Below are 135,684 nucleotides of genomic sequence, written 5' to 3' on the forward strand. Positions count from 1 at the left end.
TGTAAGTACCCAATTTTTTAAATAATAATTTTAAAATGAAAAATGTTTCACAATTTTGTTAATGCATCAAAAGCTTTTCGTATAGTCACAAGCTTAGTATCAGAAATGAGCTAACCTAACCTTGTGATAGTGTTTTGACTTATTTATTTTTTGAAATGTTAAATTTTCATATTTCATGTTATATCTACAAATGATTGTTTTTGTTAAATTTGTACATGATATACAATGATATAATATAATATAATAATATAATATAATTGTCTTAATGACAACATTTAACATTGTATTTTCTGAGGATAAAAGTTAAGTGTTTTTTTTAAATTTATCCCTAAAAATGATAAAATATCAAAAACATATTTTATAAGGCACAAATAACATTTATTATATTGAAATAAGCCTATTCTCTAATAAGAATCTTTATATTGATATAATATTTGCGCAGTAGGTATACATAGCAAAATGATGCGACATGTGACTGTTGTCACTTGTCATTACAATAATAGAATAGTATAATACCGTATTACTGTTGTTAAAAAGGTTACGTCTTTTAATTTTTCACGCAAATATTATTATTACTTATTTTTTATTTATAAAAATACTCACGGCGACATAGGCCATTGGAAAACAATATAAGCAGACTTAATTCTAATGGTTGAGAAAAATATATAATGCAAATATTATTTATAACATGTACTATGTACCTATATCCTATGTATAATATTATATACCTATGTATAGATCATGCATAAGCCTGTAAGGACGTCTAATATACATATAGACGTATACACAATACGACTATCACGTATAGAGAAAAATTATGTTTTCTTAACTTCCTGCCCTTGATAAATCCTAGCGAAACGAATATTATTTTATCTTGTTAAAAAGCCTAACGCATTAACACATCATAATATATTAGTTATAGACATCGCGACAAAACGATATTGAAATTGCCCATTCTGTTTCCCGTGATAATCCTAAACGGCTCTATATATAAAAACAATTTTTTCTCTTTTTTAGTTCACACGTTATATTAATTAAATTCTTTGCTGGGAACGGATGGAATCGCGCATAAAATATACCTTTCCCATATGCAACCAGCAATATTAATAATATTATACCTGCACTATTATAGCTGTCTCGAGGAAAACGTACCTGCGTTATCCTGTGATCGGTTCTCGCAAGAACGATTTAACCTCGAGCATACCTAACACAATAATAATGCTCTGTACTGTATAGTATATGTCTATCTGCATAGGTAATGATAATTTACTAAATCTTATAAATTGTATACCCGTGTTGTATACATGGTATTCTACAGTGTTCAACCGACGACGTTTCGAGTGAGCATTTCATTCGCAACGGTGAAGCGAATATTTTAGTATTAGATATGTAATATATTAGTCACATATTTTATATACTCGATGCAAATATGCAATACTCCAGCACACGTCAACAGTGTGCGAGATAAAAGAAGAAAATATGAAAAATAACTGATATATTAATATTATTATCATTATTATTATATGCCAACACTTGACTTGCCTATAAACTGGTATAAATACCATTTTTTATTCCATTCGGTAATTATGTATTATATATTGTCCTCGAGCGGCATAAACCAGTTCACATACTATTTTAATTCTACCAGTGAATATATGAAGCTCAATTATTGTTATAACTGCAGTACACCCGCAACTTACTCTTTTCGAAATCCAATGCTGAAAAAATGAAAGATACAGGCTCAAATTTAACATTTCAGCCATTATTATTTGATCACATTTGATTTTTTTTCGATTGAAAGGACAAATATATCTTCTTTTCTTCTGTACAGCTTATACATTTTTTAAATAATAATTTTAAAAAGAAATGACAAACTAACCATCTATATATTATTTTGAGTTTAGTAGACTGAAATAGTTCAAATTAAATTCCGTGATATATTCACACCTACAATCACTATGATTCACTCCCCAATTTTTTCCTAAATGTATAAAAAGTAAAAACAAGTTTAACTATTAAAATTATTATTATATGTTGGGATATTTTTAAAAACTATGTTTATGCTACTAAAAAAAACGCTTTTCACTTAAATCTCACCTTTGTAATACTTATTTGTTAACTATTAACGTCACTTGAACGTCATATACCTGCATAATATTATAATATGGGATAAAATAAAATCGTGAAACGTTTCTTTTTCACTCTCGGCGATCACATAGGAAAGACGCAGACATCTTTTGCATATAATATATGTATTATAATATAGATATATTAAATATTATGTATATGGTATATCATCATATTTATAGCTCAGTGAGAGTGTAAATTATCATGTGCTTGTGATTTACATATTTCAGGTTCGATTAGGTTATGTTAGTACTGGCATATTAATTTCACACGGAAAACGAAATCATCGCAGAGGAAATATTATAGATGATTAATTACAATTCTATAACCACCTGCTGTATATTAACGAAGATGCAATTTATCACCTTATCGTTTTACCATCGTCGGATTGGTGATTGGTGAGTTGTGCCTTATCGATCGAACCGGTCAAATATATAAAGGCGAGCTATTAACGTGTTGACAATTACACGCATACACGTGTTTGTAATACAAGACGAAAATCGTAAACATTATTTTTTTTTTGGCAGTTAACTACAGTCTACAGACTTTCTATTCAGTATTCCCTGCATCACCCGTGTCGTCAAATCAAATTTAAGAGAAGAAATTTATTTTTAGAATAGTATAGTCAGTAATCAGTATAAGTATATACTATACAAATGTAATACTGGTATAGGTACTGGTATAAAGGTAAATAATTTAAAAATTAGACTTTACAATAAATTCAGAAATACACTAACACAACATGCGACACAAAAATGCGATATTATATTTGTGTTTGTGTGGCTTCCCGTGACCCCACCGCCTATTTATTTATTTCACCTGAATAATATAAGTTTTTTATGAATGTACAAAATAATATAGTAAAAGTTATACACGATTTCAACATTTTAAAAGCTATTCGATTTGATCAAATTTAATTTTTGAACCTACATTATTTGACAAAGAATATTAAAAATTAATTCTTTATCACCAGGATAAGGATATATAATGATGAATATCGAAAAACTTTGTGATTAAAACAATGTTTTGGACTTAAAAATTATGATCGTCATTTATAGTTTTTCTCCTTTTTTTATTAGAATAACTTTTTCTTAAAACTTCATAACAATATCGTGCTTACAAATAATTAATCAATTAATTTTTTAAAATTAATTCAATTTATTGTCCCTATATCTATGGCATAAAAATTGACTACCTCAGGAAGTTCTCGATTTCTTGGATGTGACCACTATTCACAATTGAGTAGAATTTAATAATTGAAAACTGGATATTTAGTTTTTATAAAGGGTGATTTAATAAGCACCCTCCCCCATTTTATCTTTTTAATTTTTGGAATTTTAAATTTACTTAAAGATCATTTTTTTAAATTCTTTAGATTTTTGTACCGCTCAAATAGTAGTTATAATATATTATTTTTTGAAAATTTAGATGTAGGTACCTTAAAAAAAGTTTTATTAAAATATAGAATAGATATAATATTGGACCTAGTTAGACATCCAGTATTTATTAGGCTTGGACTATTTTTACAAGGTTACGGCAATTTATAGTAGAAAAAGGAGTTCTCATTTGAAAAACTGAAGTTTGTGATGTTTGAATATCCACAGGACGATCCTTCAGTAGTACAAAAAGTCTCGAGAATATCGTCTTCAGGTATGTTTAAAAATTTCAAAAAACACACTTGGAATAACTGTATTATTGAAGAGGAAAAGAGGGTGAGCTTGCTTGGTGGATCATTCTATATATATATTGGAATAATTTATAGTATTGATTGTGTAGATGACTTACTTATGAAAGATGTAGCATTCAATGCTATCTATAGCCTATAGGAATGGTTATTTCAGTTCATACAATTTATTACCCATATTATTTTTTCCTGAAATATAGATATTTAACGATGTTACATTTGATAGGATTTTATGTTAGTTATTATAACATTAAAATGTAAGATTTAAAAATATCATATAAATAATTGATACCAATAATGCATCAGTTATTACTTATTTCTTCAATAAAACAATCAAGTGTATAAAATAAAATTGTTCCCTGCATGCACATAATATGCAAAATATGTGGAACTCTAAACTAATCGATTTTGAATAAAAAAAAAAAATTATATGCATTTTATTTTAATATAATAACCCATAAAACTGGTTTGAAAACTCTCTAAGTTGGTATTTAGCACTTGTAAATGCGGAAACTGAACTATAATGATTTGCATAAATTCCATAGTCAATCTAAAAAGTGAACACTTGTATCAACGCTATATATATGTTTGTATATTCATATTCTATTGTTTAAATGATCAGGAGGAAATTTTCAATGCAACGGTAATTTATTATTAATTAATAACAATTAAATTAATATTTATTAATCAATTAATACACATCAGTTAATTTTTATGATTATTTTATTCAATAGATTATACTGTGAATACAATACAATTATCGTTGTGCACATAAAGTACATATTATGCGTATACCTACCAACTGCGTGGAAAAGTCACTATATTATATTATTAACTTCAGCCCACTTTATTATATTAACCTAAGCCCACTTCGTTATAATTTATTATATAGGTACTATATCAAAAAACATATCATTATGAATTCTCGATTTCAGATTTTAATATAACTAAATGTGTTTTTAATATTAATAATGATTAATGGACGTTTAATTTAACACGTACCTAGCTCATCTGAATTATTTATTTCTGGTATAGCTATATAATTATAATAATATACACATATAATATAATATATGTGATGTAAATTTTGAAAGTTATAAAGACGGACGCTTAGAAGATGGGAATTTGTCATACAAGTAAAACTACGTAAAAACTTCACACAACATAATATTTTTTATACTTCAATTTTTTTTATAAATGTGAAAAATTTTGATATGACATATTCTATTAAATAATAGTATCGTGATGATCGGTCACTGCGGATGTATACTATACATGAATAATCGTCCCTAGCTATTAAAAAAATACAAATTATACTTAATTCCACATTTCTGCGCTGCTGCTACCGTGGCGTACAGAAAATTATCAAGCCCGCAGTGTCGTATACTGTGCGCAAGAGAATATTAATGACAATTAAGACACGATAGCTGGTGGATGCGGACATGAGATGCTCGGTGCAGATCTGTGTGTCGTTTTATGTAATATTTTGTCGGCGTCCCGTAGAGTGCGACCGTGTGACTAACCGCCCGAGTATGTGTCCTCGCGAGACTGTTTTTTACCGCTCGCCGTTTTGTAGCCCAAAAATCCTACGCTGTCATCATTCCGATCTGACGCAACGAAAACGTTTACTCTGCAGCCTCGGTGCACCTATATATAGGTATTGTACAGCCGTATAAAACCACCCTAACGGCTACAACGTTCACCGCGGTCGTGGTTTATTACCTTCTCATTTTATATGAACGCGGATAGATGACGTCTTATGGTCACCAAGGTACTGACTTCAGCCTCCAGCGGGACATAGCAAGAGGACATAGCAGTCGAATAAGTATAGATCATAATATTGTTAAACTTAGACGTTTTAATGGCAGTCGATTTGTTGCACCTGTTGCGTTTGCGTTTTAGTATCAGGTCGGCACCTATGTCGTTATCAATATCGATATTGCTATAATATATTATAATAATCTGCATTAAGTGCAGGTATAGATAGTAAACTTATTTCATTATTTCAAGGCAATTGATAGGTAATTGGATGGGTGCCGTGTTCGAGGAAAAAAGCGATAACTATGGTGATCGAAAGTCTACCGAAAAAGCATATACCAAAGTACGAATGTCTATTTGGACAAAACGTTCTAGGCCGTGAATTTAAAAACATTTAAATTTAAAAAAAAATTTTCACGTTGATCGTTTGAATGTTTTACTTAATATAAACTTTAAAAAAATTACGACACAATATAATTATTATATAATACTTTACTAATCTATCAATAATATCAACAATTCAGATTCCGATACAGATTACTATAATACAATAATTATTATTTTAACATATTTCTATATTAATCTTAGAAAAAGGAACGTTCAAAATGAGACAAATGAGAGTTACGTTATTTGAACTTCAAATAACGTAACTCTCATTTGTCTCATACGCATAACGATTATTTTCATACATATATATTAGTTTATAATTTGTGATTTATGATTTATTTATCTAGTATAGCAAAGCAAAACTCAGCAGTACGATTTGAATGCTTATTATGAAATTTCTTGCGATTTATTTGATTTTTTAACGACTATAAAATACCAAATCTATGTAAATACAATTAAAATAACGTATATGTGGTATTTATTTTGTTAATACAGATTTGTGTATAGTAATGAGTACAACTGTACACACAAATAAATTCGACCTTCAATCGTAAATATTTATCATAATAACGCACTATCAATGCCATGATAATGCTGAATATACACATTATAATACATACGTTCAAAGAAATTACTATATACACGTATCAATTTGTTTATCGCTAAATAATTATCGAAAATTATTGCTCACGGTTAGAATGCGTATGATTTATCGATTTAATTTTTTTTTCGCCTAACAATTTGTTTCACCTCACACTTTCGGTTTTAACGAATAATATGCATTGTATAATAGTTGTTTTGTCTTACATGTTATTCTATTGTCATTCCGCCTTACCGATGTCAATTAATAATTTATTATTATTATATTTCACTCGGCCATTGCTAGAACTTTGTGCCCAGCGGGCGTAGGTATATAGATATACCATATATTATACACATTGAGTGTGGATGGCATTTAAATTTGGCAACTACTCGACCTAAATTTAGAGCACTGCAGGTACAGATATGCGGTCGAGATAAATTGCTCGTCCTACGGAAGAATCGCACAACACTTCATAATATGCAGCAGGGAATAAATGTGTATATGACTTTTGTTTTTGTTTTTTTTTTCGCTTACGCCTAAACATAAGAGCTGTGTGGGACATAAATTATTGCACGGTTGACAGGTAGACGGTCGTTTCGAGGCAAACGTGTTTAAATTCAGGTAGCATATTAATGTGAAGTCATTGAGAAAAAAGTTTAGGAAAAAGTGAAACACGTTGCCAGACCTATATAATATGTTGATATTTATACGATATTGTATTTTGGTGGAAACAAACCATTCACGATATAAAAATATACAACTGTAGTATTTTCGTTATTTGTTTGATATGACAAATTAGTTTAATCATACCTAATTTCTTACATTCTAATACTCAAATAATAAAGTATGTTAATAATTCTACAACCGATTTATAAATGAATCCAAGAGATGCTATATAGCTTTAAAGTAGGTAAACAACGATGATAATGCAATATTTTAAATAATTATATGCTTAAATGTTTTAATACTTTCCTAAAACCCTAATAGTAGTTTTCTAAATTCAAATTTAAACTTGACCCCAATAACATTTTTTACTTTAAAAAGAAAAAAACAATATTTACTAGTCTAGCGGTCAACAAACCTTCTTATAACTATAATTACATTTATCAAGCTAAATGTCCAATATTTTCGTTTTACATTATAGAACAGGTAATGATTTTTTTTTAAGTAGTCCGTATAATTTACAAAGTGAAAATATCGACAATCCTAATAAGTAATATTATTATTAGTGATAATTGATAAACTTAAGGCATAAAACAATTTTGATGAGTAGATATCTATAATATATAATATTAGTGCCTACATGAGCTAATTACATCTATAAACGTACTTACTATACAAACGAATTTTGGTTTCAGTTGTAATATCATAACAAAAAAAAAAAAACATACAATCAATACATCATGATAATAATAATGAATAATGATCATTCTGTCATGAGTACCTATAATATTATATATTTACCCTATACACCACAAAATGCAGGAGGATGAACGAATAACATTTCCTGGCCATTATCTCGTCACAGCATTATAATATTCGTATATAGTCCATACGAATTTAGGACTATTATTTTATTTTCCTAATATATGTAAATGTGTAATAGATATTAGTATAATAATATTATATTATCCATTAATATTAAGTACTTGGTATATTAATTATTTACAGTCGAATAGCGGTAACCAGAATAAACACGACCGCTGATGTGTCCGTTCTCTTTCGTGACCACAAGCGACAAACATAATATCGAATATAGAGAATATATAAATATATATAATATTATTAATAATAATATAATAACCCATTTCTCTAATGTCTCTTGGACTCGCCTCAGAACCGGTCGATCGCGCATTTCTGCAGATTGGAGTGCATTTCGAAATTTCGATTTTCTAACTGTTCAGGACCTATAATACGACTATAATAATTATACTTTAACATAATATCCATATCGGTATGATAATATATTTTACTACTTACTCAATATTAAAGTGACGAAGGATACTACTTTTAGTTTTGAACAAAAGTTATACCTAAGTATCCATCGGAAATGAATGAACAATAATGATTTTTGTTTGCAGTCTACAGTCTACAGGGACACATTAGGTCCGATGTAAATAACACGCGAAATACACATTTTCTGTGTCCCAGACCCCAGTTCTAAACAAGGTATCATTTAAATAGAAAAACATGCTGTTAGTATCACTTGTGTGCCAGTATGAACACAATTCGAAAATCCTACTCAAAACACAAAACTATTAATACAGATAGATTAGTTCATTCAATCATTTATTATAGCTATTCAAACGAATGCATTTATTTTTCATATTATACAGTTACCACTAATTAGTAATTATCTACTAATCAAACCGATGATGGTTTTTCTTGAAAATCATTTGTGTCATACCTAATTATTATTTGTTATATTATTTCGTTCGAAGAAAAGTCAATACTCAATATTGATACAACGAGCTATTGAGTTAAGCTAATTTAAATAATTTGTCCATTCAATTTAATTACATCAATTATCTGATTTAAATTTGAAGTATTATACAACTTTATTCATAGAGTATGAATTGCTTATGCGTGTTGAATTTAAAGTACTAGAGCACATAGTCTAACAAGTATTAAAACTTTGATTGATTATGCCTAAATAGTTTAATTCCATTTACCACTATGTACAATAAATTAATGTTTGTAAATTTGTAGACTTACGGTTCCAAAACTTCTTTGGTTCATATGAGAATAAATATACACACCTCCTTCAAAAAAAGAAAATTTTCATTTCGAGTCCCATCAAACATATTATAGGCAGGTACAATACAATAAAAGAAGAATTAAAATTTAACTTTATTTAATTTTTATATTTTTTTGATAAACGAAATATTAAGTAAATTATAACGTTATACTTGTCAATTGATTTTTTGGTTTTGTGGTAAAAAAAATGACATGCAGTTTCTGGCCTTGCAAATTCATGCTAATTACGTACTAAATATTCAATCTGGTGCATCGTACTTATAAGTAGCAAATTTTTTTATTCTTTTATTCTAGCCAATGCACATAATCATCTATCATAAATATATTTTTGATAATACCGTTAAAGTACCTATTTTTTAATATCTATAAATTATACCTATAAGTACTTATTTTTTAATACCTGTAAATTCTTTCTTCGGAATCTAAAATGAATAATTGAAATGATAGCTTAGAAAAATAACTATATTTTCGACTAGAGAGCAACTTAGCCAAATCTACTTAGTAGTTACTCTAAGTATCTACTACTTCTCCCCCCCCCAAAAAAAAAATTGCTTTTCAAAATATGTGCTCATTATACTATACCTATCGACGTCGTTTGTTTGTTGTCGGATGAACGATGGTTATTCTGGCCGATCCTCGATTTAATATCATAAACAGTCAAACAGACTTCCATCGATTTTCGTTTTCTATATACATATTCTAATTAAGATTCTTTGACGAGTCGTTTTCACGCCCAAAGTGCCCGTAATATCAGTAAAACCCACACGTGGATTATAGTATTATTCATTGAAAAAGGAAAACGCGTGCCGTCGCTTTCGGTGTGTTTTCAATACACCGCTACGAAATAGGTAAACGCCCGTTCAAATGTATTATATTATTACTATATTAATAACATTGCCTAGGCGTGGTCGGTCGGCTACTATATGTAATACGTCTATGCTGTACTATATTATATACGGCTAGGTTCATATATACTCGCGAGTACACCCTAGGCAAAACAAACATTTTTACTCTGATAATCCGTGTGCTGCTCATATTATGACGCGTATACGTTCGCAGTCGACCATAATATTAAATCGCTGTGGTAGTGTTTGTCCAAAATGATGTATTGTCCCCATTAAACAATAATATATTATAATAACGATGTTTATGGTAGGACGCCGTATTTTTTTTCTTTTTACCTTTGTTTGTGTAGGCCAGGCGGCCATTACATATACGAATACACTAGACTTTTTAAATGATTCGTATAAGCTGGCGATCCTCGAGTTATAGCTGGAAGAAAATATGATATTATCGATCATCCGAGCCCAGTTGATATTTGATCACCTAACCTATGAATGAATATGATTTGTAGTTATCCTGTCGGTAATCTTTCAACAGTGTTAATTTTTCTGTACTGTAGCCTGCAGGTGCGTTTATTATGTCGTTGCATACGTGATTTTGTATTATGGTCATGTTTATGGGTAAATAATACGGAATTTCAAAAAACAAAAAAGATTTCCTTTTTTTTTCAACAGCTAGTTAAATAGAACATATGAATTATTTTATGGATATACACAGCTATATAGGTATACTGTTTGTGTACAAAACAATTAATTCTTAATAAATGTTTAATTAAAAGTTGTTTTTTAATATTGCTCTATAATGTCTTTATCATGTGAAACTTGCTGTCAATAGACGGATTCGATAAACGATCTTGAAGCCGACAAGTGGATATAACATAATATTATTAAAATATTGTAGACATTTATAGTAATTTAAACTAACAAACGTTGAAATGATTGTAATGTGATTTGATTATAATATTTCAAGAAGGTACTGGTAAAAAATATTACATAAAAAAAATAACAACATTGTAATATTTTTTATCTAGTGTTAGGCGCTGCTGGTACCATAGAGTGGCCAACCGCAGGTTAGTGGTCGGGGATGACGAAATAATACATCGAACGTGCAGCCGTTCGTTAGCAACTTTTTACTAACGTCTGATGTTGACTAACGGTGCGAGATGGCCACGCAGACCACCGACGTCCAACATTACTATCTGGCTTCGGCCACCTCGTCTTTCGAGCAAAATACTTATTCGAATTCGAGGACAAAAGCAATCAAGACCGAAGATCAATCGCTCGGTAGTTTCCTGTCCATGTCAGATAACGCGCGATTAACGCTGCTGGCCACCGTGTCTGTGGCCGCAAATCGAGAAGCTGGACAACGGCATCTACTGTCCGTATATAAAAACGGGTTTATGATCACACAGATCACGGGGCAGCCTGTGTAGCACTACCAAAACGTTGCCCCGGCCGATCCGACTGCGGCCCAATATTTACGGGTAGCTCGCAGGTGGCCCGGATACGGTTTTCCGACGTCAAGCTCTCTGCTGCTGATAGTGTACGACGTCGGTGACCTAGACCGCGTGGTACTGCTACGACTAACGTTACTCCTCGACGATCCGATCGTAACGTTCAAAACGTCTTAAAGCTTTGGGTAACTCGGTTACTGCTACTGCACGATGTAACAGGGATGATATGCAGACGACCAGCAGAGTGGAGGCCTGTCGTTCGTCAACACATTTATGCGAGTTTACTAATCACAAACTGTTCCGTCAAAACTCGGACAGCGAGCGTGGATCAGGAGATATTACACGTTGCTGGACGCTGCAGGTGATTGGTGAGTCGTGCACGACGCTGATGTCCCAGACAGTTGCGTGGCCGGCAGATGGGTTATGGGCACGACCGAGTGTAGTGTGCTAGAACGCATTAGAGCATCCGGGCACGGGGCCAAAATTATTTCGCTTGTTGGAACGCCGCCGTGTACATTCAACGTGTCCAACGTGTCCAACGTGTCCGCGTTCCGCAATAGTGCAATACAGGGTCTCGTCTAACGCCTTTGCGAGATGCGACGAGTACCGGAGTACGACTAGAACAGGGTGCTCCTATTGCACTTCACGTTCTGCGTCATTCACCTCATCCAGTCGGCACGTGCAAGTCAGGACATCGCGATAGACCACCTGTTGCGGGTGCGTGTCGACGATGGGCTCTGGGCGGTGGATGATCGACACGATCGTCGATCGGTCAGTGGACACTCCAACAGCGTCCGCCATCGCATGATCGCCGACAACATGATTAAACACGATTGGTCGTCGTCCGCGTCTGCTCGTGATTTCCTATTATCTTTTTCCGATCTCGGAATGACTGCTATACGTTATTATTATAGTTGTTATTATTATTATTATTATTATTATTAGATATTGGTAAATTGTTTTATTTTTATTTATGACTTTCATTTAATATTTAATCATCTATTATTATTCTTTACGTAGGTTTATGTAAAATGTGTTAATAACGAATTTCCAATGTTATTTTAATATTAATATAATACTATATGATATCATTACCTCAGCCACATTTAATCAAGTATTCAAATTTAAGCTATTTAAAGTAAGCAAATTTAGTATGAAGGAATATTTAATTAATGAATTAGTTATGATTTCACAATATGTATGATTATTGATCTATTATATTTGAAATTAATAGTAATTAATTACGTTTGTAAGTTATTTTGAATAGTCATAAATCATCAAAAATAAATAAATTGTTGTGTAGTAAATATATTACCTACTATACTAGTTCATATACGATAAAGGTATATAAAAATAAGCTTTTTTTCTAAATCAACTAGCCCAATTACCAAAATGACGTTTATATTTAAAAAATCAATTTTTCATCAGTGACAACTTAAACCGAGGTACAACAAAAAATATTGAAGTTGACTGTGTATTAATATTTTTTGATTATCCTTATTCTCTATAAAAAAATTAAAAATACATTGGATATCAAAGGATTTGTTTGTCTTCAGTCATTACTCCACCTTACTCTTTTTACTCTCCCATACAATTGGCAAGGATGACCATTAACATAAATTTCGACAGTTCTTTTTTTTGCACATTGTAGTAGGTTATGTAATGATCAGATACCCATTTATATACTCAGGCGTCGTGGGATTAAAGATCAATTAGATTGTGATCTTTTTCGATTTATCATATTGAATAAATTTAATAATACGACACGTCCTAAACAAACGATCTATGTTGTCATATTATTAAATATTAGTAGACTGACCTTACGTATCTATGTTCTATATCAGTTAGAAACATCATTGTATAATATAATATTTGTGTATATATGAATATAAAATGGTTTGGTTAAAAACTCTTCATAAAAAAGTACTAATCACAGATTAAACGGTATGTGCGCTAATGATTAAAAATACCAAGTATTTAAACATTTGATTATACTGTCAATGTTTATCTTATATTTCTAAGGTTTGTGTTCTCGGAAATAAGTCGCATAAATATTGTGCTCTTTAGTATTATAATACATAGTTATACATTTATATGTATGAAAGTCTACATTATTAAGGTCTAAGTTGAAAGTTCTACAATATTGACCTTGGTAAGCGGTCAAACCCTAATAATAACAATATAATTCTATTACAATATTGAGATTCTTAAAGCCTGAAGGTGGTGAATTTCGATTTACGTAGCTGAGTCAATACAATTGAATAATATAGTTTTGTACAGTATCGTGATAATTATTGTCATATTTAATACACATTTTATAACGAAAAAACCAAATTTTATTTTATTTACTGATAAATATATCATACCTACTACCCCTACATATTTCAGTATTTACTTCAACTTGCAGTGGTGTTATTTAAAATTTTGGGATGAAAACGCATGTCAGTCTATTCCTACAAATCGCGTATGTGCAGCTTACTAGAGAACATTGTATACGATGAAAATGTATGTTACTGGCATTCAGAGTTTTTATTACAGTCACCACATACTCGTATAATAATATTATATAATACATCAAACGCTATTATTTTAATAGCTTTGTTGCAGATCAAGGGGAGCGTAATAACGAATTAATTCTAAATAGAGTATAATATAATTGAAGTCGAACATTGCACGTGTTAAGTTTCGTTGTCAATAACACGAGCGAACAATACCGTACTATATATTATTTATACCATACGACCGCAGTGTTGCGTACGTGTTGAGATTATAGCAGGTACATATATAAGCATACATTGTATTATTTATAGCTGCAGTGATTACTGTTGTAGGTATTTAATTTAGCGGCGATGGCCTGCGTGCCCAACGAAACGTATTTTAAATCGGGATTTACGAAAAGACTTACTCATAAAAGTATAACCATCGATTCAATATTATTATATAAGTGCAAGTCCGTTTTGTTCGAAACGAATGCGTCGCGTCGCGTTTACCATTTACCACCCTTATCATATATCATCCGCTTGCGAATAACCCTCCGACGTATCGAATTATTACGCGATAATCCCGTCAAAAAAAAAAAGACAATCCTTTTTGAACCCCCACACAACGTTATAACTCGGCCGCCGCGTATTATATTACCGTATGCGTTGTATATGGGGTGAGAAAGTTCACCCTCGTTCGACCGCGTCTAAGGGTGCACTTGCAGCGGGGAGCTTACTGATGCACTTGTTGCCAGATGCCCATGGAAAATCGTTTGATGAGCCCTAGGTACAGTCAACCGTGGTCAAAATTTGTGTTATTACTTATTACATTTATGTACAATAATAGACAAACAAAAATAAGATCAGATGTTGTATTATATTATAATATCAGAGGTATGCACGTAATGAAAACTTTATTTTTATCAGTTTAAAATTGACCCGGTCAAAAGAGTATCGATTTAATTAAGGCGTGTAGTCCCATGGGTATTAATATAGTTTTCAAGATTCTGGTTTTTTGCCTTCATCATAACTCACATGATAATTAATATATTTATCGAAATTCAGAATAAGTGATACACGACCATAATATTATTATTATTAAAGAATAATATTTAATAACGGTATGAGACATTAATAGTGTTTATTTCATAACGAAACAAAAAAAAACTGAATCATACAATTACAGATGGACAGTCAGAATAATTCAAGAATAACTACTACTTTGAAGTTTGAATAATGGATAGTTATAAAAATATAAACAATAAGCTTAATACAAACTGATACGAGAAAAAAATTTCATTCATAAATCTGCTTAATTTATGATATTATTAGTAATATTTTAAATTTGATGAATAAAAAGTAAAAACTCAATATTTTTAATACCAGGATTCAGAATTCAAAAATCTCAGTCCTGCCTTATCAGTATAATTTATAGTCTTGATAGTAATTACAAATGATTAATTTTAATATTATACTACGCATTACAACATCAAACAGTAATTTATACAAGTAATATATTAATTAACATATTATATTCAATTTTTTTTTTTTTTTTTTGATAGGTCTAACAGTTAACAAATACTGCACTAATATGGTAACGAAAAACTAAAATTAAACGTGTTAATCAAAGTGAAATGAATGATATTTATATGGCAAATGACATTATACGGAAAGTAATTAAGTATTGAAGAGTATGCTGAACGATCACATAAATCAAAATTATTAGTCCAATAATGAAGTTCTAATTATCTTAATTGTCATATTAATAATAATAATAATTGTATAAGCCTACGTTATTAAAAATTAACCATGCTCTGTACTAAAAGTTGTATAATGTAATACATTTATAATATTATAAGGAAAAAGTGATATATGATTCAAATTCGCATATAAAACTGGTGGTCAGACGATAAAAATGGGACAAAATATATTAGTATCTAATAACGAAACTAAACAAAAATGGTATGGGAGGTCGAATTATGATTCAATAGAAATTTGTTTAGAAAACATAATATTCTTCGTCAATATTTCGTCTGATGTACTGCAGCGTACTGCGTAATATGTGACGAATGAATAAATTCCACAATTTAATATTCGTTGTTTACGGTGTTGATAAAAAAATAAAAACCATTTTTGTTACCGTATACATTTATACCTATGCTCGTGATATATATGGATGATAATAATATACGGATTGTAATAAATTATGAACAAAAATCTGTAATTAACAGTAATTTAATAATATATATAAATATTAAAATTACTTAAAATTCTACGATTTGGAATAATTGACGTAGTGAATGTGAAATGAAAAAAATATTTGTATAGTAATAAATATATATTTTTATAGTTTTATTCATATTATGAAATTAAAAACTACCAAAATAATATTAATTAGGTACTGACATACAAAATGCTTCTTCAATTATATTAAATTTAAGAGAAATTCAGTATTCATACCTCCGGATGTAAATGTATGAACTAAATAACTAGAAAATGTCATAAAATATTAAATAATCGAAGATATTGTAAACGTTTTTTCTTACCATTTTTCAATTTTACCAACCATAATAAACCAATTTAATTTTTTTTTTTTTGAAATAATATCTTAAACCTTTAACAAACGTTATTTATTGTACCGAGTGTTATATTGCAAATGTGAGAGTGCTGACGTGTTTTATTAACTTTAAAATAATAAATAAATAAATGATGTTAAATTACATACCTATAGGCTATTGTGAGTAATTTGTATGATTACTCACTTCATAGTATTATTATTCTGTTAAAATAAAGGTTAATAATGAAAAAAAAAATATAAACTATGTTTTTAGTTAAATTGAGTAATACAAATTGTAACAAATTGGTTATAGTGTAGGTGTTTATAATATCCGTGAAATAATGTTTTGATGTTCCAACGCCACGAGAAGAAGCTCCTTCAAGCCTACAACCATAATCGATTCTTCGTATATTATGATTTAAGAATATAATTAATCACGTTTTCGGTATAATAATATTAAAATAAAATATACCATCTGTAAAAATAATGCAATTGTGAAATGTGACAATGTTAAAATATTAAATGTAATAATTATACAGAATGTTATGTGTTGTAATATATTTTACATACGTAGGAAATATGCTATTTATTATCTGTACTCCTTTGGTGTGATTTAGATACATGGAATTCAAATTAATAGGTTATTATATTTTGTTATTATCATACATAACCACTGAAGGACTTTCTGGTCAAACAAACCCTCTGGTCTTAACGACCTGAAATATTATGTTTGATATTTATGTAAAAAATGTCCATAAAAAAAAATAATGATAAACGTTATACACAACACGAAAGAATGTTTAATCATAATCGATTCTTTGTACAAGTACATACAGAAGCTACACGGTGGAGCTTACAATAATAATTTTTTTTTAATAAATACATGAAAAATGTATAACTGGTCGTACTTGAAAACTTTAATCGGTTTAATTAATTAATTATATATAAGTTTATGGACTAATTTTTAAATATTTATGGAATTCTTGCAATGTCATAATTATAACTCGCGCACATTGTATGGAATTTTCATGAACCATGCGCTGACCCTATATATTATATGATGACGTTTTATATGAATAAATATCCATTATACTTAGCGGCCAACCGTTGAAAGTTTAGTCTAGACCGAATTATGGGTAGACAATATAAAATCAAGTTAAAGTAGATTGATGTTATCAATTCATTAAGTTCTTCAATTGAATTCAAGGTTTGCTGCCCCTTAATGCAACTATTTTTTAATAACGAGATTCGCATAATTGTAATTATTGACATTAAACAGAGTGGTTCAATTCGTTTGTCGTAAATAGCTGACAAATTAACACATGGTCTTGTGCCGAATTGAAACTGTCCTAATGGCAAAATGTATACATAAATCGTGTTTCTAATGAGACATTGCGAAACAGTTTACAAGGTTTCCTTATTAAAACCAAATTATCCTGCATTATTTATTATAGAAGACTGCAGTAGGTTCATGCTTAAGATGCTCTAAATACTGAAACAGTATGAATTTAAACGAAATGTCTGCCACTCTATTCATGTAATACGTATATAATATTATTAAAATCCTCGTGATATATTTTGGAAACAATTATGTTTCTATTTCCAAGGTTCGTATTAACGCAAACAATTAAACGTCAAAATGAGGCGTATAATTATTATAATTGTGTAATTGTATATTTTTTAAACTCAACAATATATATAATAATATAATAGGATAAAACAAGTTTTTTATAAAGATTTTTGATCAGATTTTTGTTCGTTTCGTTAATTTTACTCGTTTCACTCTCCAATCTCCATTTCATGTAATAAAAATAATAAGACATATTGTTTTCCAATACTTTGTGGATAGAAGTGTAACATGATACAATGATACATGTATCAACCGACAACAACGAGTGAGCGTGACAATTATATATTATCCTAAGAAAATCAAACGCATATTATAGTGATCAACTGCCCTGACTCCTGAGCATACTTTATCACAAAAACTCTCAACAAACGCTCTTCGTAAAAAAACTAACAATCACCCAAAGAAGAATACTTTGATTTAATATAAAATGCATTTTTCATAAAATAAATTAAGTAAAAATTGTAATACTATAAAAATTACCATGTCCGTGAGGCCTTTACAAATAATAATATTAAAGAAATAAGTTTTATTTTTCGCTGTGATAAGCACATTAAATGTAATATATGTCTTTTATATGTCTCCGATCAATTGGTAATTTTTTAGATTTTCCCTGTTTGGCATACATAGGTACTATATAGTATTATAGTTTATTATTTTAGTATAAATGGAGTATTTTATCAAAAATAAATAAAACATGCCTGCTTGTATGTATTTATTTTTAAATGTTATGAATAAATCGGTTCTTAAATTATATCAATAGCTACAAGTTGTATTCGCTTAGTCATTACAGTATAAATTGAAAGTACAATGGCGTATGTAAGTATATTAATATTTAGAAAAATTGGTTTTTGATTAGTTTAAACAGTTTTTTTTCATTAATATATAACAATATTAATCAATTTTATATACGATATAATTTTTAAAAAAACTATACTCCTTAAGATAGTAATAGTTAATAAGTTATTTTATACGTCATCATTGTGGTCTTATCTGATTATTGTAATATAATAATTACAGCTATATATTATATTTGTACCCACTTAAAATCAATGATATTAAGATTTATGATTAAAAATAGATCATCTTCGCGAATATTTGCATGGATAAAATACTACACAATCGTTAATCAGATTAACATATCGATACAAAATTCAATAAATATAGATATAAAGATTATTTCAATATTCAAATATTAAACATATTTAATTCGTAATAATATATTATTAAGTATAATATGTCAACTTTAATTACAGGTACTTTTCAAGGATTTATTTAATATTGTATTTTAATAATATATTAAATTAATAGGTAGTATATTCTTCACTTGTTTTAAACTATAATTTGTATTTGTTGACCTCTGTAGAACAGTGGATGTCAGTTGAAAATAAAACATATGATTTGACTTGAACAATAATACAATAATTTCTGTATTATATATAAATTATTTAAATTTATTACGTTTAATATATGTATGCTATGATTTTAAATGTAGATAAAGTATAATTTATACTTAAAATAATTATTTACGACTCGAACTTGGAACATATTACATTAAAACTAATTCATTTTGTCTCAGTTAATAGTGCTTTAACACACGTGTTTTTAATGATGCTCACTTCTCAGTCTGCAGTTGTACCTACATATTTTTTCAATATTTGTATACTTATTCTACAGAGGGGTTCCCCAATCATTAACCTTTGAAAATGTTAATGGATCTAAATCAAAATTCGAAGGAGTAGTTTCTGAAATGTATAACTCTGTGTACTAAACTTCAGAAAATATAAGTTTGAATATACGATAGATATTCCTTATAAATGGTATAAAAAACCTAAATAATAAAATACGATTCTTGAGAATTGACTTAATTGACTTAAATTTTGTTAAAAATCTGGGGGTGGTCTTCAGATATTTTCGGGGACTAAGCCTCTCCAAATTTAAGCCTATACTTAATAATTTCAAAATCTAATTTGAATAAATAAATACAGGAAACACTGGGGATGAATATGTCTGGTGAATCATTCTGTACTTACGTTAATGGTACCTATGCTCTATTGGCTAATCACTACTTAAATAGATATATCTAAACAACATTAATTGTCAAAAATTCATAAGAAAACAATTAGTTAGCTAGTGTTTTGTCATCTTTAAATCCCTACATTAATAATGCTTAAATGGGCTAGTTTTTACTTGATAATACATTAAAAAAAATCTTCAACATTTTTTTGTCTTACTTTAATATGTTGCAAACATATTATAATAAAAGCTTGATACATAAATTTTTCTACTATCAATAATTGCAATGACAAAAAAATGCACTTATTAATTATCTTCAGATTAATACTGAAATAATATAATTGCATATAAATATACTCAGATAAGACTGTATAGAAAAACAAATAATAGTAAAATAATGACCTTACGGAAAACAACTTTTGTGTTGCACGTTATATAAGACGAATAACCTACGATCGCAATATGTAATATTATAATATGCGCAGTAAGCATTTAGCCTTAGTTTGCAGTAATATCATTAAAACCAAAGACGGACCGCACGCAGACGCATATTATTAAAATGTGAGAAAAAAATATTGGTAAACAACGTCCGAAAAAATTGTCGTCCCCGGCTGAGGCATCACGGACGACAGTCAAATAGAATTTTGTTTTTCGGCATTGAGAACCTACACGGATCGGACTTTTGACGAGGCGCGGGTCAGTCGTCGTCATAATCGCCGATTGTTTTTTTCCGCGTACGAAATGCCATTTATACATATTATAAGACCGTAGGACGAGTTCCGGACGAGGTCGAGTGCGGACGCCGTTTTTCGCGTGGATTGCAATGTGTCGTCGACGCTCATTCAGACGTATTACAGACTACCAAAAACGACTAAACCGGGAATTACAAAAAAATCACGGGGCGTATAATAATAATAATAATAATAATATTCTACCGACGTTTTCCTCGACCGCACTACTGTTATAATAATATAAGTATAGGTATAATAATAATAATATGCGTGCGGGTACGTCAACGGTGTCATCGCACTCGGCTCACACGCGGTCGTCTGCTGCAGCGTTATCCTCCTCTTCCGGTCGGAAGCGATCGACGACAATATTATTTTGGACGCGGAAATTCGACCTTCCACGCAGACGGGCGACCGAGAGCTGCACGACCCGTCGTATAATGCAGGACTGCGGGAGGCGGTGGGTTGGAAAAAAAACAAGCGGCACGATCGACTGTTTTGGACAATCGGAAGCGCGACGTCCATTCAATGCTAATTATGACATGCTGCAGAAAATATATTATTTTAAGTATTCTCATATAAATATAAATTATGATACTATGAAATAAATATTCGGGTGACACACGAGCCACGAAGAGTATTAGAACCCGAGTGCGTTGTTCTAGCGACGTGCAGTGTACGGTAATGTGATAATATTATTCCGTCAAAAAACCATAATAATATTGTCGTGGAGTCACGATGCTAGTGCTGTGTGTCACTGTCTTCACGCCAATTCTAATATTCGGCAGACCGGAGGCGGTTGAATCGCGTGGCTCGAGTGATGATTGTTTCAAAAAGTAATGATATAACTGTATAGTGTATACGAAGTGTTCGAATTTTGCAGAGGGGTAAAGAGACTGGAATCACGAATGAATAATAAAAATATCGGAACCTACGGTTCTTAGAAAATGCAATAATGTCTATTTTGATAATTCAAAATTGAAAATTTCTATTTCGTTATACTATAACGGTTTTAGTTTTAATGTATAATTTATGCGTATTCTGATACAAATAATGTCAAAACCAAACCAGCAAGTACGTTACTACACAGAACAATACTATGACTTCAGTTGTTCCTCTCAAATATTGTCAGTTTCAGTTTGTAAAACATTTAAACGATGTTTTGGTTTTCAGAATCATTTATTTTCGATATTTTTAGAGTCCCTAATTAAAAACATTATAATATTACCTACTTATTAACAAACCTACTCATTTGTATTTCCTACTCATTACTTATGCAACATAAAACTATACGTAAATATACTATTTTTGAAATCTTGGTATATTTAAATTCATCCATTGCAGTACCTTAACACATAGTACCTATAAGTACCTAAGTATACTCACTATAGCCTATATAGGTAGAATAAAATTGCTTCGGAAATATTTTAACATCTAATGAAATGTATTAATTTTAAAAATAAAACACTCACTTACCCATGATCCTAAACAAACATATTTATTTACTTTATAAAACACTATAACATTCGCCAATCAGCCCCAATGGAAGCACCGAAGAATAAAATATTATCCGATGCACGATTTTCTAAGATTAAATAGTTTTTTTAAAGAAAATTTTAATCTATGTTATACCCATATCGTTGAGTAAGGTTTTTCATAACTTATTTTTCTCACAGTATTTGCAATTTCTTAAGTGACTGTTTTTTTTTGTATGCAAATTAATTCATTGTACCAACCTGTTGCCCATACTACATTACTATCTACTTATATCTTATGGTGTTACTTTTATATCAATCCTAATCTTAATCCATTTGTATATTTAATCATAGGATAACATACACTAGGGATGGGCAACTCAAAGTTCTTAGAGGTCGAATTTTTAGAACCTTAAAATCTAGTGGGCGAGTACATAGACAACGTTTTTAATGGAAAAATGGAAAAACAATAAAACATCCTAAAATTGGATATTTTTAACAAAAGCATTCGTCAATCTCTTTTGTAGATAAAAATGTATTTGTTTGCAACTCACATAATTCTAATGAAAGTGAAGCATCTTGCTTTTCAATTTCAACTCCCATAGGATTATTGTACGAATAATTATCTACGAACAACATAAATTACAAACACAGATAAATGTCAAATTTGTATGTAGTAAGGGACAGATAAAAAAAGGTCTGACCTATACAATAAATATGAACCGTTTTCCATCGATACTACAGATATCCAATACGTGTATCATTAAAGAATGAGGAATTATAACTAATATAATAAATAACTGTTTCGAATTCATAAGGCACACAAATAGATTGACAAAGAAAACAAGCACTGGTTACTTGAAAAAAATCTAATTGATCGATATGACATCACTGCTAATAAAATTATTTTTGTCGACAAAACAGTGAGTACTCATATATTATATTATACGTCACGCTTCTGCAAATTTTAGAGTGCGTTATTGAAAAACTATCGAGTTTTGTTTGTCTATAATATTGTGTTGTGTATAACGTACAGAATATGTGGCGACTGGTGAGTCATCGATGTTATATATTGTCATATTGACACACATAATAAATGTGTTAAATAACTGTTGGCAGTGTTCTTAATTGTGAAATAAATCGCGTAACGATAATTCGATTATTGAGAGACAAAATTATTGAACTATTAAAGAATATAAAAAATAAATACTATGCATTTTTTGAGCTATTAAGCTTTTAATTACAAGCAACAATACGCTACCATAATATTATTTCTATAATCAATTTCAATTATACTTTTTGGCTATATATTATTATTGTAATCGTCATCGTCATCCCGCACCTATGTTATAATAATATAAATATATAATAAGTGCGCACCCGAAACACAAACAACTCATTTAAAGAAACCAGTTTTTATTTTCCGTCAGATTTACATAATATTGTATTTTATTTGTTTTCATTAAATATCGTAATAGCAGTATAATGACAGTATTATAATATACCGGACGGAGGGTATTATGTAGGAGTAAAGTGTAAAAAATATGGATCCAAACAATACACCCAGTCGTTCAAACAGCAGTCATATTTTATTTATGCAAAATAAAAATCAACTTAATGCGTTATTTTAAAAAAAAAATTGTATAAATAACTTATAGCTTATGAAATTAACACTTATAAAATTTCTTAAGAAGACGCCGCAACATGATTTCGTATATTAGTTACCTCGAACGTGTGAATGCTGAGTTGTATGGCAAAACAATTGCTTTCGCGCAGACTTTTTTTCATATAATAATAATAATTTGACTGGGAAGTGATTTGAAAGTTATAAACCCAATGACCAATTATAAAACAAACAAAAAAATTCTATTTTCTTCAGAACCTCATCATATAGACTATAGGCAGCCGTTTTTCTGAACATTTTCTGATGGAAAAATCTGTTTTTGAAAATTAAACATTCACAAAAAAAAAAAAATGAAAAAGATGTTTTAAGTTTACAACAAGCAGCCAACACAATTTATTTTTAAGCGTATTTAAACTCAGAAATTATTTCCCAGTCATTCGCCGCGGTCGATTTATATAATATATGTTATATAGGTAGTGTTAACGTGTTTTGCAATGTCACATATAGGTAGATTGGTACTCGTAAGTCGTATTATAGTCGTATGTGATAAGACAAAGGTAATAAATCTTGGTACAGTGTCCTCTTAATCACCTACAAGCAGACAAAATTATATGAAAACTGAGTTGTTATTTTTAAAATTTTAAATGTCTACATAATAAAATATCTTATTAGTTATTCTAAAATAACTTGTTTATTCATTTTACATACTTAGTGAGTATAAATATATTACATGTACATTTTACATATTTTATATTTTCATGTAGGTACTGCATGGAGTATATTTTATAGGAACGAATATAACGTCGCTTTGCAGTGGTAACATCTTACATGTGTATTTTAGTTTATAACTAGGTACATCGTCATACATTTTTTTTTTATAAGCCAATCGACAATAAGTAGAAACGAATACATTGTATGGAGAAACGTGCAAAATAATTTTAAAAGTTATATCTAAGTATGCTATGGTCAATGGAATAATTTATTTTATTTTTGTTTTAAACTATAGCTTCAAGAAATTTGAAAAGTATACCTATAATCAATGTATTATTTTGAACATCATGAATATATCACATATTAACATACGTGATATACTGATACGATTAAGAATTAATCGATAATCGAACAATTACATTTAATTAAATTGTATTAGGTACGTACTACGTGCAACATTATTAAAAATAATATTGTACGTAATATGATTTAGAAGGAACGAAAATGTTGCAGTATAAAATTAATCAATTCCTAGGTACTTAAAATAAAAAAATAAAAAAATCTGAACTTTAAATTAAAAACTGCTTGAATGACGTTTTAAATAACAAAGGCATTCCTTTTATCGATTGCAATTTGAAGCTCATGTTATTCAAGATGCATTTGTTACATTATTACATAATCCAAATGATAAAAATAAAATTTAACGTAATTAAAATAAAACGATAATAATATATTTATTTATAGATTGATCCGAAATAAGCAGTGCTCTGATACGAAGAACAAAAACGACGAAGCCTAAGTTTTTATAATTTATAATATGTTACTTGATCAAGACTACAAAACCAACTCTTCTACCGTATTCACTGTAAATGAAATTGATTTTGATTCGTTTAATTTATTTCAATCACATAATACCACAGCTACTGAACGGAACGACAGGATACGGGCGATGGAGACAATATCATATTCGTATATTATGTGTAAGTAACGACGAAAGTATGGGGAGGACTTGTAATAATAAATAATACACGTGAAGAAAAATATCGAATCGACATGGGAATCAACACACGGAACATGACACTAGTGCGGTGTTTTTTTTTATTCATATATAATTCGCGGTTTTTAAAACGGCATACAGCTTACAACGGTTCTATCGGTCATACAAAAAAAGTACTTAACGGAAAAAATTTAAGTTATCACACACTCGGCAGTATAATGCATTTTTTATCAAACTGATTCACCTGTAGTGAAATTTTTAATAAAAGGGCCATAAATAAAGTTATTTTTTAGTTCAAGCATTCCGTTTTTGTTGGAAAATATTGGAGGCTTCAGTGATTGACATCCTCAACCTTCACGGCTGTTTCTCCACTGTACACTGGAAGATTTTGTTCCACGAATCAAATACCGAAGCCCTTGTCTATTAACTCGTAGCTTACTCGGGCCCGTTTAGGTAGGTTACTCGCCGATCGAAGTTCGATACCCGCATACGGGTTTATTTTTTTGTATTTTTTCCAATTATTAGTAATGTTTCAAAGGTATGTTGTACAGAGGTTTCAATAAAACGTTCTAACTATGTTTACAATGAAACACAAATATAACTCTTTATAACAAACACTATATTGCAGTTGCAGGTATGTTAGAAATCAACAGATCTATAATGTTGATGATTAGGTTGCAAACACCGGACATTAGCAGTATCAGGGACATCACATAAACGCAAATTCAACATGCAAATTGATGTTGCATGTTATATGGAAACATACCTTGTATGTTTATAGTACACATTATTGCACAGTGGGTGGGAACCAAGCTTCTTGTCCTTTTTATTTCTAAAACAATAATAATTTGAAGCTATACTGCCAAGTCCTACCGATGGGGGTAGAAGAGAAGTGGGGAGATTAGGATTGAAATTGTTCAAGAGCTTGGAGAATCTCTGAACCGATCCTAGGATAGTCGCACAAACGGCTCATGGCTAGAAATGTTCGCTCGTTCCTTGGTTCATTTGACAAAACGGAATTGTGTGGAGGGTGAAAAGTGCGGGAATATAGGACAATATTATATGCAGCATTCTGTCGTAACTTACGACATTGCAGCCACAAAAAACGCTCGAAAACTGATCACTGTACATTGTACATATTATTACATATAGGTAGATAGAATATGTGTACCAAATATAACCATCAGGTTTGTGGTCGAGAACATCATCGGCATCAAACAGCAACGGGTAAAATCTGGATTATTGATACATCAACCTGACAGAATCATCTCCGTTTGATTATAGGTATATAGGCAGATTCTAGATATCTACAATCTATATAATAATATGTGTATAGCTATGCGTCGAAACGAGGATGACACGTCGAATAATACACCTAATGTTAATGTCTATATCGCGCATACGGTAAAAGAAAACGATCCTATGATAATAACAGTACGTGTCCAAGAGACCATAATAAATAATAATAATAATAATAATAATAAATTGTATATTGACTTGACGCGTCATATACCGTTCGCTTTCCGTCGTCGTGACGAAGGTTTTACTGTTTTAAACCTCCCGAATAATAAAAACAGAGATAAAAGAAGATCATCTCTCCACTATATATTTATGTTATCCACGGTAGTCGTACCTACCTATCCGCATTACATTAATCCGTTGCGGTACCTACCTACATATCTAAATATAATGTCACGTTTGGCGTGTACATAATGACTTACGCAATCTTCGAATATTATTATGTCTAGTAGGACGGGAATATTATAGGTATTCAGTACATCATTACGCACTCGTTTTATTTTCAAATCAAAACTGTTGGACAAAATAAATATGCAATAATATGTCTTGATGATTTTTGATTACATAAACATGTATGCCTGCTCGTGTACAACATGATATTTTATTCTTGTGTGGAATTTTTAAAAAATAAATTTAATACAGGAGTAAATTATAATTTTTCTCGTTTGCACTTACCAATGCACTCAAAATCTATGCTAAATTAACAGCGCTGTCTGAACCGGAGATAATACGTTATAAAACAATATATATATTATATAATATATGTAGGCTTATCAAAGCAATTATTATTATTGTATTCGATACAGGCAGAATTTTAATCATACAATTATATCTATTATATACATTATACAGCCATAAAGATTTGTTTTTTTTTATTCAACTAATTTCTAAACTGTTTTTAATTTCTCTATTTTGTTTTTAGGAACATAATGTTACATTTATCAATAAAAGGCAAACTAATGCCAAGGCAAACGAAACTCTAGATGGTATAAATATTAATTATGAACAATTTATCAAATACTATTAAACATTTTTTCCAATGGTATCTATTACATTTCTATAATTAGACATTAGTAAATAAAATGATATAGAGCCAGAAAATTACGATTAAGTATTTCACTAAATAATAATTAAAAAGAAAAAAATTTCACGCACAATATTTACTTACAAATTAGAAGTGTATGCGTACTTACAGGTATGTCAAAAAATTGTGACATATCTCGGAATGCACACGTCTTACCGGTTTCAAGTCGCGGATAATATCGGTAATGTTTTTCTCCAGATTCATATATATTTTATTTTGTAGTTTTTTTTCTCTTTTCCGTAACCATAGAACGGCTTTAACACGTTTTACAAGATAATATAAAAACCAGCTTAAATCATGGCCGTTATTGTTATGCATTTACGTTTTGAATTTCGCAAACAGTTTGAATTACCAACCCTGCTCCCAATGTTTTTGTTTTTTTAGATTATTGTAGACGAAAATGCATAACATTTGACTACATTTATGGGATGCCTACATTGCAGCGACGAAAACTATATGCTTTTATTTCCGTTTGTTGTTCAGTGTTTAATTTCAGTCCTCAGTTTATAGTAATTATAAAAGCCCTTAACGTTTGCTCTTCGATTTCTAGATGATCCGTATGACCGTATTGGAACCTTCTGTTTGCACAACAACTTTCTTTTAATGATATATGATAATGATAAATAATAATTTAAATTAATATTTTTGTAAAAGGCTAAAACTAAAATTAGTTTAGTTAAAAGTTGTTATATGCCTACTTACATGTTTCAAATAGGGTACAGGTACCTATAATATTATATAGGTAGTATCTCTAATTTTGACTCCCTCAAAATACTATCAATCTATACCATCTCACCAAGAGCAAAGTTGTATGCAGGTATATTATTATAAAACAACTTTGCTCTCCATATGCTTAGGTATTATGATGCAAAAAAACATCGGACAATAAACCGACATATAATTATCATATTGACTAAATATTTAAAAATATATATATTTTTAATCTAGATAACAGTTAAATTATGGCTATATTATCAGATTAATATTTTGGGATGTTATTTTAAAACAGCTATATAGTAGTGTTGTATACGCAAATTCACGGTTTGCCAAAAATATATACAAACTGTCGACGAAGTTCCGACCACAGAAGTTGCATTAAAGACGCTGGCCAATGGACAATCAACTGATACAAAACAAAGGTGACATAATTCAATGCTCGACTGAATAAAAAAAATTGTATTCCCAATACAACGGAGTAAGGTGTTATCTCTTCGATGACTTCTATATCGATTTGCTACTAAAACGTGTACATAATTAGTAATATAAATTAACTGATCTAGTAAAAAATTTAACTTCTAGTCGGTCAAATCTATATAATAATACATTATTAAAATTCAATTTGCGTGCTTATAAAATATACCGCACACGTCAACGAGGGATCGAAAACTACATCATATAATTTTAAGTTGGTTAAGACCGGGGCCATGCGCCATTGTTTACAGTTTTTTTGTTATATTATATTGTATATGCATTTACTGTAATTCGGTAACAATACGAATTATTACAATAATATTAAAATCACGGTGCGTCCACTTTGTTGTCGGCACTAACGCCGTCGACGAGACAAGTTTAACAAAAAAAAAAATCATGAAATTCGCTTCCACCCCTTCAAGACCGCTGCATAGTAAACCAGTACAAAACCGTTTCCGGTGTCCGATGAAACGCGTGCAGAAATCTATTCAATGCTAATGAGTAATGACATCGCACTACTGCGCACGTTTGTAACTTCAGAGTTTAGACACAAATCATCAAGCAGCGTTTCTATGTTACCACGATATATAGGTACATCCATAATATATAATTGTGATTCACGGTATAGCAATATAGGTAGCAATGTATAACAAAATATGCAGAAAGACAATATATTCACAATATTTTATTTTTTTAGCATAAACCGATCCGTTTTGGGTAATGTTATAATTCCTACTGGTTATGGGAGAAATATAAATATATTTAGTTGAAATTGGTATTTTTTTTTTGTTTATTGGTGCCTCCAGTGGTTCATCGGGTATAAGCATGCATACAATTGAATTTTCGCACATTGCCCCAACCAAGATGGCAGAGTTGCACTTATAGCCGCTCATCGGCGTGTCCGCAATAAAAAATAATAATAAAATATATTATATATATAAAGTACTCATCAAGCAGGGTTCACAATCCACAGCAGGTAGGCATAATATATACTCCTCTCATTATCACCATCGAGTCTCATATAGAGTTTGCATTTTTAACGGGCAACAAAGTGCACGGGATCAGCTAGTATAGCTAGTATATATATTTAGGCAGTCGTTTCATTATAAATTTGTATCAATGTGTAATACAATTATTATACTATACAGGTATAGGTAAATAAATGAAAAATCACAATTGCACTTGAATTATGCAACAATCGTATTACTGAAATATACTGTATATAGGTACACACATATTATAAGTATAAATGTATAATATTCGTTTAAAAGGAAACCGTGACGCATTACCAATATTATTATATATATTATAATACACTGTTTGGTATATACTTTATATATTGTACTTATGTGCCATGTAGAGAAGATATCGTATTGTGGTTTATTTCAATCGACAGTATAGTTACATATACTTAAGTGTTTTGGAGAGAATTGCAAAATATTGAAACAATTAACCCAGACAATGACTGATTTTCATAAAAAGCAAGCTGATGTCACTATAGGAACTATTAACAAACCTACTTGTTTTTCTCCAACAACACTAATAATAGTTAATTGCATGTATGAATAATACTATTAAAACAAAATATATACTTTATAGTTTTCCTTTATGCTTGAAATAGTCTATTTAGTCTCATCCTAAAATGCTACCTGCTGCCTCCTATTATGTTCATCAAAATATTACCTGATACTCATTTCATAAAATAATAAGTTATAATAATTAATACTACGGCCTAGTTAAATATTTAAAGAAGTGAAAACATTATATTATTTTATTCAATTCATTTCGATGTATTTGTAGTTTTGAAAGTGGTTTAGAAAAAAATGCATGTACATAATAAGAAATAACTAAAACTCCAAATAAACTAGGTATAAACATTTGTACATGATTCATCACTTATAATTATGTATTAATGTAATAATTCAACTTCATGGACCTCATAGTATTTAAATCATACATCGAATAAGATAATAAAAACATTTTTTGATTATTAATACGGAATCCGAATATTTTAATCATTTTTATCACGGAGCATGTGAAAAGTGCAGTATGCACTCCAAGTACATCTATCCTTCGGTCCCTTATTTTTTTATTATTGCGCACATTATAAATACAATATAGTATGAAGTAATAAAATTAAGTACTTATATATTGTATGTTCTCAAAAACATCAAACCATAACATTAGTATTATAATAAATTATATATATACAATATACATATTATGTTAATATCTCAACTGATATATAATCTATAAGGTTTTAATTTTTTTGCATCGATCACTTTGGTTTATATTTTAATATTTTGTATAATAACGATTTTGGAATTTATAATGTTCCATATTTTCTCACTTATATTCACGCGACTACATAAAATAAGTGGCATAAACTTTTGCAACATTTTGCCATGGTGTAAATGTGCAAAAAATGTAATGTTTCATATTTGCATGCATAATGTTTCAGTATTTTTTTTTTTCACTTATTATACTAAGTTTTAAGTTATTAGGTACATTAAATGTATGATGTATCTTGTTTAATTTTGTACTTACAAGTTTATAGATGTATTCAATTAGGTTGGTTCAAAATATATATATTATACTATTTAAGTATTAACTTACCCTAGGTAGAAACTAGACAATTTTGCTATTAGAAACTACCCTCAATTCGGAATATTTTCACTGCTAGTAAATGGTCGAGATTAAACTATATTGTACCTAGTAATTAATTTTATTAGTGATTTATATTCCGAAAACTTTCAATTGAAATTCTATTCCGAGTCCGACTATCAAGTAAAAGATAGGTATTTGTACATTGTATACCATATTATGAGGTACAATATTTAAATTAAATTCCGATAAACGATTAAAAATCGTTATTAAAATTGTATTATTATTAACTGTAATATAGGTATGAAAGGATGAAATCAAAACGACGTTGTATAATATCATCCGAAAGTTGTAAGTTGATGTTGCGTCAAATAGAAACGTCGTAACGATATGATTATAATATTATGCTCTTATAAAACTGTCAACAACATAATATAAAGAGTAATGAGTAATGACTGATATATAGTAGGTACTACATTAAATATTTTAGATACTTTAATAGGTATATAGTATATTACATATATTACTACGATCGCAATCGATGTATATGTCTATACGATTGATTTTTTTTAAATTTTCTACTATTTGACTCCTATTCCGGTGGCGGGTGTCGGTGTTGCTGTACAGTGTACACGGCAGTCTCCTCGGGCCAAAATCAACGCGGGTGTTTGTTGAAGCAGGCACGACACAATTGGCAAGGTCAAAGACATCGACGGCTGCATCGTAGGTACCTGTAACAGCACAGCAGCAGCCCGGGCACGGTTGACACTTGACAGTCACGACCGCATTCGGATATTCATGTTTCAAATGCGTATTGGTTCGTTTACTCGTTACGCACGAAATGTTCATTGTATGTACATGTATATACTATATATTATTTATTATTATATATATGTGTGTGTTCAGAAATCGTGTTTTTGACGAAAACAGTACTCGAATGGTATCTATTATGTATTCTAGTGTGGTGTAGAGAAGAGAGATAGAGAGAGAGAGAGAAATGCTTTAGGAGAGACTGGATAAAACATCATCCAGAAAAAATAATTTTTTAAAGTGGTATGGCGAAAACTTGACGGTTTGTTGGTAATTTTCCTGCCAAATCTCCTTGACAAGTGATAGTAATAATAGTAAAAAAAAAAAAAAATATATTATACGATATTATAACGTTACCTATGTCTTATGATCATTCGAGGGCCTTGTCTTCATGACCACGTGCTCGTATAAAATATAATATATATTATTATAATACACATGATTTGATTTCATGGCTTGTGAATCCAGGTGTGTGATAATTTAGTAATGCACAAGAACCAAGAATAAAAATAAAACTAATTATTTTATTGCACGCCCACAGTGCTCGTGAGTCTCGAGTGTGAATCAGTTCCGATGGGTATTTTAAATATCGAAGACCAGGAACCTCCGCGTGACAGAGAATTAAACCTTGGCTGGCCAAATTCAATTATTATGTTTACCGAGAGAAATCGTTCCGTGTTTAAGTTTCCGGACTTTGTGTTTACGTTAAAACTGAATTGTTATCATTGATCTTCCTTAAATATAACGATAAAATAATATCAAATTCACATATTCTTAAATAGGGCGTTCCGAAAAAGATGAACCAACTTTTGAAATTCAATGAGCGGGGAAGTTTTTCCTGGTTTTAATTTTTTTGTTCCGGACATTTATAGTTCATACAAATGACAACAGATAGATAACTTCAGTGACTGATAGGTTCAAATTAACTTTATCAGTTATCACTTCATTTGAATGACAAATTTTAACTCCACAACAGCTGCAGTATCTATACCTAGGCTCCTAGTATCATATCTCAACACCTGATACAGTGATACGTTCAAGCTATTTTTGCTGGAATTCGAATACTATCTAGTTATTTTTTGTTTGAGATAATAAGCGGTGATTGGGGGGGGGGAGGAGGTGCTCACTGCTTATAGTCATCCCCCAAAATTATTCTAAACCAACCTGAAATTAAAATAGAAGTTTTTTGTTATTATAAATAGCTGATTTTGTGTAAGATGATTTTAGTTCCCTCTTCTAAAATTCATTAAAATTCCCCCTATGGTTCTATTCGCAATGCACATTGAGCATTTGTAAGAATATCCTGTAACATGAGTGGTATATTCGTTTTTATATATCTCTTACCAATGAAAAAAATGTATAAATACTTAAAATCAGTCCTTTATTTGTTGAACACTGTGAACTTTCACATAATAATTACAACTTGTGTCATACAATATTTTACTAGCTACGATAGTTTGTGAATAATAAAGCCTGTATGCAAGTACGTACTTTTTGTATACAAAATATATTATACTCTTAGGTGTGGCTTAGAGAGCAATAGAGTATTGCGAGGTTTAGCCCATTTCCCTAAAAAACAATCTCTCCGGCTTTTTTACTGCTAATTATAAATAATTCGTTATACTAATGCAATCGTATTTAAATGATTAATCAATTTAGGAAGTAATAAAGATGAATGTAAAAAATAAATATCAGTTAACGAGAAATTTGAGTAGGTACTTATTTTTTTTTTGTTTTTTGGAGTTTGCAGTTATTTTATATGAAATATATTTTTTATGAATCAAATATCAAACGTATAGGTAATCATAAGGTGACAGTGTTCTAGAAATAAAGGGAAAGGAAATGTCTCAGAAGAACTTAGAGTCTTATTAGACCATAACTATAGATGTTGAATCATTTGTTTAGAATAATAACAAATACTAGCATAAGGTATAGCAGACTTAATTATTGTAATGATAATTAAATGCAGTATGCCACTGATGCAGTCCATTGAGTCCATCGATATTTTACAGACGTTTAAAAAAAAAATATATATATATTAATTAATTGTGAACACATAAATAAAGACCGGATGTTGTGCAAAAATAATTTAGAAGTATATTTCCTTTTCATTTTAATGGCATTTAATGATTATTGATCAATTTCATAACAATTTTTTTTTGTTTTAGAGTAATTTGATGCTGTCATCTATACGATAATTTATTGATGTTCCTGTTACAATTTTAGTAAAAATATCACGGCTATATTATGTTAAATAATAAAAAAAAAACTATTTTTTTTAAAAATGTTAATGATTAGAACGTTTTATCGAGACATTCTTACTGCATATCAATTAATAATAGTGCTTTGTATATGTTTGCTTTGATAAGCAATATACTAATATCCTGCAAAATATTATGTTTTTCAATCAATTGTATTACGAATATTGACAAACATTACTACATCATTACCGTACGTTGTACGTATATGATGTGTTGTATTGTTTATTAAATATTTATGGACAAACATTAGATTTATGTAATCTGGTTTATAACCATCTAAATTACATATTTTAAAATCACAATTGTATTCAAGACGTATCCGACAGGTGTTATACTAATTGTTCAGATGCAATAATTATGATTCGAAAAAATAAATATGAAATTGCAATTGTATTTATTTTCATTTAACTTAAATTACCAAAAGGTCCTAATTGTGGAAACAACGGAATGAAAATACATTACATTGAATGTTATGAGACTTGCTGTGGGGTTGCTAGTGTGGCATTGTTTTTCAATGGTGAGGTGAGTGAGAGTGCGTTCAATTTTCTAACACGTGGGAACTGTAACTGCAATCAGCAATGGTAAGTCCTTTGCATTTATAGATATTGAATCATTGTGACTACGCACGGATAAGCAACAAAGCCATTTTAACTATATTTTTTCATATTATCATTAAGTATAATAATGTATTTATTTTATTTTTGTTTACTGAAATTTAACAACCGATAGGGGTTGATGAGTTCTGATAATATGGTGCATACTTAAAACTATGATCATACAAAAAAGAAAATATAAAATAACAATTAAAATCATTAAAGAAATATTCATTACAATAATTTTTAATTCAGCAAGAGTCAAAACAAAAATCAAAGTTAGGTAGGTATTTAATTATTTAAATGTTATAATTTGTTTTATTGATAATTTAAAATACTAGGGGAATAAAATAATATTCAATGATATTGAAAATAAAAAATTATTTTCATTTTGTACAAGCCTCATCGTGCCAAACTTAATACTAATTTATAATAAGAAATAAAAAAACTAATACTGCTCATTTCGATGATCAATACTAAGCGATTAGATTGAAGTGTTTTGTGGGTAGATATGATGTACATTTCAAATTTAAATTTCAAAGCAATCTATCTATAGTGCAACACTGTGTCCAGCATGTACTCCTGTTTTATTTTTCACGAATCTTTCAACTGGGTCAACGAAATAGTTCAAGCAAAAAGAAATATCAAACAACAATAGTTCGATTCTGCAGTTGTCATAAATTGTATTGTAACAGTAGCGTATTATATATTATGTTATTATATTAATCGACAAAATCTATAATAATAATTCGCACGTACCCAGAGATGATGTGTTGTGGATATTATTACATGGCTAATAATATAAACAATTTCTTAGAGACAAGATAGACAATCGGTCTTCGTAGCACGTCGTCAACGAAATTCTATCGTATCATTATGCTTATAATAATAATATACTATATACTTTGAGTTTCTATTATATTATTTTCGCCTCATCCCCGTTGCCCTCCTCGTATTCCGAGATGACTGGCCGGCTAAATCCTATTGACCTCGACTGGAGTAGTGGTGTTCCTCTGTGAAATAATAATAAACTTCACGAACCGGGATGCTAATGGATACGGCCACTTCGTAATTATGTCAAACAATTATTACAGCAGTTGCTATAAATGGAGGTTTTGATTGCTCGCGAAGGTAAAAGCATAAGAATCAAAAACAAAAATAGAGCGCTTTCGAAAGGGGGACGAAAAAATTCCATTACAAAAAGAATTTTAAATAAAAGTTGTAATGTACAACCGGATAATTAGAGCCTCGCAGCGAGTGTAATAATATGCAAATGTCAAATAATTGTTTTGCAAACCGTGTCTACCTCTCCACCGTAACAGTGCACATTCCGCACTGGGCTAATCTAATAACTTCGTCATTATTATAAATATTACACTAATGCCGTTCTCACTGAACTATAATTTATAATAATATTATTTTATATTCTCACACCGGTGGGCGGGTTCCTTGCCATAATTCCCGAGGTTGTCCACGGAGACGTAAAACAAATACCTATAATACCATATATGCATATAATAGGTACATTCCCAAAAACCGTACATATATCGCTGAATGCTGATGCAGCGTAAATACTACCATGTAGGTACATGCATCTGATTCGTCTTTTTGGTGAAATAACGTAGTTATGCGTGGTATAATCGTGGTGAAGTTGAATGGTCCGCAACAGTGCAAGATTCAACGTATAACGATTTATGGAATAATAATAACACCTCTCTGAAGTACTGACTCTGTACCTACGTCTGGTTAAAAAAATGTAACCAAATCGTGAGTCACGAGTTGCTCACACAAATAAAGCCACTTGTTTGCACCTATATATAAATCGGTCCGATCGATTAATTTCGTAAACCTATTATACAATGTACGAATATATTATATTACGCGAGTACGTTTGACAGGGGCAACGATTCGTATTTAAGTATATATTTGTTTCCGCTAGTTCCTTTCGAAAAGTCATAGTGGTGTGAAATGTGTTGGTCTGTTCGTATTCGTCGTTTGCGGTAGTCGTGGGCAGTGTGGGCACACACCTAACTCGTTGTGAATTAAATCAGTAACAGTCCAATTTGGTACAAACAAACCAATTTTCACTAACTGGTTTAAGGGTCCAACGATAAGCCTATATGTCATAATATTATTAAACGTTGTACCAAAAAATGATTTAGGTTCTGAAATTAGTCAAACAACTACAAAATGAAACGGGCCACGGGGCGTTAAAATATCATATTAATATATTATACCAATAGATTTGGTTTGATATAATATAGGTTTATACATAGCACAATATAAGTTATTGCTATTATTTGAGGTTAACATAATAACATTTTATAATAATTATTAATTATTAATTTATAATGGCCATGTCCTGATTCCAGGAAGCGATAACTAAAAATAAATGAAAATAAACCATATAATATGTGAGCTATGTATATATATTCAATTTAGAAAATAACTAAGTTCCAGAATTAATTTTAAACCCACATGAGGTGATAAAACCCTTCGTCAACTTTAGTATTTAAAAATTAATAACTCTTCGGCATTAAATTGTTTAACATTATTATGACTACATTATGTGTATAATGTATATCCAATATCCATGTGTATATATTATTTTTACATTTTTACTACCGATTGTTCGTCAAACACTGCGATACTGAAAAATAAAACACAATTTACTGGTACTTATACCTTACTCGTGGAAATAGAAAGAACATAAAGTACACTGCTGTGAACATTTTTCTCCGAATAAACATTAATTGAAAGGTTGATAATTTATATATGACTGATTTTTATCCAGGATCATTAAAACGTTAGAAGAGGGTCATGTAATTTTCATTCAAATAGTAAAAAAAAATGTAACTATATCTTTCTCCAAACATTTATTTCTTTTAAATAGATAAGATCATATTTTTTTGTGGATAAAAGTTGAACCATAGTTGTTATAATGAACATAATTAATAAAAAAGAAAGATTAAAAAAAACAAAAGCCACAGAAAAGACGAAAATTTTGTCATTAAAATAAATTATTGTTATAATCCCATTGAGTTATGACGAAGAAAGTAATAACAACAGATCTAAATATGTGGAGCTGTACTTGCATGACATGAATTTGTATAATTGTATCATATCCATAAATCATGAATCATAGCCATACAAGTATAATGTATTTAATATATACATAGGCAGGTACTGCATGATAACTACACAGTACGTTCTTTATTTCATCGTAGGCATACATTCTAAAAAAAAATTATACTTAAGCATTGTAATTGTTTCTAAGTGTTTATTATTTCTTAACTACGAGTAGGTATATATAGGTAGTAATTATCAAAACATTTGTTTATAATATCCATTGTGTTTGTATGTTATATTATAGTAACTGATATTATTATTTATACTATACGGAAGCGGTTCTCAAACTGTGCTCCGCGGAGCCCTAGGGATCCGCGAGAATAGTCTAGGGGCTCCATGGCTCCCTGAGCATATATTATCTGTATTAATTAAATTCAAATTATTAAATTATTATTATATTTCTTACTTACATTTTCAATTTTTATACTTGTATTCAATATTATTCGGACCGTATCAATATGTATTATTTTAAACGTGTAACATTGTAAACTATTTATAAATCTACATATTTTTTAAAATTAACATCATTTTTTATGAATTATTGTTGTCTCAAATAGACATTTCTGAATTTTGGGGCTCCGTAATTTTTTTTAGGAATATAAGGGCCCCCCGAAAAAAAAAGTATGAGAACCGCTGCTATAGAGAAATAAATTAAGCATTCAACTATAGTTATATACGATATTTATATAGTCTTATATGTACAGAACATCAAGTAGGAAATACGAAAAAAAAATGCTTATGGCAAATTTAAAAACTTGAAAATGTATCTAAAACATAATATGAATAAAAAGTAATAATTATTTTTTAGTTTTTCGTAAATATTATATAATATATATGTACCCAAAGAACACGTGTTTGGTCTACAGAATGTTTAATTATATACAATTTTGACATCGTTCTTGCAAAAAACCGAGTTTAGAATGTGTTTAGAAAGAATTGCTACGAGAGTCTCTTTACTACATACACTGCAGGGTTAACCGGAGTAACCGAAAGTGTGTAAGTGCAACTAAAAAGGAAGGTAATAGGTGATCTGTATCAAAATGAGTCTTTGTGTCCTCCACTTTATGTGACTGATCCGAATCTACGTTAAATGGTTAATTTTATGTCTTTAATTAATTAGGTTTCAAAATATTTATACATACATTGTATTTATGCTCGTATGAAATAGTTGAATTTATGTTCTAAAGAAAAAAACTAGTTTTTTATTTTATAAAAAACCGATGTAATAACCCCAGGATCCATTTTAATATTAAACACTTAATAACATATTATGCCATACTGGTTATCATGAACGGATCACGAGTGGGTAGTAAATGGGTATCGATATTATGTTTTTGGGGGATTCAGGAATGTATCGATTAACGTTTGAATGGGAAAAATAATCAAGTTTAATATGGCCAATAAATTTATGTCTTCCAATCCTTAGGTGGTCATATATAAAGTACAAAACTGTATTCTATATCACGAACATAATAATTGTCAAGCTCAGTGGCACATAAGTCTAAATTAAATGGTATAACAACAGGATTTTTTGGACCCACCCACCCATATTTATATAACGATTACAGTCACAGTAAATGTTTTTTCTTCAAATATACATACAAACCTACATATATATATAGATAATATACTTAATTTTATATTTTAAAAGGTGTTGTGGCTGCTACACCTAATGGGATTGAGATGAGCGCCACTGATCAAACGTAGATATGCTATATGGACACTAGTTATTAATAGATCATAGTGACACGTAGAGTGTACAACTATACATTATAATATTATGGGTTTTGAACACCATGAAATGTAATCACGTACCAGCTATTGATTATTCACCAAAAATACAAAGGCTATCAGATAAGCTTAATGCCCATTTATAAGTATACAATATAATTTTATAATTGTATTTTAGAATTACACGTTCATACGATATGTTACATAAAATATAATAGATATTATTATCTTGTATTAAACATTCTTAATTTTTACCGATTTTCAAAGAATTAAATTAAAATTTTTTTTAAGAATCGAACATTTTTTTGGAGCTCTTATATTATAACCTCATACAATACAAATTTGAAAAAAAAACTTATAGTCTTACCACAGGCCGAAGGTTAAGTTAAGTGCTAGCTGTTTAATAAACAATGTTTTACATATTGTAATATAATATATTTTGTGTATACGTATACCGTAGTCCGTAATAGACAATAGCATTTATACCTACACGGTACACATGTGTTTGTTTTCCTTAAACAAAAAATGCATTAGTGAACTTCTAATACACCTATACGGCTATACGATGTTATTATCATTTACCTATTAAGAAAGTATTTTAGTTGGCCATATTATGTATACACCTATGCTGGAAAACAAGAGTTAAAAACTATAATACATTACACTATACACTTTAAATTTACATATTACACAGAATGTGCATTTCTTACGCGGTAAACTTCCTTTACTTATGCTGCTCCTTATTGTTGCACTTAAAAACATAGGTTAAGTACAAAACTGTGATAAATTGTAAAAGCGTCGAATAAAACAATACAGCTTAAGCACTGAGAGTAACGACTCCATAAGACCATAACCACTTATGCATGGCAAATTTTTGCAAAAAAAACTAAGTCAGTACTTGTATAATATGCCTATGTGTTTTCACCATCAAACAAAAATTAGTTATTAAATTCAGGTTTCACTTATTTTCTATATCAATAGCTATTAACTATTAACCTTTTAGAACACAGTATAATTAATAAATTATTGTTCTCAAGCAATCAATCAATCGTTATTATTAGCCCGAGTAGTGAATATAATATATCAATATAACAGGATCCCACATGGAAGTATATGTGTTTTTAAATTTTTTTTAAATTTAGAAAATTGCATATTGTTCTAAAAATTAAGCCTTAAATATTGATGTTGATATTGTTAGGATAGCTATTATATTCAAAATTAATATGTTAATCGGTATCATTAATAATATATAATGTATTATAATAGGTGCAGAATGCATTTGATTTGGACTTAATGACTTATCGACAAAAAAGGTTTTAGCAGTAGGTATTCACTACACACCACGCATTATATGAACGTAACATATAATATACTTTAAAAGAGCCCACATAACATAGGAACATTGCAAATTATAAATAAGTACCTACATAACTAATAGCAAAAAAGTGACTTATTTCTATAGAAATATTTGCACATAATATTTAAATTTGACTTAAGTGGCTAAATTCTACTTCTTAGTGTAGACAGTGAAATATTATTTTCAATTTAGTAGAGATGGCATGTTGAATAGTATATATTTTAGTAATAAACTAATAAACATTTAAACACAATTTCACTGTGTAGTTATATAATTATTACAGTTCTGTCAAACGCGCATTTAAAAGTTAAAGATGTGTCATTGGCGCATTTTGTTTTTTATATCATATAGAAACCTAAATAGATAATTTTTGATACTAAGTAAATGAATTATATATTTTATAGATTACAAGATGTGTTGAGTTACAACAAAGTAACAGTAAAATTGATTGTAAACCAGATAATAAAAGATAAATGTGTTAATATTTTTTTGCAATATTAGTTTTTCCTTACGTTGGCATTGTGTTACTGGGAAATCAAATTATGAAATTGACTTCTGTAAATAGCGTAGGTTGAATGAGGTATAAATGTATAATATATAATTAGGTATATACATCCTATTACAGTATACATAAACTGACTACCTAGATTACATTTCCAATCGATGAGGATAAGGTCATGTGATTATGGCAAACTTTTTGGAGCACTCTCAGAAAACTATCTGGAAAACTGATGACAGACAAGATGATGACGATAGAAAAAAAAATTAACACTTCATTGCAGCATGACGTGCAATAATTAATAACATAATATAATATTATGTATTATCATATTCCATCCGCTTTGCTCGTAGCTATTAAACGAAAAAACAATTCATACATCTGGCACACATCCCGTCGTCGATCGAACAACACCCCCATCGCACCATTATTTATAATATAATATTATGTGGATAGAATTCTGAACGATTGTTTTTTTTTTTTTGTGTATTATTATCTTGTTGTTCACGTATCACACCAGCTTAGACAATATAATATATCATTTACCTTGCAGTGGTTTTAATAGTACGTACCTACATTATATTATCGTATGTACACCTATATATATATTATATGTTATATTGTACATTTGTACCGAATGGATCGCGTGGGGCGTTTTGGAATTTCACATCCGTTCAGCCGTTTGCAGTGTGCGCACATTTACTTCAATATTAGGTATTATCAACGCAATTCCAGCACGTGGCCGGGTCTTGCAAAGGGGTTGCACTCACGTGTGTCTATTATTATTTTGGGGTGCCGTTCACCCCCGTGAACGGGTAAACCGCTGCGGCCCGTCTGGTTATATTATGAGTATTATTATTATTATCATTATTATTGTATGTATATATAAGTACATCATGTCTTAAAGGTTATTTCACAAAAAATACATTCTAAATATATATTTTTATTTTTGTATGATATCTACTCGGGCAATATTGAAAATCAATGGCTAAATTTGTAAGTATTTATTATATTATTATATATTGGTGCACCTATGCGAGATGGATGTATTTATATTCAGGACTATTCTTATACACATCAGACAATCAGTGTTAACACTTTTTCATTCCAGAAATATTTATTATGATATACTATTTTATGCATCCTGTTAAGTGTTAAGTTACGTATTCAAGTTAGTTAATAAAATCTGGGGAAAACTAGACCCATAAACCCAACTTGTTGGCTCCTTTGAGTCATCTACACAGCCTGAATATTATTTTTACGTGTTTAAATATATGAATCACATGATATAATAATACTGTTTGTGGTAGAAGATTGGTTTTTTCACGCCTAATCAATTGTTAATATAATTATTAAAATTTAAAACTTGAATAGGTATACGTAGATATCGGGTACAAAGACAAATACATAATGTATTATAATGTATTATTATTATAAGAACTATACATCAATCTGCATGATATATGTAAACTGTTACATTATTATATATACGATATGCAACTGCTAAATAATATTGAAATACCAGATACCTACTCACAAAATAGAAAATTTGAATTTATTATACGATATATTTAATACATAGTATATTAGATAGGTATTATACTATCTTAATAGCAATACAATAATTTAAATTGTCCAAACTAGACCCTATAGTTGGTATAATATTATTACTGAAAGAGAAATGTCCAATTGCAAATTCGTTTAATACACTTGAAACTTAATATGCAATATATTTATAAATATGTTTTGTGGTTTTCTTGAGTTTTGCTAATGTGGTTAAAATCCTTAATGTGCCAATAGTGTAATATTCCGATCGAGAAAATTCACGCAATGCCTGAAGGAACGATGATGGTAAGAAACGAACCAGTTTAAAAAATATAATATTGAGAAACCAGACGTCTGCTCTTAAATAAAAAAAAATACGGTAAATAATACGTGGTCATCATTCGGATTAAGTTCATTTCGTTAGCAAATAACTCGATAGATTATATATACTTGTTCCATCATCATTTTGTAATTAGAATTAAAACTTTAAGAACATCAAAAATTTTAATATCATCGTGAATGTTTAATTATCTATGTATATATTCATATTGGTACCTAGTACTACCTACTATACCTAAGAATTTTAAAACCACATTACATTTAACAGTTGAGTCGTTGAGATTAGCTTAGTAGTTATGTAAATACTAAATACTAACTGAGTAGGTAGAATAGGTAGAATTGTTTATCAGAATCACAACAAAATAAGGAATGACATTAAAAAAAGTGTATCCACCTTAATGTCAATAATTGTGAGTTATAATTATAGATCATTTGATTCGTCTAATGATAATATTTAAAAACTATATTGTGTCAAGTATTACTCATACTAAAATACGAGTAATACTAAATTGATGATATTGCGGTGACCGTTTAACTTCAAAAATCAAGTTGCTAGTTGACTTAGTGTAATCTTTTGAAATGCTGCTGCAGTATCTATACCAGTTAAACAACTAAAACACTAAAATTCTTTCTGATAAATTATTTTATGTACATACCGTCTTCTTAAATACAATATATAGTATTCAAAATACTTGTTTAATCCTTATATTTTTTATAAGTATTGTAGATTTTAGTTGAATGTAATAAAGTATAAAATAATTATTACATTAGTTTTCTTGATTACAGCGTACATTTCTATGGTCTACAACTGTCTAGTGCGTCTGTATATAATATACAGATGCATTATGCATAATATTATTTAATATAATATTTTGTGGGAACCGAAAATTATTTTAGTTATTTTTTTTGTACATTTTTTTTTTGTGATTACACATGTGTGCTATATTTCACAGAAGTTAATATTTAGTCATCACATTTTATCGAATGTCAATCTGTTGAGTATATACAATAATGATAAACCCTACAATGTACTATAGATAAAATATTATCCATTACAAGTATATTTTACTCGTTTAAAACTATGATACGGTCAATAAAATATATCATTTATGGAAATCTTATATTATGATTTATAATGATAATAATAACAAAAGTAATAAGGAGTAAAGTGAAAAATGTTTAATATTAATAGTGTTTGTTTCTTGTCCTTCTATAAATATATTATCGTGTAACTTAACCATTCCTAAGGCTTTGCGTTTATTTTTTTAACAACATTGTATTATAGGTATAGGTAGCCAGGTAGATACATAAATATTATATTAAATAAAAGATATTATGTATTGGGTTATTAGTACCTATAGGTACTAAAATATTGGAAGAGTTTATTATTTCGCGTCATTTTAAAGTTTCAAACATGTGACAATCATATTTGATACCAACCTATGAGTATTATTTATTTTTACTCTTAATATGTTTACGACAATTAGCAATTAAAATATTTACGAGGTACCACGAGATTCAGGTTATATATAAGTACATTTCTATAATATATTCTAATAGTATTCTTACATCTGATTATTATCTAGTTCAAAAAATAACAATTATACATCATACAAGTTTGTTATATTTACAGCTGTATTTTTAATAAATAAATAAACAATATTTTAAGTTGTTCTTATTTCTTAGCAGTGTCTCATAATATTTTTAATAACAAATTTGTCAATGAAATAAATATATAATAATATTACACCAGTTGAATCACTTTAACTACCGGTGATAAAACTATTGTTTGTATGGGTACTACATTGATAAATACTTATTTATATTTGAAATTGAATTATTAATTTAAAACATAATAAATCAAATGACATGTATATGATATGTTCTTCAATAAATTCATGTGGAGAAAGTGACGAGTTGAAAACCAGTTTCAAAATTACAATCAAAACACTACATACATTTTCGAAAAATATCAAAAATTGTACTATTGATTAATTATTTTGTAGTTGATTTACAATATTATGTAGGTATTAACTATTATTACATGGAGATGACTTGTGAGTCTTGTTTCTATCATGATTTTTTGGTAATAAAACGAAACCGCAAAAACCTGTAACACCGTTTATGGCTTAGAAGAGTAGGGGAAATGTTGTGTTCTATCGCTCAAGAAATTATTGAAGGGAATTGTAATAGAACCTTGTCGATAAAGCGTAGAAATAAAAGTAAGAAAGCAACTAAACTGAACGAAATACTTGAGTGTGTACCTACTCGACGAAGACCTGTATAATATTAATATAATATATCATTTCATGTTATAGAGTTATCGAAAACACAAATTAAATTTGTAATTTGGTATACTTTTATAAATTGTGATTATCATAAAAAATTATAAAACAATGTTATTTTTATAATATTTATGTATTGAGGGTAGCCATCACGAGTCATCGCTAAATTTAATTAATCAACAATTACAGTTTTTGTTTTCAATGTCTTGATGTACTCTTACGACTTTAATATGAAAGGTATGTAGGTATACCAATGTATAAATATAATATAATACATGATTACTTAAGCAAACCGTATATTTAATATTTATCTACAAAGAGTGTATGATAATATAATTAATAGTTATGTATTGTAAATACTTAATAGTGCAATGTTATTGTCACTGCAGTTATAAGTATTATCATGTGAAGTATTATTTTTTTCTAACTGGCAGTTGATATAAAATTATATAATTAATCGTCTGTAATACACCAGTATGTACGTATACACTATACATAGATAGATAATTTTATATTTTTGTTACTTTATATGCATAATCTTTAAAAAAATGTTGTAAAAGGAATTAATAAATTGGACTCAGCCTATTAAATCATTATTACAATAGATAGTAGGTAGGTCCAAATTGTATTGTTATTTTTATTTTTTAAGAATCCTACATAGGTTAGAAAGATAATGGGGCAATTTACAAATGTAATATAAGACGATGGCATTTTACAAATGTTTTGTTTTTTAGTTTAATTAAAAAGTGTATGATAATTCTTAGTTGGGTTATTATATTGAACCTATACCTAATAATAACACAAATAACTACTATATGGTTGTATACAATTTAAAATTCCATTAATAATTTATTTTGCAATGTACTGTAAGCACTATAAAAATCGAAATGCACTATTGTTAATATAAAAAAGCAAACAAAATTATTATTCCTATTCGCATTTCCGGTTTGTATAATTAAGCACCTATTAGGTACTTTATCGATCTGTAATATATTTTTGAGTCCATAAATGAACATTGTGGTTCTATACATAATGAGTTATAGTCGGTTCTTTTTACCAATCTCGGTGTTGAAATTGGTCTATGTGTATTTTAATCTGATATGCATCGGGAATACTATTCAAAAGGGAAAAAATATCAATTTGTAGTTGTGGCGGGTGGCCGGGGGGTGATCGAGGGTTTGAATGAGTGTCAAGTGAGCGTAGGACGTTGGAGAAAACATTTTTTTTTTTTATGACCGTGTGAGTACAATAATTATGGCGCTACGATAATAATATTGTACGGTCCGCGCGCGTGGTCGGTTCTTCAGCGGCGGGGGAAACGAGGAAAAAACCGTTGCGGGCGCCAGCAGCTGTGCGGCGGTTCCCCCACCACCGCTGACATCACCGCCAGCCACACCACCACCAGCCACACCACCACTACAACTGACACCGCGTGGTTCGCGGCGGACGTTCTCGAAAGGACCGGCGCGAGGACCGCGTTTGCCACCGCTCTACGGGGCCACAGACCAGTCGCGGCGGCCATTTGCGGATGCGTAGTCGGCGGTACCGGTTGTGAGTGTTGTGTGTGTGCGTGTGCAGTCCTCACCGAGTGCGACGCGGATATTCGTAATATTATCATTAATTTTTTTGTGTTGATAAATGATTATATATTATTCTTCGATTTTGATAGCGCGGAAGATTTTTGATTACATCGTGCAGCTTATTTGTTAAATTCGTCAATACCGTCCGTTTTTCGCATCCGTGTAGATTACTATTATACGATCTTCAGTCGACAGCAATCTATATCTGTTCGTTGTAATTATCGTTATCGTTGCTGTTGTGTCCATAAGTGTATATTATGCGATTCTCGAAATTTTTGTTTTTTATTAAAATTAAGAACAGAAAATAAAATTTACAGTAACGTTTGATAATCCGCTTCGATTTGCGCCGAGTGTTTTCGTACATTTATTTGTATATTTTTGATCGAAAAGCCGCTGGGTTCGTGATATTTTGTGTGCGAGATATTTTTTTTAAAAATTTTTTTCTTTTTATTTACCTCACGGGTGGTGTCACCCGCACACGCATTGTGCGCGTTTCCCACAACCGTGCGCCGGCATGAAGGAGGTGGTGTCCGTTAACCCGTCGCCGCCGCCCCAGCCGCAGCTGATAAGGGCCAAACAACCAGGATACTTGGACCTGACAGCTGAACAGATAGACAGGCTCATCAGCAAGGATCCCATCGACAAGGATTACGACGTAGAATCTGAACCGTTTGCCAGGTAGGACGTGAATTATAATTTGATACTGTTATTATTATTTACCAAAAAAGTTTTTTTTTTGTTTGAAATATTTAAAATGCCGCGAAAAGCCTGTATTGGAAGAAACAACATTCTAATCTAGAAATTAGCTAGGCTACAACGGCGTGAAAAGACGCACTGGGATGTAATATGCTTGGACTGTAATATTATTTACATGGTTCATTATCCCGGTGCTGAATAATGTGGGATAAATTTAAACCGGTTTAGCCTATCGAATTTCTAGAACGACAACTGTTAGGCCGTTTTATCTGTGTATCGTGTATTGTATAGTATTATAGATAGCACCAACTAGAAAGTCTACGTCTATAATATTACTATATTATTATATAGGCTTTCTAGTAGGTACCTATCCGTTGACTGGGTGAGAAACCGTTTATTTTTGCACACGTGCGCGTCACTACACGTATTAAAATCAAAACATAACAATAATTATAGGTAACAATTGTTTTTGGCGACCCGGAATAATTTATGATATGACTAGATATTCCAACTTATACCAGACCGGTATTTTCATATTATAATATTTTATCTGTGTGTCATAGTATGGGGTACTTTTTCAATGATACAATATGCATAATATTATAGCCTTGAACGTAACGTTTCTTTTGTAAGATTAATGCGAATTTTTATTATTTTTTTTACTATTCTAATATCGCGTGAGTGGATTCGAAACAAACGCATATACTACACCTTGTGCGTTTCAGTGTTTCTGTACACGTTTGTAATAAAATTGATGAGGTTTAGCCCATTCATTCTGCTGTACCGTATACCTACTGCAACGCTACAACTGCTGTTGTACGTTATGCTTATGACTCATGCCGCTTTACTCACACACTGGTCCGGCAGGTACAGTGCGGCGGCGGCGTGTCTTTATCGCGTTTGGGATAATATAATAAAGTGTAGGTATTACTACGAAACCTTAAGTGTTATTTATGTAGGTGGGGAGAAAAAACGGTTATTCTGACGACGAAACGTTGCATATTTTTATCGCTGTATGCGTGCACCACCTACGCGTTTTTAGGGAGGTTAATTAAAATCTACAGAATTCAAATTTCATATAAGTAGCAGATATGTCTATATATAAATGCATTTATTTAAAATTACAATTAATGCATTTTTGAATTGAAATTCTGTTAAACTTGTTTGTTCTTTCTGTTCCGTCGGCATTTATTTATTTTATTTCATTGTATGCGTATGCTGTGTGTGTGTATATCGAGCGGCCCCTATAATAATTGGTACTCGTAAATCTTCTTCGGAATTTCTATATAACCGCCATTACAAAAAAAAAAATGAATAAAAGGGTGGGCGGCCGGCGCGCGACCGTGAAAGAGTTTGTAAATGTTATTAGTATGATACATAATGTAGGATTTGGGATTATAAGAATTAAAAATCTGATCGGAATCGCGATTCCTCATTGTAGCTTGTGAGCGGTCTGCATGTGTGTACGTCTATAGACAGAGCAGCATTTACTGCATTGCATATAACTCTATAAATGCTGTATTTCATTTTTTTCTAATGATAAATTGTGTATTTTTCATTAAGCAATTTGATAAGAGTTCAAACTTCAAATTAATAAAACCGAAATTGCTTTAGTCCAGGGGCAATCCCTCCCCCTTGAAGAAATTTTTAGCTACGCTCTTGCCTATAGCCATATTATTTTTTAATTTACTGGGTTGGCATAAATTCTAGCATAAATGCATAATTTATAGCACTTACAATAATATCAGAAATATTAATCGTATTAGGTACCTATCAATATCATAATAAGTGTACTACGCATAATCAAAGTTTGTACCTTCATATTATGTCTTGTAGTTTAAAAAACAGTAAAACAATTAGTATTTTATTAAGTGATTATTTTTGTTTTTCGTTAACATAATAAACATATTTGTATAGGCGTACCTATAACGTCATGAATTTAAGTTGTAATTTGTCTTAATATAGTCATTGTTCTGGTTATATTACATTATCACGAATTTGAACTTTTTGAATGGATACTATTTAAATTATAATTGAATAAAATTTACATTCGATGTATTTACTTGAATTTTCATCACGATTTTTCAATTATTTACTATGCGTAACATATTCTATACTTCTAAAGTATATATGTACCTACTTTACATAAAAAAATTAATTAGTTCGTGTTAACTATATTACTTAAGTCTTAAAGATAATGTAACATACACGAGTGTTCCATTAAATTTCATATTCTAAAAAAAATGACACATTGGTGTGTATAAAAGTCACGTATATACTATCATACGCTATCATATATATGAATAGGTAGGTAATGTATATATTTTATTTAATTATTCAATTTTATTTCTTAATGTTTTGACCTCTATGTATAATAATAGTTAATATGTATAGTATCTATATGTCATTTCGATAAATTCCTAAATACCACTTGAAAAACTTTTTAATTTGTTTGCGAGTGTATAAAATGTTTTATATTTTATGACCAATCATTCCAAATCGATATATTTAAATATAATTAGCTTATAGCATTAAAACCAACTATTGACTGATACTGATTGTAAGTGCACTATTATTCAAGGATCACGTTGTAATTTTATGTATTATCTCGTGTATTGTAGTTATCGGTTTTGTTTTTTAAATAGTTTTCTTTGCATTCTAGTTCGAATTAGTAAACTTCTGTAAAATCAGCTTATTAGTAGGCAATTTTCGTTATCCACACTGGAATAAAAATAAGTAAAGGTTAGGTAATAGGTTATTAGGTTATTGTTTGCAGAGATGATCTTAGTCGTTTTATTTTACTTCATATCCTTATACCTATAGATACATACGTTAGATACGTATTCCTTCTACAGGAATGATATTAATACATTATTAATGATTATCGTCTTCTTCTGCCTCGGAGGCAGTGCCTCCACTTATACAAACCTGAAGACCCCAAACCCCTATATGCACATATAATTATTTACGAAAACCAAAAGCAATTGTACATAATATATGCCAACACCCATAATTCGTGATTCCAGAACACTCGTTTGCACTCGGTATGAGCCACCATATTGACATTATATTCTTTAGGATACCACAAGCAGATGAGTATTTTTTTTTAATAATTTTTTTTTCAAACAAAAATGTTATCGATTTGTTTCGTGCGGCGTGTATCTCGCGTTGCATTGCGTCCGTCCTTGGCAAGGTCGCCGCTGTGCACACTCGAGTTGGAGGAGGACACCCCGACGCGGGCGCCCTCCGCCACCGATGCCTTTCGATCCCCCGACAGACGCAGCCACAGCAGTCATAGTAGCATTGCATATTATTTTCTGCCAATTCTTCGTGTCGCGGTCGGTGGGAGAGATATGTACGACGGAATGCCATCCGTCGTCGTGAGTATAATATATTTGTGCGTGTCTGCTTGTATATTTGTACTGTGTGTGCGTATAATTATGTGTGTGTACGTGTACATTTGTTTGTGTGTGCGTGTGCGTGTTTCCTACGCGCAAATCGACTTAGCAACACGAGGAATGCGGTCTGTTCGGTGAAAGCACACGCGCCGCGCGTATATATTATTATTATATGCATCGTGGAGACAAAAAAAGGGAAGAAAAAACTGGATGCTATATAACGACTTCGTTTCACCGTCGTCGAACCCTCCTCCTATCACAGCTCCGTGAATCCGTCCTTAGGCATTCGCAAATTATTATAGGTAAGTAGATAGGTAGATATAGATAGGTAATCTCAGTGTATACCTATAAATACCTATACCCAGGTTTGTACATCAGTTTTTGCTAACTTATTATTTTTCCATCCGAAATCGACATGATTTTCGAGATCACCCTCACGGCGCCATTTATACATTCTGTATTAAGGATTTGCTTGTAACTACGAACCGTGAATTCAACGATGACAAGCCTTGTGAATAGATCTATGATCTAATATTACCTATGTACTATATTCGCTTGAAATATATTAATATACGTGTCACTATTATTATTGTGTCTGCTTGAAAGCTCTTCAGTTGTATTATAGCGATGATCGTCATGGGTTCCCAAACAAACGTTGTGTAATATTATTGTTGTATTACGTTAAACATTTAATTAGTTGCCTTATAGCCCGATAGTGTTGAATAAAATGTGCCTATAGTGTTGCTATAATAATATTATATACTCGTACATTATTATATTTATTGTTTAGTCTCAGCGTTGCATAATTCGCGATCTTTGTCAACGACATAATGTGATCTATCGCGTTTTTGGAAGATTCCCAAATTTGATCTTGTCTTTGATTAAATAAAAACGTCACATTGCCTCCGCTGCAATTGACAATACTGATATCAGCGTGACTTTCTAAACTCTTTTTCATCTGCATTTGTTTTATTTTTTATCAATTTCTTTATGTTAACGAAATATGTGGCTGCAGTGTCTCCCTTTTATTGGTCTTATCAATTCAATTCGAACTCAAAATATTTTCAAATTATATTTCGTGGTGCACCCATAGTCGCAGTTTCAGTTAAGATTGAGTCATTTAAGAAACAATTTATATTTTTCATCATACATTTATGAATATCTAGGTTGGTACATATTATAATACCCGTAATGTTCTTTAATCTCTTAGAAGCTTAATTTATGTTAAAGAATGAAGTATGAAAAGGGACAATTTTTCAAACATAAATAATCGTAAATACTAAATATGTTGTTGGTTTTTTTAATGGTCCATTCAACTGTTTCGGTGTATGCTAATATAAACTTAAACATTATCTTGGAAGAAAAATAAAGATTGAAAATAGATTGGAGAGATCTGGAGATAAAATAAAAGTTATGATATTTTATAGGTATCTAGATACTTGCGTCAACTAAATGTAAAAATTATATCGGTATTTTAGGTACATATTAGAAAAATAACAGTACTAGAAGACAATATTCTTAGCTTCGACAGTAGTTCGATCAAAAGTTCTAACAAACGAGATAGTTAATATTATCTTTGATAACTAATAATAAATCTGCTATCAGCTCGTTGTTATATTATCGAATTTAAACGCTTTTAAATTTTTCTTAGCTTAACCCTACAGGGGTTAAAATTTTATAAATTTGACTTCATAAAATTCGAATTATTATTGCGACCAACTATGTTCAGAGGTCAACTAGTAGTTTCGCCAATTATTGATTATACTTGTACTCTATGGAAGTATATTTTCTTTCTGCCGGATACTGCAGTACCACTATTATAATGCTTTTGGATTTGTGTTGCCAGTATCATTTCCTTGGTATTTTTCGTTCAAATTAAACCGTAGGTACAGTTATACTTAACGAAACGTTATTGTAAAATTATGTATAGGCCCGCGGTGTACTTGAATAATACAGAAACCCGCTTTCAAAAACCACGACTTCCGGTAAACGTTTGAGGCCGGCGGCCAGCACAGTTTGCCAGGACATAAACAGCAACCTATGCAGCAGCGTGCATTTTTATTTTGTTCTAAACTCGTTTTCTTATGCTGATAAGTAATTATTACCTACATACAATTTTCTTTGATAAACTGATATTTTACATATTATAAATAGGTTTAATATCTTGAACTATAATAATAATTTAAATATTAAATTTTGAATGTGTGCCTGGAGTATGTTTGTTAGTGTCTGTGCTTGAAAATCCAGTGAAGATGTAGGCAATTCCTTCATGACCTTGTTTCTCCCTCATGGCATTTCCGGTAATCTGTAGTTCAGCAGATGTTCGCTTGGAACTTTTTTTAACCGCGATGACTCTCATCCCCCATACAAGTATACGGCATGTATAGATATTAACATATTATTATTTATTATGCGAATCGTCACAAAATGAAAAGAAAAGGAATAATAATGTGTTTAAAACAATAGCTTATTTTTATATAAAATCGCTTATCATCGAATTCCTGAGTTTTTTCTTGTATGGCCTAGTATAATTGAACGAAAATGTTTGCATAAATACATTTTTTAGTCAAAAAGTATTAAAATTCTCAATGTGTATATTGTGATTATTTTAAGCATATAATATTATCGAATACGTAAAATTCACTCTTATTTATAATAGGTATATATTATTAATCAGATAGTATAATCAATGCATATAGGTGCATTTTATTTCCTTAAGTTCTCAGAAATGATTGAATTCAATATTATTGTACATAGGTACATGCGTTATATTTAATATTTAATAATATTATTTTAATTTATTAATCGGCCGTTATTAGTATTACATCGTTTGTGTAATCGCTATTGCTATATTCTTAAAGTCTGGATAACGAATATATTACACTTACCTACGTAATTTTTAGTGTCCCAGTTTTGCACATTTTTTTTATCACTATGTACACTGGTTTTTTTTAAATCAGTCGCGTCCCCGTTAAATCGATATGGTTGACAGATGATTAATCCATTTTGGGTCTGTATCCAATTAGACAATAAGATGCGGCTAAAGGAAACCTGATATAATCTGTATATTTGAGTAATGTAACATTGTGGTAGAATAAGGTCGTTTATGTTATCAATTAATCATATATAAATAACAAGGGTATTAACTATATAACTCTGACTAAAACAATTAAGTACATAATATTATATATTACTTACAAACCACAGATATTAATTGTTTAAGTGTTAGATTTGGTATATTAAGTTTAATATTGAATTTGTAAAAAACGAAATGAATGCTTATATAGCGAATTCTATTTTCAAAATAATGTATACGCATTTTTAGACCTAATCTAACCAGATTTAGAAAACACAAAGGTTTACAATGTTCAAAGGCTGTTGCTTCATATCGCTTCATATTAACTCATAAGTTGTTATTCTGATTTTTATACTATTATTTTTTGAGTGGATGCTCAATTTCATTCTTATTAAATAATTAGTATACCAATATGCAAAATATGAAAATTACGTTGTTTTTAATTTTAAATTTTTTATCTTTACTCAATAACGTAACGTATAGGTAAATGTATTAATGATGAACATAATATTTGTTTGTGCATTGTATATTTTTAAGCTCAACTAAAATCACTATTACTTTTGCTGTAATTAAGTTTGTATGGTTGTTCTTTGGATTGTTCTGAGATTATTCTTATATCAATTTAGTTTCTACACCTTCCGTGTAAAGTTGGTAAGTAGTATCTCGACCTATGTATGTACTAATTAAACAAATCAATTAGAATGGTTTATAATGAAGGTGCTTTAAAATTATACACATTTGAATACGTTCGAATAGGTCAGTGTTATAAAGTATATGGGTGTATAGTGATCAGCTCAATAATTTAATGTTCTTCTTAATATAACGTTTATTTTTCCATCACAATTTTACTGTGCGAAATGTTATTTAATATTTTTTGTTCTAATCTAATTTGAATTTTTATGAACACCACAGACTCCAGAGTTACCCTGAGCTTTTGAGATGGTAATTATTTAAAATATCATATTGAAATATAATTTATGTACCTATAGATGGGAAGATTTTCTTATCATAGGTATGCATTTAAAAATTATACCTAGCGTTTGATGTGGTCTCATAACAAAATTATGTTGAAACCTGTAGTGTAGGTATACATCCGTCCATTACCAAATGTTCATCATTTATTACGCTTTATTCGGCCCACGCATTTTTCTAACTGTTAAAATAGCCCAGAGAACTATAGTTTTATTATTATCTGTTGCTGTATTGTCTCAAATCGTTTATCTATTGATCCTCGCCGTGTATACCGATATGTATAACCTATATATTATAGTATAGTATACTGTAGGAATACAGTTAAATTCAATTATTTTTCGTCTCTTATTTTTAGAACAGGTTTTTGGTTAGTACCTAGGCGATTTTTATCCTTTTCTCAATGCAACGGCCTTGCCTTATATATATGTGTTTACTTGTGTTTATATCACTGTTTATACCCACCGATCAATCATCATTATCCGATAATTTTTCGGATAATTGTTTGTGCGTCCGCGTGGAAAAGAATACCGTTCGCTGGCCTGTCAAATCGCCATTTTCTAGAGTCCTTTAATTTGGAAACGGTGATACCAAATATGAACGCCCAAGAATATATTTTTTGAAACATATTCGTTGATTTCGGAATAGCTTGTATTTTTAAAAATCAAAGATTAAGGGTCGAATAAAATTGTAACAATTCAAAAAAACAAGACGTTACCAGCGTGCATTGTTTTCGGGGGAGTCAGTTTTAAGTATTTACAAATCAATGAATTCTATTAAATTACTATTGAAAGGTACACAATGCATGTTGTTTAATTCACATAAGTGTTGAAAATATTTAAATTTTATCTTTTATTTAGAGGAAAGTAAATTAATATTTTTTCTTTAATTTTAAAAGATGTATTTAGTGAGGCGTGTGTGATGAATGTAGTAACTGAAAATCAAACTTCCTCGAGGCTTTCGAACTTACATGCATAATATACGTACGAGAAGGTACTCTGTAATCATAATATATATTTTCATATTTGTATCCTTTAGATATGAAACAGGAAATTCGCATTTTGAAAATAATATTATAATAAGAAGGTAGATACCCCTTATAATGTAATATCATTATATTATTCATTATAATATCGTCCAATCGTATAAATTGAAAATGTTGTAATTTGATTACAAGTTATGATAATAATTATTGAGTTATTGTAAAACTCTGAAACTATATAATTTTGTGTAAATATATGACGACTTACATCATGGTGTTTCTTTTTTATATATTACATAACGAATTGAAAATAAACTATACATGGTTTGTAAAACAAAGACTAATAGGTATGTACTTATATTCTATGATATCATTTCGTAAAGTTATTCGATCAAACAATTTTTATGGAAAACAACCGAATTGAAAATATGTGTGTAACACAATATTAGGTACAACGCTGAAACATAAAGTAAACATAATAATTTAAATTTAAAACTAACTGACTAGATATATACTAGATACCTATAGTAGGTACTAGGGTTTAGTGTTTACATGTGTAGGTAATATGGTATATCATACTATATAAGATATGTAAATACCAGATAATGTGAATTAGTTAATCATGTGAAGTATATTAGGTACAAATTATATTATTTTTTACTTACACATGTTAAGCTGTGTTTAAAAACAGTTAAAATCCCATGTGCCTTCGCCCCGCTATCGTTGATGGACGGTAGAAAAATTCGTGAATCGTGCCAAGGAATCCAGTGTATTTTCGACCGTGACGGTCATTATCCCACACCTCTTAGACGGGTAACGTATAAAGAGAAGAGGTCACTGGAGAAAACCGTTTCTTATCCTACGAACTTATAGCTCTCCGCCTACGCCACGCCACTGATGTCCGTTCAAGTTCTGTAATAATTTTGAATGACAAATAGTTAACCTATTGCCAATAGATATTTAGTATGCTGATTTTCAATTCTTGAATGCACACATGTGATTATATTATAGGTACCTATAAACTATTAAGTGTAGAATAATAGAACAAAAAGATATTATTTACGTATTTAATATTTAGCTTACATTAAAGTAAACCAAATAATATAATGCCTATGTCGATTTTGTTTGGGATTATGATAAAATTAAACAATATAATTATTAATTAATATCACTCTTTAAGTAGGTAGGGGTAGGTATTTAAATATTACCTATTATAAAATAATATGTATCTACATCAACATTTACTCACACATTTTATTTAAAAATAACAACACTCATAATAATAATAATTCCATTAAAATCAAAGTAGATAATATAATGTACTCGATTATCATCTGTAAATTTGTAATATGTAATTAATTTCTGAGTTTCATTATACAAAACTTAAATTAGTCAATTTTAATTATCCAACGTTTTATTTGTTTTTATTATTATTTAACTATAGGAATTAAGCCGATGAAAGTGGGTAAATGTATAGTTATAAGTCTTATAACTATGAAGATCCCTACTTAAATGTTATTCATTAGAAGCTACAACTCTTTATATAACCTTAAATATTGTACGGACATTTTATAAAATATTAATTTATTATATACAAAAAGTACTTGACGCCATTGCGCTGTGTGTATTAATGACGTAATTTGTAATACTCTAGTAAAATTGGATTAAGCAGTAGTTAGTAGTTATACGTATTAAGACCCGCGTGTACCACATATAAATAAATTGTGTTATTCAAGTTGATAGTATAGTAATAGTTGAATAGTGGTAATAATAATAGAACATAAAATTTACATACCGCGTTATACACGCGTGTTGACAAATCCTTCTGAACTTATTTGTTTAAACCACCCAAGACGGTCTTATTCCCTTCTCTTAGTTTTAAACTTTTAAGTATACCTAAGTCATAATGGTTATGTTTTTGCTGTATAATACCTGTTTATCTCATTTAAAATCTTTACACAAATCACAAAATATGTCTTCTTTTTTTTTTCATTTATTAATTATAATTGTTTCAACAAAATGTTTGTTTTTACAATTTTTAAAATATGTCTTAAAACGGCGAGGCTGACAGTTTCTTTATACTGTTTTATTTCTGTATACGCTCTTAAAACAAATACAATTTGTTTTCTGGTTACCATCGTCATTGTTATCGAAGACGTCAAAAATGTGTAGTAGCAAAATGAGTAAGTAGGTAGGGAAAATAATGTTCAATAAATAAATGTCAATGATTTTTTCTTTGTCATTTTAAAACCTCAATAAAATTGTTATTATGTGATATTTTTAAATATAATTATGTTATTGAGAACTGCAATAATTTATTAATTTTTTTTGTTAAAAGTGTATAAGTCGTTTTGTAATCAAAATTGTTTACACTTTTCATTAATATTATGATCGGTGATCATTACACTATTACGAATGTTTTACCTTTTTGAAAAGAAATAATATTTTATACTTATACTTACCTAAAAATCAAACAATTGCGAATGATATATTTTAGAGTTTCGTTGTTAGTTGTAATTTTTAAGATTTACGATTGGTAATTGTATAGCATGCGCCATCCCCTATTGTACATGAAGTATTTAGTGTCGGTGTTAAGAAAATCTAAACACAAACCGTTGGGTATTTACCGTAAGTACAAGTCTTTATTGTTTTTTTGTTACTTTTATTTATTTGTTTGCTAATTATTTCTGGTTTTATGGATAGATACACATATATCCACCTACAAATACAATTACGAAATTAATATTGTGTTTCGATGCTTTAAAGAATTAATTATACTATTTTGAATAAAAAAATTAATTATATAGGAATATATGTAGCACTTTTAATTCTTTGTTCTGGCAAATCGGGTTTCTATACATCCGTGAAATGTAATGTTATAATAATACAGGTACACATAGCTTGTTGGACAATATCGAAAATATTTATTGGAAAAATTGGAAAATTTAGAAATACATAACTTTATAGTAACATGTTTACATTTTAAAATAGTTTTCCAATTGTAACATAGCGAGTTCTGGAATAATACGAGAATTCGTTGTATTTGCGCGTTTGTATCCATTTCTACGTCCCACAGATTGTCACATAAATCGTTTCGAACCTTACCACCTACCACTACTGTTATTACTGTGGTAACGGTGAGCCGGTGGTCACCTGCTGATTACAAGAAGAACGAGGGGAACGTTATGATTATAATAACCGATGGCCTCCATATAAGGTTTGTGTAACCCGAATACATACATATTCGGGTTACAAACTGTGTGGTCAAAGATGTACCGACGCAAATTATGTTTTTTTCTCCAATAATCCACCACTACGATCACTATCATCCGTCTGTCCACTCAACGGGTAAAAAAAACCCGTATAACCTGGGTGTTTAAAACACACGAACAAAATAATAATAATAATAATAATAATAATAATAATAATAATAATAATAATAATAATAATAATAAAAGATATTAATTTACCTAACCGGTTTTCATGTGCCGAAGACCTCCTACTATATTAGAGGATTATAGGCATATCGCTTCGTCAATGCTAACCCATCAAAGCTGTAACAGATATAATAAAATGTAGGAACTCGTGATCCTGCATCGCCGCAATATTGCTATTATAAATCCTACTATACATATAATGTACTGGTATACGTCCGAGTCTTCGAACAATATGAAAAATATAAATATAGTTCAACAGTACCTACACAGTATACATATTATAATAGATAGGTACCTAGGTACTATTTATCACGTACGCAACGAAATCCCATTTTTTCGGATCGCTATTAGATAATTAATAACGTGAAGAGAAATCACCGCACAGGTGTGCGCAATGAGTCACTATGGGAGATATCATGCCGAACTTAATTTCGTATTCTCCTCAACGGCCACCACGCGGGTCTTTTGAAAATCGTTTCGCATTCAGTTCGGTACAACCTCAGGTGTAGTTGTTGCCAAAAAAAACGCATGAAAATCTGTTGACATACTTTGGGACATGTGGTGGTATAACATTGTATATACAATTACCAACTCGTAATCGCCGGAGATTTGTACTCAAGTCATTTTACATGAGAAAATGCTAAACTATTACTTATTGTAATTCATAAACAGTTCTTATACCTCGCATACCTCTTCCTAACCATTATGTAATTTTTAGTACATACTACATGCGTATTTTTGTCTTTGATATGAATACCTGATTTTTGTTCAAGTTGAAGTGGGTTAAATATATAAACATTTATTTAGCTTAACTAAAAATAAACTTTCTCTTATTTAGTTATTAGATGTACCTTTATAACCGTATAATATGTAATTTGGTAATTATACTTGTTGGAAATCAATATTATATACATATATAATAATAATAAACCTTCGATTATGAATGAAAATGTATAATGAATTTTTATTTATTAATATTTTTGTAGTATACTTTTTAATAAGTAAAAATCTAATAAATATTTAGGAAAGTAGGTATTTAGTACCTAATTAAATCATTTATTTTAAAAAGAAAAAACCGTACACATTCATATGTGATACGGCTTACTTGTATCAACCGTTCAGTTTGAAATTAATAGTATCTAATGGATTATACATTAAGTAAAATTATCAACTATTCCATTAATACATTGTTAGGAATTTATATTGATGCGTTTCGACTCGGTTTCACAAGTACTTGTGTCTATCATTAATTTGTGTTAACCGGTTCAATACACTGAAACATAAAAGAAAAATATCAAAAACATAATGATTTGCAATTAGCTCGTGTAAAAAACAGTCAACTAAACGTTGCTTAAAATGAAAACCGTGGTTTGAAAACTGGACAATCTGCGTTTCTCTTAGTACAGAATATACAGATACGATTAATACGAATAATACGAATAATTATTTGTATGTTGACCATAACATTTTCTAACCTAACCTAACCTTCTCATTTGTTTTTATAACACATAATAATATTAATAATAAATAATAATGCATATATTGGAATAATATTTGTTTGAACTCTAATATTATAGTATTATATTATTATCGTTCTGTTAAATTGATAGAAATCCGTGAACTCTTTTGACGATCATGGACAATTGTTATCAGAAAAATGTTAAACGCATAATAGCTATTATAATTTTTTATATTATGCACAACAATTGCCGATAAATGTAATAATATTATCGATAGCATAACGGTTCACACTGAATAAGACGATCGCTTTATTAGACGTATTATTATTATTCAGAATTATTAGTAAAAACGCGTGTCGTAATAATTAGAAATCGCTGTCGGAAATAAAACTTACGGGTTAAATCTTCTTCATCGTCGTTACGGAATAATCGCGTGTATAATAATAACGTCGCGGCCGCGTGACACGGTCGGCTGATCGCGAGCGATTCCGTCTGCTCGGCTGTTTCGTACCTACACATAATAGATTGCATATTATTATATTTTCGATGATTATGTTTCGTTTACGTATACGACTTATTTTTTCGTTATCTCTCGGCCGGTCGGTATCTTAAAAATAACTGTACATTATTTTGCTGTAGGGTTAATTAATAAACGATATTTCCTAACGCATGCTACACACGAGTGTATGATAATCTCAATATTAATAATAATACGATGTGTGTTGTACCATCCTCCTCTTCCGGTACTGCAGATTGCACACGCGCGGTTATGGGGGCAAATCCGACGGGCTTATACCAATAACTACGCTGCACTATGATCGTTTCACGAGAAGACTCCGTTATGTGTCGCTGATGTGTTCAGGCGGAGTTGGGTGTATAATGTAGGATGTACGGTCGCGGGGTCAACGGGGGGAAAAAATGAGGAGAAGAGAAAAACTTACTATCGTGTATAGCTAATTTCAGTCACGCCGTGTACACGGCTATATTATATGCGCTGCCATCCCGAAGTGATTTATGTATCGCCTGTGTGTGGACCGGACGTGATAACAATGGTGTATGAGAAAGAAATCATAATGTAGAGGAATATACCTCGAGATTACGACGACAACGACTCAGTATCGTTTCCGCAATAAGAGGCGGTAGAGACGTTCCAGATTTACTTTTTTTGATTTACGTGCGTGTATTATAAGATACCTAACGGGCTTGTTGTGTTATAAATCGTAAGTTTTGAATCGGCCGCTGTGTTTACTGTTTATACTGGATGTTATTAAATTACAATCGGCAAAAAATAAAATTGTCTAATGTAAACCACTAACCTCAATAGATGTAAATAGGAAATTAAAGGTTTCTACTATTACCTATATATAATATTATATATACAGGGAATCATTAAGTTGATTTTTGTATTATTTAAGGAACTCGATTTTAAATAATTTTACCACATTTCTAAACAATTTCTTAAGAGATAGGTACAACTATATAAAATGCGTATGGAATACAAAAACTTATAGGTAAAAGTTTTAAATTAAAACATTAACTGATTTTGTTATTATTATTTATTTATAATAAAATGAAGTATATTTAAAAATTTCATATACATTTAAATTTAAATTATTCTAATGAAAACTATAAAGTGAGCATTTTTACATTTTTCTTTTTAACTCATTAAATGTTGTCACCATTCTATCGACCTCTTTCAATCATTGTCCATTATAAATGTCGCCTTGAACATGCAAAAACTATGGTCTTGACCTTGCCGTTGAAGACAATATCATGTTTTAAATGACGCCTGTTTGGTCCAAAATGCGTAAATTACTTGGTAGCCCACTCGAAAATGATCCCAAATGATTCATTTGTTGTGTTATGAAGGTGTTTGTTTTGGGACACTCTGTACACAATTTGCATGCATTGTGTTCAAAGTGAAATTATGTGAATTGTACATCGTTATAATCGTAAAGTATCACAGGCTTAACGAAAAGGCACGAATTATTTTAGAAATCATTTTCGTTTATAAAGACAGCTGTTTAAACTAAATAGTAGTATTCTTTTCCGCTGACCATAAACCTAAGGGCATTGATAATCTACATCCTTAAAAGAACGTCTGTAGTGCTATACGTTATACTTATACACTCTGCTAATGTATCAATTCTATTATATGTATACATATTAGGTATAGTAACAACTATTTTTTTTTTGGCAGTTTAAAGTCGTGATAGACATAGTAGATACTTCTGATTAACCAAAAAAAATGTGGGTCACATGCCTTAGCCCTTAGGGCACAGTCTAAAATCTGCCAGAAATGAATATTGGAAATGAAGTCCTTTCTCGTTAAAATTCGACTATGAAATTCATATATTCTCACCTTTCGTGTCATTAACCTGGCTTATGGGTTATCGGAAGTCATTTCACATTCATTTTTTCAGTGGATTAAAATTTGTTTTGGGAGGATTTCATGAGTTAGAAATTATCAGCTTCATTGATGAATGTCGTACTTGCCACTCTCTTTTCTGTGGGTCAGCATAGGTTTATCTAAAACCTATTGTTGTATAGCAAACCAGTTTCTAGCGATTGCCATATATAACGATTTACTGCAGTTATCCAATTCAGATATTGGTAGTTTCAACGTGGGTACAACGCGGTAGGCCGATGAATATGCACAAAACAAAAGGCGTCGAAATATATGCTATTTTTTTTTAACAAGTTATTACTTTCAAACAACTGTTTTTTAGTTTTTTTTTAAATATTGTTTATGAATTTATAAGCTACATGGGCCAAAATGTTAATCAACGTAAACCAGTCTGGCTTGGTTCTTCATCCGTTTGAGGTGAAATTCATCAAGTCTTGTCATGCGATGTGTCTCTAGGACGTTGTTCCACGTCAAATCGTCCGCTGGTCGACCAAACCAATCGCTGCTAAAGAAACTTATTAATTTATTCATTATATTATCAACGTATAATAATGTAGTTTCTTGCTAAATATATAGTACATGCAATCCACATTTTGCGTTTAGAAAATTGTTTGTCGGTGACAATCACCGTAGATGCAAATTGTGTATCACTAAAACGACTCCCAAAAAACTGTCTTTAAATACCTACATTAGTTTAATTTTAAACGATTAGATGTGTTACCTTCAACATTTTACCAATACACTTTCCATCAAGTGTGCGTATCAAGTGTGCGTGTAACAAAATATTTATTTTCGATTAATGTCCATGCTCCGTTAGTCGAAAATAATACAGATTTTTATTCAAGCAAAACTTGTTTAGTATGATTTAATTCAGTACGATTTTCTCACTGAGAACTAAATATACTACAGTATTGTAACTTTTACCATATTGTCTATCTTTTGTTTCGCAGTCGCAGTGGATCGTTTATCAGGTCGCATTCACGTTTTCCTTAAGATTTTCTTTTCGACTGAGAATGATGTATTAATAGGGGCTAAGACTAATGTAGGTAGTGTCAATATTACGGCAAGCTTCCATTATTGACTGATCGTTTAATCTAACGTTTAAATATAAATACATATTTTTAGTTGGTTATTGTTTGATGTCCATCCATGTTTTTTTTATGTATACTCATATATATCCAAATCCCTGAAGGGAATGCCGATTTCTGGACTTGAATCTAAATATATCCATTTTCTCCTCACACATCACAATAATCCGTGTGTCTATAATCGTAAATATTGTATGGTTGTGGTACGATTCAAGCCCATCGTGTAAGTTAAAACATATATGTATAATGTTTATTATACATATAAACGTTTCACGACAACGGTCTTCGTCGGCAGCAACTGACAAATCTCCCGCAGGGACTCTGTTGGGTCTATTCTAGTCACCGTCTGGTCGTAGCTGCAGGGGGTAGCCGCGCCGCCCAAAGGGATGCAGCGGAATTCTGTTGTTGAATGCAAAGATTTTTCTGAAAAATAAGGGTTTCAATTCAGTGCGTGTAAATTATTGGAACATGCCGACCGCCTGTACAATACAACCACCCACGGGGCGTTCGGCAGTCGACCCATGGAAAATAGATAAAACACACATGACATGCCACAATGCGATGCGACTGCTATCCGTCTTCCAGACAATGACTTTTTGTTCTTCGACGCAGTCGGTGTGCTCGTCTTTTGTCCTTTTCTACGTAAAAATGTAGAACGGTATAAATCATTGACGACAACAATCGGCGTTTGTTGACTTTATTTTTTTTCATGAATACTGCAGATCTGTAAATTTGTTTTTGTGTTATTATTATTGTACTATTTACATTTATGGGTACATTTAAAAGCTCATAAAATATTTTTTTGGTTTTAGCCCAGGGTTTTTTTTTATATTTAGTTTTTAATTTTGTGATTGATATACTATCTTTTACACACTTAAGTAGTTTTATTATCAATGTCATTCGTTATCATCGTATTATTATACAGTATAACTTATGTACTATCTATATCTCTATTTATGTATATTGATAAATGGTTTATTATTCACCGGAGATCTTAATTATTTCATAGTATTTATTATATATATATTATACTATATATTCTTGATAGTGTTTAGGTATCTATATACTTTTATCGGTCTTGGGCTCTACGTACAGGTGTTTTTTTTTATATGTGTAGGTATATTTTAACAAGATTATGGATTATTTTGTTTACTTGAGAAATAACATTCTCTAGTAACAATAGACATTAATAGGAAATTTGAATACAAAACATGATTCGAAAAATGTAATTCATTTGTCCCAAATGTTTTTAAACATTTTTTTTTTATTAGGATTCAAGGCTTCGACTGCTAAGATTATTAGCCTACAAGTTTCACAGTTGCTTACATTTTACAATTTTGTTTTTGTATTATTGATAATATTTAAGAGGTATATGTAGGTAGATATAATATTTACATTTGAAAAAAAATGTATTGTCTCTCATGTATATACTATAGACCTCGATTACACAAATTCACATAATATTCACAATTATTACTTTATTCTAAATTTGATTATAAAGACGGCCACGAATCTTTTCAAGAAATTTTAACGTAAATCGTATTTTTAACTCACCCATAGATAAAAATATAAAATGACAAAAAAAATAGATTATAATATACAGTGTGGATCATGGAAATAGAGTCTTAAATAGAGACTTTTGGCCCTATTTCCGTGACCCACCCTGTGTATTATTGTGCATACATTTATATGTACATGTAATCAATGGTATATATTTTTAGTTAAATTAATTGTTTTTACTTGTAATTACGTTCTCAAAACCTGAGAAATGGAGTTTAGTGGACCTAACTATTTAAAGTTATATAATTTGCAATAACTAACCTCAAAAAAGTACAAATACATAATATACGAGAAATATTTTTCATGCCCACAATAAACCTATAAACAATACGGCGTATTATATATATTTTATTTTCTATTGTATTATGTCGGTCATTTCGTTGTTTGTATGTATTATAGTATCAACCTTGGCATTCGTTATTGTTGATGGTGGTGAAAATACGTCTTAAGCTATTCAAAAAGAGCGCTCATATTCCCACGTTCTTTTTAAGCTTAAAAGTGTCAATTTATAGTCAGGTATATACTCTTATATAGATATTCAGTATTCAATACATCTATACAATCGTTCTACATAATTTGAGCGCTTTTCGAGGTGAGGTAAATCTTCTTTTTATTAAACTTCGTCTGGGTTAATATTATACACCTTCAAATTCGGAAGACAGAGAGAAACGTCAACGATTCCACGTTAATTCGACACCCGGCGTGTGTCCGTATAATATACAATACCCGTGATATCTACGTATAAGTATGGGTGTACTGTATTACATATAGGTACAGGTACAACGAATGCCTCACGGGAGACGCCTGCTGGAATCCAAAATTCTTTTGTGTGTTCGCCAACAGCCCCGGCGGATAGTTTTGTATGACGGTATAATAACATCACTATATATGTGCGGCTCACAGTATTTTGGTGGTACCCTAATAACATGGTCGTATAATGATTACTCAGCGGCAACGACCTTGCCAAGGTGGTTATATCGCATAACGAATTCATATAAGCTTCTAGCATTAAAGCGTTTTTTTCACGGTTTTTTTGTTTTACTACTATTATTATTATTATTATTATTATTAAAAGTTTTAGATATATCGTTTATTTTTTTTCTTCAAACGAACATCACACGATTCTTTATATAATAATAATATAATGTGTGTAAATTTTAGCAGGAAATTGAGAGTTATTTCATCTAAATTCTACTCCAAATACAAAGTCTTAATTTATCGTTTTTTCTTTATTATTCCAACTTAACTGAGGGGATTTAATTTACACTACATATTTATGTATTATTAGTTCACACACATGTATGCGATGTAAATGATCAAATATAATTCATATATTATAAACTTGTTAGTCGATTTGTTAAAAATACGAAGCTAAACTGTATACCAGTATGTTTTGCGGTTTGTCATTCGAACTGAAAACGTACTTATCCACATGGTCTTGTATATATTTCTTAGGTGTTCAAATATAATACAAACAGATGTAAGTTATAGAAATACCCTTATACAATTTACAAATCCTCCTATTGCTACTCAGTTAAACCTAGCGGTCTTAAGAAAAAATATCGAATTGATTTAATAAAAAAAAATTCTAAATTATTTCTATTAAAAAATCATTCTCACAAACACTATTATAACTAAGTTAATATAATAATTGGAAACTTGATTTGATTCAAGATTGCAATAGTGAACTTAAAAGTATACAAATTCTGAGTTGTTTTTTGATCAACTTTTTCAAATATTTTTATTTTTCAATTTAGAATACACTAATTTTACAATATAATTTGATTTTAATTCGTGAGTAGAGTGTAAATAAATCATTTCAACAAAATGTATAATATGTATTATAGTATAGGTACACCATAATAAGTGTGTTCACCTCGGCCAACGGTATTTATTATAATCCAAGGTTTTGTTTTCCGCTACGAAAATGAATACTCTCATTAAAAACAATTCTAATGCATTTTTTATTGCTTTTAATTTTCTGCATTCCCTGCAGACGCGTCAATATACCCGTGACCCGCAAAATTGAGATGAATGCTACGTCGGCCCTGAACTATTGCCCTTAGCGATGTGTGTCCGGTTTAGCTGCAGCAATAATGTACACTTTTTTCTTTCCTCATTTGACAACAGCCGACTCACAGGTACCTATAGGATCAATGGAGAGTATAGTATACATGTATGTTTGCGTGATTATAATAATGTTTCGACTGGACCATAAATCGTCAGTGTTTCTCACGGATGTTATAACCACGAAGACGAGAAATTACAAAAAAAAATATACGAAACAATTTCACTATGCAACTACTTTAATATCTGCTTACTGACCTAAATTAATTAATTAATTAATTAATATTTTATTGTGTTTAATTTTGAAGACCCTCGTCGAATACAACATTATTTTGATCCGAGTGTGATTAATTCGTGATATCGATATAACTTAATTTACTTGTTTCAGTTTAATGCCCATTATTTTTCTATATACCTATTAAAAAAATTATGCTCTAAGTTGTATCGAATCTGTCAATGTATTGAATATGAGCATTAGTATAAAACTGACATGTGAAGTCTAGTGTTAGTACGTTCTGCCTAACTTTTATGGTTTGAATCCCCATGATATTTCTGTTCCTAAAAATACTATAGATATATATTATATGAAGTATATAAGATTATCTTGAAGCCAACGGAATATATTAACGTCATTGAATTCTGACACCGCGATAGAATCCATAGTAATCTGAATACAAAAATGGAAGGTGGCAAACGAAGCTCAAATTTATGGAAAAACAACAAAATGTGCATAATTTGCTGCAGCACAATGTATTGGTAATTGTTGGCGAACTACCAACACACAAAAACCCTTCGATACCCCTACGTATATATTATATATATATTGAACCCGCGGGCACAGATTAACATTTTCTCTCCTACTTATTGTTCTCTTATGTATTAATAACAGGTCGGCGGCATGTAACCGATACTCATAAATTTGTAGTTTTCCAATGTATTATATTTTATATTAGTACCTATATAGTATATATATTATAATAATTGCGTTGGAGCAATTAATTTCGAAACGGCTTCCCGGCGAGCCGACCCAGATTTTGCTATTCACGTACTTCGTGTATGCACTATAATATAATATACACCGTATGTATGCGGAGAGGGCTGCTGCAAACATTATCTTGTTTTACTGCTGCAGGATGGCAAAACATCGTGACTACCGTATTTTTTTCGACCCCAGGCGGTACGTCACCCACTTGTGTAAAATACCAATATATATATCATAATAACCATCCATTCGTTTGAATATTAATAATAAAAACAAAAACAAGTAAAAAATCGATGTATATTATTATAGATAACTAAAAAAACTTAAATTATATAATACATCGTGTAAGAAGAATAGTATATCTATAGGTAGTTGAAATTCAAGTAAAATGATATATTGTTTGCTTTCAATTGCAATGGCCACTTAAAATTAGAGTTATTTCCTTACAATAGTAGGTACCGACGTCCTACATATAAAATCATGTTTTTGCTGGTAAATAATAATGCGCTTCAATCGAAAAATAAATCATACTACATCATGAAGTTAGGCACTTTCAGGCATATTATAGTATCCAAACTATTTTCTCCATATGGTACAATATAAAACATTAAAACAAGTTATAGACGAATTCAATTGTCAATTAAAAATTCTCCACTAGAAATTCAATTGTACTTTATAGATAATTATAAAATTATTGTAACATGTAAATTTTCGTGAACAGGGTTTTCTAGAATTTAATATAATTTGTAAGATCTTTGTCATTACGTTAACAATTCGTAACTACTTAAAATTAAAATAAACAGCTCTCCACTATTGATTTATCTTGGATGAAAAACTATATTTCTCAAAACATGTGTTTGTCACATAAATTACTTCAGAGTGTCACGTATGCGTTCTAGAATTCTTCACACAATCGTTTTTAAACGCTATTGGTAATATATATTATGTACCCTGCTCCCACGTATTCATACATTACTGTATTTTCGATGCAATAGCTGCCAAAGGGTCACACGTGTTCTAATTTATGTGTACCTATCGTATATGTGTTGTTTAAAAATGTTCCATGTTTTTTATATTTGGGTTTTAATATGTATATATATTGTTTTGTTTGTTACAGGTAATTAAAATTGTTCATATGTCAGCTATATATTAAGTTTTATAAGTAATGTACGACTTCAGCGAGTGAGTACAATCATATTATACATTCTAATATTATAATCCTGTATAAACGGTGAACACCTGGAACAGCAAACAAAGTAAGATAACGTTTACACGGTCGTTGACACTCGTAAAACGTTACAAATAATATATAATATTGCTACTCTTAGATATTACCCGTGCTTTTTAACGACCTTCCTGATATAAATCATAGTCATGTCTCTTTGTCAAAAGTTAGTATAGTTACCCGCTGCCAAAAATAATTCACATTAGATTATAATTTGTCTGGAAGACCGATGCCGTTACAAATCTGACGATAAATAGGTATCGTCAACTTACCATTAATGCGCATAACTGTTTTGAAAACTATTCATCGATCTCATGTTGACGTCTATCTATATATTACTCACTTCGAATATCTTTTAAATTACTAAAAAGTTGTTTCACTAACGGTTTAAGATAATATTTCGTAATAGTATTATAAGAACGTAATCAAATCTTTTGATCAATATTCTTTTTTATCAAACACCTACCCGGTGTTTAAGACCGAACAAATTAACATTAACCATATGTTTGCTGTGATTTGACTAGACTGAGTAATAAATTATGCTAAATCTGACAATCGTCGTGATTCAATTGCGTAGAGGTGATAATATATCGACGAAGAGCCATATTTCTAATAGAGCAATCATTTTAAAATTGAATGAATAGCAAGTAATAATATACAAATGCCTGAGCTATTCATGTAAAAACGTGGTCCTCGTTTAGTCTAGACACTATATTTATTCGACTGTGGTATCTATATGTATGGCGTATGCAGTAGTTGTATCATGACTGTTTGGATAAATTACATTTATCTGTATAGTATTTGAATAAACATTTTCCTTCGAAATGTATGTGCAAACAAAATAACTTTACATTATATATTCATAGTGGGTTGTTTGTCTGTTGAGAGTGCAAGTTGGATAACGAAAGACAATATAATAATACTGACGACGTAGAGGACTTGTCAGAGTAGAGGAGAGTTACCGCAGTGAAGCTGCAGTAGAGATCTATCGCACCGTCGTTTTGACCGCGTTGCGCTCGTGTCCGGATTTGTATACCTACCTATATTATGGACTGTTGTGTGTGCCACTTTATAGGAAACATTGATAATAATTTCGGGTCCCGTTTGCCCGTTCAGTGAAGGAGAATCACTTGCTGTGGATTGGCTTCCGGCGGCGGTTATAATAATATTCTATCGTGCGGCCCTAATCTGCAATGCCGCTAACGGTATAAACGGCCCATTGTAGTATATAATATAATATATAGTGTTTCTGCAGCCATCCCGATCGACAGCCTATTTCCGGATCCCGTTTATAGTAGTATATGATAATATTACATAGATATTATATGCCTCTTATTATAGTGTTATCCAGAGTCCTATCTGTTTTTCTTCTGGGCGTGAACGCTGTCGCACCCAAAGTTAATAAACCTGTAAATCTTCACTCGCCAATTCAGATCGATGAATTTTTCGATCAAATATACCTACAAAATATTACCAAAAATTGTCTGTTATCTTAGCAGAATAGGTACCAGTAGGTATTTATTATAATAAACACTCATTTCCCGGTTGGAGTGATACTCGTGGTTGGCCGTGTACATAAAACGGACAACAATCATAATATTTGTAGTTTTAATATTATTACGCACGTTAATTTTTTTTCATATGGTTTTAAACTTACTCAAACACTTCGTTATTTTTTATTGCGCGTGCAGTATAATTTTGTTGTGAAACTTCTGATTATCCAATCTATATACTATTCCATTGTCATTGTTAATTCGATGAATAGTGAAAATAATATAGGTAATGCATTAATACACAATGTGTGTATTCTTCACGTATAAGCTTTAGCCTTTTCTACTTGTACATATACATGTATGAACATGTATATATAAGTGTACAATTGCAGTGACATCGACATAACTGAATAATTAAACTGTAATTGAAACCTATCCATGTGAAAAAATAATAAGGTGTGGGTACATAAAATAACTTGATCTAAGTAGCAATACAAAGTACTATAATATATACAATATTATATACTCATTTCGTAATTAAAAAACTTGTTTTGATTTATAATTACCTGCCTTAAGTTTATTTAACTGAGCTTTTCGACAAGTCTGCAGCGAAATAGTCATTACAGTATTTGTTGCATCTTCTTCCGCGCTCTGTCTATAGTTGAATCTCAGTTGCAGTCCTAATTTTATGCATATTATTCCGTTTTCTTCCTGTGTAATATGTTAATATACATCTATATAAAACTGAGATTTTCGTCTTGATCGTGGGTATTGGTAAAGTCACGATATAATAGCGTGTTGTTGTTTCTATTGAGAATTTAAAATTTAAAATTCTAGTTCTTTATCGTCTATATCAGATGTACGTGCTAAGGCAAATTTTGACCTAGTATAATATATAAATATATACTGAAACTATACGGTAGCTCTTATTCTACAGTTTATTAAGACTATATGGTTATTCTTTCATTATTCGTGCACACGTTAACTTTTATATATGGTTATATTACGGACTGTATTCATGATGAAATCTATATTATCTAATAATTTTCTGTTATTTGTACGCTATTGTCTTTCGCTCGATACATTTTATTATGTGCATGTGCCGTGTATAATATCTTCCAATATAGTGTTTCCTTGTCGTCGAACTGTCAGTTAATCGTTTAATGCTTTAGAAAACAGTGACGAAATCTTCATTGCTCGGAATTAGACCTTGACTCGATCAGCTAGTTAAATATAATGTATATGTGCTAAAATCGTGATTCGGCATTTTCTCCTTTGATATACTCCAACACTCGTATCTTTAAGTTTAAGATAGAAAATAATATAAAACTCTTACCACATAATGTAATGTTATAATACCGTTTAATATACGTCTTATATGTCCATATAGGACATATAAGTAGGTAAAGCAAAGAAGTAAATCGTTAGATAAACCTAATCATAACTCGAGTTATACCTGTACGTTTTAATTAAAAAAATTCGATTTGCTTTGATGAGACTTCTATAATAAAGCTATTATAGTAGGTAGGTGTATAAAAAGACATATTATTATCATTAAATTTTTCTTTCATAATTTTAAAATGAGTTTCAATATTGTAGATTCTTGAAATTCAGTATATATAAAACCTGCAGTTGCTTACCAAATCCGAAGTGCGGTGATAATTTTAAGTATTCGAGCTATATTATAGAGGTGATGTCGCAATGACCACATTTACACACTGTGTATAGGTACATGTGTAATGTATAACACTTTAGCAGAAAACCGCGCTATGGAGATAACTCATCATTACTGGGTTACGCGAGTGATATTATGTATACATTAAACATATTTTACACACAATTTGTATACATTACCAGGATTACGTAACTCTTATATTGTGTACTATTTTATATGAACATATATGAACGGTTTGCCTTTATGGCCTATCGCTTAAATAAGTATACAACGTACATTTTGTTGGTGTTTTTGTTGTCACGGCAATTACCTATACCTAAATACATTTTCGTTTGACATTGTTGTATACTTCATAATGTATTAGTATTATGACGATGTGTGCAGCTTGCATTGAACCAAGGGTCGAAGGTCTTCTTTTATTTATTTATTTTTTTGCGCACATGTTTATATTTTACAGCATGGTACATGCGTTACTCTATTATAGTTGCATAACTGCGCCGCAAAGTTAAATTACATTTAAACGAAATTTTATCTCTATATAATCGTGGTGATTTTTTTTTAGCTTAAAAACAGATCAGTAGATCACAAACTTTTACTATGATTTATTATATGTAAAGCTAAAAAGATGAGCGACGTTTCTCCAAAACGATAGCGGGTCACGATACCGATTTCGGATGATGTAACGCGCTTACTTATTGCTGCACTGAGCCTACACGAAATCGATCAATTCGGACTAGTGAATAGTATATTATAGTTGTATAATAATACATAACGCATGAATGTCTTTATTACGAAATACATTTAATTTGAAGCATATACAACTCAGAGACGTCCCCATTCTTTGTCGTAGTATTAACCTGATATTATTTAGAAAAATCGTGTTTATGATTATTCTGCATTCGTAAGGGTTATTTATACCGGTTATGATGACAAACCTCATATATACCATTATGTTGGTAACATCTGTATGAGTATGTCTAAATAATTATCTTTAATCATATAAATAAATAAGTACCTATTAATGCTATTTTACTAAATTTTTGCACTCGTCAGTCATAAAACATTAACTTTTTGCATAAATATTATTAAAATTAGTTATAGGTATAAATTAGAGAAAATATATTAAATATTTATCACTTATTGGATGTATATGTCGGATACATTTTAATATCAATATTCAAGATGCAATCGATCAATATGCCTTACCAATGTTTCATAATGGTGACGTACCTATATGTATCTCTAAAAAACATATTTTTTTTTTGCAAAGGGATATTCATTATTTAAACACTTAGGCACTTTTAATTTATACTGAACTTAATGTTATCATTATGATCATACAGTCAACTATTATACAATTAATCAAGTTTAAAGTATATTTATCATTATTAATAGAATAAGTTTGCTGGTACAATTATGTTACTTTTATTCAAATTTTATTTTATACAGTGCAACAATGCAATAAATACATTTCATTTTATTGTATCCCACGTAGTTTGCATTTATTGAATAAATATATTCATGTCACATAATTATTACTATTGCAATTTAATACCCAACTCCAAATATGTTTGAAGTGAAATAAATTACATTTCTCAACTAGGACGTTTTATAAATTGTATTTTTGTTTCCTAAGACTAATTGCATTCACAAACTATAATGCAATGTTTTTTTCTACTTTATAGTAAGTACTTTTGAATTCAACACTTAATGTTGCTTGTGCAAGTTTTTACTCTGATTTAAAATTGAAATTAATTATAACTAGCTGTAACTTCTTATTTGCACTCGTTACCTACAACTGGTAATAGGTTATTCCAGTTATTCTTTTCTCGAATATTATAGTAGATTTTTTTATTGTATTCGTATCGTGTCCTAGTGATCCGATAAAATTGTATGACCTTCAGCAAAAACCAGATTTGCTCATCTAGAAATAGGGTGACAGATGGGAAGGGGAAAGAAAGTCACTGAACTGCGGAGAAATCGGAAACAGCAGCTGAGATGTGGCCAGCCGAGATTGTATATATGTATTATATGCGTTCATGTGATGGAGTACCTCAATGGGTTATCGCGTCTAATAACCAACATCAAGCAACTTTGTTATTGGCATGGAAGACGTGTGTAACAGTTTTTCCTAAACAGTTAGTTTAGAATGGAACCGTGGTCAGAAACATATATATTCCGGCAAATAGTGTGAAAAAATCTCATGACCCCATCTTCTTCGTGTACCTACAATAATTAAATATTAAATTCTTGGATTTAAAGTTCTCGTGTTAACCTGCAGAGAACCTATAGATTTTCAAATAAATAATTGATTAGCGTAAACTTTGTGATGTTTAGATATTTGAAACATGTATACAATCGAGTTTTCAGATAATGATTTTAATTATTATATTATATATCATAGAATAATTGTATTAATATCTTATATATAATATGTTACTTTACAGTTTTGTGCAAAGATAACTCTGTATACAATCACGTTGCTCCTGTAATAGTTAACTTCTTGCAATAATGCGACAGCTGTAACGAAGAGTTCAAAAAGTAATTTTGGAAGTTTTGTTCGGAACGCTTAAACTTTTATAAACTCGATAAAAGGAAGCCAGCCGAAAATAGAACCTATAGGTACCAGAAGAAAATCGATTCAAAGGAACGTTTACTGTGTTTATGTTATATATTCAGTTTTCATCTGTAGCAAACCATCTCCGAAAGTATATAACTATTTATGTGGTGTGGAACACCGCACTGTCGGTACGGTTGTTTCCAAACGGAAAACAGACCTGATAATAATGCAGCTGTGAAGATTATACGAAAAAAATAACAATACTACACCAGTTTGCTCCAATTGTATTATCAATCGTTGTTATTTAGATATAATATATATAGTCTAAAGGTTACACGAGCATTCAGCCTCAAAATAGAAAAAACGCTATACTTATCGGTTTACTGCACTATACACATGTGGGTCATGTTAAATATTTGTTTTGGATGGCTGTGAGACGTCCTTGTCATGTTATGCCTTTAAAATACCGGTAAAAACCGTTCAGTAAATTAATGACAACCGTGATTGTTTTATCGTACAATTTGTCCGAAGTTCTTAAGAGCATTGATATTTTTCAAATACAGTAGTCATTGAGCTACTAAGATAGTATCTCGTAGATGTTCATAAGAATTTGAATTACTTATTATATTAACAATAAATCAAATGGATATAATAATATCACATGTTTTTATTGACCAGCCATTAATATATGAATTAGGTAGGTACTTATTTTTAATAGTCTCAATTAAAGATATTTGAAAATAAAGAAGTCTTTTTTTTTCGAGACTTGTTATGATTTTTGTCTTTTATTATATTTTGTGTCTATGTGTCACTGTCGTCAACATGTTTGGTCATTCTCGTCCAAGTTGATGTATCATAAATTAATAACCAACAAAACCATGAAATTTGACATTCCACCATATATGTGGCCAGATCCCACCCGAAAATCGGACATACTCTTATTTTTTATGTCATCGTCTGTGCTAACGCTCCTGCATCAATTCTCGTACGAGTCGTTGGTATAGGACAATAACATCTATTAATTTTTCTGTTATTCAGATCTTAATCATGAATAACCTAACGACTGATATATTTTAAAACGAATAATCTTACATCTTATGATTAAATAATCTTAATTGTAATTACCTGGATATTTGATACATCGAGACAAAATAAATCATAATTCCAACATAGGTAGTAAATTAGTTCGTATATATTGAAAACAAGTTAGTGGGTATCACATTATAATTTCGTAAGTACAAAATGAATCGCATGACAGATGTCGCTGAAATGTCAAAATACTAAAAGAAATCGTAATTATTATGTAGTGTTCATTAAAACATATAGCCGATCATCAGAATAATATTCTAATATTACTGTATTAGTGTGTATTCGTTGAATTAATTTTCAAAAACCGTTAAGTAAAAATACCGCAAACATCACAGGATATCGTCGTCTTCTTTCGGCAACCAGGCCATCTGTCGCAGGTGTGAGTCCACAGATGTGGAACCAGCAGCAGGCCGTCTGTTTTACACTCATCGAAAAATATACAATGTTACTACACGTATTACGGCGTGCACCCATAACGACCAATATACATATTTTTATAAATGAATTAAAACTAAATTATTATTCATATGACGGACGATAAACAAAAACGGCGTGTGCCAACAAACAACACTTCTATTATAATACTACGCGTATATTATAATATCGTTGTCGATCATACTATTATAAAATTATTAATGATGATTATTTTTTTTTTTGCGTATCGGTCAACCGGTCGTAATTCCCGGTTACTGCTGCTGATGTTGTTGCTGACACCTTATACGGTTAGCCAGACGACATTGCGAAAACGTTGGATCACATAAACGGCTGGGACGACCTTGCCTAGTCAACAATATCATTATTGTATATCATATTTATATATACAATATATGCTCTATTGTTGTTGATGTAATTCACAAAACTGTGTTTTTTAAATATATTTTTTTTAAATAAATCGCATACGGCAGCCAATAATATCCGACCGTAAGCTATATACACCATGTAGGTACGTGTATAATATATGTGCTGCAGTATACGTGTACAACAACACTTAGAATATTTAATGTTTTTAATATTATCTTTTTCCTTTGTAATATAATAATTGTTGTTGTGTTCAACATGAACATCGATTCAATTAGCGTTTTTTTCGTTTTATTACCGAATATAATTTTATAACTGTTTAATTGAATTATGTTTTTTTTTTTTTAATATTAGTACCTACCTACCTTTAAGTTGTTATTGTTTTTGAATCAATGTTTTTCGTTTTTATGCGTATGCAATGTATAGAAATAATTTATACGTTACGCGTTAGAAAATACAAGTACCTAGGTACGTTTATAATAATAATTATATTAATTTATATATATCCATAAAAATAATTAGAAAGTATAAACTCGTGTGTTATATCGATGAAGTTGTTAGTTATTTTCCGCGGGGTCAGTGTTTACACTGATCGTAGAGTGTAGACATTAATATATACAGTATTGAAATGGCCAGTGGTCGACCATTTATCCGTTTACTTTGTTTTGGTAATCATTGCAAAACGCCTACAATTTCTCTTTAGGTCTATATTTTTTCAAATATTCTTTGTTTAAAGAAATATGTATAATATATTATTATTTATCATGGTTATAATCATAACATTCATAAAGCACAAACAAAATATTTATTGACCTATTTTGATTGTGTGTAGCAAGTGTATGATTTTTAAGTATTTGTATCCATAACACATTGGCATGTGTAAATAATTGAATGGAAAATATAACTTTTTATTTCATCTGATTTATTCCATAACTTGACTCAATTTGATATTGCAAATCTCGTCTATACGCTGTCTGTGCCTTAAATTATTTAAAAAACATAGTGTAACGCGATGAAAGCAAACTATTCGTTCGTCCGCATGCTTAGATAATTCCCCCTTCTGTTCAATATTGGTCATGTACATACATGCAGTAATGTGTCATTTGCGACTCCCGCTACGCATCGTTTGTACTACTTATGTAATATTATTATAGTCAACTTCATTATCTTTTACGCTTTTATAGCATAATATAATCCGTAAAATAAAATTAATTCGACTACGAATTATTTCGTCATGTTGTTCGTCCCTGTGCATGTGTGTAACTGTGTGAGTAATGTATGAAAATAAGTTTCAACGTTGCACTCTCGAAACCAGAGATAACGCACACAATTCCTCACTTAGATATCTTACACTTGTATTATACGTAGGTATACCGTACATAACATATCCATGATACAGTCCATATATTTTTACCAGATTGTTTTTAAGGGTCAATCATGTCCCGTGGGACTGATGAAGTATAATGAATCACATATGTAGTAGTCTCCAAGGAACAGGCGGTGTCCTAAACTTATTCCTAGTTTTTGGAAAGGATTTTACGTAACCCAAAACGTTATGGACGTAATTGTTATAATCGTATTGGCGTTTAACCGGCGATCGAAATTCTAGTACACATCGCTAGACGGGTTTGTATCGAACGTCGCCTCCTTAAATTAGATATTACATAATATCATGTACCTGTATACGTCCCATCGCTGCAGCATCGGCAGTTTCCCGCAGGAAACCGTAAGCCGGCCGTCCGTTGTCGTTTTATCTGAATCTTGTTCACGAGCATAATTATAATTATTATTATTTACTATGTGTTATACCAACACTGTAGGTCTGCAGGAAATTTTCATTTCCATAAAAAAATTATATTTTACCAATTATCCGTTTGATATGATATAGCAACAGCTCGTATCATTATTATTATTTTTGTCTCCCGCGGGAATGTTTTCGTTTTGCCCTCTGCCCGCGTCGATACCCTGAGTCTGGAACAGGTTTATTATTCTCTTTTCTATATACATTATTATTTTATTATAATACCTACGGCTGTTTGTCGTCCGGCCGTGACATTATAATTTTGTATTATAGTCTCTTGTGTTTCTCCGTTCAGAGCTCCGCGGTCCATTTGCGCCCCGGATCTATTAATAACACCTCTGTGCGCGCGTGAGTTGTGGGTCTCGGCGGTGGTTCGTGTTTAACGATAACACCGGGTGAGGGAAAGAAATATATTATATTACATGTATAAAAAAAAAATAAAAAAATATCCATTGCGAACACGGACGACGATTGTATGTGCTATTAATTATTCATTAAACACGTATATATGCACCTCGTTTGTGTGTGTGTCGCACTGTCGCCCACGCCAACTGGTTCGACGCCATAGTCATCTCTTGTCGGTGGAAATGTCATTCGCGTAATGTACTATTGTGTTCCTATTATACGACAGTGCAACGGCCGCGCGTATCTGAGGGTTATTTCTTATCGCCTCCGTCTGCCACGGGATTTTACGTGAGATAAAACTACGATTAGAAGAAACGGGTAACATTCGTTTAATACCCTGTATTTCCTATGTGGCGATCGTTTTGAAGAGAAACATTTATTACGACTAGTCTGTTTTTGTACATACTATGTACGGCTGATGACAAAAATTAGTGCACGCATTACGTTATTTAAGTATTCGATTTTGTTTTCACTAATTTATACCTGCTTGAAATTCTATAATCATAAGTTTTTTTTTAAATATCATTGATCCGAAGATTGTGTATAAATCGTGTCAATTATAAAATTTTATATTTTATTAATTTGGGTTTAATGTGTATATAGTATCTCAATTTAATTACTATATTACAATTATGAAAAAACGCACCCATTCACGTATGTTCGTATCGGTCGATCGAGCATGCGTTTTTTCGTGATTATCAATCAAATTATAATATTATTAATATTTTGGATATTCGTTAAATGATAGTTGATATACCAGCTATAAAAAATAATTGTATTTGATGTAGTGTCTGTATTTATATGTTTTGATTGTACCCATGGGTAAAAGGTACGTTGTTCTTACATTTCTAGAGTTGAGGAATTACTATAAATGTATAAAGTTTCTATGTCGTCTATGTTATTGAACAATAGAATAGAATTATTCCCTGCTAGAGTCGTATCTTCATTAAACTTCGATTTGCTCTGGTTAGTTGTGCACGATATATCTACTCGTTTTGCCGTCTGCAGAATTTGTTCCGACGGCCAAGTTTTGAAATTTTTTTCAAGATTATTTTTATTAATATTTTGAACATGTACTTTCACGTAAGATCTAAGTTGCGTAATTGGTTCGTTAAATAAATTGTATATTTTAAACATTGAAAATGCAGCGTTCTGATAGAAAATGATCCCATGTCCTTGTGTTTGAGTATATGTACAGCATATGTGTGTTTACCTATATGTATACATCAGACGTTCCTATATACATACTACTTTGCACAGTGTGTGTATGTGATCGAGATCTCGATAAAAAAAAATACACATTGTTGCAAGGAATGAAATAAAATAACAATATATGGTTCTATGATGATGCGCTTTTTTATAATATGGTAATACATAATACCTATGCAATAAAATTATGTGAATGCGATTACTGAAAGATAATGTAATAATTGTCGTTGTTATCCACTATGGTAAACAGCGGTGAATATACGGGTTATGTGAATACACACACTGGACATATTTATATTTATGTATAATATGTAATTCATTAGACAAACTGCATTTGTCTTTCAGTAAACACTGCAATACGTTTGTTATGACATGTGTGGAAAACGAGCAAAAGGAGTGCATCACGTTTTGTGCCACACCATTTTTATTACGTTTGAATAATTACTGTTATAGTGTAATTGAATTGTTTCATCCAATTATTATATTCAAGTGACAAGAAACACGCCTATTTATGCAATATACAAGCAAACATAATTTATTTAAAAAAAATATGAAATGTATCATTTGGGTCGCAAAAATTTAAACTCGTATATTTTATGCACAACCTATTATAATACAGGTGAATATTATATTTATTATACCTGTTATAACATTGTATGGAAAACCATAAATATGTGTCTATGATTTGTGTATACAATCTCTTGTAATATTCAATTAATAATATACATCTGCGATCAGTGGTTCCCAAACTTTTCATATCAGACGTGACCCACTTTTCACTAACTATTTCACGGCTCACACCTATTTTTTAGTTTACCTTATTGGTCATTAGGGAAGGGATCAATGAATATTATATAATACATATTTATAGTAAAAGACTAGAAGGTATATGTAGTATGATTGAAATTTAATAATCTGGCTGCGTGATGTACTAAATCTTTATACCTTCACATATTGTAAACGCTGAACTTCTCGCTATTATTAAATAGGAGCGACGAACTATAACATTAACCAAAATTAATACTACCTACCTGTGTAAACGATACTCCCTGAATATTTGTTGTTGTAAATAAATAATGTTTAATTAGATATAAATAAACATGATCATTTTTCCAAATTATTATGATGAATTATGTACAAAATATACACAAATCGATAATTTTAAATGTTTTTTGTGTTGTATTCACTCCAAAAAACTAATCAGCTGTTGAGAAAATCTATGTCTTCTCTTACATAAGTCAAAATATTTTGACTAGGTATACACTTTTTAACTCAACGAATTGATGAAGTATTTTAACGATCGATATAAACATTCGGATATCAAAAACGTACCATTTTTGGCGAAACAAACGAGATAAAATTACGTATAATTAGCCTGACAATTAGAACATTATGGCACGTATTAAGATGACTAGGATGCCGTTGGGGGAGATGTCTCATATTATGTTATATTATTATGGTTAAGTGATGCTTACGCATTGTATTGTAGTGAGCGCGGGTAATGTCAGCGACCGGGGATTTTTCGGATCCGCGCCGCTGCCGTTTCCGGGCTGCAGCGCATTTCCTCTTTGGTGGTGCTCGCAACTAATTTCAATTAGACTGTACGGCACGCGCGCACGGCTGAAATCTAAATCTGATGTATGAAATATGTATGTATGTAGGTAGGCAAGTATACTACATACTTTTCCTAACTCGCAGAGACGAAAACTTCGAAAAATGTCATTGTCTGGCCTTTAGTTACAACTCATAAACCGCGAAAACCAATCAACATCATAATAACTTTTTCAACTTTGTTAATAGCCCTTAAATAGGTGTATTATTAATAATTTATTATATTGTATGATTGTATTACGTGCCGTGTGGGACCGTGTATAGTTACTATAATAAACTATGTTATTATTGTTTGCGATCGAGAATATCGTTATATTAGCAATAATAATAATGGCGGGTGTCGGTAGAGGGAGGGAGGGTATCTTAAGTTTAAGTGTGACGGCGGTGGCTGTAGTGGTGGCTGCGGAGCAGGAGGTAAAGTCAACGTCCTGGTGGCGACGGCGGCGATGTGCGACCATTGGAAACCGCATCGGCAACGGCAGCAGCAGCGTATAGTGTCCTTGACCCGACAACAGACGGTCCGATGTCCTTTCGGACGTGCAAGTCTCTTTCTTGAATACATATATATATATGCGATCTCTGTGTACAAACTATAGTCGTCATATGTGTGTGCAGAATGATTGAACAATAACTGTCATATCTATCTCTCTCACTCTTTCTCTCCCTCAACGCGTATGCGTATTTTTCTTACAGTAATACACACTCGCACAATGCAAAGTACGTGATGAGTACTGAGTATATAATATATAGATTATAGGTATTATACACACGTAAATCCGATTTGAAACCATGGAATAAAATAAAATTTTCTTTTTTTTCTCTCTCTTATTATATTAACCCTTGTCATTATTTTACTGTCAAAACTATTTATGTATATATCGTTCTTTCAGTTGTTGATACCAGTGTTAAAAGCTGTTTAGCGTAAATTTATAAAATTTTAAAATTAAAAAAAAATGTATATAAATGTGTGAGTGTGTGAGGGCGTCGTGCCTTATGGTTACATATACAAACACAACTTTTCATTACAATAGTGACCACCCTTCGCACAGACTGGCTGTTGTCCGTTGTGACGCTGTCCGCCTGGTCCATTTTCGAGAAATTATAACCTTAACTAATTATTTAGTATACGTATATTTTTTCAAATAATTGTTGTTAAACTTAACCTGTGTTTGATTTTTGCTGTTGTGGCTTCCCGTTATCGCCATGTTGTATGTTTAACGCATTTATTATATCGCTTTTCACAATGAAAAAACATAATGGTATGATGTATACATTATATATATTATCTAATTATTTTCGTTCGTTTCATATGCTGTAGCGTAATATTTCTTGTTCGTGGAACAGAATTGAAATCATTAATTAATAACGCGTATTATTTTGAGACTGGGTATAAGTAGTAGTAGTATTACAGTGCTATTATATAAAAACGTATACGACAGGCCGAGACTTTGTGCTGAATTATTAAATATTTTAATAACTTAATTTTTTACATTTGGTTTTTTTACATATTATTTAATGTTATATGTGTATTTGTGTATAAAGGTATAAAAAAGGTGTAGTAGATATTATAGATATTGTTGTATTTCTCAAAAATATGAATTTTACACTTCCCACAGGCACTATTAAAACAAAAATCAATACCTTCTGTACAGCGGGGTTCAATATGGAATTAAAATAATTATCAGACTTGCGCAGTGCAGCATACGCTTATTTAATAGTAAAAATATGTAATTACATAAAAGTCTGCCCTATAATCTTGATCATATATGCTCTGGATACGCAGTGTGTAAACATCAACCTATTTAAAGGTGTTTAATCTGATTAGCACGCACATTGAGTCCTCACCCCGCAAATCCTAACATATGTTTAAAAGCTGCTAATTCATCCCGTGTTATAATGTTTTTTTTTTTTCACTAATCTGCTGCTACCGAGTGCGTTTAAGTCTCCGGACTCCAACGACTACTTCCAATTCACGCCCCTGTGAAAACCTGCGCCCTGCCTCATTTCCTGTCGGGCTGACAGAGCTATTGCTTGGAGGAGTGGGCGTTCGCGATTAAAATAATAATGGCAACAACAAAAGAAACGAAATGTACTACGGTGACGATATAGTGTGTTTGCATAATCAGACGCGGAATGATTGGCGTCGGCGGTAGTATATAATAATAGAATTTTATTGTATTACTATTTACCACCAGTAATACAGGTAGAGTGAAAAAAATAGACCACAAATAATTTTTTTCAGTGTCTGGGCAAGGACAATGCCGATAATATTATATGCCTAGTAGCACTATTATTAATAGCTGTGCGCGTAAAATACCACGTGACCGTCGTCGTCGGACGACTCAATTTGCCTGACAAAATGCGGTCAACAGCCGTGTGTGTACCTATATAATATATTATGATAATAATAATAAATCGTTTTCTTTCCCTCTCGGACGGACCTAAACGCTGAATGACCTCATCGCCTAGTTGCGTATGCGGGACGCGCGCTAACATATACCGTTTTGCGTCGCGAGTATTCCTGTTTGCTATACAAGACTGTGGAAAGGGAGGGTCACTTCAGTAGCAATGACAATAATGTATATGTATATAATATAGTACTCGCGTCCGGGGAAGGTCGTTTTTTAACGATTATCGTCACGAACTTGCGGTCTGTGAGCCAGCATATAAAGGTATTACCGTATACGATACAACCGTGTTATGATGTATAGGATATCTGAAAACAGGCCGCGCAAAAACAAAAGTCTTCCCAAGAGATATTACATGGAATAACTATATCTTTTATATAATATATGATCTATAATATGATAATACCTTAAATAAATTCAATATTAAGACTGAATTAAGTTCTCTATGGACATAATCATGTAATTTATCGCCTTAGTTGATTACCATCATTTAACTTAAAGTAAAATATTATGAAATATTACTCAAAATATAAACATGAAGTGTTTTCAAACTGTAGCAAATGTATTATATATAGTACAATATAAAATGTATTAAATGTATTAAAAATAATACAATACCAAGTGTTCAATAATATAAAGATTTATATTGAGGTATCTATGCATTTAAAAAATTTTACTTATATTTAGGTACTTGGGAAATTGTAAATAACAATTTAAAAATGTTCCCAGTAAGTAGATAATAAAATATAAAATATATAAACGATAATTTGGTATATTTTTACAACTGTGTGTCTCTTTGATGTAGATGTGCTCTTTAACATCCCTTAAATTGCGCTTGCTATGTCTATGATGTACACGTATATATAACCGCCGGATAGGTGTCGTATTCTTCTCTCTTTGATTCCGATTTTCCATAGACGACCCGCGGGTAGTAGTTTTTGAACGCTCAGACAGTCTTTTGCCTATAGTTTTTATCAAGTATACCTAAAATATTATTATACCTACATCGATCGCAACCATACATCATGTCGTTCTCTATTCGTTATCGGCCGCGTCGAGACATTCTCGTCTAGAAAGTATACACGACGCGATAAAGACCATACGGACGAGACCTAATTCCGCGTCGCACAGGCGGACGTGCGCGCTGTAGCTTGTCCGTCAAAGTTTTCGATTGTAGTTAACCCGGTTATATTATTATAGTAGACAGGGGAGACGCAGTGTGGTGATCGGAACGATCGATTAAGTCGTCGTCTGGAGTTTATTCGATGATTAGTTTAGACACGCTGTACCTGTATTATAATATATTGTGCATATACTGCGTATGTACCTAGTACCTACACAATAGTATTAACACGTCAAATTAGTTTCTTTCTCAGTTTATATCATGTCTTCGTTTTTTGCATAATTGATTGTGATAAATATATATATAAATATATACCTGTGTACATACCTGTGTATCATGATTTTATATTGTTAAAAAAATTAATCATGAATCGTACCGATTACGTAAACCGTACCTATACCCTACACTCATTATGATCATGCTCGTTACATTCTAATAAATATATTATGTGTTTAAAAATTACTTTTCATAATTAATTGCATCGATTAGGTAGACCCGACTCGGGTTGTCCAGGGTGCAATGGTTATTTTTCCTTATTTTCAAATTCAAATCGAAAATATTTGAGTCTATCGGCGTCGTTAAAAACATGTTGTGTTGACAATTGCGTCGAAACTACTTTTTTTTCGGCCGCTTCACAAACGTCTGTGTTTGTACAGTATATGTGGACCCATCATTAATAATTTTGACTTTGTAGTTAAAATAATGTATACAATTATGAGGGACACACTCTACATATTATATATTATATCTCACCTAAACTCTGCGTGTATACGTGATGATAATAAACATCATTTGTATATTGTTATCAACATAGCGTTATGAACCAGTGAAAGTGTATAATATGTGCAGTTGAAAATCCGGCGACAATGTAACGTTGCACAATAAACCGTTTTCTATAATATTATGTGTGTTCTATAGAAGTTTGGCGGGTACATGTTATTATTATTATTATTATTGTTATTATTCGGTCATCATAAATGTGTTTTGTGTGGCCGATCTTCATCGCGGCACACTAGACGCAGCTATTATGCTGTAGGTAATATAGGTGTAATATATATACATAATATATTAATATGTTACAGTGGGTATGGAACCAAGTATTTTCGTTAGCGATTGTTTCCATCGCATACCTTTTATAATAACATATTATACGGTGTTAAAAAAACACTTTTGATTTGTGAATGTACACTGTATATATATATATAAGGCATAGGTATATAGCAATTATATTATTTTCTCGTCAATGATACTTGTTTGAATAACTGCAGTTCCTACATGCATAATATATACGCCCTCCGTCGATTCTGCATTTCTGCCTAATAACATATACACGTTAACGTATATTATTTTATTGTCTTATAATAGGGGGCGATATCAATCTGCGACACGGTCGGTTTGGTTCTTCGAGGTGTTTATAACATAATGATGTATTTAATAATATATGCTTGCGGGTCGAATAGAAAGTCGAAACAGATATATGCAAGTCAACTTTCGACCAAAGACCAAAAGTATTTTTTTTCTACGCGCTCACTTAGTCCAGAAATTGTTGTATATGATAATAATATGTAACCACTGCAAGGGTACCATTCAGTCGCCGCCGCAAATACAACGGATTATTCAAACATGTTCTGTATTAAACTGTTAAAAAAAATCGAAAACGAATATGCGTTTGGTGGGTTAAATTAAAACAGTATGTATAGGTGCAATATACTGCGTTAATAAATGAAGAGAATTTATATTTTGTGCTTAACCTGGACCAAAAAGTGTTTGTTTCTCCCATGGGCGTCTTCACTTGTATTTGCAGTTATAAAGTGTCGTTTACCTATATATCATACTTGTATAGATATACTAATGGCGATGCACATGAGTACATATACGTCTATATGATGGCAGTGGCGGTGTACTTAAAAAATAAATTCAACCTTGACACGCGACGAGGTGAAAAATAAATTTGTCGCATTCGACCGTTTTACGACTGAAGCGCGTTTGTACCGACACCGCTAAGGTTATAAATCTCACCGAGATGTCCTCTCATCTCGTCGATCCTATATATTTAATATCGCTGGCCATTGCGCAGTCGTGTCTGCAGTGTGGATAAGTGATTTCGCATTATTATTATAATATACGTATACATACATTATATATAATGTATTATTCTCGTTGTGCCGCGTTTGTGTCGGAGGCAAAATGATACACTAGATATATAATATTATATATATATATAAATCGAAGATTTCGTTCCGCTGGTAAAACGGGGTTAACGCGTGACGAAACGATGACGAGTAGTTAGTACCTACCTATACTTCGACGTGAGAAAAAGTCCATATTTCAACTTTATGTCGCTGACAATATAACGTGTCTTCGTATACGCCACACCGTAGGTATGTATATATTATGATGACACGTACCTCCTATATATATAAGCAATTGGAATTTTCCTGAGAATCGTTCGTCGATAAAATGTCGTGCAGAAAAAATAAAAATCACGATTCGCGATAACGAAATAATATACAATAACTACGTCTGTTCGACAGACGGTGGCTGTTATCACGGCCTATTCGTATGTTATATTATATATTATTTATGCGGGTACTACTATATTATGATGTATTTATCCCACAGATATCATCTCTGGCGATGGTACAACCAGTGTACTTGTAGTATCTATACAAGATTTTTCCGGGGAAGGACTAACCGCTGCAGATAAATATAAGTTAAAAGTTATAGTTAGTGCTGTCAACTTTACTCTTCCTCTACTAACCTAACTGTCACTGCGGATTGTACAGTATTACCGTTTACTCTATTTGATTCAAAAAATATGCTACACTTACATCAGTGTTTATATGCGACAGAATTTTAAACCCTATATACAATAATATTCTATCATATATATTTTACACGCGTTACGTTTCGGCGTAAACTTTGTGCCTGGCATTTTTCCAAAAGCGGCATGTATATGTGATTGAGTGGCCAACTTTTCTCGTCGACGTGCGTACTCATATCCTGTTCCTATATAATATATTACATTACTTATTGTATCACACGCGTCAATATATATATAAGTATAGTAGGATGTGCGTAAAGCGGCCTTGATTGGCGCCATCGGCGCGGCGATACGTGTCGCAATGCCGCGGCCTTTTTTGCCGCACTCGTCGCGAGAAATTTCGCAAATTTCGCAAATTTCGCAAATTCCGATTTTTTTATTGTTATTATTATTATATGGTCTCCGCCACCGTAATACACGAGATGTGTGTACGTTTCGAAAGACTGCGGGACGAGTAGGACGACGATGAAACAGTTTATGTATATATATACATAACCGGTAGTAGGTATACGCACGTCCGAGGAAATCGGAGAGACTCGCGCGCGTGTGTGGCGTTTCTTTATATAGGTATATACGAGTTTTCCCGTTTTGAACCATAGCGCCGTCCTTTCTGCAGCAGTGTATGTGCCTAATTAATGTCATAAAATAACGTATCCGTGGCGATCTATTATACAACTCTAGTATACGCAATCGGATGATTGAATTGCTGGGAAAATCGTCGAATGTCGTACTATTCGTAATAATGGATATCATAATATTAGTCTGTACGTTTGTGCGAGGTGATGTAGGCGGAATAAATAATATATACTGAGCGACCCTGCTAGGTGCGTCCGAGGTTTGTAATCGAAACGTCCAATTTAAATTCGCGCTCGTTTTCTCCAGCTGCAATCGTCATTGTTTTAAAAAGGTGTGTGTGCCACATTATTATATTATTATATATGACCGCGGCCCCTTCATTATGCGTCGCGCGAAAACTTCCTGTCGTCGCGACCATTACAATATAATATATACCTCTCGTCCGAATCGCGTTGTCGCTGCGACTTGTGCAAATCGCTTGCTACCTGTATACTATATTACGGCTTCTATTATTTTCAAAGGTAAGCAATAATGACGAAATCGACGTCCGGTCGCGGCGCCCGATAATCTTTGGGGCGTGAACGTTTGGTATGAATTTGTAGAATAACTATTATATGTACGTATCGGCTATAACTACATCATTATGTATTATTATAATCGAAATGCTGCAGTATATCACCTCTGTGTTTCGCACTGATGACGAAATGCGCAATTACCGAAAACTATAAGTACCTATATATATATATACTTTTATACCTATATTTGGTATACGGCGTTTTGTGGATTTTGGGGTTTTAATTAATAGCTCATAGAGAAAAGTTATGCGCATTGTATTATTATGTCATCATACATCCATTTCAGGTATAATATACCTATCTACTATACAACAGTGCAGCACCTACGTCATTGTAATGTTTACGTTTTTCACGCAGCGCCGCATATCATTGCAATATTTACCGTAATCGCGGTGTTATGTGTATTCATGTAAAATAATATATTATGCATTCTGTAAACTAACGTTCTCGGTTATTTTTTTATAACAGGGGCAAATATGCAACGGTCAGGAGGTGTCGAGACAAACAGACCGGTAAACAGTATGCGGCAAAGTTCCTGCGGAAACGTCGGCGGAACGCCGACCTGCGACCCGAAATCCTACACGAGGTGGCCGTGCTGGAAGCTTGCACATACAACAGCCGCATCGTCAACCTTTACAAAGTGTTCGAAACCAGTACCGAAATGATATTGTTACTAGAACTGTAAGTACACATGCTAATATGATGCAACGTACGATTTATATATGAAACCGCAGAATAATCTCATAATCGCCATTATTAGGTGAGGAATTTACCGTCGTATTAAACCGTCCTGTAGTCCAATACATTTAAACAAAGTTATGCAAATTAAATGTACAACTCAAACCTAAACTATTGTATATGAAGGTTTTATATCTATTTATCCCTTACATTACCTTTATGGTTGCAATATATCACTTTATTGGTATTAGATCGTTGAATATATGATCATAATTTGCAAATACTGTTTACTTACAAAAATAAAAATCATCATAACACACATGGCCTTCATTTAACATATATTATTTTATAGTACATAAATTATTATTTTAATTGTTAATATTTTTTTAAACTTTTTAGAAAAAACAAACGATACAATACGTACGAATTTTTTTAACAAACGCGTTGGTCTACTTCTTTAATTACACTTATTGTCTGTTTTATGTTGTATATTTTATGTGTGCTGTGTGTACATACCCACAGAGTATATTATGCATATTATATATTTTTTTTTAAATAGGTTTCAAAAGGTTGGTCGACATCTCAGAAAACTGAGTGTACCTACCTATATATAATATTGTGTGGTTTAGTGTGTGAATAATGGTTAAAATTGTTTTTTTTTTTGAGATTTCTAGTGAAAATATAAATGAACTGTAATGAGAATATTTTCAGTAATTATAGGTTTTACCATAATACTGTTATAGATAACATTATTTAAAAAAAATATATCAATGAACATTATAAATATATAGTTACCTAATAGTTAAAACATAATATTATTTTTTAACTCTTGAGTTTAGGACTGTATATTTTAACTGGAATTTGATATCCTGGATGACATCCAAAATTATTATTTATAAAATTATCTCTGTTGTTAACAGTTTTTACCGTTCGTTTTCAGGGCGCCTGGTGGTGAGCTACAAATGGTCCTGGATAAGGACGAAGTGCCGTCTGAACCAGAGGTGGCGCGACTCATGCGACAGATACTTGATGGGTTGCACTACTTGCACACTATAAACGTCGCGCATCTAGACATCAAGGTAAGGATGATAAAAAAAGATGACAAAACAACGTAACGATAAAATCATTTTCTCGGAACTTTTTCTAATAATAATACACCCATAATTTCCGTTCTTCCTATATAACCTATCATAATGTAATATATGGTAAAATTGTTATTATTATTTAAAGACACCGTACATAGGTTTACTGATTTGTTGTTTAAGCTTGTTGGTTTGTTTTAGTATAATCGTTAAACCACAGGATCCGTTAACCGTAGAGCGGACGAACGATTCTAAAACTCCAGTACGTCCCTCTTCTCTCCCTGTAACTTCACCGCCACCGGACGTCTTGTCAGCTGATAAATAATATTATTATTCCTCACCCCACTCTCTTTTGTCTACATTAGTGTAATATTCTTATTACAATATACGTGTGGGACTTGTGTATAGTGTGTGGTGATGAATGAGGTTGTTGAAATGCGTATTGTGTGCATGTGTGTGTGTACAAATGACATCCATAAACCTCGCAGCCAGAGACAATGCAGTGTTTTAAATAATATGTATTTATACTTGATATAACTCGATTTTTGACTGGAAATATTATTACCGGAAATGAGTGAAAAACTCGTCGTTATTCGAACAAGTTGAATTATCTCACGCGCACAAATAACTACAGCTGCATCTTAGTATTGAATAAATGTTATATTAACTGAACTTTATGAGTAATAAATATCGGAAAAAAATGCAAAGAATAGGACTTTTAATTTTTATTGTATCTTACACGGCTTTACCTTTTGTTTTATATGATTATTATATTATCGTGTGTATCTATGATTCGCATGGGAAACTATTCGTATCATTGCTTTTCAAACAAACACAACAAATCAATTAGTATTTCCTGGGAAATTTATATCGAAAGAATACTCATAATTTTAATAGCCATTAATTACAGACGTTTATGTTCCCAAGACCATTATGCTCTAATTATCGTGTCTGACTATGACAAAACCTTTTAAACGTCTGTATTCTATATTTCTATAGTTCTATAGTCTCCTATCCTCCGATTAAATAGGACTTTTAAGGTTTTTGTAATCGTTCGAATACCGTAATAATTAATAATTATTATTTTATGTATACGCTTGTAGCTTAGTACAATAATGTATTAATTGTTTAGTTATTGTTTTTTAAAATTATTACACGCATGTATGCATATAGTTATACTCCTCCCACAATACACAAGAAAAGTGACTCGTAGTTTAACGTCCACAGTGCAGCTGGTTAGGTCCACGTTTTAGTTGTCAAGTACTCAAGTCGCGTTAGTTGCCCGTTATTTGTTTTGTTAATTAACCGCACGCAAGAGATATGCGCCACCATAAATTAATTATATCAACGTACAGCGTCATTATAATATTTTATCATTATACTATTATAGACGAGCATATTATTATGCTTAAAAATCGTTCACCGTGTCTTCGCCGGTGACAAAAAATTGTTGGCGTTCGCACACAATGGATGTGATTGCTTTTATGAAACATGTATTGGATGTTATTCAATCCAAAAAGACTGGTGATTATTCGGGACGGTCGATGAAAATGTATACGGCGTGAGCGAGTTAATATTATTATTACCGACAGAACAAATTAAATCCCAATTCATTATATAATTTCAGTCTTCTGTGCTTGTATAATGTATACACTATACAGTGTATTATTATATTATACATGTACAAGGACATATTTCGGTAGAAAAAATCAGTCGTATACTAGCGCCGCGTATTCTCCTGTTCCTTCCCTATTTTATACGTATTATATACCTGGCAGCACCGGTGAGAACTGTGGCAGGATATGAGCTCGGTCCTGCGATGCAGCTATGTTAATATTATAATAATTTAATGTGCGGGCAAGCGATTGGTATATACGCATTGTTGTCGGGGTTAGAATATGTATATATGCGCGACGATGGAAGTACTGCCCATTAAATGACGCATCCTGGTTCTCATGTTTTAATATTCACGCTCCGATGGGTTTTTTCGTCCGAGAAAGCAATTAAAACAAAAACTCGAGCGCTGACGACAGGTTTGCGGAGTGTGTCTGGAATTCGGACTAGATCGCTAGAAAACAGTAGTGTCACTACAATACAGCAATATAATATTATATAGTCGGTATAACGGCGTCTCCGCCTTATATGTAAACTTTCTCAGATGTCGTCGGACCATTTCTAAAAATATGTAAGTATTCAAGTACATTCAGATATCATAACACGTGGAAATTTGACGTTTCGAGTTTCAACATATTTAAATCACCACTCGCTCGGTTCAAACACGTATCGGACAAAGCTACAAAATATGCGATTTAACATTGATATTTGATAGAACGTTGTTTTGTTCAGTTTTTTCGAGTTAGTGGCCGTGTTTGGTTATATTATTAGAGAGCCTTTCGGATTTTATGGCCGAATTTATTTATCATTACCGACAGTCTTCTATTAAAAGTATGAACTCGCATATTTAAGGAAAATACCATTAACGGATTGCACATTATTTTTTTATAATGTGTTGGACAGATGCATGTAATCATGTAATCTAGATAGTTCATCACTATTTTATTATATTGGAGGGCTACACGTCGTTGAATCGGAGTTGTTTGAAACATTATACCTACATTTGAACAGTGTACACTGTGTCACGTTGATTTTCTTAACAGTGAATACTTATTTTTTTTTTAATAAATCAACTTTTATAATCTCTAAAAAACTTTTTTTAGGCGAAATTTCTTAAAAATGTTGGTACATATATATGAAAAAGAAAATATATGCTGTAAGGTATTCAAAAAAGTGAAAACTTTAAAAATGCTATTTTGTATAGATTTTAAACAATTTAACAAAAAATATTTTCAATAACTTAATACTCTTTGAATTATTGTTTAACTGCTAAAAGAATCGCCTAATATGTTAGCATTGATAGCACTATATGCCACAATTAGTCATTTGCAGGCAATGGACAATAGCTTTGTAACATTTTATAACAATGGACAATGACAACATTTTGATTATTATTATCAGTTTTTAATTATTGTCGATCGCATTAGCTGTTACGTGGTCTCATTTATAATATTATTATGTACTACGTGGCTCTGTAATATATTATATCTATTATTATTTTCGTCCGGGACGTCTGCAGTTAAATAATAATTGTTATACCACAACAATATAATAGGATTAATATTATTTTAATAAATATGCCGACGCTCGTTCTACATATCTTTTTAGCGCTCTTAACTGTCGCCAAAAATCGCCCTTGGCCTCCGACTGTTCGCTATCACTGCAAAAAAAAATATGTCGTACTTTTGTGCGATCAAAAAACTGATGAGCGTGACCTTATGCAGTCAACTGCTAGGTGCGTAATGCCGTAATTATATTGATAATCGCAATTTGCCATCATCCGTAAACTGCTCGGTGTTATATAGTTACGGTAAGCTCTCTTCGTCGATTTCCTCGTTCGGTCGGATAGGTACACGCAAGTAAAGATGGCGTCGGTAGATGACTCTGTGCGCCTGTGCATAATGCGTTTCAAAACGCGATATATATACTTACGACGCTCACGCAAGAAAAGAAAATGAAGGTACTTTACGGCCATCGTATATACTATATAATATAGTAGCGCATGCAGTAAATTGGTTTGGAAGAAACAAATTGGTTAAAACTCGTCCGATTTGTTGCAACATAATAATACATCATAAATACATTAGGAAATCAATATAACAACGCCACCGCTAGAATATAATAATAATAATAATAATAATAAGTATTAACGAAAACAACGACCGTTGCTAATGTGACCCGTAACACTAGCAGGAATCGCATTTTCTGACAAGACTACAAATCGGACGGCGTTCGTCTTCGGCCGATTAACGTGTCGACAGTTTTTTTTTTTCTGGTGCCAGATATTTTTGACTTTTTTCTCTCTTATCAAACGACCCTATTTTAAACGCTTTGACCATGCTCATCAATTTGGATTGTTGAACGATTTGCATCGTAGAAATCGCACACGCTGGGATTATATAACTTATATTTTAATCGTCATAGGTCTTGCACAACGTGGTTTTGCTCGTGTGTACTACCATCGTTTGCAACTGGTGTTTTCAATAATACTCCTAAATGTTACTTACACATGTGCTGTAAACAATTTAATCATTCCTCAGGATAGAATCCGCAGAAATAATCAGTACTTGTGTGTGTGTGTGTGTGTGTGTGTGTGTGTGTGTGTGTGTGTGTGTGTGTCCGTCCATGGTGTTACGCAATCGATGAAGCAGCTGATGAAAATGTGTGCGGGTTGTCCACTCTAGCAATTAACACAGCATAAAATTTAAAAATAAACTATAATATTACTATTATGTGTATTGTGCGAAATCACTACATCGAGAGAAAAACTGCGTTTTTCGAGTTTTGGGTCTTGGTCGTTGTGATGGGTAAAATCATTATATACTTTACTATAACTATAATTCGAAATAAATATCGGTGATTAAATTTTCAAAAAAGTTACTATTAGTCGAAAAAAAAGTTTCAAAATTATATTTAACAACTGATTTTACCATCGCTTACGTTTTTATAATATTGTTTTAAGTACACCTCGACCAAATTATTTTTGTTATTTAATATTATTTTATAACTGTATTAATAATTCGCTGCCATCAATCGCTTCATTAAATAATAAAACACAATCTTATAATCTTGACTGTAATTGTGTGTTGCAGCCTCAAAACCTTGTACTGACTGCTGACTTCCCAAACTGTGATGTAAAACTATGTGACTTCGGCATATCCAGGTACCTCAGCGAAGGGGCCGACGTACGAGAAATACTTGGCACACCCGACTATGTAGCCCCCGAAGTGCTAAACTACGAACCGATCGACGTTCAAACCGACATGTGGTAAGGAATATATGCGATGACATTTATCACAATAGTGTAACGTTTAGAATCCACTATACGATATTATCTAAGCTTTATATCATAGTTCACTGATTATTCGCTATAATGTATTGTTTTTCGTCGCAGGTCCATTGGAGTCCTATTGTACGTACTGTTAACAGGGTGCTCGCCGTTTGGCGGCGACACCAAACAGGAAACGTTCTGCAACATATCACAATGCAAGCTCGATTTTCCTGAAGATCTATTTCAGGATATATCTGAGGATGCTATTGATCTCATGAAGAAGCTGATGGTGAAAAACCCCAGGTGAGTTGTCCGGGGTGCATATAATTTAAGTAATATAAAATATGAATCTGTGGTTGTGATCAGTTTAAATATTAATCAACGCGATACGCCTAGAAAGTAAATAAAAAGATAATAACATAGGTATATACCTAAGCAATAATATTGTCGATTTGAGAAGAAAAAAAATATTTTGGTCGTCTCTAAGGTATAACACGCCCATCATATTGTGTATTAACTCGCGGTGAACTCTTCCATAACACATAGTACGTATGTACATGTACGCATCCGTCTTTGTTTTGGATGATGTAGGTCCAACTAGTTACAATATTTGAAGTAGATAGATACACGTAATTACTAATTATTAGTATCCGTTCACGTATATTCGGTTATGTATATTATTTATTATACATAATATTATAGTTTACTCCAAGGGGTTATGTAACTATCGATAAGTGTGATGATTTGATTGAAAATATAATTTTTCGTTTTAAATACGATTTTGATTAGATGCCTGCTCTAGTGTTCTGTATAGATAATATTTCGTAAAGTAATATTATAGATAATTGACCAATTAAAAACGCGCCTAAATGGAATAAAATAATACGTTAGGGAACAGTGCAGTAGTCGATTAGTTCCGATAGGATTTTCTCTTAATACCGAGAATCGACTTGACATGACATACACGAGTTTTAACTTTTGTTTTTGTGAGAAACTGTCAAAATTGGCTTTGATGGTGACATCGTAATTTATTATTAAAAAATAAATATATATTTTCAAATCATTATTACTCTGTTTTACAAATTAAATCGTGGAAAATCGTTGAAATATTAAATTTAATATCCGTCGTCATCGATTCTGTTATGACGTATATTATGTATTTAATATGTGGATACCCCACAACTCTTGGTTTTAAAATTCTTCCTCTATTAATTTCTATATATAGTCCTTGAATAGAGTTGATCATATTTTATTTTACTTAAATTTGTGGGTCATCAGTTCAAAATTCGTCGATTTTTATTTTTCATTTTCAATTAATGTGCGTATAACAATGCTGATCCCTATCTTAATACTATCTAAACCGGTCAGAGTATGTCTGGACAGTAAAAGGGGAAACATTACGAAAAAACCGCAAAATTAATATTCAATTTGCATGATATGAAAAAATTAATTTGTATACCATAATAATGCAAATTTGACATTGTAAAACACAGTCTAATATAATATGATATTTGCAGGGATCGCCTCACTGCCAAGGACTGCTTGGAACACGGTTGGTTTCACAGAATGCTGACGATGACGTCGGTGACATGCACGACGCCCTCGAGAATATTCAGTGGACAGGACGGTGGCGGCAGCAGCAGCAGTAACGCCTCCGATTCGTCGATATGCGCAACAGTGACCAACGCTCTGTCTGACGTTGTGGACCGCGTCACTGCCACCTCCACTCCCGTGACGACTGCCGTCAAGCACCATCACCAACAACAACAACAACAACCACACCACCAACACCAACAACAACAGAAAAAGTTTGCCGCCCTGTCCAAAAGTTGCGACAACTCGCCCGTGCCGGCGATGAGCGCGTCTAGGCGCAAATCTTTCAAGGACAACATGGAGTCGCTGGTCAGGCGGTTGGACCGTGAACTGGCAGACAGCTGCGAACGGATGGTCAATGGATCCAATCCGTCGCCCCCACCTACAACTTCCACCAACGTCGCCGCTCCGTCGTGCCGGACTCTGAGCCGAGCCAACGGCACGCAGACTATGCCCGTCGGAGGACTGGCGCGTATCGATGGACGTGACATGGTGCCGTTTACGTTCCGCAGGGTGTACGTGGTGGACGAACCTTCGCCGCCGCCGTCACCGTCATCTCAGCTACTTCATCACACGGAATACCACCACCGGCCGCGAGCACCGTCCACGTCGTCGACTCCGAACAGCAGCAGCGCTGACACCTCGTCGGTAAGTGACTGCAGCAGTGACACCGTCAGCGAGTTCTCAATCGATTCGAGCAGCGACCGGTCCAGCATAATATCACTGGAAGACTCTCTGGACCATCCGTCTTCCTCGTCGTCATCGTCTTCCTCGTCTTCCTCTTCGTCGTCGTGGTGTCGACCGACATCCGCCGACCTGTTGCAGCAGACCCGGAGGCTGGGAAAGATGTCCGCGTCGTGCTTCAACGTCTGGGACACTTCCGGTGGCGATCGTAGGAAATGGCCCAAGGAGTGCAGCGGTGCCGTGGCCCGGGCCATGTCGCAGTTCGCAAACGGGTGCGGTGACTGCCGGCCGACCGCCCGACTTCGAGTGTTCGACGACAAATCCGGTGGCGGTGTCTTGAATGCGGCCGGACCACGGGACAACCGGTGCGTGGGCCTGGAACTGATGCGCGAGCGCAACGGCAACGTGGTGGTGATACGCGAAATCAAGGCCAACGGCGGCAGCGGCCGATACGCCCGGTGCAGCGAGCTCAAGTGCGAGACGGTCCAGTCGCGGATACGCAAACTCCAGGTGCATCGCGCCGGACCCGCCACCCGACCGGTGCTGGATAAGTCGTCGACATCGACGTCGTCGCCACTGTCGTCGTCCGACCTGTTCTGACGGCTCGCCGCCCGAACCTCCGCCGCATCTAGTCCGCAGCAACGACCTTATTGTTATTATTATTACTATCACACGGTTATTTTTCTTATTATTTTACTAATATTATTATTGTTATTGTCTAATTTGTGGCCGTCGTTGTCTTTCTCTTTCCCTTCTTCGACAGACTTTGGTGAGCTCCGAATTCGTTTAAATTCTCATCCCTTTTCGTGCTCGAAACTCGATAATTATACGCGTTTCAGTTTGCTCGTTAACTATTAAAATATTTTATGATATACTAATAACATGTTGAACGTAATACGTTTGTATGATTTCTATATGTGATTCTCTGTCTATTTCTCTTTAAACATTTTAGTAGTCTCTTCACAAGCACCGTCTCTATATAAACGTGTTTATGATTATTATTATTTTTTTTTTTAAATTATTCGAAAACAAATTATGATTTATGATTTATGATATTGTCAGCATTGTGTTTATAATATGAACTGATTTTTGAAAACTATCTGCACATGTATATGTTTTTTCTTATATATTTTTTTTAATTTAGTTAACTACTCTTTTTGATAATATATAATATATATATGTGTGTGTAATAATTTATAATTCCAAATGAATAATGATTATTATGTGAGGAAATGTGATAAATTGCTCAAAACATAAAACTCTAACGTTTGTTATTTGAAAAAAAAAATACATTGATTTATCTTGAACAAAGCAACCAATTTATTTATGCAGACGTTTTTGTTTTATTTTTTTTTTTTTTTGTATATGTACATTGAATCTAGCAAAATTCAAAATTAAATTTAGATAAAATATGTATTATACAAATAATACATAGACTTTGTTTTTTTTTTTTTGTATATTGTATAAATTTATAAGCCAATTTAAGTTAACTTTTATACGTTTTGTATTAAATATTAATTAAATACAAATTTGTTCTAATTAAAATTTGTGTAAAGCTAGTCAAAATAAGATTTTTTAAACAAATAATATATATTACATAATATGTTATATTTTTGTTTAAATTCATTGTTTTAAGTATTGTCATTTTATCGTGTAATGTATGATTATGATTATTATTTTCTCTTTTGAATTTAAAATTAAAGAAAATCATTAAACCGAAAACATTGTATATTTTTTTTGCTACAAGACTAAACTCCCTTAGAAATCCTTACAGTATTTTTCTTGTTTTGGTGTAGGGTTTGTTCCAAACAAAATTCATAAATTGATTTTATTACTATTATGATAACATTCATGGTATTCTTTGATTTTTGTTATGCTCACAAACAAAATTCTCAAAACTTATTTGTTTGTGAGCTTAAGTGATGTAATTAATGTTTGATTTTATGAGCTGAATGTGCTCTGGTGAGTATTTTGATTATGCTTATTAGAGATTGTAATATATTGAACATGTTTTTTATAACTAGTAAAATATAATTAATGTGTATAATAGTATACAATAATAATGCATTGGCATACATGTGGGAGGAATGATCGCCCAGTGGGTATTATAATATAAATTTTCATTATTAAGTTATATATAATGAAGAATTTTTATTTTCATAATATTTTTTTATTTTTAATTTACATTATAATTAATGATGGGTAATTAAAAACTTTAAAAATTATCCTTTTAAGTTATTAAGTTTGGATGATTGCTTCTATCTGGATATTTGGGTGTTTCAATTTTAGTGTGTGATCTCATCATTTTCATATGATTAAAGTTAAAATAATTTGCACAATTTTTTAAAACACATAATTTTCCATTTTAGTCAATTTATTTAATATTTGATTTTATTAATTATGCCTGTAAAGTGTAAGGTATACATTGAAAACATGATTGTGCTTGAGAATGGGTCAAAAACTCTTATGTAGATTAGGTAATATTATTTAATATGTTCATATTAATATACTTACTATTAATAAAGAAATGGCTACAATAATGAATGATGCACATTATAACAGATCCAAATAAATTAAAGATCAGAAATACAATTTTGTTTAGTAAATGTTTAAAAACTTTAATTTATTTTTGATAAAGTACAATAAATCAAATTAAATAATATTAAAATATCATAAATAATGTATTCGTTGCAGCTAAATATTTGTGATGTATTTACTTAAACATTTTTATTTATATACCTAACACTATACACATTTATTATTTTATTATTAGGGGTATAATGTGAGCTATAGAATTGCAAATATTAGACAGGGGATGAATACAACTTAAATACTGTTATAATATATTAAAAACTCTAAGTACGGTATTGAAGTAAATATGCCACTTGCCACAATTTTATTTATATTTCTGAACAATTGAAATTATTGTTCTGTAACGGAAATGTGTCTATATTGCCTATACCAGCGGTCGCCAACCTTTTAGACCTAGCGGACCACTAAGTCCATACTCCAAATTCTACGGACCACGTATAGCTTAAAATAGTTTTTTACATAAATACCGTTCCACTACTGATAAATTGTACACCAAATTAATATAAAAAAGTACACATGTAAAATAGTAAAAAAGGTTTTATTTTTATTTATGATACAGCAACATGACACAATTATACTTTTTCATATAGTGATTATTAATATTAATATTATTTATATATATTAAATAATATTGCAAGTTAAGTTCAAATTTTTCCGCGGACCACCTAAATTTTCACCGCGGACCACCAGTGGTCCACGGACCACCGGTTGGCGACCGCTGGCCTATACAATGCCCCGAGTCATGATAAATTTGTCAATTCGATATCATTCATATCAAATACGATATCGTGGACGTCGTTCCATTGGACGGTAACTATTATTTTTTTGTTTCAGACACATAGATATAGCATAGCGGTAACTGGCGTACCGATCGGTAAAATACGTACGGGTGGCTTTAGGAGGAAGTCCTTCAAGAAATGTCACGAATCCAAAAAACAGATCACTATTATAACAAATTAAAAAAATATGATAATCCTTTTAAACAATGATATAATTGTAAAATTAACTTGCTTTATAATATAATATATATTTACTTTTTAAAAATAGTGATTAATGACTGACACACGCTTACAATATAATATAGATTATAAAAAAAAGGTCCTTAAGGTTTTTTTATCTTTTACTTGTGTTCGTCGACGTTGGAGATATTGTCATAATTGTGGAACAGTTAGGTTAAGTTATTGTTGTAGACTTGTAGATGGACTAAATCATTCAACATTTATTGAAAATGGGCAATAACAAATAACAATTCATATGATATATCCGTTTTAGAAAAACTTACAATGTTCTGGCCTAAAAATCGGTCGTTCCGACTGTCTTTCGATTACACTTCAAAAAGCATTATGTTGACTATTAGGAGATCTCGCTTTTATGACTTTCAAGAAATTTGGACTACAGATTATTGTGGTTGTAAACACATAGATAGTAGAAGGCACCTATTAGCAGTGGTATAATAGATCTAGACTATCTAGAGATAATTTTTGTGGGCGCGTGCATATTACTCATATATCCACTCCTCCTCCAAATTTGTAAAACTAAACTCCAGCCGGATTATATTATCTTGGGCATTAGAAGTTCTAGTTACACCACTGTTGTGACTGTTATGAGATAAGATTCTGATATTATAAAATAATTTTTTTCAAAGTTTTGTATCATATTAAACTGAATATTATTTTTAATTTTTTATACATAACGAACTGCGTTTGTTTTTCTATCAGCAAGATAATGTCTATGCACATTTGACTAGTATGACCATGTTTTTGTTCAATTACTTTACCTAGATTTTTTTTATTTTATGTAATTAATTTATAAAAATATAATTATGGAATATGATCAGTTCTTTAATTTAAAAAAAAATATACCATACACAAATGTTATCCCTGGTATAATGTTAATGTTACACAATATTATCTCTTCAGCGTTGACTGTTGAGTACTTAAGTTATGTCCTTACTTAAACTTAAAAACCACTAATATGTAACCAAATTTAGTGAAATAAAATAATATTTTATATTCAAAATATATGTTTTATATACAAGCCGTGAGGCATAAATATTTTAGGTATTAGTAAATAAAATATTGTAATAAAAATTAAATTGTTATTTTGAGCAGAATCACTAAAACTAAACTATAAAGTATAAAGGGCATACCTACTAAATAATACACCACCTGTTGCTGTATACAATACATCTACACGGCATAATACGCTGCAACTTAATTACAATATTAATAGTATTAATATCACAAGAAATATTTATTTAGGGCTTATTATAAACTAAGATTTTGAAGGTCAAATGCATTTGTAAATGTACTGACATAACCCAAATCAATTTTAGACAGTCTTCTAGCCATTACACACATCATATTTTCCGAAGAGATAAAAACGGTTATGCCAATTTCAATTCATCTGATGATTGAGTTGCCTATATTCATTTCCGTTTAAGGCCACTATATTAACAGTGGTGCTAAATAGATGAATATAAAATAATTTATCTTACTCAATCACACATTCTCTATGATGACCAGTGGTTAAAGCTTAATGTATAATCTAACAATGGATTTTTATGCTTTTGTACTAATTATAAATTTATAATAAATACAAATTTAATAGATTTAAACAAATATTTAAAATTATGAATTTTAATACTTATGTATAAAATATTATTATGAATAATACATTAAATGTATCAAAAGATTTTTCACATCAAGAGCGCCTTTAAAGTGAAAAGATGCGTGCACTATTGTTATAAAATTATTATGCTGTATGTACTTCATATTATAAGGAGTGCTTATATGGTGTATAGATATAGCAGTATAAGGAAAAACAAATATTGATAAGTAAAATATTATATAATAGATATGATGCAAATGCCCAATAATATTATGGTAATAATACAAACGCAATTTGAAAATTTTTTCATCTTTGGGATGATTAGGTCAAAAAACGGATAACATAAAAATGTTAAGTATGATGCTTATATATTTCTGAATTTGATTACACATTTCACAACGGATATTTTGATTTATGAAAAAAATGTCATCAAATACAGTGAATAATAATTAAGTCCAATTTGCTGGTACACAATGTAGAGTCATAATAGTATAAAATATAAAAAATTCAAATACAAATGTATTGCATACTAGGTATGTACTATTAAATTAACGATCGGCAAATGTAATATAGAACTATATTATTTTAATAGTGTACACTGTACAGTCAGTGATAAATTGCTAAAGTGAAAAATCATAATCATCTGGGATATATATATTATTAACTTTTTTCAAGAATTATAAGAAGGTAAATGACAGCAATGAAAAAAACTTTAAAATTAAGTAACAATATGTTCTAGCATAGTTCGTAATAATCATTTTATCTAACCCTTATTATTATCCAATTATTTTTATGGCCGTTGATTCAAATTCAAATAAAAAAATTTGTTTTTTCGTTAAGTACCTGATATTATTTAATATACCAATTTGTTTTTGTTTTTTAACACACAACTTTTGTACATTGACTTTGATTTGTATACAAATCAAAAAATTATCCGAACAAAAAAATCTTTACAATGTAAATAATAATTATGTTTAGGTAATAGCCAATAGGTATTTATTAGTAGCTAATGGTACTATAGTATAATATCATATATTAATCCATGGAATAAATTCAAAATACTTTAGTAAATACCTACTATAATTATCAAAATTTGAAAAAATGTTTGTTCGTCTGTCATGAAATATATTAGAATCCTATTATAAGCAGTTAATAAGTTATCGAAGCCAAATTTTGTTTTAAAGGATAAGTGTAAAAACTAAAATAAACATAAATTAAAGCCCTTTCATTAAAAGTGACACTGGGATGCCAGTTTTACCAGTTACGCCACTGTCCACGACCACTCATTCAATTTGCACAACAAGATAATACAATTTACGTATATTATAATATAGGAAAACAAATTATTAACATTACACATTAGATATATTATGGCTATAAGCTATTTAAAGTATTTATAATGGAATTAAAGAATTTACAAGTTATAATAAAACCCACCTGTCTATCCTCTGCAATGGAATAGGTAATATTATAAACAAGGGACAACGAAACCAACAATAATATGTTTATTTTTTTACCTTAGCGCTTGTCCTTTGGTGCACTCTTTGAAGTTCCCACATCTAGTATCTCGGAAACAATTTTTTTAAATCTCTTATTACTATTTTATTACCTCAGTAAATCATTTTTATTTATGGTTGCGGTTTTAGGTCGTGGGTGCGACACTTATTTTTATTTATTTAATAACATATTTTGTTGATATATTATGATATTTACGGGACGTTCGTGAACAACATATTTAACTTTGGTTCATTTGGTGAACAGGCGTTTAAAATGGCTACAGTATAAAATGCGATGATCTTACAATTCTGAAAAGCGTGTACCTACTCCATATTGCGCCAACGTTGGATTTTATGACATTTTTCCCTGCATCGTTCTAAAGTGCTAACATTGTACACTGTACAGTATATTACTATATTATTATTATTAAATTAAATCCAAGTATTATAATTTATATTGTGACGACAATAATAAATACGTTGATAATATCCTTGTATGTGGGACATGTGGGTAAGCACATTTTTGGGTGGGTCAACATTTTAGGGCTACGCACGAATGCAAGAGATTTATTTTATCAAGATAACGTAAAGCTATTTATGCATGGTATAATATTTCTCTCTGGTTCTTTGTTTGAGAAAAATAAAAATTTAAGTAATAAGGTATAATTATATAAGCCGACTCGACGACTTGAGATGTAAAATATATTGTCCCTAGCTATATGAGAGAGAATTCGATAACATATCTGAGAATTCAGTGATTTTGAGTTGTACACCAACAAAAACTAAGTGTAACTAATTACTTATTTGTTTACAAAAGTGATGCCGACATAGTTCAAAATCAGATGATAAAAAATATTAATCATATTATACCTACCTAGTTAAAATGGTTTTAGACTTTAAGTAATGTTCTAATAGCACAACAATTCTAGGTGACTTAAAAAAAAAACAATCAACTCATTGAATTTCATGGAACTAATCTTTGCACAATGTCAGATCTCATGCATAATAATTTACTTATAAATTCGTAGTGATGTACTCATGTCTTATACAGGTAATTTTGCGGAACAGGCAACGTCGAATCGTTATTATATGCGTATATAAAAATATTTTCATATCTTGCTATAAAATATAATTTATGCATTATGCACACGACAAACGTCAACGACGCAACGCTAATTAATAGGAATAATAATAATAATAATAATATGCCGCGTGGACAATGATACTACTGCAAATAAAAAATAATGATAAAAACTTTGATTTTATAATTTTAAATATTATTTACAATCGCTTGAGGAGCACACGTGTTATGACAAACTCGATTTAAGAGGATGATTCGACAATTAAAGTATAATTGAGCTGTGATAGTCGTTAACTGAAAGCTAATAAAAAAATAGAGTATAATTACTATTATGTTATTATTTTTTTACCATACGCCTATCAATACGCAATTAGTTGATCTTGTTATTCGATATACAAGGGCATACTTCAAAATCAGAGATACCTGTAGTTTCTTTAGCTTTAAATAGTGTGTGTATACATAAGTACCGGTCGATCCATCTAACGTAAATAACATTTTAGGATATTTAGTTTATGAATTATAAGTATTTTAAGTTTAAATGAATAAAGTATAGTGAACCAACATTTGTCGGGGTAATCACGTACCACTACACTCCGTTCAACTAAACTTAAAATAGGTTCTCATAAACTCATAAAATACTCTTCCTAAATTCGATTTTTTTGTATCGAAATACTTAGAAAAATATTTTGATTTGTAAAATGGAACAAAATTTGAAAATATATAATAAAAGTGGTTTTTTAACGACCAAAAACCATGTAAAAACAATTTTTCAAAAATATATATACTTTTTAAAATATTGAATGTTCATAATATTTTATGGTAAGGGAATCAACCGTTATAGGTATTATAGGTATAGTTCAACATGGTAAATGGTCATACGTAATTTAGGCAGAAAATAATTCACCAGTTAACCAAATATAAAACATAAAATATATCAGCAAACTGATGACATAACATGTAAGATACAGAAAGACTGGTAAACGACCTGTGGTGGTGATGTGGATTATAATATTCAAATACTGAAGAATGTTCACGAGGTAGAATGAATATTATTCACGCATCACGCTTCAAAATTGTTTTTAATTAATTGATCAGCAATCACCATTGTCATTATACGTCATATGGCTACGAAAATTTGATTGTATTTGCATTTTTCTCAACAATTATACAGATATTAAAATCGAGGCACAAAGCATATTAGCAAGAGCCTGAGATCCGTAGTTCATAACAACTTTGACGACATCGCACATAGTATTATTATGAAGATGTCGAAATAAGCTAAGTGCATATATGTACGTAATTGGCAAAAATAATAATATTTTTTATACAATGTAAGGTACATGCGTTGTTGTTTGATCAAAATGGGAATAAGAAAAAGTAGGTAATATAAAAACACAGACTCTCACACACACACGTCACGTCAGCACGTGTATAAAAGTATAGGTAATAGGTATGTCCATGAATTAAGCATGTTATTCATAATTACCATTCATGTACCTACCCACAATACTCATGTCAACAATTAGCAAAAGAATTTACTAACTGTTTACAATTGTTGTTAAATTTATATAATATTAGGTACACCAAATTTATTATAAACTTGTAAATAATAATGGTGAATCTATAGATTTAAAAAATTAGGAAATCGATTATTAAAGAATTGTATACACAATAATTATATAATATAAGATGAGTCAACGTTTGATATTGGACTTCATTTTTCAGTATTTTTGAATACTATTCTTACTTATTCTGAATATTAAAAATATTAATATGAAATTTAGCAAGTATTCACTGGAACCTAAAATTAAATATAGTAAATTACTTAAAGTAAATTCAGCACTCGTTGGCTTTATATTTTATAGGATGAAGATAGAAGTGTCCTCTTTCTCTCTAAAAGTAATAAATTCAGTATAGGTACTCCTCAAATTGTGTCTATGATAGCTTTAAAATCAAAATTCTACCAATAAATTTTGATAAACTGATAAATGATAATGGGCAATAATTTTTAAGTAAATTATTTTATTGTGAAACATTTTGATTTGCTAGACAATTATTAGAGGGTTAAACTGTTAAAGTACGTTATATTAAATACTATAATGTTAATTAGTTTAATTAGAATATGAAAAACATAGACGCGTTTGGTCACAACGTTTTGAAAGCATGTGGCGTACGCCTGCAATAAAATACGATTTTTACATGTTATTGAAGGTTAAAAAGTCATAATTTTTTTACACCTGTTTCGTTTATTATTTTGTTCTGTTTGTTTTCTTGCAGATGTCAGTATAGACGCAAACGCAATATTCTTGAAAAAATGTGTATATATAGGATTGGCCTAAAATTCTTTTACAGTTGTTGGCCTCGAGAGCATATTTTTAGAATAGAATGGTCATTGACCATTTTATCAATTATAATATTTTCGACATCCATACTTTATTTTATTATTAATATGACCTGTGTGATGAATGATCTAAAATATTAATCTAACCGACAAAATATGGTTTTATTACAAGTATCAAACCATATAGGTACCTAATGGCTAATACCTATGCAATAAACTGATAACAAGATTTCTTAAGATTTCTCAAAAGTATTAAAAACATACACAATACTGCAACATAATTATTATTTATACTATTAAATTCAATACTAACATATTCTTCATATTTTGAAATGCTGAAAGCAATTAAATAATACCAATAGAAACCGAAGAACAAAAGTAATTTTAATTATAAAAGTATAAAACACAAGTTGATTCAGAAACAAAAGGTGAAAAAGATCTTCCCAAAGCGTAAAAAAGAAGCAATGAATATGGCCATATGGGTGAAAGTGTATAGTGTATGTATATAAAGTAGCACCTGACAAAAATTTCAGAGTTGTTATTGGAGGTTGAAAAATATAAAAATATATTTATTTTTCCATAGATTTTTCCAGGTTAATGTGACCCAGGTCAATTTTACCCAGGGTTAATTTTGGGGGATTGATTTACATTTTCCAAATTTGAAACAAAGTGTCTAACATTGGCACAATGGCACTTGGCAACATTTTTATTTATGTACTTTGTCATTTTATTTGATATATTTGAGTAATGGTTTATGCCTTTTATGGTTTGAGTTTTGAAATACCCAACAGTGTTCAGCACCCAAAACAACATGTTCTTATATTTGACTAAATTGTTGTGCTTCTTAAAATGCATTCGACTGAATGCGCTTTTGTTCCTCTACATATATTTTTATATTTTAAGGAAAATCATTAATTTTTAATTTATTATTAATAAATGGTAGATAATAATATTTAATTTAAGTTTTAACACCGCAATAACAAATATTAAAATCAAATATATTTAGTACGTAATATCGAGTACATATATATTATGGTGTGTATTAAGTAATCTTAGATTTCCATATTCCCACCTATACATTCATAATAATATGGTCATAAGTAATTTTATTACAATAATTTTTACCTATTACCAACTCAACAAATATTAAACTATGCTTATGACGATGTTTAATGGACTTTTTTTTTATTTCAGAACAGCTCGGAAAACGTTTAAATTTTCAGGTACTCAATTTAAATATATACTTTTACGTTTTAGTAACTTTCAGGTATAGCTTCAAGTAAACCGTAGACGTAATGTATAGTGCCTGCTGGGAACTCCGAGATTCCACGTAGTCCCATCCGGGGTTCTCGTCGTGAAGTATCCCAGAACGATGGTCATGGATTTACCCGCCTTGGAGGCATCTTCATCTTTGGGCAATCCATACAAGAGGTGACCTCGTCATGCACACTATAAGTCTGAACTCCACTGCCTCCGATTTCCCAGATCAGTACTTTTGGATTGGCATCCTCCATGGTGTGACTTGAAACATACATAACCATATAATATAATATATTCTAACACGCAAATCCGGAAGTTTCCAGAAATCCAGCCAGTCGGTCACATAACTAATACCTACCATCAATACCACGATTTAACGTGGTGGTAACCTACGGTTGGAGCTTTAATATATTCCAGAATACCAAAGTTCACTTTCGAATATCCAGCAGCGAGTAATTGCTTTTAGAATAATTGTGGTAACAGGGAGTGCAGAACATACCGTGCTTTTGGTACTGCAGATTATATGGTATTATATTGTTTCCATAGTCAGGCAGAAATAACGCTGTTAGTCGGATGCGCTTCCGAATCTGAACTCTCCATGGACGATGTTATATAATATATTGTATTGCTTTATTTGTTTGATTAGTTCGGTCGCACGATAGGTGGTCGTTTCTCAAACAGCATATTTTCATGTAAAATTTATCGGGAGTTCTATTTTTTTTTTTTTAACTCATCTTCTGTTTTTGAAACAATCCTTTATTTATTTAATAATTTTTTAATTTTTGGTAATTTTGAGGAAAGTAATTGAAGTTTCAATATTTCTGAGTTCATCGTACTATATTCATGGTATGTTACAGATATCTTAATATTTTTTATCAACATTTGATAAGCTGTAACTTGTTTTACTTTTATTTAATATCAAATGTAATGATATGAGTTCACAGTGAAGAAATTACAAAATAAAATATATTTTGAATACCATACGCATAAGTTAATAATTATTGAGTAATTGAAATATTTCATACCTAAAATAGTAATTAATTACTTCACAATTATTATAATAATTACAATGCGTTATTCGTAAGAAACCGTATATATATATTATATATATACATTTTTATACATTAAAAAAAAAAAACGTTAGCAATGAAATTTATAAATAGTGTTTTCCCGGTTGACGCATTTTCCGCGAATGCTGTAAATATTATATACTCTTATATTACCTAAACTATACCCACAACTAAGCATCAATTATTATTTTCAATCCTAATTAGTATACTTATTTAGTTATCATGCTAAAAATCACATTATTAAACTATTAATCATACATCGTTCCTTTAACGGAAACATTTTGTTAATAATCATGCGATGATTATTATTATAATATTGAACAAGATAACTTTCGAACAAAAAAGTTTTATTTTATAATACCATAAATGTATAGCGAACGATTAATGTAGATTAATTAAGCAACTAATCAAAAATCCAATATATTAAAATATAATATAAAATATCTAAAATAAACAGGTTTTTTGTAAATGATCACAAACTATTTGAAAATAATTGAATAAATACTAACAATAATGCATTACATTATATATTCTTAAGTTAATTTAAACATAAAATTGAATAAAGAAACTTTATGGTGATAAATTTATTTGAAAAATTGAATGACCGTGTTTCTTTCACTGCTAGATATTGTGAAGAGTGGGTGTAGGTACCCAATCAATGCGCTTTAAAACTATAGTTATGGCTGCATCCGAATTGCATGCTAAAAAAAAAAAAAAATGTCGGAATTGCATACCGTCTCCTGTAGGGGTCTGTCCGAATTGCATGCCATCTCTTAGAGGGCTTTGTCCGGATTGCATGCCGTACACCACACGTTTATTTACTATGCACTTAAACAACTTAAACTTTTTTTGGACTTTCCAAATTTTTTTAAAAAAATGCTATTAAACTATTTTATTATTTAAAAAAAGATGTTTCTATATTGACATATTTTATTATTATGAATTATTATCATATATTATTTTGTTTATTTAAATTGTAATATTATGTGCCCGAAATGTCAAAAAAAACCACCAAATTTAAAAATAATATTATTTAAAATACACTCACCTGATTACCCTAAACTACAATAGTTTTATTTAACTAATGGCCTTTGTTGTCGATGAAAAAAAAAATAGTTTTATTTTATGATTCTTATACATAGTGTTACCTTCTACAATATTTATATGTTTTATTGTAATGTAACAAAATCCCGATCCTCCAGTTGGAAAGTAAGTTATTTATTCGGATATACCCCTCTAAGAGATGGCACGCAATTCAGATATACCCCTCTAAGAGATGGCATGCAATTCAGACAGACCCCTTCAAGAGACGGCATGCAATTCGGACAGACCCGATTTATATTTATTTTTTTGGCATGCAATTGCACCGATAGTTATTACTATTTAGTTCAGAACCATTTATATCAAAACAGAATATAGTTTATAACTTTATAAGGAATAAATAAATAATAATTATGATTATTACTATTAAGGAAGAATGTAGACTGCCGTTAAATCTTTTATAATTATATTACGTACGCTGAAAAATATTAAGCAGCGTAGTTTACTATACATTATTAGGTAATTATCGTTTTACTTACCAATAGTATGTAATATTGTATGTTCGCAGTTCGTTTTTTCACGGTAAAATGTTTTGTTCAAGGCGGAATATCTCGTTCGGAGGACACTGATTTGCTGTATCACACATTACGGAGATTACACTCTCATTGTTCATTTAATATTCTTTACGATTAAACATCAAAAGACAAAAGTTTTAACTTAGAGTGTACCTATAGAATGCTTTTAATAGAGGATAATATACTGAGGTACTAAAACAACGAATTGTGAGTAGATATATGAAATGTATGCAACTTGATTTTCAATATAGCCACTATAGCCAGTATCATTCACACATGGTATTTATTCGGAAAAAATATTACATAGTATATAATATTTTAATAAGTACTTACCTACAATGTTTTAATATTTATAATAAAGTGCTCACTGTTTTGGTTATCTTGGTAAAAACTGCATCTGTTGAGATCCAACCCATATTTTTAAACTGTTTTCGGTGTGATTATAATATTAACATTTTGTGAATCTAATATATTCCTAAAAGCCGTATTTCCCTGCTTCACTTTATGAAAATAGAAATTGATTGAATACTATACCCTTCATATTTCCCTATTGTGCCATTTATCGTAGTATTTAAAAGGAAAAAAATGTACTCTATTATAATATAATTATATATTATAAATATAAAGATATATTATCTGGGCATATTAATTATTATTTTAAGTAAAATAATAATTAAGTGGGTACAGCTCTGCTATAAATTTGGTGCCGCGTGTGTCACTGTGATATAGTGTAATAATATATGGTGTTCAACTTGAATTCAACGATGTAGATAGTTAATATCATTTTACTCAACAGTATAGGCTGGATAAAGTTAAAGTAAAGTAATGAAGTATGTAGGTGAATTAAGTCTGTTTGGAATAGCATCATATTATTTGTACCTATTAAGTAGCGTAGGTATGTGTACAATGAACTGAGCTGACTATACTGTTGACTCTTTCAGTACTGGCGTGTCCTTAACCCTCTCGATACATTAGCGTTGTAACCAATAAGGTTTGTACTGACGTCGACACAAATAGAATTCAATAATAGGTATATATAGTAAATATGTCTAACCTTTGATTTATAATACGGAATCATAAGCGAAACAGGGCTTAGCTCCTCCATCTCAAAAAAATATATCATATAGCCTCCTCAAAATAAATTGATCTTTCAACTCATATAATATCAATTCAAAATAAATAAATGAAAACAGTATTTAGTAAATTTGATCAGTAAAATGTTGTGCCTAACATGCAACTCCTTTTCCAATGATATCATCTCGCAATAGGCATAAATTCATAAGATAAAAGATATTTTACTTGTTTATAAAAAAAAAATGTTTTGTAAAGTGTATTATTATTTTATGTTAGCACATCTGAATTAAAATCTTTTAAGACAAAATAAAAATACTCAATGAGTATTGTCCACGAACAAAATATCGAGTTACTATTTGGAAAATGTATGGAAGGGAGATAAAATTGTTTGGCTAATTTACGCCCCTACATCGAAACGTCTACAATTGGACAGTTGTAGGTATAGCGGTACCCAATATTATTAACAATCGGAAATCGAGTATAAATTGCATTTTTTATTACATCGTCCAAAGTTCCGAGAGTCATAGCTCAGACATATTACGTGCCTATACATGGCTATATAATATACTCTTAGAATTGTCGTAAATATATTATATGACATTATAATACATTATTATATTAAAATGAACATTTTAGGTAAAGTTTTATTGCAGACGTACGCCTAGCTAACATGTAGTACGAAAATATGCTATTTGAAATCACTTGTACACACGACGAACAATTTGATAATAATATAATAACATAATAATCCACTTACTGACAATAAGTTAAAAACTCTTATAACGAGAATTACGATCTGAATGCTCGCGATTTATATACACTTTAAGTATAATATAAATTAATTAAATTTAATATGTATTCACTTGAAATTATACGCGAAGGCGGCAATATGAGACGGTGCAATTTATATTATGTATACATAGGTATATCTACTATAATATAACCGCAGAAGCAACTTAAGGTACAATATCATATAATATACGATATAATATTATTATGACGACGTGCACAATTTTAAAAACCTTGGTTTGCACGTGGCGTGCATTAAAGTCACCTGCGATGCAGTAACCGATGTACAATTTATGCAGCAGACTCGCACGTTCCACCCTATCGGCAATATATATTCATCGCTGAGCGCGGTCGCGTTCTCCGACTGCGGTCGTCGTCGTGAGACCACGTGGGAAGTTCGTTATACATGGCATAATAATAATAATAATGGTAATATAGGTACGCATATATTCGCTGACTTAAATATTATGTTTAAACGACGGCCGAGATACAACTATATAGTTTTCGCGGACTATTGTGGCTATATGAACAGTGACGACGCGTGATGTATGTATAATATTATTGTAATATAGGTACGCTATCGTGCTAGCTTCCTACACGGGCCAAGCCCCCGGAGCACAACGTGTGTGTGTGTGTGTGTGTGTGTGTGTGTGTGTGTGTGTGTGTGTGTGTGTGTGTCGTGTGGTGCGCGATGAGGAGCGGAGTTTGTGGCCCTGGGCTAAATTTGGTACACTATATAGAGATGTATGAAAAAAATGTTTTTTTCTACGAAAGCGAGTAAAATTTTTTTTTGTAAATATTCATGGGGAACACACGCACGTATATTATTTGTGAGGATAAACGGTCGCACTCGCTGCGTATATCTAAAGTCAGCAAACACTATCTATATATATATTATATTATATTATATTATGTACCTACCATAATATATATGCGTGCAGTTGTGTGATACATCAGACGTCATAAATCGTGTCTGCACGGCGATTAATAAAAAAAAAATTGTGTATACACATACACTTGTCCCACGCCCATATTCGTCGCGAGATTATCTAATTATATCCAAGAGCCATTTGTGCGCGCGAGAGACATAGGAGCCGAGAGCGCATTTAGAGGGACGCGAATCGTATGTTTAAGTGTACGTACGTACAGGTATATGTATATAATTTAGTACATGAATTATTCGAGTGATGGCTGCGGGCGGAAAGCTAAAAAAATTGGCGTTTTTACGCGGAGGACTTGAGTCGTATAAAAGGACATGACGTTAAGATAAAATTGAATAAAATGTACAAGAAAAAACGATGTAAATATCCGTTTCTCTCTCTCTCTCCCTCAAACCTATTATAAAAACATAATAATATATTATATCGGCTCTAATATGTTTATTGTATATATTAATACCAATGTATATATAATGTATACCTATTATACATATATTATACATATATTTATGTACGCGAATATTTTATTTAATAATATCGGCTAACTCAAAACTCTACCTGTTTATCCCCCACGCTTATCAATATTTTTTTTTACTAATTTAATAATATACCTTCTTGAAATATAATTTCAGGAAATTGTAGCACTGTTCGTTAATTCTTATTAATTAACTTAGTATTAAGTATAAGGTGTTTAGATGTTTAGAATAATAATAAAGATGTATAAAATATGTATAATACACGAACTCATCTCCTAGTGTCACGGTAAATATATGTGCTGCAGTTAAAATATCGTGATTATTCGTAGATTTTCAATTATTCTAATTTGGTGAATTGTTTGCTTAAATCCTGTTGCACTTGGAAATTGCTATACTGTTATGATAACATAGTGGCTTATAACAATAAGCTAAAAAGGGTTAGGAATTTGTAAATTGTGCATCATGTTTATTATATACCAGTGCTGTCAGTTGTCAGTGCGCTTAAATATCGAATATACAGGTACTTAATTGAGTATTTATGCAACAAAATAATTAAACTTGAATAGCTATTCATTTTTTTGGTTTATTATATCTTATTTGCTCGAATGACGTCATGATCTTATAAGTTACTGTGACTATGTGTTTCTGCTTTACGATTGGAGCTTATACACTTATAAGCACACCGAACTTAATTGTTGTTAGTACCTATACGTAACTATAAAATCTTAATAAAATAGAATCGAATCTAATCATACTAAGAACTCAACGAATACTGGACCTGCAGCGATTTACATCGATAACTGGGGCAATATCTCATTAACTGGCACATTTTGTTTAGCGACATTTTACCGGGACATCATAATACAGTAAAGTGTAGTATAAATTATACAATTAACTTCAACGATAACAAATACTGTGCACATGAGAAACCTTTTTATCCTCTAAAGTACAGACGGACAATGTACATAAATAGTATGTAATCGTTATATACATACATCATATTTTTATATAAATTGTATAATAATAATTATAATAAAAATAATAAAATGCCCATTGACCCCTCAAGTATTAGGTATACTTTTTTGTCCTGAATCAATACATTTATTTTTTACTCTAACATAATTTATTTACTTATTATATAATATGGTACGCTTGATAAATGTTACTTTTAGCAATTTATTAATATTGTAATTATACCATCTATTGGGTGTGTATTTGTATCATTAAAAATAAATTATAAAATCTAATTAACTCGAACTACTGAAAATGCGCGTAGTAAATAGTTATGACATACGATACAGAATGACAGAACACAAATTGTTGACAGCAAACGTATAATAATTGTAAAAATACCCACGCGTTGTTTCAAAAATTGTATCTGAATTTAAAAACATGACAAGTCCTCTAAATTGAACGATACATATCATTATTTATATTTTAAAAATTCAAAAGTATAGTAGGTGCGAAAATATCTGATATTTCGGATAGTACCAAGGTACCTATTTAATATGATATATAGATTTAAAGTTAATTTTATAGGCTAGTAACATAAAACTGATTAAAATGTATTTTCTAAAATCATTGAACTGTAAGCTAGCCAAAGGTTAATATTTTAATTATCTACTATCTGTTACCTCTCAATAATTGATTTCCCACGTAAAAACGTGTAGGTACCTGCTTTTCCAATATTTTCTCTTTTTACGTACCTACATGATTTAAAAACCAACTGCGACAACAATCTTCCAAATTATAATTATTATCCCGTTGTTGGATATCTGCTGCAGCTATTCAATATTAATTATCTTCGGAATATAATTTGCTTGTATTTTGTCTCGTTAAAAATAAAACTAACAATACCATTTAATTATATGGCGTGGCGTGTAGTGTAAGTATACATTATTCTAACAGATTGATTAGGATAAAAACGTTTTCTATAAAATAATCAAAACCTAAACGCCCACTATTGTACGATTTAGTTAAATTTCGAAGGCGTTATCACGATTTTTCAAGTTGAATGTGTATTATTATATAGTCTTTTTTAGATAGTAACCACACCGCATAACATGCAGGTAATCGTGGAAAAAGACACACGAGCAAATTATCTTCGCACTTTGCAGTGTTATACAAATTCGATTATAATGTCAATGATTTATACATTAGCTGTACGTATATTTTATATACAGTGAGTACAGACAGATATAATATATTTATTATATAAGGTATACGTGTATTATATGTTCAGTGGTCAAGTTCGTCCCACACTGCTCAATATAATATTATATTATACTGAATATTCTATAGGTAGGTAGGTACCTACTATTTGTATTTTAATTTACACTTTCTTTTTTTTTTTTAATTAACACTGGCTCATTCAAATTCGTCCGATGATTTATGTGTGTGTGTGTGTGCAAAAATATTTAATATGTTCAATTCGATTTAAAGTTAGTATTTCCTACGCAACAATGAGCTAATCACATATAAAATGTATTTATGTTTATATAATATATACCTATACACTGCAGTCCACATTATAAATGATCATAAAACAGGAGTATAATATAATATATATTATTTATTATAACTACTAACTCGTCGTTTATTACGGTATATTATTAATTTGAATGTTTCACCACACAGACGATCGTGTATAATAATATATTACATGATACCTATTTAGTTAGTACCTATTCTATATTTTTGATTAAAAACTTAAATAGAACAATTGCACCTCGTAGTTATTATACATGTTATTTATCTACAGTTATTTCTACATATTGGTTCTCACCGTAATATTAGCTGTTCTACTAAAGATAAACTAAATATATTTTATATATATTGAATGTGGATAATATATTATAACATTTAATAGATACTAAAGACTAAGTTTGAAGTGTGTATAACTTGTTTGGTTACAATGCGGCTTCTTATCGTTGTTTAAGAAAAATAAATATTGAACAATTATCTACTCATAAATATTAATTATTGTTTTCATAAATAAATTATGCATTGGTTGTTCCTACCAAATTATCATAATGTAAAATCAATTGCAGAAATGCAGTTATACGATTCGCGAAACGTATAAACAAGCTATTATTGTATTCAAATGGTAGGTATTTGAGTGAAATAATATTCCTTCATCGTATTCAGAACGTACGTCAACCACATATGAAATTATGATTTAAATACTTACTTAACATGTAATTAGCAGCATCATGTTAAAACTATTTTATTAAATATTTTATTTAATGATAATTTGTCAAAGATAAATGTTTTATCTTTAAAAATACTTTATATATGTAAAATCTAAAGTCGATTCTAAAGTATTATGTTACCTTAAATATTTTTCTTTTCATAAAATAAGAACCAACATATTATTATACCAATAATACATATTACCAATAATGTTATGATTGAAAGTGTGTCATAAATAAACTTTATTATCATAGTGAATACCTATTTATAACAGTTATAACTACAATATTATTATTGACTATTCAAACATCATACATTTTCTTGTTATTCTCCCACCCATCAAGCGTTGTAATATAGAAATGATTTAAATTTATAGGTACTTGCATGAATAGAGAAAATTAACTATTCAATAAAATGAGGCAAACGGTTGACATTTCAAGATCACGTATAGACGGTAGGCGTTTGAATAAAATTGACTATTGATTATGAGGAATTTAATGAAAAATTAATAAAAAATGTATACCATTATTCATTTATTTCCGTCATCAAATTGTAAATTGTAAATAAGTACTTAAGTCATATTCGAAGATCAATGTCATGTTTTAGTAACAGAATTAAAAAGAGTCATCAACAAGTGTCACCAACACCTAAAAGTTAAAAAAAAATTAACAATTTGCAAGTTTACTTTTCTCTAAATATAGGAAGACAAACATAAAAGGCTAAGGGAAGCTTGGGAGGAAAAATAAGCTAATTCTACCATAATTCTACGTAACAGAAACATCACTTATACAACTATTCGAGACCGCTTGACTAATTGAAATTAATTTTTTCGACATTTTTTTTTTTAATTGTGGCTTAACGATGCCTTAATGTATCTTAATTAGATTTGAAATCCACTCGGAAATCCTTCCCCAAAATTCAAGAACAAGTAAAATGCGTATCAACAATTAATCTACAGATGTGACGGTATCACTAAAGTGAAAATAATATTAAAAATTTCAAATTTTTTTTGCATCAACCCAAATATTGTCGTCCACGTGAAATAATGAACCCCGTTTATAATTTCAAGTACGCTCCTTTTTGTTGAATATTACTTTGGTATTCCGGCCCTGTGCGTAATCGTTGTTTACCGTATTTGATGATTTACATTTAATATTGAACACAACATCAAACGGCAAACATCCTGATCATCCTCTTTGGGTATCACCCGTCTTTCCGCGGACATCGCCGGGGAGGACTTCAGCTGTCGCTACTCCATTTTTGTCCACAAATATAATAGCTCAAATAAACAATGCGAACTTGATCGCAAGATAAGAGAAGGAAAAAAGAAAAACGTTCCCGCGGTAGCCGGTCGCCATCGCTGAAACGGGTGGTGGGAGAAAAGTATAATTCTAACATTGATTAGAATAATTATGAATTAAAGTGTTGCCTGCGATGTGATTGCGAACAGAGATGGTTTGGCGTGCGGGTGGTGGTGCGGTGGATCTTAGGTGTACACGCGACGTATTTCATATATACCTGACTATTCATTACAGCAGAATGTATATTTTGTTAGGTTACAATATCTCTGACCACCCGGAATAAAAAAGGAATTTTAATGTTTATTTTAGTGAAATATAATTATAAATGACTTTAGTGTTGTTTAAATAATCAATCAAAAACATGTGGAAGTTACTCCGCACAAAACAAACAATAAAATTAACTACAAGTGTGTGTATGGCCTTTATTTGCACTATTGTTTCGGCACATGTCATTGTGTCGAAGGAAATGCACATTTTTTATTAATTTTCTTTAATTATAAACTATAGGAAATCGTATTTCGTTGAATTATCAACTGAATTATGCCTTTTTGTCGCCCTTGACATTCTTTTTGTTCGACTTTTCTGTGAATACGTCTGCACTCCTGTTGGTAACTTTTTTTTTCCGAAAAGACACTGTCAAAGTATCGAAGTGTTATTTTTGGATACCAGTGATGAACGGAAACCCGGAAGAAGGATTGACGGAGCGGACGGAACCCTGTCACCCGTCGAGGTACCCAAGCCAATTACGGTTAACGGAACTAAGGAACGGAACACTGCTTAGTGTTAAAACGAGCTGACTTGAAGTGGACCCGAAGCGGACACGAAGCAGACGCCCAGGTGGTAAAGCCGAATCTGCAGTCGACGGATTTCGATGTGTGTTTTTCACTTAAAACTGCCATTAACAAATATTAAATAGTAAATTTAGTATTTATTTAGTCTGAATAGCAAAAGTTATATTTAAATGAAATAAGATATTAGTATACAACGGACTGACGGAATAAAATGGGGCCACAAAATTGGGTGACGTTGTTAAACAACAATTTTTTTTTATTGAAATTACTCTACTTCTTCGTGTGTCAAATATTGTCCTTACATTTTCATCTTTATATATATAATTATACTGAACGTGTGTATGTCACCGAACTCCTCCTAAACAGCTGGATCGATTTGAATGAATTTTTTTGTATGCGTTTGGGTGACGCCCTGGATGGTTTAGATTTACAATTATTGGACCCGATAGGTCTGACCCGAGAAGTGGCTAAAACGGAGATTTTAAGATTTTACGAAGGAAATATTTGCTTATATACAGTTGCTATTGGTTATAGGAGAAATACAAATATATTTCCATCGAGTCTCATATAGAGTTTGAATTTTTAACAAAAAAGTGCACGGGATTAGCTGGTTTAATATAAATTTCGTACTCATGACTATTGTCATCCTAAGTAGATACGAAATGTATTAATTATTATTGATTATGCCGTATTACTATTTACTTAACTTAGTATTTCAAGTTAAATTCCAAAATTTTGTATGAAAAGGTTTTCCCAAATCGTCACTTGGATTTTTCTAAGTCATTTTTAAAAAAATTTCTTAAAAAATAACTTAATTTTTGCTCAAATGTAGAAATAATGAAACACTGGACTGACTTTTGAGTGTATAATACCTATTTGCTTATAAGTTATATTATTCTATTTTAGATGATCATAATGGATCATCACTAATAATTAATAAACCTTAATCATGTGAGCGATTTCGACGTATTTGTTGAAATATGATAATTCTGTAGAAAATGTTTGAATATACACAAAACACAACTGAATATATTATTTTAAACATTAGTCAAACCATTGAGGATTAATACAAATAATAGTACACTTTTTCAATTCGTTTGATATTGACAATATTTATGTTTTAATTTTTATTTATATTTTTTTTGTGTTAATCGGCTAGCTAACCTAAGCAAATAACAAAGTTGCTAGGTTTTTTTTTGGGTTTTTTCTCAAGCTACCCCCCTCTCAAACATTTCGGAACTCCTGGTTATATTCAATTTTATTTTCTATTCGTTAACAACAAGCTTTAATTTTTATTCTTATAATATTATAACCAATGTTTGTGTCACAAAATAAAATATTTATCAAAAATTAAAATTTTGACAAATCTGCTTCCTTTTTTAATAAGAATTATTCTTATTCTCTTATGTATTTTTGTTAATAGGTAATTGGATACTTTGATATGCTAGATAGTAGATATGACCTAAAAGGTAACTTTTAAAATTTTATTGTCTAGCTATAGAGAGACAAATAAAAAGGGACATAAAAAAAATCCATGGTCAACCCAAAAACAAGATTTACAGTTTACAAATACCCATATATATGCTATTTTTTAACCAACGTATGAAGTTACTGAATGGTTAAGAAAGTACCTATATACATTTTAGGTAGGAAACAGTCACTTTGTATAGAGAATAATTAGGTATATAAGGTACAATCACGTTCCTTAAAATGTTTCAAGCAATAATTCATGTTATGTTACTAACCGACAGTGAATATTAAAATATAGATATTTGTATCCTTCATATTAATATATTATATTAAATTCTACGACACGTCAAACGTGTTGTCACTTTGTAGAGGGCAAACGAATGCAAATCGAATTCGCGATCACCGTGGTAACGATGTAAATTATTATTATCAGCCATTAGGTACAAAATATACAAACATAAAACAAATGTACAGGCATGTGGAGGTATAGAAAACGGCAATACAAAAAGTATACGTAGGTACGTAACAGGTATTAGAATAATATCGATGTACGTTTTATATTATGTCATGTGCCGTGCTGATGATGCATTAGGAACATAAACACAATAAACATTATACACTTATAATAATATATGTTTATTGTTTACTCAATATGTATATCGACATATAGTAGCTATAGAATATAGGATGTACAACCCGCGCGTGTGTCCGGCTCTAATTGCCTCGTTTAGATCTCTTACGTCCGACGATAATAATAAATCGCTGTTGTGATCATATTAAATTATAAACTATAGTGATGGATGGTATTTATCTAAATAAACGTACAATGCAATTATTTATTATGTTATGCCCATTGCCCGTGCAGTGTACCTACCTATAGGCATCACGTATGCCTATTAGCACCATTATAATATTGTGCAAGACCGATCGAATATATTAGGTAGTTACTTATATTAAATATATTGTAATGATATGATTCCCCGATCTTGGTAGTCAGTACACCGTCTGAAAAAGGTCAAGCTTATTGCGGAAACAATCACCGAGCCGTTTAACTTCCATCATCATTATCGTGAACGCACCTCACCCCCGCGTATAATTATTGCATTATTATTATATTTTTTTTTATTAATAATAACTGCCTCAGCGACTTGGGCCATTGGCTATAAAAATCTAAGTTTATTTATTACAATAATTAATGAATTGTTTCACGATGTTATAACTTAGAGAAACAAAGTTTTTTTTACCAAAAGAATAACTCAATAACCGCCCAATCACAGGGCTGAAAGATCCGAGTAGTCAGCGAAATCCACCTTTAAACTCATAGACTACAAGTGCTGGGCGAAAAATACGATCGCGTCATCTGGAAACAAACTAACAGTGTGACTATAACTTCACACCCCTCCCCCATGTCAGAACTTCGTCACATCTCCGTGCGCAATATGTATGGTGGAAAAATCTATAACATGTATATAGTATATATACAAAATATACATGTATATATATATACATATAATATTTATATGCAATACTTATAGGTAAATATAATATAATTTCTATTCGCTAAGCAGACGCACATGATACTCAAATACCGGTACCATAATGAATTCCATCTATTGATGGCTGACGGACGCGGACAACGTAATCGATGAATAGGTTGTCTCCGGAGGTTGTATGTATATGTACATCTTGTTAACGGATTTGAGTAGTCCGTCATTTGCGTATAATTTAAGACCGCACGATTGCAGTTAACAGTCAGCAATACGTTATATTGTTTTAATAATAGACGTGTGAACACAGCGAGCAACAGAAGCTGCCGGTTTCTGTACGCATAATAATATATAATGATGATAATAATAATAACAGTATAATATTAACGTACATGTCCATAGCCCCACCCATCTAAAATTTTGCAATTTTTTTTTCCTATATTTAGTACGTCATTCCTATGAAATCCTATGACAGGTCTCGGAATTCCAACGAAAAAATTCAGGCCGCCTGAAACAAATTCCTATTAAAATTATGAACAAATCAGATAGAATTCAATTTTAAAAATAAAAATGGAAAAGGGGGGCATGGGCGCTCGCCGCAAATTAATTTTAAGTAGTAATAAAAAAATGTATGAAAAGATGTGCATTAAAAACGAATATTAAAGACTTCAGTCTACAATATCAGTACTCCTAAACTCATAGCTTTATTTACAATAATTATATCAAAAAACATTGAATATTTATAAGGCACTAACTTGTTATCAAAATTAAAAAAAATGTTTTTATATAATTGAACTAGACTTAAATCATAGAAAAAAAAAATTGAAGGGGGCATGGGCGCCCGTGGGCAAATTGATTTAAAGAATCAAAATAAAAAAATTATGAAAAAATATGATTAGAGTTCTATCGAATTTACCTCAGTACAATAAAATAATGTGTTAGGTAATTGAATGAAAGTTATTATGTATACAAAAAATTAAAGTGAAAGAGGTCTAAGGGCTGTTTTACGTTGAAGCTATTTTTGACTTAAATAATTTAATGTTTGAATTATAATCATATCATATTTCAAACTGTAACTAGCATACATTTTGAATAATATTTATATTTTGATCTTAGTAAATATGTTTGAAAAAATAAATTCATAAGTGCAATGTGGCAAGAAGTGAGAAGAAAACATTTTGGGAATTCTAAGACAATATAATTTTAATACACTAAACTATATTTTAAATTAAAACTAATGAATAAATAAATACTGAAAACCTCACAATAACTTCTCATACCATCTACTCTCATTATTTCTTAATTAATATTTTGTTATATTTTTTGATACATTAGAATTTTTAAATCAGATTTTATAATTTTTTGTGATATACAAATCATTAATTAGTGTTGAATTTATTTAAATTATTATTAATTATAAGTGCTGGTACAACGCTAGCCGACTGGCTTTAAAACTATATATTCAAATTATGATAGTTAATTAGGTTCTATAATTATTTATCTTGGTAATATTTAAATATTTTCTTTTATTGTTATGCTTATACAATATCGAATACCTTGGTAGTTAGTAGGAAAAGATCATTGCGATGCACTCGACCAGGGATGATAATATACTACCACTAGCCTACTATCATCACCACAGCTTCAACTATCCATAGCCCTTAGGTGTACTAACCTTTTTATGACTTATTTAACCCTCTGCCTTAACCGCATAGTCGCGCGAGTTGTGCAGTGTGGGGGGTGCTAGTTTAATCACCCCTGTTTGGCGCGCGACTAACAGAGGGTTAAGTGGGTCCCTTAGAATAAAAAGATTCTTATTTGGTTTTCTATTTTTGTGTCCGCTTATCAAGTTGAACTTTTTTTTTATTTTATGATTCTTAAAATGCATTTGCCGGCGAGCGCCAATGCTCCCTTTAACATTTTTTAAATTTAAATCTTATTTAAGTTGATTTTTTATTATTTAAATTTTATAAACTCTGGAATATAGTAAGTGGTTTCAAAAAAATCATTGTTTATTGAACTAATTGTTTTGAGTATGATTTTCGGTCAATGAATTTGAATATTAAGTTGAACTTTTTTTGTTTAATTATTACAACTTCAAACAACTTGAAGTATACAATATATGCGAAAAGCGATAAAGACTTTTATATGTGCTTCAACTTGAAAGTATGATTGGATGTAGTTCAATTAGTTAAGAAGTAACTAGTTAGTATTAATATTTTTCATAAGCATGTGTTGGCCCTGTGTTACAAGTGCTCGTCAATGTCAGCAGATCTCATTTAGCAATGAAAGTTTTAATATTAGAGTGATTATTATTATTTGGAATCGAAGATGAATGATAACTGCTTAACTAAAATTTTATAAGTTTCATACTTGTAAGACGCATTTGAAAAATTGGAGACCACATATTCAGGTGAAACGTCTTTCTTAAAGCAACATATTTTTATTAATTATTTAAGCTTCATATGTTTTGTTAAAATTCTAGGAAGATGTCTGGATTTGAAGCAACTGAATAACGTATTGATAATTATATAGTAATAATTTTATTTTGAAATTCTTTGAGCATTATCTGGATGATAAACTTTCTCCTCCTCCACTGCCAATAACCGACACCACTAAAATAACGGGGCACCTTAGTTGCGTCCCATTAAAAAGGTATACATGAATTGCGTCCCACTATATGGGATAGGTAGTAGAATTTTTATTTCGTTTTCAGGGGTTCTCAAAGGTATATTAACTATAAGTAAGCCACCGATGATGTTGCATTTGCAACTTTTTTCTACTTTTTCAATTTATTACCAAGTAAGTTTTAAATACATTTTTAGTAAGTAGAAATTCAAATCTAAAAATTTTAAGTGCAATTTATTGTAATTTTTGGGATTTTTTCAATTTTTTTGCAATTTTGTTTATTTACCAATTTACTCATTTATACAACTATTTTAGCTAAAGTCGACACTCGACAGTTGTACAGATAAGTTATTACTATAATTTCCCTCTATCAATATGAGCAGAAAAAAGTTCAAGTTTACAGCGAACGACAAACGCGTGCGAGTCTTTTCACAAAAAATTTAATAGTTTTTTTAATAGTTTCCATCCAAATATTTACACATTTTTAGATGTTTTAAAGATAATGCAAACCGATAATGTAATGTTAATAAAAAGCTCGCTAATTTCTGTACGTCATTATAGGAAACAACGCCAAAACAATATTTTATTTGTTGAAAATCAGATCAAAAAATTGAACGAAAATAAAATAACAAGGTTAGATTTTGTAAAAAGCTTATCTAATAAATATAAACCTAATTTTTGACTGACATTTTTATTGACATTATTATTATTAATTAATTAACTTATTTATTATATTATTGACTATATTAATTTTAATTGGATTTAAGTGATTTAACGTTTTTTTACTTTATATTTATAATTGTTAGTTATTTTTGTTAGTTATTTAAGAACCCCTGATTTAATTACACGAATTGCATCCTGCATTTTTTGGGACGCAATTCGTGTATACCTTTTTTACCGGACGCAACTCATGTGATCCCTAAAATAATCGTAATTTTTAGCGATTCTATTAAATCTATTTGTTCTATTAATTTCAACAAGTTGAATTTTTTTTTTTTTTGTCTAAAGCATCGGAAACTATGACAATTAGCATTTTTTTTAGGGGTTACGCGCGGTTGTGTTTGAGTAACACGTGTATAATATGGGGAGCTAGGATTCGTCACTAAAAACCCAGGTGGTCACCCATCCGGATGCTAGCTACGCCGGCCGATGATTGACACCCATTAGGGACTACAGCCAATCATCGCGCCACACCAAGCCCCCAACTGCATTCTTTTTATTTTGTATTAATTGTAAATTACATATTAATATATTATTTTGTGTGCCAATTTGATTGTAAATAAACCGTGCACTACGGCTAACAGCATCTTTTGTAGGGGTCACGGTTGGGTTCGAGTAACACGTGTTTATTTATTAGTGATTTTTTTTTCTGTCGAAATATAGCATAAAGATGCCGTAAACTATCTAGAACCGATTTGAAGTTGATTCGGTAACACTTAAACCGCAAAATTCAATAAAATGTAAAATTGATGTTCAAATAGCACTGTACAAGTGTCAATATAAGACCTATGTGAAAAAAAAATTAACAAATTCTGGTTTGTATTGTATCAACGTCACAATATTACGTAGATTCATACACTAAGCCGTCAGAATTTCTAAAAAAGAACTTAATACTCATAATGTTGTATTTTTCGGTTCAAGTTATGTGATGGGATATTGGAACTGAAGCATCGCCATTTGGTCCACCTCGGGTGTATTCATCATCTTTGTATGTACTTGTTTAATACATTTTACAAGTATACAACACGTTGTTATCTGCAGTAATAAACGCGCATGTAGGTAATAAAATCTGTACTTGTTACTAAAATATATATTATAGTCTATAGAGGTAACTTTTTATATGAAAAAATTGGGTGCTTATACATCATAATGGCATGCGCAAATAATTTTAAATAACGTTAAGGTGTTAAGACGTGGAGAATTTTCTAATATTTTAGAACGTTTTATGTTCCTATAACCGTGTTCATTGAAATATATATTGTTATATTTCGTATAGTTTCTTATTTACGACGTATCATGTATTATGTAAATTTAAAATTTTTAGGTATATAATTAAATCAAAACTGTAGATTTGTATAGTGTAATAACATTTTTTACATGTACTAATACTCTATAATGTATTCTAAAACCATTTAAATGTTTACTGTAATAAAATTTGAATACAATAATAACAAGACATGTATAATGTTATTAGGTAATTTTTATAGCTAAAGGTTATAGTTAAAAATCAAACATAAGTCATGGATAGGAATTTGAACAACCAACCAACCCCTTCGGGAATTATATGTAATCGTCACCGACCACAGCAGTGGTTTGTTCGGTGATTAAATTAAATTTACATACACTTATAATATTATGGTTGTATACTTGTATAATACCTACGGCTGTACGTGGAAACATATCCAAGTTTACCTAATTATTGGGCAGTGACGATAATATGTTAAAATATTAGTTGATTAACACGACCATAGTATTATACTAATATAAATAATATACACTTAAAATCCAAATCCAAAATCTAAAAAGTCCACGAGAAAATGTTATCGACATTAACGCGACGCGATGTAGGTATATTATACGCGTTAACATCTATCAAATCAGTTAGTTCGTACATCGTTCATACAATACACTCGTTTGTGTATAACTCATAATATATGTGAACATATCCTTGTAATTTTGCTTTAGGTAGGTAGTGAATTATTGTGGATCTATAAATGTAGAAAACATTGAATTTGTATTCGTTTCATTTAGTTCACATTTCACGTTAATATAGTTTTGGTAAGTAAGTAGGTAATTGCAACGCATTTGGGCATATTACATCTATTATAATAATATATGTTATTAAAATATACTCTAAGCATATTAAACTGGAAAATATGTTAGAAAATTGTGGCAAATAATAATAAACCTACAAACATAAAATTCTATCTTGACTAGGATTCACATTTACTCATATATTAGGTATAAGTCTTTTTATTAAATAAAAGAATAATTTATTGTTTATCGAAGGACAGGCGTATATATATGCATATTACATAAATACATAATACATTATAATAGGCAATAGCTAATAATTTCATTACCTATACTTTGTAAGTAAGATTTTTGCTTTTTATATTGCCTGTTCAGCGTACGATATTAGATTACTAATTAGTCTAAAACTTCGTTTAGAACATCGCAAGATCCTAAATAAGTGGTGTATTAAATAAAAATATAAAACTGTTCATTGTGTTTTTAATTTTATAACATATTTATAACATTTTGATAAAACCAACACGTCATGCATATTCCCTAAAACGTAAAGTATTTATCACTTTTTTTTTAATTGCAACAAAGTAGATAACTTACAAGCTAGTTCAGTAAATAACTAACATATTTTTATAGATGGTAAGTGTTTATCCTAAAAATTAAGTAACTTCAAAATATACTGATAAGCTTATATAAAAAATCTTTAAGAGACTTTAACGAACAATATTTTTTGTTAAATACGATGCGAGTAAACGGACCAGGTAGGTATAGAATTAATATTTAGAACTCAAAAGATTAATTTCAAGATAAAAACATTTAACATCCATCGTACGCCTAGCTGTCTTAACAATAATAATAATAATAATGAACATAGGTATGTTATCACGTATCTCTATATATGCATTTCCGCGTTTAAGTGTGTTCACTCAATACGAGCGTTTGAATTTTCTTACGAGTAAAAAAAAATCGTATTTCCTAGTGAGTAGGTTCACTAGCGAATACAATATATATATACATATAAACTATACCATAAGGATGTCTATTCAAAACCAAATATTATATATTGTGTACCAATATAATATGTAATGTAACACATTAAGTATCATATTACAGATATTATTACTAAAGCGGTAGTTGGCATCACGGCCGTTTTGCTTTCTTGGTTTCTTAACTTTTTAACAGGAATTATCCCGAAGATATTATATCAACATAATATCTAAACTATAATGTGTTTATTTCAGCTTAGGCCACGCGTCGTAGGCTGAATTTTCGGTCCACACGAATAACTTCATCATTTAACCAGTCTGTTGGGCATTATCGAGACAAAATCAAAATGTCTAAATATCCTGCAGTATTATAAAGTGCGTTTAATTTTTCCTCGCCCACCAGAGGCGTGCAAGGTGGCGCTATCGCGGCATTATAATACTTTATGTATTATATTATATTATATTTCCGGACAAGCTTTTTTGGGTGGGCGCTTGTTTATAGACGATGTGAGTTATCATTATACATATTATATTGTTTGTAGTATACATGCAGTGGTTATAGGCGTATCATAAAAAATATATATTATAGTATTATATTAACGGCGAACACAGCTATAGTGTATATCTACAGTAATATAATAATAAACGTCCTACGACGACGCTGTTTGATAATCGGAACTAGGAGGATACGAATGTAATGGTGGCAGTATATGAATTAATTTCTACGACTTGAATTACGGTATTTTACGATATTTCGTGATTTTCCTAAGACCAAAACGACGCAGATTTCGGTTGTGGTCGCATACGAAAGTGGAATATCTAAATTGTATAAACTGTTTAAGACAAATTCAAATAAAATAGATATAGCTTATACCTACCTAATAATAAACTGATATAGGCACACAACTAATAAATAGTGATTCGTAGGTCCCCCACATAACATTTTAGACCCTGGTACTAAATGTTTTTGCGGCCCCTACACAAAACTTTCAAAAAAATACAACCCATTACAAGCGACACGAGTGTCCTATACACAATGTTCACTTAATAGATTAATAATATGCAATGATAACATAAAATATTAATTAATACAAAATAAGTTTTTCCATCAAAATTTCAAATTTCAAAAATTACAAATTATTTTAAACAGGCACCTAAAATAGCCGGGTTGCCGTATTTCATGTCCAACAGGCCCCTATCCCTATGCCTGGCGAAATGATAGAGCGAACTATGAATTTCTAGGATACGATGATATTAATCGATACAAACATGTAAATACCCGTCTCGGGGAGGATTCTTCGTCTTACTATGTTTGTACCTGACATACGGTGGTGATATTCTTTACTTAATTACGAAAATTAGCTCCTATTAGCCGTTATTACAGTACCTATGAACATCTCATATTTAAAATAATTCTTAATTAGGTGCATGATTATTTACAAATATTTGAATATTTGTTGTAAAATAACATATGAATGTATTAAGAAATAACTTACTAAATTGCAGTAGATAGGTACAAGAAGAAAAGATGACCTTATATTGTTTTCATCAAAGTTAATCTCTGTAAAATGTAAAAAATATCAGTGGTCATTGTGTGTTTACCGACATGGAAGCATAAATTATTAATTATATGTTAGACTTGCAAACTATATGTATTATATATACATGTCTGTGTGTTCTATGTACAAAACATGAATACCGTGTACGTCTAATTAATTATAAATTAATGCTAAGGAATAAGTACGAAATTTTTTTTCTTGTTCGTATTGCATCGATTGTGTTTGGTCAAATTAAAACTCCGATAACAATCGCATAAAAAGACAATTCAATTATTTGGTAGCGCCTCTAAACCTGCAATGACTTCATTGTGATATTGTTTATTCTACAAACAACGGGGTGCCGCCAACAAGTATTCTGCTATAGTTGTATTCTACATCATGCACAAGATACATGTATTAATCAACCAATGACCCCGAGATATTGAAAGTACGCCAACTGACCATGCCTAAGCATGTGGGTGCCAACCCATGATAAAGCGGTGAAATACAACTGGCCACAACCATATTTTCCATTCATGGTTTCCATGAACACCGATCTATCGAAATGTAATGTGATTTTGTTGTAAATTCACTATTCAAAAATACTTACATATTATAATGTTATATGTTCCATTTGTATTAGAATTGGCTTGGTATAAATTATTATTTTTTATACATTATTTTATATTAATGAGATTATGTTCAACCTGGCTCCCCTCCTACGTAAATGAATTGGTTTGTTACATTCTATATTGAAGTAAACTACAAGTGTCTTGTCGAATATTATTATGTCCATATACATTATATTTATTATTTATACTTAAGCAATAATTAGGTGTTAGTTGTTAATGATGCTCGTTTTAATCATTCAAACACATAGTTTAGCACATTACATTGCATTTTAGTATTTAACTAGGTATAGTATTATTTAATGTGTATTCGTTTGATTTTTGATTTTAGTTTTTAAAAAATAAATGTTGCCTATTACTTCAAACATACTGTACAACGACTCTACATGCGTTAAGCTTTTATTTTGGCTTTTATAGGCACTGTATTGGAAGTTCTGAAGTGGGTAGATACATGGGCTTGACTGTAATTTTCTTTTTCAAAATGTATACCCTAGAACAGCTGGCATTTCATATATTTGTATGTGTATACGGTTATCGAAGATCTGAAAAATCATATCGCTTACTTCTGCATGAGTCCGGTTCGACTTCAACCTCTCCGTTTTAATTCGCACGTTTCTATAATTATGGTATTTGATTTTATTATCTATTATATAGTATTACCTTAACGACAAAATATGTAGGTACCTGCAGAATACCAACAGCTAATATCTAGGTATTATATCTACTTATATGACACAATATCAAGTAGTGTCGGGATAATTCGATATTTTATGTCATTGGAAATCCAGAAAACCGACCTCCGTTGAAAATGTGCTCGTATACCTTGATGTAAAGCAGTTTCAGCGATCTATTTACAACGATGTGTGTGTATATGTGTGTGTGTGAGAGAAAGAGAGAGAGTATTCATCGTAAGCTACGACCCACGGACACATTCCAAACGCTGCCTTCTAATGCATAGGTATAGAGAATATAATATTATATAATATCAAAACAGCATCTCCGTCGTCTTGGTCATTATTATTACCATATTTTGGTATACCA

General features: G+C 30.8%; 1 protein-coding gene across 1 annotated transcript; it reads left to right on the forward strand.

Annotated features, from left to right (window-relative positions):
* The first annotated feature begins 47,995 nt into the window (after nucleotides 1-47,995).
* Nucleotides 47,996-101,309, forward strand: LOC111033081 (death-associated protein kinase related-like). Its single transcript, XM_022313671.1, has 6 exons — nucleotides 47,996-48,792; nucleotides 92,077-92,289; nucleotides 93,227-93,365; nucleotides 98,075-98,250; nucleotides 98,377-98,556; nucleotides 99,771-101,309. Exons 1-6 carry the CDS (start codon nucleotides 48,629-48,631, stop codon nucleotides 101,128-101,130), a joined length of 2,232 nt encoding a protein of 743 aa, XP_022169363.1. The 5' UTR covers nucleotides 47,996-48,628; the 3' UTR covers nucleotides 101,131-101,309.
* Nucleotides 101,310-135,684: the final 34,375 nt, after the last annotated feature.

This window comes from Myzus persicae, unplaced genomic scaffold (genome assembly GCF_001856785.1).
Source record: "Myzus persicae strain clone G006 unplaced genomic scaffold, MPER_G0061.0, whole genome shotgun sequence".
In the NCBI taxonomy this organism is placed as follows: domain Eukaryota; kingdom Metazoa; phylum Arthropoda; class Insecta; order Hemiptera; family Aphididae; genus Myzus; species Myzus persicae.

Excerpts from the sequence above, each read along its gene's own strand:
- LOC111033081 (XM_022313671.1), top strand. The coding sequence starts at position 48,629 with ATGAAGGAGGTGGTGTCCGTTAACCCGTCGCCGCCGCCCCAGCCGCAG. Across the intron at positions 92,290-93,226 it reads ATGATATTGTTACTAGAACT|GGCGCCTGGTGGTGAGCTAC; the intron begins GTAAGTACACAT and ends GTTCGTTTTCAG. Across the intron at positions 93,366-98,074 it reads TCGCGCATCTAGACATCAAG|CCTCAAAACCTTGTACTGAC; the intron begins GTAAGGATGATA and ends TGTGTGTTGCAG.